This window comes from Streptopelia decaocto (assembly GCF_964273445.1).
Source record: "Streptopelia decaocto genome assembly, chromosome: 7".
Taxonomy (NCBI): Eukaryota; Metazoa; Chordata; class Aves; order Columbiformes; family Columbidae; genus Streptopelia; species Streptopelia decaocto.
This window is the reverse complement of record NC_138661.1, coordinates 36,500,111-36,626,733: the sequence shown is the minus strand read 5'-3', so window position 1 is coordinate 36,626,733 and position 126,623 is coordinate 36,500,111. Positions and strand designations below refer to the sequence as shown.

At 45.8% G+C, this 126,623-nt stretch overlaps 1 protein-coding gene across 3 annotated transcripts; it reads left to right on the top strand.

The window, feature by feature from the left end:
* Window positions 1-31,361: 31,361 nt before the first annotated feature.
* ACTN1 (actinin alpha 1) lies at window positions 31,362-126,152 on the top strand. 3 transcript variants are annotated; one of them, XM_082059310.1, is made up of 22 exons: window positions 31,363-31,631; window positions 73,806-73,920; window positions 79,172-79,291; window positions 91,486-91,572; window positions 92,114-92,201; window positions 93,126-93,204; window positions 99,249-99,330; window positions 100,959-101,044; window positions 107,749-107,841; window positions 108,969-109,199; window positions 109,727-109,874; window positions 110,476-110,626; window positions 113,008-113,116; window positions 113,592-113,732; window positions 115,586-115,768; window positions 116,499-116,633; window positions 117,488-117,667; window positions 118,584-118,730; window positions 120,571-120,651; window positions 121,198-121,263; window positions 122,760-122,918; window positions 125,263-126,152. In XM_082059310.1, exons 1-22 carry the CDS (start codon window positions 31,530-31,532, stop codon window positions 125,419-125,421), a joined length of 2,742 nt encoding a protein of 913 aa, XP_081915436.1. In that variant the 5' UTR covers window positions 31,363-31,529; the 3' UTR covers window positions 125,422-126,152. The 3 variants fall into 3 exon arrangements, with proteins under 3 accessions (XP_081915435.1, XP_081915436.1, XP_081915434.1); XM_082059309.1 differs by lacking the exon at window positions 120,571-120,651 and having other exon boundaries at window positions 31,362-31,631; XM_082059308.1 differs by lacking the exon at window positions 121,198-121,263 and having other exon boundaries at window positions 31,367-31,631.
* The last annotated feature ends 471 nt before the right edge of the window (window positions 126,153-126,623 follow it).

Sequence of the window (126,623 nt, the reverse complement as noted above, 5' to 3'; positions counted from 1 at the left end):
CTTCAGGGAAAGCCTGATCCATGTTTTCAAAGAGCTTTGGCTTTAGCGCAGAATTTAATGTTAAATACTCATGAGATACATTTTTGAACTTTTAAAAATGTGGATGTATGGCAGAAGGAGAAACAGCATGATCTTCAGAACTGAATTCTGTCAGGGAAGGGCAAAGGAGTTGAAATGTATTTAAAACAAGCAAACAGAACAACATCCACACCCTAAATACCAATGAGGTTCTGAATAAAAGTCCATCACCTGCTTCTACAGCTGCCTTCTGCAAGCCCAAGCAGCATGTTAACAGAAGTGACTTCTCACGCCTGGGCCTGGGCAACTGGAGGTCACCGAGCAGCCCCAGCCATGCGTCACTGCACACCGCGGAGGTGCCACAGGGCCTGGGACCCTGCAGGGGTCACTGCTGCGGGCTGCGGCCGGCACAGGGTGAGACAAGTGGTTAGTAGCAGCAAGGTTGTCCCTGATTTTTGATCAGCCAATTCTGTCTCTTTTGTTGTACAGCTGCCTGGTTTAGCATCAGAGCACTGGGGACTTGCTGAAGAAAGATCCCTGGAGGAAAGCACTTCATTTCTTCAGTCGATGTTTGCCTTTGGAGACTGGAAGGAAGTTTTGGGTCTTCATTTCAGGGTGATCTTTATGCAGCCTGTTAAAATGATTAAAGAAAACTAATGCATTCTTGGAGGGGGAACAGAGAACTCCAAGGAAAGAGTCTCTACTAACTCACTCTTCCCTTCCTGAGGTTTCTACATCTCCTCAAGGAGCCCCGTACCTTGTTATTCCCTCTGGGATCTGGACACACTTGCTGCGTTTGGTGCCCAGAAAGTAAAAATGAAACTGCCTCAAATTCAGGCTGTCACCATGCTCTTTGCTTCAGTGACATTTCCAGTATATTACGGCTGATCTGGCACTTCTGACTTGGATTATATTTTCAAATACATTTTTCTCCAAAGCACAAGGAAACTCTGCTTCCCACCTATGTGAGCTTTGGAGGGAAAGAAAAGAAAGATGATCTGGGCTTTAACAGGCTTAGAAAGTAAGTACGTGCTTGGAGCTGTTTGTAAGCACTCTCTAAACACTCTGTATTCCCCAGGTTTGCCTTCCCCACACGCTGGCTGGGCCATGCAATGCACTTACCTGCCCACAGCGGCAGCAGCAGCCGTCCTGTGTGTCTCTGTAACACGAGAGCTGGGAATTGATTCACTATGTCCTATGGGGCAGATCTCTAGTCTTTCCATTAAGAAGCTTTTTTTAGCTCATACATGTTTCTGATGATGTGGAAGACTTATTTTTAAGCTGGGAAAGTCTGTAGCAATGTTTTGAATTCCTAAATGGCTGACCGTCTAGAATAATCTGTCTGAGCGGCAGTGGGAGCAATTTGAAGCCTTAGATGGAGATTTTTATCTACTTCCACATACTTTTAAAGTCAAAACGTTTGCAGTTTGTCACCCAACACGAGGGCTCTTCACCTTTCATCTCCTGTGTATTTGGCCAGGGAGGGCGTATTTTCTCATTCCTTCCACTAATGATATAGATGTAAACGATACAGATCTTCTGTGGCCCAGCTTCCCAGCAGTTAAAGAACATGTTGGAACAGTAGATCGCCTTGCTAGAGATACACAAATTGCAGCAGACAGCAGGAGTAATGGCTCGTTAATCACTTCGCTATGCTCTTAAGTTGAAAATCTGCACAAACATTGGAAGATTTCAGTCTGAGTGACACATCTTGAGGTCTCCTGCTGCTGGACCTAAAATACCTTTGATGTTTCTATAATTTTATCCTGTAGTTTCCAAAGTCAGTGTTTGTTTCCAGCCCAAGGGCAAATCTACTTTAGCCTTACTCTTGCCAGATTAAAATTATTACGGAACTTAAAGAGAGTGTATTGCTGAGCTGATTACATTTGTGAAGTTTAAACAAATTAAATCCTCAGGTGATCTTACTATACAACAGTTGTGCTGCCTAAAAGAAAGGATTTCATCTGTGGACAGCTGGAAATAAAAAATGGTTTCATGAGCAGCTGAGATCTGTTAGCATGGAACTGCTGCAGAAGGGAATCATCTTCTCTGGGGTGGGGGCTCACTGCCCTGCACTCTTGGGCTTCCCCTGGGAACTGATTCACCTTCCAAAGCTGGTGGAAAACTGAGAGGTTTCCCCTGGGTTAGCGTGTTTGTGCACTCCCAAGGAACTAGACGATCTCCAGACGGCCCTTCCAACCCAAACCTTTCTGTGAAAACCCCAGGAGGAGCAGCAGGAGCATTTGGTGGGAGCCAGGCTGGAAGGGGGGTGCTCTGCCTCCCACCATCAGTGGGAAGTGTTGCCCTGTTGAGGGGTGATTTACTGGGGAAGGAGGGGAAGATAGTCACTAGGACTCCATTCCCCTCCCTCACCAATACCACTCGAAATGACGCTCTTGCTTTTCGTTTCAGGATGCGAAATCCCCACTTCACTGCTGCCAGTGGCAGGATATAACGTAGCTGTGGCTCCTTTCCCTCCAGCCCTGACTTGAAACAGTTGTAGGACGTTTTCCTCGAAAGTCCAAAAGCCACACCAGGAGAGTTGGTTGGTGGTGGTTTGCAAATGAGCTTAGGTTCAGGGACAGCAAATGCAGTAATAAAGTACGTGTTTATAATTGGCGAACAGTGAGAAGGGGAAGTTCACTGCAGTAAATATGAATTAGAAATGAGGAAATGTGGCCAAGTTATGAGAGAAACAAAGGTCCTAAGGAAAAAAAAATTAATAAAGGGCCAAAAGGAGTGTTCCATTAAATCCAGATCAGAAGGAACCTGTTGTTTGCCCAGGATTAGCTGAAAGTGCAGTTTGTTTGCAGTAATGCAGGGTGGGCAGCAGTGCCAGGGGGTGGGCAGCATCCCTGGGTGAGATGCCCCCCGCCGCAGGAACACCGGTGAGCAGCAGGTAGTTTGCAATCAGGATTTTTCAACTAAGCCCACAGAGATGTCTCTGCAGTGCTAATGTAGTAGGGGTTTTGTTAATAAAGCTTGGAGTTCAGGGGATATCTAGGGGACTGGGAAGCAGCCATGGAAGCAGGATGACCTCATTCCAGTCCTGTGGGCTTGCTTTCAGCGCTGTCGGAATGATGGGAGGTTTGATATGGGACAAGAGCTAAAAAAGAAGCAAGAAAATATCATTGTGGCTAATTAATAGTGTAAACTGATAGAAAATGGCATAGAAAATGGCCTGTGTTGAGCTAAGTGTGTTCTATGAGACTTCAAGTTCAGTTGATAAATATAGAAGTTGCCATAACGCTTGAGCCTCCGGAGGGGTGTTTTTAGTGCTGAAACATCCAGGCATTATCTACTAAAGCGGAACAACATACATTCAGTGTGTTCAGTGTTGGCTTAGAAGTAGGTTTCCAACATTAACCCCAAGCATGGAATCACTAGAGACACTTTTAGTTGACAGCAGGGCCTGAAATAGCTTCTGATATCTTTATTTCTGATATCTTTATTACTGATACCTTTATTAATATCTTCATTAATAATTTAGCAACACATACAAGCATAACTATGTACTTTGCAGCCTGTATTGCCACAGACAAGGTACACAGTGAAAAGGATGGGGCTCTTCAGCCAGTCATGCCCAGCAGCCCACCCTGGATCAGGCTCTATTGCCTGGAGCACCCCAGACCATCTGGGTACTCATGGGTCCATATGAGAACTGAGCAAAACACTTGGGTATTTCTACATACCACTTAGACACAGATGCTTAATGACCCAAGAGCATCACCTGAGAAAATGGCACTGGGGCGGTGAACCAGTGCTGAAGACCCAGAGGTGCCATCAGAAGCCAGGCTCAGCCTTGCAAAGGTTTGGTCTTGCTAGTTCTGACCCTCAGATGATGGCCACCACCACACGTAGATCCCATTATATCTCACAAGGCTGCCCAGGTGGGGCCCTCGCCCTCCCAGCCAGGCCAGGTTTCAGGTCACTGCCGGGGTGTGGGGCTGGATGCTGAGAGCAGGGTGGAGGGACTGACAACGCGTGAGGCTCTGCACCAGGAGTTGTTGTGTCCTTGCTGACCCCCAGGACAGTGCCTAGCGTGAGGGACTTGAGCACAGCACAAGCCCTCAGCCCTCCTCAGGGAAAGAAAAAGTGAAAAAAAAGTTCTACCTATTCAAGTGACTCAATTAGTTTTCATTTGCCTGCATATGTTTGTATTTTATGAAGATATATAGCTATACATTTACGCACACACGCGGTTTAAACTTGCTTGCTCTGGCAGTATTGGTGAAACCCCGAAGCTGCTGCCTGTTTGAGCAATGAGAGCAGAGCTGTCCTCACACGCTAAAGCGAAGCATATGGAAAAGCTTTACTACTGCGCTTGCAAGCTGTCTCACAGGGTGCAGGAGCCCTGATCCTTTACATCCTGGACCTAATAAAAGGATCCTATATTTGGAAGGCTTGGCCTGTCAAAGATTAAATAGCTGGTTTGTACAATGCAGTGGTGACTCTCAAGGCAGCACAAATGGGAGCAGCCTCCCGGTAGGTTGGGCAGGACCAGTGAAGCGAAAATAGGGCTGATGCAGGCAAAAGAAAGCATCTTTGATGTTGAAGAACCTCAGTGTTGCTTGTTAATCATGGACCAGATAAGTGCTCATTTAGGCCAAACCTGGGCCTATTTCTCGACAAAAGAATGGCTGTTAGACAAAAGATAAATCACGAGGCTTTTTCTCTTTGCGCTCAACGTGCCACTTGTGCTGGCTTCTTAGCAGGCGTCTGCAAGAGGAAATGTGCGAGTCCTGAGACGGCCCCAGCTGCTGGGAGCTGGATATGGGAACACCACGCCTCACTTCACGCCACCTTCTGACTTTGCGGGAACAAATGCACCTGCCCCACTGTGCAGACAGCCCACAGGGGTCTCCTCCCCTTAGCAAAGTGGTGTGGGGCTGGGGACGAGCTGGTGTGGGAAGTGGGAGACATAAAATACGGATCTCAAGTCACGACTGGAATAAGCATGGGAAGGGGAAAGGCAGACCTTGGGGACTTGGGTGTGGGAAGGACAGAGCCAGAAAAGCAGGACTTTTTATGACTTGGGGGCACAAAACAAGCAACTTGATGTTACCTTTTCCTAACATTTTTTGGGATAATCAGATAAAACCAGACTCTGAGCAGTTTCAGCGATTTGTATGTCTAATTGGCATGCTGTTGATCACCTTGTCTGCTGTGGCACAAGTCAAACCTGGGGGTTTCTCACAAAAGGAAGAGTTTCCTTGCAGCGTTGTGGCTGGGTGCCTGTGTGATGCTGACTCTTCTGTGGCTGTACCACAGAGGCGTTAGCAGTACACACATTCATCCCTGTAAATCTTGTATTAAACAGCCCAATTTCCTGCTGGAAGTTAATGGTGCAACACATAACACTCTGCAGAGGTGAGCCTGCACCTGCCTGAGGTGCTGGTGAGTCAAGCAGAGAGAGTGACTCGTGAAAAAGCATTTCACATGTCATTTCAAGTAAAAAGGCTGCATGCATCCAGCAGAAGCCACGTTAAACCCACATGAGCCATTCCTAAGGCACTGCAGCTGGCTGGTCCCGTTGGATGCTTCCCAGGTGAATAAGAAAGCCGTGTTTGCCTTGCATTACAAAGACAACAGCCCCTCTCAGCCCATTTCCTTAATAAGGAAGGTTATGCCTCTTCTCTTTTGCAGTTTTTCCCCGCTGTTCCCCCACCCCTTGTGCTGCTCAGCCCGTGCTCTGCAGAGCGGGCAGCTGGAGCCAGCTGTGCTGGCAGCACCCTGCTAGAGGGCAACGAGAGTTTCACCAGTGCTAAACGATGACCAGACGAGGAGATGGGAAACAGAGGGGTAATATTGCAAATTGGATCTTATCATCAAATCCTGTCTCTGGGGGCCCCCTTGGAGCCCTGTACTGAGACCATGCCGTTCCTTGTTAGTCCAATCTTTAATTGTCGTTTTCAAACCTGTCAACTCAGCTCTTTGGAGAATAACCCGTGGAGGCATCCAGTTCTATATGGTGACAGGCTGAGGAAGGATGGGATATATAGATATCTTAACTGCAGAAGCTGTTCTGTGTTACACTTGCACAGTAGTATTCAAGCTCTTTGAGATATAGTAACCTAATTCACTGAACAGTCCTTTGTTATTTGTTCATCTGTGAAAAGTGAGGATTTTTCTCCAAAAACTTGGATTGCGTTTAAGGTGATACTTCACTACCTTCAGCAAATCGAACTGATTTAAGTTCCCTTCTCATGAAAAGTATGATGGGGGAGCTGATTTAATCAGTCAGAGAATCCTTCATTGCATAAACAGAGGAAGAGGCTGAATTAGCATTAGTGAGAGATCTATGAATGTTCCCAGAGAAATTTTATTACTTTAAACTCAAAGAGCTGACTCTGGGGCCCAGCTTTCTCTCCTTAGCTCTGTAACATTTCCCAGTGGAGCACTCAGTGATGAATAATATCTATCTCAGTTGTTCTTTGTTTCTTAACTAAATCTAATTATTTTTTTTCCATGCAGGAAATGGAATAAAATTATAGGTATCACTCATCATCCTTTTATAACTCATGTAATGTTAACAAGACAATGTCCTGCTGGTGAAGAAAGCAGTGTGCTTAGCCCTGGGTAGTTGGTAGATGAAGAGAGAAGTATCTGATTAAATTACTCAGCTTCCCAAAGAAATAATTTTGAGATGATGATGATAATTACTTGCTCCTTGCCTTGTTCTGTCCAGGTTGTTGCTAGCTGTGGAAAATCACAGTGGTGGAGGGGCGATGCTGGATGGAGGGATGTGGCTGGTGCTGAGCACGAGGATCCCCCGAGGCAATGGGCTGGGGTAACTAGTCAAAGTAAATACTTGGTAATCTCATACATATCTTGGATTCTTCTGTAGGGCTCGAAGCATGTCACCACATACATCTTGAATTATATATGACTAGCTGATTGGACATAGCATGTCTGTATAACCACAGTGTTATCCATCTGCCTGAGAGCTGTCGGCTCCACCAGATGGAAAACGTCTGGTCGCGCACAGCCCATCTGTGGCCTGTGTCTTCCTCCTGTGTCAGAGATCCCCATTGCTGCTAAATGGGGTTGGTCTCTGTCCCAGCAGAGAGCTGGCCCTGCTGTAGAAGGAAAAGCTCAGGCATGAGCAGCCCATGGGGGAGAAAGGGCTCCCCTCCCTCCTGCCCTGGCCAGCCTCGCCTGGTGTTTAGGAAGACACTGGCCCTGGGGGCAGGCGACACCCCCAGAGCAGCAGGGACCTGTGGCAGGGCAGCTCTTGCACCACTGAGGTCACAGGTAGCTGGGGAGGATGGCTCCTGGCTGCCACACTGTAGGGATCTGGCTGGGGCCTGCAGAGAGGTGGCTGCTTGTGCTTTTAAGCAGCTCCAGAATTAAAGGGTGGGAGGATGCAGACCAGCAGCGTGGCAGATCGGTGGCAGGAGGAGTGGAGCCAGCATGCGCCACACCAGCCCCCGCACGATGCCGGGTGAGCAGTGATGGTCCTTTCCTTCCCTTGGCAGTCTGGCAGCAGCAGCTCTTGTTCCCTGACCATTATGTCAGCGTTTGGGCAGGGGCTGACCCGTGTGCGGGCAGCCCCTCTCACCCCGGGCACTGTGCAGCCCGCACCCCCCAGCGCCCACCACAGCCAGCCGAGGGGTGGGGGGCTCTGCGCTCAGGCTGGAGCACACAGACCCTCTTGGGAGATAAAACCTTGCTGGCCAACGGTTGAGCCTGGGGACGTTAAAACAGGGTTTGTGGTGAAGCAGGCAGGGGTGGTCCTTGTCTTGTGGAGGTGGACCCTGGGCACAGAACATGGGCATGGTTCAAGCCCCTCTCTCACCCATCTGAAGTGGATGCAGTCAAGAACAAAGATCCAAAACCCAGCAAACAGAGATCTCATCTACCTTCATTCCTTGTGAAAAGCTGCTAGCAGGTCCATATTTCATTCCTGGAGATGTTTAAAATACACGTAGATGAGGTTCTTAGGGACATGTTTTAGTGACAGTGTTAGGTTAATGGTTGGACTTGGTAACCTTGAGGGTCTCTTCCAACCAAAATGGTTCTATGATTCTGTGATTCTATAAAGTGTATGTGCAGGACTAGGGCTGCCCAACCTACCTGCAGGGCCAGGGCCCTCTGCTGTGCAGACCAACCGCAGCTCCCCACAGGGTCAGGCAGGGCACGCTGCCAGCAGATGGGCTCAGCACCCCCTTCCCGAGCAGGGGGCTCTTATTTTGTAGTCTCCAGGCCTGGGGAACTGACCTAGTCTGACCTCAACTCTCTGTTTATTTCAAGTTTTACAGCTTCAGAAGGATTCCCATCTGATGATCTAGACTTACTTACACCCCACTGCTGTGTAGTAAAATTCCATCAGGGCAAAGCAATATTTCAAACAGGGACCAAACCTGCTGTCTGAGTTCAGAAGCTCTTCACCATTGTGGGAGCAGGTCTCTCAAAACCTCTCTCAAATATTTGTCTTTGGCATCTTGTCCAGAAAGTTACATGATCTGGATGTTTTTGGACTGGAGAAGTGTGAAGGCCCCTGCCTGTTTCCCTAGCCCTCTTCTCCACATCAGGCTAAACACACTAACCATGTCCCTGATAGCTCTGGAAAGGCTGGATGATGGTGATGATGGCAAAGCATCAAAGCTTTGTGAGTGAGGACATGCGGGGAAACCAGTTAAAGGTAGCTCTGCAGATCTGCTAAGAAAAGGGAGGGAAAGGGGCCCTGGAGCTTTCCAGAGCCAGCTCCTATGGCTGTTCCCATCTCTGACTGGTTATGCAGGTACTTCGGTGTCTCACCTCAGCCTCTGCTGGACAAATGTCTACAGCGCTGGGTTAAGAAGGACCTTGCCTTCAATACAGGAGGGAACAATGAAAAGTCTGGGGTTGGTAACCTTGGGAAGAAGACTGAACACAACATAGGTCATGGTAGATTGAGCTTCACTGTTATGAGATGCAGGAAACTTCACAAAAGGTCAGGACTGACTTAAGTTACGTGACAGTCTCATGTCTGCCTGACCACGCGGTTCTCCTCTTCCCTCTGAACCGCCTTGCTGGGGCTGCTGCCAGGTGAGGTAGTCCTCAGGCTTCGGTCAGCATGGCAATTCCCTTGTCCCTTCTGCTACTTGTTTCCCACAACCCTCCTATCTCCCCAGCTTTCAGACTTACCAAAGTCTGAAGCTCTTACCAAAGAGGATGGACTGGAGAGGCTGCCAAGGCAGGACACCAGTTCCCCAGCTGCTGGTCCTCCCCCACCTCTGCCATCACGGCTCCTCGGTGAGCTGATGTGAATTAAGCCTGAACTGGGGAGGTTTCCTAGATACAGGGAAAATGTTTTCTTCACAACTAGCTCTGACATCTCTTGTCAGCAGCAATTTCAAGTTCACCAGATAACAACAACAACAACCCCCCCCTCCGCCTGAACTGCAGCCCTGTTTCCCGTGGTCTGACGCAGGGGGGAGTCCCTGGGGATGGATCTGTGGCTGGGGGGCAGTGTGTGCTGCAGTGGGGTGGGTTTATGGGTGCTGCTCTCACAGCCTCCCTGCAGGAGAGCAGGCGGCCATGTCCCTGTGCGGTGCCTGTGCCCCAGCCCTGGGCGAGCTGCCAGCTGGTTCCTCAGTCTCCCTATGTGGAAACGGAGCAAGGAAACCACCAAGGCTTTCTGCAACCTGCGCCTGAAAGCACCTTCCCTATCTGACGTTGCCTCCGAATAGGATTTGGCTGGTCGGTACTGGCTAGTGTGCACAGAGTGAGAGCATTTTAAAATGGGTGTTGAAAACTCTTTTGTGGAGAGTTTCCAGCCTGCTTATTGCTCCAGGTGGGAGAAGCCTGGAAGAAAGCCACATGCATGCAACAGTCTAGACATGTTTGATTTCTTTTTGGAATTAAAGAACAGAAGTCCCATAATACCCCTTTTTTTTTTTTTTTCCAGCATTCATACAAGTAGCCAATATAAACAATTCTCTCACTGCCCTGAAATTTGGAGTTGCTCACAGGATGAAGCAGTGACCTACTGAACCTCTGGGAAGAGTAATATTAGCCTCCGTCTGGTCTGCTGCCTTCTTGGCTTGGGTCTGGTGACTGCAGCCCAGCTGCCCCCAGGACCGGTGTCTCCAGGGTGCTGGTGGAGCTGTTGCTCCCAGGAAAGGAGGGGAGACTCATTATGAAATCACTGAAGTCGAGGACCCCCTTTGCATGTAGGCACCTAACACACCGGCTGCCCCTCAGCTGCAGCAGATTCCCCAGTTCCGCTTCAGTCCACCTGGAGGCCTTATGTACTGAGGACCAGTCCTGGGGTCTGCAGCTGGCATTGGCTCCCATGAAAATGTTGACCACAGAGGACATTTTTCCATCACACCCAAGAGCTCAGGGTGGATTTCAAAGTGCCTATGGGCACATATTCGTGACAGCAAGCCCCGAGGCTGAGTCGCAGGCAGATGACTGCTGCTTCACAAGAGATCGCTTCCGATGTCGCCAGCACCCTCGCTGCAGACTGGCTTTCATGCAGGAGTGATGGAGTTTCTTGTCACAAAATGAAATATTGAGATAAACGTCAAGGAGTGCATAAGTGCATAAGTAATGCACTTGCTCTAAGGTGAGGATGGGGGCTAATGGTTTCTCTCGCGATGGTGGTGCTGTTCCTTCAGCCTTCCCTAAGTCTTCTTGCCACCATATTGTTGCTGCTATCACTTCTCCAGCTTGTTTTATGCACTTGGATGTTTTTTCTGGGTTTTCTATGCTTTCAACTTTGGTTCTGCCTGCACACTTGATCATGGTTAGAATTGCATTGAAGAAGCACCCAAAAAAGAACAACACAGAGCAGCTGCCCATAATTCCTGCTTGGCTTCAAGTGCAGTAGAGGAGATGAGAGCTGCTCAGGTTGGACTGCCATCATAGAAATGGCCCAGAAAAGGACAAAATTGTGTTGAGTGAAATGATCTACTTAGGAGTCAGCCTCTCCGACAAAGCAGGGAGGAAGGCTCAGTGCTGATAGGTTTGCGACGGCTGGATAAGCCTGCCTATGCAAGTAGGAGACTTATTTTTCATGAGTAATTGCAACAGCCAAGAATGGGGTGTCCATATCTTCCCTATAGCAGTAGGATGAGTGTGGGGGATGTGAAGTACTCCTGAATGGGGTGAAGGGATTGTTGCCTTTCAGCTAAGTTCTTGTCCTTGCCTCTTAGGACTTCAAGATAAAGAACAGGCCTTCAGATATAATCAGGACTTCGAGAAGAAGCCAGGCTGATAACATGTTTCAAGGCTTTCAAGCCCTCTGGATTGATTTTTGTCTAATCCTTCTGTAGTCAATTTTACTTCCCAAAACCCTTTGCGGGCTCTGTTGCAGGCTCTGTTCTCCCTCACGTCCCACCTCAGGCAGAGATGGTGCTGGTGTGTAACCTTGTAGAGGTGCTGCCTCCCACCGCAAACAGCAGGGTGGATTGACTCCCTCATGTTCCATGGACTCAGGAAGGTGACTTGAGGTCCTCTGGCCCAAAGGTGCAACCACAAAATGAGCAGTTACTGCTATTATCATGGCTGAAAATTCCTTGGTATCTCTCACTGAACTTTCATTTCCTGTCTTGCTCTGGCAAAGCTCCCTGTTTCCATGGAAATGCTTTATTTCTTTAAATAGTTCCCATTCAAGAACAATACCATGGGTCCTTCTCTGTTGTTGATTTAATTAAAAATAACCTACTTGTCTCCTGGTGTTGGTCTTGGCTGAAGCTGTTGGACACTAGTCTCCAGCATCTCCAGTCCTCCCTTGCTCCCACCCAGAGGTGACCTTCCTGCTCCTTGCAGCTCAGTGTAACCCCTGAGCTCTGTCCTTGTCCCTTCCTGACCTGCCCTACTGAGAAATCTCACACAGGTGTGTCTGGAAGGACACAAAGAGGAGGAGGAAAAAGAGGGACCGGCTGAGCTCTCACAGGATCACACTGTGTAACCTGATGTCCATCCAGCCAGTGGAAGAGGAGCCTGATGCCCTCCAGGGCTCAGCCCTGGAGCTCTCCTTGCCATGAGCAGGGACGCTTGTGAGAAATAGAAAGCCTCATGAGAACAGCATGGCCCGTGATGAAATGGTCTATAGCGCATCACTCATTGTTGCAGCCCGGATGTGCAAATTAGCTGCCAAAAGGGAGACTTTCCCATCCTTCCCAGTCTTTAGTTTCCAGAACAGATATTTTTTGTATGAGTGGAGCAAGGACTTCTAACCTGAAAACTGGAAACTAAGCAAATATGAAATAAATTAAAAGGCTGCACAGCTGAACTGTGTGTTCAGTTTAAAGTGTCCATTTTATGGCATAAAAGTCTGAACAGGCAGCTTGGTCTCCAGACAACAGGAACTATTCGGTGTTTCTTGGGACACTTACTTCTTGCTTTGCATAAAGAGGGAGACAGAGCATCTGGTTTATCTTCTTCATTTTAAATGCCAATGTTTATTTTATTAATACATTTACATTCCAATTTTCCTCATACGTAGTAAAAAAAGGAACGCTTTGGGGTTCTTCTAGATCAAAGCACATCAGCTTGGTTGTTTTTCAGGCAGTAATAGCAGCAAACACACACTCAGAGCCTGGAGTTCAACCATCAGTTGGAGGGCAGACTTTGGGGAAAGCGAATTCCCATCTATGAAACTAATTTCTGATTCCCTGCAGAAATGTTCTTACTTGCTGCATCAACTGCAGCCAGAGCTGGCATAGGCTAGGAGAGGAACAAAACTCTGTCAGTAAAAAAATAAAAGTATACAATATAGCCTCCCAAATGATTTTTGCTCGTGCACAAAAACCAGCATCCCAGGAATGCCAGGGGCTGGCTAATCTAGAAAAGCAGGTACCCGGTGCATTTCCCTCTGCAATACTCAGGCTGGGAAATCTTTTAAGCAGTTGCAGCACCTTTTGCATGAGCAGTGAAAGTCATCCTTATAAGGTGGGAAAGCTCCATATCCTGCTGTCAGAAGACTGGAATGCGAGCACGGCAAGGATGGCTTCGTGTGAGCCCCTTATCTGAGAGACTGGTGATAAAATTGAAGACGTTCACATGACATGAGAAGAATTTCTCTGTTATCTAAAGGAAGCCAGAGATGTGCAAGTCAGAGGTACAACACGCAGGATGAGTTATGAGGAGGAAATGATGTAAAGAGGCCAGACAGTTTGGAAACCTGCCTGCTTGCTTGAGTGTGTCCTATTTTGTGCTTTGGAGGATTGTATTGACATCAATACTACATCTATTTTAGAAACACTTGACTGGAATCTTGAATCTGCTGACTGTAGGGCAAAGTGACAAAAACCAAAGTCTTCAGGGACCCTTGAAGTGTGCCAGCCCTATTTTTGACCTCTCTTTGAGACTGAATTGAGAGAAAGTGAAGGAAGATTTTGACATAAGCCTTCCAATCTATCAGTTACTTGTCACTTCCCTCAGGCAATTTTTCCTGGAAGTAGCAGCCTCTATGCCTCTTAAAATACAGTGGGAAAGACACTGCAATATCAAAATGCCTCATTTGCCTCTTACTAGACACCCACAAACTTTGCCCGGAAGAGATTTTTTGATCATTTAAACATTTGTTTTAAGATGGCTTGTTTCCTTCACAAACAAAGAAGAAAAGGCTACTTCTTGATATCAAACATAGGCACATCAAGTGTTAAATTCCAGCCATTTCCTCCATACCTTTTTCAAAGCCTGGCTAGAAACATCTTGCACAGTTGCAAGAAGCCTGTGTGGTCCTCAGCTTCTCTCAACACGTCACTTTAGACACTGTCTCTCCGTGTGCTCCCTGCTTGATCTTCCCCTCACACCACTCTTTCTGCTTATCTCCTGGGTCCCCCCTCCCATGGTGTGGGACAGGGGGCATTGGGCAGCCCCACCTGCCACCAGCCCCTTTCCCTGCCTGATCTGCCATCAGTCACACACCGGCGGGAGATGATGCTCACTTTTTGGGTGTTCAGGGGAGAGACTCAGATCTTTCTTATGACACTGAGGGCAAAAAACTTCCTTTCAAAGAGAGCAGATGTTTTTCACATAGTCATAAGTTTCCATGGAGGAGGCAGGACTTGACTCCTAAAACCAGACAAGACCCAAACACCGCTAAGTTTCCCATTAGGAGCACATGACCTGATGGCTCTGGTACATTCTTCCTCCTTCTCTTTCTCTGGTTCTTTACAGCCTCTCCTTCTCCACGTTTCCTCTTGCCTGTTCTCGGTGCTTGGCCAAAATGCTGCTTACCCTACCCAGAACTGTACGATGGAAAGCCAGACATCACATCTTCCCTCACCCGGTCCATGGACTCCAGCAAATGCAGTTACAAGACACAGGACTTCTGTTGAAACCAGAGGGCTGTGAGGGAAGGAGCATAAGCTCACCTGGCCTCCGGGCAGCTCAAACCCAGCACACTCTGGCTGGGAGATCTCCAAGGCAACACCCACATGCCACAAGAAGAGGTCACCAGTACTATTTCAGTTGTGGTGCTTTGAGGCTGTGCTATGGCAGATACTGTCTTTCAGACATGTTTTTTTATCAAAAGACCTTGTCCTTCTCAGAGCATGTTTTTTAAAGAATAGCCTTGGATTATTTTTATCATAGACAATGTGGCCACTAGAAGTAGCATAATTGGGCTCAGCCTGACTTGCTTTTTACCAGAACAATGGCCATTGTTCTTGTGAAGCTGAGGACAGTTTGGGCTCTTAGCAATTGCCATTTTTATGTAAACCAGAGGGAAAAAAAAACAGAGCCTGGCTCTTTAGCTGGGCAGAGCTGCAATGCTTTCCGAATTGCTAGTGTGACTAAAATGTGGTAAAAACATAATCCAGTCTCTCAAACCAAAAGATAGGATGAGTAAGAAAGTGTTAGCAGAATCATGCTCTTTTGGACTAATCTGAACAAAACTGGCCCTGCTCTGATCCAGCAGTTAGACCAGATGTCCTATGGATGTCCTTTCCAATCTGAATTATCTGATGGTACTCCAGAATGACAGAGTCCTACTGAAAAAATTGCCCTGAACTTTCACAGACATTAAACCAAATTGAGATTCAATCTCCTCATGCCTTTTTACATTATAAGCCCAGGACTGCATGCGGTTTTCTGGTTTTGTTTTTAAGCAAAGCATGTGGAAGCACCCCGGGCCTCCCCTGGTGCAGAGCTGCCCACCAGCCAGCCCTCCAGCCCCGCAGCTCAGCCAGTTCCTCCCGCCCGGCCGGTGGCCCAGGCATGTGCCTGTCCTCCCTGAGGGCAACACCCTGCAGTGGCAGCTCTTTCCAAGCCTCCCCCTTGGAGCTGGAAGGAGTGAGAGACATGTCTGTAGCCAGAGATTAAAATGAAAGACCTGAATTTTTCTCAGCAGGACCAAGTGTAGAGTGAGTGCTGCCTCTGCTCTTCCAGGGGAGGTGGTGGAAGACACCTTCCTTCTTCAGGGCATCCATCCCAGGCTTATCTGAAAATAGAGATCTACACTGAGATCCAGCTGGTCTGAATGTTACCTTGTGCTTAGTAAAAGGGTTGGTGCAAATGTGAGAGCGTGCCACCACATGCAGTGTGGGGCTGTACTCAGGGGATGCAACAGTCCATGCTTTAATTCATCCACATCAACAGTGGCCATGGTGGGCTGGGGGTCTCTGGGCTGATTGTGTGGGCAGAGACCAGAGGAAACAGATCTGGTGTCAGGAAGGAGAAGTTTGTTGCAAGGAGGCTGGTACTTCTACTGAACGAGGCTGGAGAACAGTGGCAGGAATTTTTCAGCTGTTCGCACCCATCTCTAGTTTCTCCCACCAACGCTCTGGCAGAGCTGAAGTCTATTATGTTTAAGTAACTCTTGGATCTGGTTTCTTCTCTCAGGGTGTTCTAGATGTATGCAGTACGCTGTGGCTATGCTCCCAGAAACCTGTTGGATGAGCTGAATTTTGTAAATATAAATGCTAAGTCATAGATAAATGAAAAAAGCAGATAAGCAGGTACAAGAGAAAATGCTGCTGTAGATCCAAGGTGCGCCTCTTCTGTAGCTTTATTTGGGAATTGGGAAGACTCCAGCACTCAGTCCTGTTCAGGGTAATGGTGGTTTTGCTATTGGGCATACACAATTTGGACTGGGCCCAGACCCTCTTTCTCCCTCTCTCTTTTTTTAAATTGTTCTTTCCATAATTACCACTATTGTTGTGTGTAGGGTTTGTTTTTTGTTTGTTTTTTTTTTTTTTATTCCCTTGTGAAAGCTTTCATTACTTGAGTGCAAAAGCGATGATGCAGATGGGAGTCACTCCCAGAGAGCGCCCAAGGGCTGGGGTGCAACTGAGCTGAGATGGGTCTTGCTGCAAAATAAGAAGGGTCAGTGGACTAGTTCCAGGCCAGCTGGCATCAGCAAAGATGTTGTGCCACCGCTGCACCGCAAAAAAAGGGCAAGCACCATCAGCCTTGATCATGCCCCAGCAGAACCTGCATAGTTGGGCTGGAACTCGCCTCTCCTCTGTGGTGGCCATGCAGAAGGGGTTGGGCTTTCTCTCCCTGGAGCTATTTGAAAGTCTGGGCAAACAAGGAAACTGGCCCTGGAGAGGAAACTCAGCAATTGCATGGTGCTGACAAATGTCCAGAGACAACAAACCTTGATAGCATGGAATAAACGGGGAGCCTTGTGCCTTCCGCTTTGTTTTTCACTCGTGGGGATTTCAGGTGTCAGGCACAAGAAGACCAGACGTCTGCAGACAATTTACATTTTATTTTTAGGTAAAGCAATGTAACTTGTGGCTAGTTTGCTGGTTTAAGAAAACAGGATCAGAGAGGAGTGAGATTTTTTATGTGTTTCAGGGAGACCCACATAGCCTGTTCCAGCAGCTCTACAGCCCCAGCCTAAGCCCCTGGCTGGAAGGGGTGTGCATGTAGATGCCACTATGCAGGGAGCTGCACTCAGCCCTACTATTAGCAGATGCTATTTGAGCATGTTATAAAGTGATATTCCAATAACCTTTAACTCATATATTGTCTCCTTTCACTCAAGTCAAGCAATGGTGCTAAACTGAACTCAGCACAAGGGAGACCTGGGTACCTTTCAAAATCCAAAATGGAGCTTTTCTTGAGTCAAATGATAGAGAAGTATTTACTTTTATTTTCTACCATGTCAGTTGTGTACTTCTTGCATGGCCTGTCATTCGAAGAATGGCGATTTAGGAATCCAGAGAGAGGGAGGAGGATGTTTGGTTACTTTTTTGCCTTAGCAGAAAATCATCCTTGAATAAAGAGCCTGGAAACATGATTAATCCCAAAACTGAATGTTTTAGAAATTATGAGTATGTGGAACGAAGTCTATGCACGGACCTACAATGGAAATTGTTTCACAATTTTGTCTCCAAAAATCCCCAGGCACCCCAGTGAGGTGCTGTCAGGTCAGAACTTAACCAGAACTTCCAATCAAAAACCCTTCATCAACCAAGTTCGTATGTGTGAGGAGCTAGGGCTGAATTTGGCACTGCCTTGGCAGCAGTTTGCAAATGGGTAATTTGCATGTAAGTTCCCTTAGGTTCATAGTCAAATATTCACACTTTTTAGTTTTCAATTTCCATTATTCTTCAGGTACTTGAGGTACTTTAGGTGCACTTAGGTACACTGGATCTGAAAGAAAGAAAGAGGGATTAAAATATGCTTCATCGGCTGTAGGTGGAGGTCTGTCAGTGCAGAACTAGAATTGTTTCTCTGAGACTGTATTTCTGGCTCTGGACCTGAGATGGCCATGAGCATTAGGAAACACAGAACTGTGCCTATTAGTAGTTGTAATGATTTGCAGTAGAAAATAATATATTTCACAAACAAATATTGTCAATTCATTTTACAGAAGTGGCAGCCCTCTTAATTTTTTCACATTTTCCCCTTCAGAAACTACTTACCGTTCAAAAAGGAATGAACTGCCTTTATAAACAGACAGGCAGACAATGCCAAAAGGGTTTTTCTTTTATGTGGGTGTTGCTATAGAGAAAGACATTATAATCTAGGGCTACAGCCCGTGGGATATCTAGAGAACCATGTAAGTTCAGCTGTGATAGCAGACAACCTGGAACAGGGCCTCGTAAGAAATAATCAGGATATTTCACAAAATCTCAGTATCTTGGCATTTCCATTCCTCTCTGCCAGACTGCAGCTCTGTGAACAGCGTGTCCCAGAGACCTCGGGTGTCAGGGGAGTATTCAGAAGAACAGGATAGTGCCACAGACCCACCTCAGCCCCACAGCTGCTGAGTCTTACAATAAGACCAGGTCACTTTATTTTTCTTCCCAGGATTCTATTTTCATTACTACTTTCCAAAATCCTGGCTGATGCAGTACCTGAAAGGTGTTCTTTTTAGTTCACCCTTATGAGGAAGGGTAGAGAGTGCCTGTGGCTCTTTACCACAACAGTACAAGGAACCTTTACAAGGCTTGTGCTTCATTAGCTCAGCTTGTCCAGCCGTAACACTTCAGGTACAACATATATAACCTACGCAATGATTACTACGAGAGAAAAATCCTTGATGCCTTTTTCTGCCCTGAGGTCTGTGCACTGCCATCAAACAGAGGAGACCTTCTGCTGGCCACATCTATAACTCTGTTTCTAAATACCTGCAAGCTCCATTATCACAGGAATTACTGCAGTAAAAATATCCTATGAGATTAGGTCATTTAAAAAAAAAATAAAAATGATAGTGATGAGTGATTACGAGAAAGAGGCCAGCACACTGACCTTGTGGCTCATTCTCATCTTCCCTTCTGGGATGCAGATGTCCTCACTTCTTGTCCAACAACTTTGAGGCAGTGTTGCCTGGTTGGGGTCATCTTCTTAGAGCTGTGGGTTAAAAGCAAGACATACTAGGGTGCATATTACCAAAATGCTAAGATGGAGGAGGAGACCAAGGTAACAAGCATCTTTTCTAGAGAACTGACCTCAACTGACTGGAAAAATGCTGTGGTCAGGCATCAGGATACACAACAGCCACAGGGCCACCATGGGACTGAGGGAAAACAAGGCTTTTTGCTCTGCCTCTCTGTCTCTGTAAGGTTCCTTCATCTGGGAGATATGACTCCTGTGAGGTAGCACATTGCTGTTTGGGGATGGGGAGATGACACTTGGGATATTCTTTGGAGAGCCTGGGCTTCATACCTATAGCCTTTCCCAGACACTTTTTGTAGAGATGGATTCCAATTCATCCCTGCAAATGGAAGAAAAGCAGATGTTTGCTATCCAGTGTGTTTTGGGCTAAGGCTTGTGTAGGACGGATGAGACGAGGCTGGCGATTCAGTGATAAAGGAGCTGTGTTAGGCATGCACCAAGGCTGCAACAACCTCTTCCCAAGTCTCTCCCTTGCCCTGGCTGAGGGGAGAGTTGGTTCCACTGGGTCAGCCCCAAGGCCAGAACCCTTCTGCCTGTGATGGGCCTCTCACCTCACCCCCAAAGCTGCCAAGCTCTCCTACAGCACTGCTCTCACTGAATACATGGGGTCAGAGGCCTGCTGCCCTGGGCCTTCAGCACACAGGTGATACAAACCCAAGGTTTGTTCTGTTGTTCTGCCTAAAACAGTTCTTCAGTTCTTCTGCCTAAACACCTGCATTTCACATCTCTAGTAGCATGAATGGCTATGAGTTTGCTGGTGACCATGTCAGAGTTGTTCTCCTTTTTGAATGCCCAAGTACTCTGTGCTTTCCAGAGCACGTAGCCTCCACACGCTGCCTCCCAGGAAGCGCGTTCCTTCCCAGGAAGTGCAACTGCTGAAACCCCATCCACTTCTGCCCTGTGAAGACGATGGGGTAGAGATGTTCATATTTTTGGCCAGGAATAGTGATGGTGAGTTTGCTGTTGGCCATAACACAAAAGAAAACGGCATCTTCCTTTATATTGACAAGTGGCTCTCTTTTTTCAGCAGTGCAAGACCCAGGGGAGCTGGAAGGGCAGCTTTAGCTTTCCCAAGAGGAAAGCACCACTACTCGCTGCCTCTATGCCAGAGGGCAATAAAAGTAGTGCAACTCTACACAGACAGTTACTTAAACAGCACAGATGTGTGGAGCAGCCAGCCCACACCCAACCTCCCCACTCAATATTTCTTCTTCTTGCCTCCGGCTTAAGTCTGGCTCTGCTGTTCTCAGCTTCGGTCCTAAGAGCCTCCCGCTCCGGCGGGGGAGAGAGCCCGGCAGCGGCCGCGGTGGAGGTGGGTTCTGCGGGAAGGAGTCGGGGAGGGAGAGGGGGTTTGGGGGCGAGAGGAGCCGCCGCTGGGAGCCAGCGCCGAGCGGGCGGTGCAGCCCCGGGCCCCCGCAAGGCCCCCGCATGGCCCCCGCATGGCCCCCGCATGGCCCCCGCAAGGCCCCCGCAAGGCCCCCGCATGGCCCCCGCTGCCGCTCGGCCGCCGCCGCGCTGCGTCCGGGGCCGGAAGGTTTCCGCCTGTCCTTCCCCGCCGCCGCGCTGCGGGGGGAGCCGCCCGGCCCGGGAGCCAGCCCTACCCTAGATGGCTGCGAAAACCGGCCGGCTCCCGGCCAGCGCCCGGGGGACAGGCACAGCCCGGCGGGGGAAGCCCGGGGCGGGGGACAGTGCGACCCACCAGCATGAAGCGGAGCGCTCGGCTCTTGTCCCCACCCCAGGGCCCAGCCGCCGCTGGAGCCAGGGAGAGAGGGAACAGGTAATGGCGAGCACAGCCCACAAGAGCTGCAGTGTTCTGGCTTGTGTGGATCACTTGTCCCAGGGGACCTGGCTTGTGTGGATCACTTGTCCCAGGGGACCTGGCCAGGTCACTGACTGCACTGGGCTGGACAGCAGTTGCAACAAATCCCTATTTGAATCTTCAAATGATGTAATGTAAAAGTTTACGGTTTTATTCCCAGGCACCTCTTATGGAAATACATCTGTCTGTCCCGTGACAGGAGGAATGCTGTAGGGAAGACATCTGCTGGATGCCTGCCATGCCAAAAAGAAGCAAAAGCAGCATTTTCAAGATTTCTTGCTGGTCTTCTAAAGCTCAGGAGATGAACATGTAACCACAGGGGTTAATTGGTTGGTCCAACGAAAGACATGAGAGAATGATGTCTTGACAGGTGGACTTCAGGTCTGCTCTACTACTTCATAATTATTTATTATTCCTTAGCCCTTTCATCTCCCTCTTCCCTACTGAGGAAATAGCTGAGGCTTTCTCAGGGGAAACAAACAAACACACCAAACAGAATATGTAAATGGTGAGCAGGATGCCCTGGGGGGAGTTCTTGGGGAAGGAGGAGGACATGGCCAGGAGACAAACTCTCTCTAGACAGTCAAGATGACTTCTGAGCCCTGGCTCTGGTATGCCTACACTCAGCAGCCCAGCCTGAAGGTGGCAGAGGCCAGGCTTCCCCAAGAGCATCCTTCCCTCAGTCTGAAAGTGCCACTGCCAGTGTTTCTCATATCCCTCTTTACTTGCTGTGTTTTATGGCAAGCTTGGAGGAAGGCGTGAGCAGGTAGCCATTGCTCAGAAAAAACAACAGAGACAAAGCCCAGCACTAGCACTGCTGTTTTGGAGCCTCCTCTTGCCAGCAAAACCACAGGTGTATGTTATGTGAGAAGACGGCAGGGAGGGGGAAAACCTACTAGAGAAGAGATTAAAGGAAGCTGGGGAGAGCAGCTTATCTAGTTTGCTTGCTGAGTGACTACCCTTGTTGTGTGCTGTTAGTGCTGCTCACCAGCACCTCCTCGCTTTTGTGTCTTCTCCAAGCTCCATTTTGCAGCCCTGGATGTATTGCTTCACAAGCATCACCTTTCTGACAGGGGAGCTTCTGCAAATATAAGGTTTACTGCTGTTCCCCAAATAAGAAGCTTTCTGATGTAGGAGGCAACTTGCAGAGTTTGATTTGAGGTAGCTGTGCACAGTTGCTCCCACTGTACAGAGAAGAAACAACACGGGAAATGAGCCAGTTAGTAGAAAAGTGTAATGAACACAAAATGATTTTCTGTGCAAAAGCATGCAGAACCCATAGCTGCTGCAGCAGTATTTGCTCATGGAATATGAAAGCTTAACCTGCTTTGGGGAGGCAGGCAGGCTGCCAACCACTCAGGTGCTCCCTGCACCAGCCAGAGAAGTGAAATGATGAGCTTCTACAAGCAAAGCCCTTTGTTGTCCCTCCTTGTGCAATGGACAACTTCAGGCTCCAGCAAGCGTACTTTGGGAAGGCAAGTTACTGGAGTGGTGGCTTTAGGCTCAGTGTATGTGTCCTGCTCCACTTCTGAGACAAGTCTGAATCTGGGTCCCAGCCTCACTAACTCAATATCGTGTTCCCCGCTCACTGTCAGGCTACTATGTGCCAAGAAAAAGCTGGCATGCCTGGAAAGCTGGTGGTGTGTTTTCCATCTGTGTCCATTATTTTTCTAAGAGGGGTGACCTCTTCCTCCGCACTGTGCTATGCTAATCTCTGCTACCTCTGCTGCTAGTGAAGGTGGGTGGCTTGGCATGGTACAGAAAGCACCAAAAAACCCAGAGCTCAGCTATTTTGATATCCCAGGACAGCCTTTGGAGAATTGGGTGATATTACAGGAGCCTTGATTAGCATCCTGAAGACTGTGGCTAACAGGTAAGAATTAACCCACACCCATCAACCACCTCCTCCAATTTTAAGAGCACTCATATCCTGTTGCATTGATGATGAGGGTCTGCCTCACTTCAGTCATACGGATCTTCCTTTTCTCAGCCTTTTATGAATTATCTGTTGTCGTGGCTTCATACCCAAGCACTGATTGTGAGTGTAGCTTGCAGTCTGGTGTCTGTGACCTGTCTTGCTGCTGAAATGCACAATTAATGCTAAAAGCAAGAGGAGATGGAGAGGCCATGAGAGATACATGTGAAAGTCAAAACTAGGAATAAAACAGCTCCTCTCAGCATCTGGAGCAGCGATTGGTAAATTTTGCTGGAGGCTGTAACACAAAAGAGAACTGCCACTTCCTTTATGAGAGAGCTGTAAGTGAACTTAAAGAAGTTTTCTTCCATGTAAGTGTACATAAATGTATGGCTGTATTTTTTCCCACAGCTCCTTTTACCTTAGTCACATCTCTCAGCTGAGTCAAGTTCCTGCTGCAGTTCTGCTGCAATGTGCTTTACACATGGGCATCTGATGGGACAGTCTACGTCAGCTTCCATATGTCCGATTTTACATCTTACATTTTCCCTGCAGCTGGAAATACTTTTCTTCCATTATTAGTCTCTTTACAACCATGTGGCATTGTTTCACGGTACTGTCTTGTCCTCTGAAGTTCTGTTGCAGGGCTATGAAACAGCGCTGGAGGGGATTCCAAAAGATGACACACAGTTCATCCTCCAGACCCATGGTGGGATCAGTTGTCCTTGAAGGTCAGTGATTCTTATAGCTGTCCTACCTGTTCTTCAAAGCCTCCAGCAGTGGAAATTCAGCAGCTACTTTTGGCCTACACAAGCGCTTTGCTATCCTGACCATTCACAGATTCTCCAGCAGCTTTAGTAAACGGTTTACTGTCTTCCGCTTTGCAGTAAACTTTTACATATTTGAGGTCTGCTTACTTCAGTTTTTTCTTCCCTAGACTAAACAAGCCTGCTTCTTTCAGTCTCCCCTCAAAGGTCAGGTTTTCTAGACCTCTGAGCCTTCTTGTTACTTCTCCTTTGGATTCTCTCCAACTGATGTGTATCTTTCTTAAAAACTGGCACCCAGAGCCAGACAGAGCACTCCATCATGCTGAGGGGAACAGAAGGTTTTGTTCTCGTGTCCTAGAAATGACACTGCTGTGTATGTGCTTTTCTGGCCATCGATTTCCTGGGGAAGGCCTGAGAGAGCTGCAGCTCTGGTGTTGCGTTTGCCTGCGTAGCCCACATACCTTGCCATGCTGCTGGAACTGCGCAGCGTTCCCTGGCCGCTCACAGTACAGCTTACTCCAGATCTGTTGGTGTCTGTTCTTCTGTGTTTGCTATGCACATATAACTAACATAGCCTCAAAAGCAATGCAATGCAAAGTTACGCCGTCTCACACCATGAACTCTTCCACCCAGAATCAAAGACTGCAGTAGCTGTCTGGTCTGCTTGTATCAGATTTTGTGTTGTATCAGATTTTTACCATCCATCACCCTCCGCCGTTCCCCCTGTGGTATCATGCCAGGTCTGCATCATGCAGGGAGCAAAAATTGTGAGCAAATGAACTTCATGCATGATCAGGCCTCACACCAGCTCCGTGCAGCTGCTGCAGAAACAGCCTGTCAGGGATGGAGAGACCGCGTGACCAGAGCGCTGAGCTCCCTGGTAATCCGTTTCCGAGGCATTATCCATGACTTGCCCAGTGTACGCTGGAGCAGACCCATGACTGCTTCACATACCCTGTAGATCCCACCCGAGGGATTCTTCTTCTTGTGCAAAGCTGCACTGTGGATGGATGGATGGATGGATGGATGGATGGATGGATGGACGGATGGACGGACGGATGGATGGATGGATGGATGGATGGATGGAGCTTGGGGTCTCCAGCCAGCTACAGACCACTGAGACAGCGTGCGAAAGCTCGAGCAAACACCCACAAAGTGCTTTGCTCTACACATACCTGAACGTAGTGGTGGTTTTGGTCAGGCACGGATTGCTGATGCATTATTGTAAGGACTATAACCTACTGATAGCTAGCTGTAACTGTGACAGACCCAGCGTGTCCCAGAGCAGGGATAGATGGCACAGCAACAACTACGGCTGCTCTGGTCAGTGTCAGAGTCACACTGGAAGGAAGCTGGTGCAGTGTGCTGCTGCTGAAGTATGATGAGCAGCCCTCCTCAGAAGAAACTAGTTTGTTGGCTCAGTCTTGGGAAAGTCATTCCAAGCCATGGGCAGAAAGGAGTTCTGCTTGGAAACAGCCTGAGGATACCCACTGTGCAAGTGATACTTGGAGATGGGAGAGGGCTATTTTTCCCAAACTTTGTGTTAGAAAATCACAGACCTGCAATTATGGAGAACATCAAAGTGAAGGAAGGGGTTTTTAAGAAAAGTTTTTAAGCTGGGGCTAAATAATGATAGGCCTGAGAGTTCAGTGACTCTCTCATAAGAAAAGATTTTCTGTGAGGGCAAGGGTGGAGCTGGAAAGAGATTAATCCTGTGCTTGCCTTCCCACTACCATCTTGCTGCTGTTCACTTTCTGGAAAGACTTCACAATACTTGCCTCCAAAGCCTGTCACACTTGCTCCAAGGCCAGTTTTGGTGCCTGGGAAGCAAGAGAAGCAACAAATTCTGCCTCGTGCATCTGCAAGCTACAGGCACATCATCTGGCTAGCTCTGCTCAGCCAGATTGAGAACAAGAGACTCAAATTTGAGTCTCCCCCTTGGCGGCACAAGGAACACGCCAGCCTGGATTTAGTCCACAGTCTCCAGAAGTAAAAGCAGGTTCTCCTGCTTTCTTGCTACCTTAGCCGTGTGGAAGGATGGGATCTGCCTTTCAGAGCTCTGCTCATGGAGGTGGGTACCTTCAGCTGCCTCCACCAGAAGCGACTGTGCTGGATCAAGCCTTTGGTACACAGATGTCAGGGTACCAGTTGTCAGGGATTTGTGTGCTTATTGTCTCCAATTTGAAGCGTGCTCTCTTCTACGCTTTAATCCATTCCCTGTCTCTTGTAGGAACATGAAAAATACTGCTGTCTTTAGCATGTCTGGTCCCTGAGCCTCTTTATTGTTTGGGCCAGACAGAGGTACTGTGCCAGGGCTGTGAAATGCGATGTCCTTTAAAGACTGACACCGAAAACCAAAAAGGCTGAGCAAACAAGCCCACAAAACCCTGCCCCTCAGTACAGGGCAACCAGCAGGTAAAATATGAAAACAAGAAGCCCTAACCATGAGTGACTGAAGGGCTCTGTGCTCATACCATAGACTGAGGATGCTAATCCCAATGAAGTGGCCAGTCCGCTGTACAGGGTGTTCCATGAGCATCTAATGTGACTGTGTAGGTCAGGTGTCATCAGATGATCTTACCCTCTGTGTCCCTCTGCAGAATGAGTTCAGCAGCTGCCTGAGCTGAGCCTGCCTCACCCGTGCGTGCTGCTCCTGTGCACTGCCCAGCAGCAAACACCTTCCTCTTCAGGGAAGAAGGAAGGAAGCAAAGGGACGTATATGGGCAATGTTGGTCAAGTACTCAATTTGCCTTGCAGGATGAAAGTAGATACAGTGGGTACATGATAACAGGGATATGGGACTGGATGTGTAATTCTTGGTCCTATTTGTTGTTCAAGTGACACTGTGAAAGCACAGGGAGAAATCTAGGGTATATTCTGGTAGGGAAGTAAAATCACTGTTTTTACAGGAAGAAAAAGAAATAATAATTTTCTCAAAATAGCACACGTCAAACAATATTAGCAAGTGCTTACTGTGTGAAGACAGCTCTGTAAGTCACTTTGGCCTTAAAACTTGTCCTCTGAACAAGCACAGCTGACCCTTTGTCAGCATAAGGAGAAGACAACACATTCTTGAGGTACTTGTGAAGTCCTAGAATTCACATTAGTTCCAGGGTGCCAGGCTGGGGAGAGAATTTTGGAAGTTCAGGTAAATGAGAAGGGGAGTAAAGGGAAAGAGGACTTAAGATGGTGAGGTGGGGTAAAAGAGAAACACAATTCAAGTGAAAAGGCCTTCAAGGAGATAGAAGATATTTTCTACTTGGAGGCTTTATTCAGGCCCTTTTTTCCCTCTCCTTCAAACATAGCATCCCTGCCTTGGTTGTTCTTTTTTTCACCTCACTTCCAGCCTGAATGACCATGGCACTTATTCTATGGAACTTTGTAAAAGCACAGGTTTTAACTAGTCTCTGGGCACAAGACACCCCCCTCCTTAGTCTCCCATGAAACACAGTGTATCCCACTGAACTCCACCAAATTAATGTCTGCATTTCAGAGGTGCTGAGTTTTTACTGGTAATGTGTCCTGGACTGGGGAAGTGGAAATTATGAAAAAAGAGTTTAACTTGTTGAATTCTTTACCATAAAAGCCCAACATGCAGTTCAAATGTAAGTGCTAAATCCCAGAGCTACAAAGTTTTTGTGTATCTGTAGAATATAAGCACTGAAACTTGGCTGTGAGACTTCCCAAAACAAAAGTCAAGGGCCACTTCAACACAGCCCTGTTTAGCGCTGTACAGTGACCGAGCTTACCTGCTGGGCCTCATTACAGAAGCTTGTGGATGTTCTTGGCAAGAAAACAGATATCTCCCCAGGGAAGCTCGTGACCTGTAGCTAATATGCTAAGCACAAAGAGCAGCAAGCAGTAACCAGAAATACTCCAATGCCCTTGGGCTCCTTTCTCTTTTTATCTTTTGCAGGCTGAAGAAGTGAGACGTAGATCCAACCATTCCCACAGCGGCTCTGCCCGCTACCCTAAAAAACCCACTTTCCCTTCATTGCATAGGAAAGATCTTGGAGATCCACTTGGTCCGGTGAGGTTTGAATAGTGCCCAAGGAAATCAGCAGCAATCTCGTACAGGGGAGAAGAGAACGCTGGAAGGCTAAATAAGGAAAACCAGAGTACTGCTGTGGTTACAGGCATCTCTCATCAGCAGCACGGGCTTCTGTAGCTCCTGTTGCTGCTGTGCTTCCCTCTCCCGTTGCAAGCTCATCTCTTCCCCTTCGTGATGCTGGTACAATTCTTTGCAAGGTCGGGGTCAAGTGGATCCGGGAACTATCCCAAGTTTAGAAACAATCTTTTTTTTTTCCCCCTTGCTATTGCCCGTAAGTTCACAAAACTCTGGCCAAGAACACTGTCTTGCTTTTGTTAAGGAGTCCATGAAAAGCTAAGAACTGGTGTGGAGTGAAAAATTAAGGTATTTCCCAGAAATACAGGCAAGAATTTTGAGAAGTGAGGATCACGAAGCTAGAAATTCAAAAGGGAGGAACAATTAGCAGAGAGGCTCTAATACACTAGAAACCTCACAGTTGATTTTATTGCAATTTACTGCACTGATAATGTATATTAAATCATCTAATCCACCCTCCGCACCATGCATAGATATCCCTGAAGAGATAGATAAATGAAAGAGATTGCTGATATTGGCAGTTAATAACATTTTCTATGTATAGTACCACAAACCTCTGTAAGTGGGATCACTGGGTGTATTTTACACAGCTAAAAATAACATTATGATTATGGGGATAGCTGCTTTGTAGCTAAACTCCAGGGAATCACAGAATGTCAGGGATTGGAAGGGACCTCAAAAGATCATCTAGTCCAATCCCTCCACTGGAGCAGGAACACCTAGATGAGGTTACACAGGAAGGTGTCCAGGTGGGTTTTGAATGTCTGCAGAGAAGGAGACTCCACAACCCCCCTGGGCAGCCTGTTCCAGTGCTCTGTCACCCTCACTGAGAAGAAGTTTCTTCTCATATTTAAGTGGAACCTCTTGTGTTCCAGTTTGTACCCATTGCCCCTTGTCCAGTCATTGTTGTCACTGAGAAGAGCCTGGCTCCATCCTCGTGACACTCACCCTTTACATATTTGTAAACATCAATGAGGTCACCCCTCCGTCTCCTCCAAGCTAAAGAAACCCAGCTCCCTCAGCCTTTCCTCGTAAGGGAGATGCTCCACTCCCTTCATCATCTTCATGGCTCTGCACTGGACTCTCTCCAGCAGTTCCCTGTCCTTCTGGAACTGAGGGGTCCAGAACTGGACACAATATTCCAGGTGTGGTCTTACCAGGGCAGAGTAGAGGGGGAGGAGAACCTCTCTCGACCTACTAACCACCCGCCTTCTAACACACCCCAGGATGCCATTGGCCTTCCTGGCCACAAGGGCACAATGCTGGCTTCTGGTCATCCTGCTGTCCACCAGGACCCCCAGGTCCCTTTCCCCTACACTGCTCTCCAACAGGTCATTCCCCAACTTATACTGGAACCTGGGGTTGTTCCTGCCCAGATGCAATACTCTACACTTGCTCTTGTTATATTTCATCAAATTTTTCCCTGCCCAACTCTCCAGCCTGTCCAGGTCTCGCTGGATGGCAGCACAGCCTTCTGGCGTGTCAGCCACTTCTCCCAGCTTGGTGTCATCAGCAAACTTGCTGACAGGGCACTCTATTCCCTCATCCAATTAGTTGATTAATATATTGAATAGTACTGGTCCCAGTACTGACCCTTGAGAGACTCCACTAGATATAGGCTTCCAACTAGACTTTGCCCCATTGACCACAATGGAAATGGGAACCAAAGAGACAGCATCCAGAAGATTCAGCCTCACAGAAAACCGTGGGCATGTTTTAGGGCTTGGATCTCCACGGTGTTGAGCATCTCCTGAAAAATGCTGAAAATCCTCACTCACTGAATGGCAGCTGAGAGCTCTCACCACATTTGGGAACGTGTGAAAGGTAGATTTCAGTAATGGGCTGTTAAACTAACAGGCTGAATAGGACCTCCTGCCTTGAAATAGAAAGCTTAGGACCTCGCACAAGGAATGTCCTTGCTTCCCTCCTCCCTATGTTTACTCAGGTCTTCCCAGTTCCCACATTATTCCAGATTCTCCAAGTTCGAAGTGTCCTGATAAATAAGAAAAACTAGAAGGTATGAAAACCTTCAGGCATGTTGTCTCTAAACTATAGTGTGATCAGGCTGTTGGTTCGTAATTTCTGTTGCTGGGTGTTCATCAAATTGTTATAAGAAATAAAAATTGGCTTTTTTCTTCAAATGCTAATAATTTACATATTTCCCCAATGTAAATTACTCCACTCTGCTTCTCAAAAACCCAAACATCATTGTCTGTACCTCTCTGCAGTGCCAAACAGTCAAGCTTCTTTCACAGCCATTGCCATGTCTCCAGAGTGATAACACTATTTTGCATTCCCCAACACTTTTCATCATGAAGCGCATCCAGGAGGTTTTCCGAAGTGCCTGGTAGACCTAGATTCCTCAGATCTGGGTTCCCTGAGCCAGGATTCTCCGAGTGGCCCCATTTCCCAAATGTTCTTGAAAGGGAAACCTCTTGCATTGCTTTTGAAGGTCAGGGATATAACTGCTCCTACATATTTAAAGAATCTTTTTACCCTGAGCAACTCATGGCAGTATAAATACCACAGTCTCTGAACAGTGTAGAGTGGCTTTGATCATTATATTTGTGTTTACGATGTCTGAAAGCGTACACAAGGAGCACCACATGACACATGAAGACAGAATACCATACAGAACATGTCAGTTATCTTCTGTGCTGTCATTTATGTCAAGAAGTTAAAGAATAATCACCTGTGCTGTCATTTATGTAAAGAAGTTAAAGAATAATCACCTCCAGTGTTTGCAAGAAGCGGAAAACAAATTCCTCTCTTTTGGAAGAGAAGCTCACTAGTGTAATTGGAGGTTAAATCCTGCACAGTGTTGACCATTTCTGCTCACTTCATCCTGGTGCTTCACCGTATCACTCCTGTCCATTCTCTGGATCCCCTTCCTTCACATTCATGGACCACAAAGCCCGTTTTCCCTGAATCTGAATGAACTGGGACACAGGTTTGCTCTGCCCTGTATGGTATCGTGGAGCGGCATTTCTTTGGGCTCTCTCTCACCTTTGTGGGAGATACCATCCTGCTTCTCAGTGAGACTAATAACACTATTGCCATTTTTTCCCCCCTCTGCTGGTTTAACTGTCAGAAACTCAGGTCAAACATTTGCGTACCATTGCACTCCTTAGTGGTTTGTGTTTCTCTCCTGGGAAGCTGCTAGATGAACCAAATGCACTCTAACGTAGCGTTTTCTTGCTAAACAGGACATTCGTGGGCCGCAAGCAGCAGGTGTGTCAGGAGAGCTGGCGCAGCAGGGTGCGGGGGTCACGCTGGGTGGCTGTGGCACCGCACGACTGCAGCTGTTGACCGCGGGTGTGAAGCCCTGGCCGCCAGCGCTGGCAATCCTGACCGTGACCAACGCTCACCAGTCAGCAGCAAGACAAAACTGCTATTTTTTGGCACCCTAGGTGCGTGCACACCTGTGCGAACCCACGGGGAAGGCATATCTGGAGGGGGGTGGTGGCAGGACAGCAGAGCTGTGGCCGAGCACCCTCACTGCGGGGCCGGGAGGACGAGCCACCAGCCGTGTCACACGGAAACCCCGTCCTGAGACAAACCGCTGCCCTGACCCGCACCGCTCAGCCCGCGAGGGCGGATCTGTGAGGGGCCCGCTCCCGGTACACTCCGTCCTACCGCCAAGCCGCTGAGAGGAAAATGAGCTGAAGGCGGCAGTGAGCTTCCCCGGCCCGGCCCGGCTCGCCCGCCCTCAGACGCCGCCGCGGGAGAGGTGCCGGGCGGTGCTGGGGGGCCGGGGGCGGGGCTAATCGGCTGCATGCCACCTATCGCGGCGGCCAGGTACCGTGACGGACGCGCAGAGGGTGCAATGAGCGAGACGCTGTCCCTGGGAGCTGCAAGCTCGGCCGCGAGTCCCGGCCAATGAGAGTCGCGGGAGCGGGCCCCGGGCGGGGGTGGGACGGTGAGTCCCGCCCCCGCGGTGCTGAGCGCGGCCGGGGCGGAGACGTTGCAGCGGGCGGAGACGTTGGAGCGGGCGCCGCCGCCTGCTCGGGCTGAGCGGCCGCGGGGCCGGGGACAGCGGGCAGCCCTCCGGGACGGACGGGACAGGGTCGGGCACAGGCTACCGCAGCAGCTATGGATCACTACGACCAGCAGACCAATGACTACATGCAGCCGGAGGAGGACTGGGACCGGGACCTGCTCCTCGACCCGGCCTGGGAGAAGCAGCAGAGGAAGGTGAGCGCACCCCCTTGCTCTCCCCTCGCACACACACGCACGACGGGGCCGCCGAGGCTCGGCCCCGCCGCCCTCATCGTCCGCAGCGGGGCCGGTGCGCGCCTGGCTGGCGCGGCGTGGCGAGGCGAGGCGAACCGGCGGGGGCCGCGGGGGCGGGTGGAGCGCGCAGGTGATGGCGGGGCGGGGAGCGAGGTGCCGCGGCGGGTCCCCCCGCAGCAACAGATGTCCCCCCAGTCACCGGCACTCGGGCCGCAGGTGCGCCCGGGCGGAGCGGGGAGCCCGGGGGGCTGTGGCGGGCCCCCCCGCAGCCCCCGCCGGCCGCCCCGCTGCCCGCGCCCCGGACCCGCCGGCCCGGCGGCGGGACGGTAACTGGCTTCTCGTTTGAATGGTGTGGTTTAGGGCAGGGCTTGCGCGGAGCTCATGTCCAAAAATGGTAACATTCAGCCTTTTTTTTTAAACCGAAAGGGTGGCGGTGGGGAGGGGAGCTCAGGAGGAGCTCCAGCCTCGCCGCTCTTCACTTATATATTTATTTTTTTTTCCTCCTCCTTTAAACTAAAAGCGTCCTGTATTAGATCACTCTGGAATCTTAATCCCCGAAACATTTCCGTTTTAGTCACTTCATCGGGCAACAATAAAGCAGAATTTGAACCACCCCTCATGCTAACATGGCAGGGGCACCTCGGCGTGCAGCAGGCTCCCGCCGCTTTTCCCAGCCGGTTGCTTGTGTTCTCTGGGCTCGCGTTTTGGATCGTGCCTTGTTCTGCCTGAGCTGAGAGCAGGCAGGAGAATCCACAAACCTTCCGTGCTAGAGGGGTGGATATTGCTGCTTTATGCATAGATGATACATTAATATACATAAAGTAGCCCGAGGTGCGGGGCTTCCTGTAGGGAGCTGGAAGCAACTGGGAAGGAGGGCACACCAGTGAGAAGACTCTTCCTCTTTAGCCCCTTGGCTTTCAGATGACGGGTTTTCAGGTTCTGTCTGAGATGGTGCCAATGAGAAGTCTTTCCCCTGGAGTCTGATGAGTTAATTGAAGGTGATAGCTATAGAGCTGCTGTCAGTAATTCCCTCAGTTTCTTTGCTTGAAGGGACTTGGCTGGTGAGAGTAGACAGCATGGGAATTAAAGCACACAAACATTTAATGGAGAAAGAGTTGATGGCATGTGAACTTACTTTTTCAACAAAGGAGAAAGAGTGGAATGTAATCTTGGTTTGGGGTGTGAGTGCTGGATGGCTTATCTGAAGACCAGGCTTTACTCCTTTTGAGGAGAGAAGATTCTTCCTTTTTTGAAAAGGTATGCCTGGCTGTGATCAGTATCTCCAGTCGTACTCCAATATCTGGCTAATACATCTAGAAACAGTCAGTGGGGCCCAGAGTGAGATGGGCAGTATTGCTCACAGGCTATGGGGGGAAGTGATTGTCATACTGTGGGGTTTTTTTGCCTTTCGTGGTGTGGAGTGAGGGGAAATATTGTATATGTAGTGGGACACTGACTTGGTTGTCAGAAGCAGAAGTTGAACCTTTGGCTTAAAAAGAAGTCCCAAAACCCAAGCTGTGGTATTGTGCCCTAAAGACCATGCTTTTTTAATATTACCTTCTTCCAAGGAGATTTTAAGTCCTCTTGGTCCTAATCACAAGAGGGGGACAGAGAGCTACTCTGTTAACTTGGGTTACTTGTGCAGAGGAGGGGAGAAGCGAACAGGGAGTTTTAAGGAATTAACGCATCTGCTTCAAAATAATCTAAGCCAATTTCTTTTGATGGTCAACTGCTACCAGTTGAATTTGATGTGCTGGGTTTCACTCTCCAGCTTGCTGAATGGGAGGGCATTCTCTGGTGTCCTTCTCTGGTGGTGGAGTCACTTTTTCGTCTACCTGCCAATGCACAGCATGTCTAAAGTGGTGGCATGGCCAGTAACCCAGGGTGCAAATGCCTGTGTGAGAAATGGCCATGTCTTGCTGGCTGTTTCCAACCCAGCCCCTCATGTCCTGGCTCAGCAAGGCCCTGTGGGCTGGGGATAGCTGTGTCACAGTGCTGTCCTGTGTGGCATTGCACAGCTGGGACAAATTGAGGCTTGAGAAGCAAACAGTCTAGAGATGTTGCTCACAGATGAATTGAATCCAGCTCCCCGTCTCCCAGCTGCATGGGCTCGGCAGAGCTCATGGCAGGCCTCAGAAGTGGGAAGATCTGATTTTTAGTAACGACCTCAACAGGTGAGCTGTAAGGAGAACAAGTTTGCTGAGTTTTCGGGAGCTGGTTTGCAGGTTTTCTACCTACACTGAGAGACAGATACAGCAGCTGTTACTGTCTGGTTTGGTGCTTGAGTACGATCTCGTGAGCTGCTTTGAGATGGGTAAAGAGATGAGCTGCAGGGTGAATTTCATATTTAGAGGGTGAAGTTTGGCCTCTTGAACATGATACAGAGAAAGGACACTGGTCTCACACCTCTTCCCACCTGTCCCTGCCTAGGAAGTTACTGTTTTACAGTGTAGGGATAAAGTAGCAGCTTTCCACGCAAAGCCTGTTTTTCATGTCTATCAGAACAGATTCTAAAAGGTTTTAAAGAGCTCGTCACAGCATTGCTATTTGTAAGTGACAACAAATACAATGTGCAGAACAAATTCAGTTGCTTCTCACTTGGTATAAGCCTCTGCTCAGCCTTTTCTGCAAGAGCAGGGGGTCTCTTCTGGGGATTAAAATACTTTCCCTTTTGCACCGTTGAACTCCTCTCAGTAGTTTCTTCTAATAGCCTTTTCTTTCTTCTCTCTTCTTTCCTGTCTGGAGTCAGGCCTCAAGGCATAGCATATGCCTTAGCCAAGGCATAACAAGGTTGATCCTGCTGTTTCCCAGTGTTCCAAAGCAAAACTTGCTGGAAGATGTTGCAATGGTCGCACCTAACTGTGGAGATGCCATGTAAAAAGTACGTATTTGGGTGTTTACTGGCCAAGAGATTGTCACTTGTGCCCACAAGGACATTTCTCCCTCTTGATGGGGAATGGCTAGCTGTAGTGTTCAAACTTTTCCTGAGTTGCCTGGGGGCTTTTGGCGAAGGCACTGGATTTGGCCTTGAGGGACTGGGTGAGATACATGGTGCTCAGCATGCCTGGCTCGTGGTCAAAGGTGAGGCAAAGGGTAGTGGTGAGAAGGACAACCTCCTGCAATTGCCATGCAGGCAATTGTCCCAGTGGGGTCAGGAATGATATTGAGGTGAAGCTGGCACTGCTTTGGGTTGCTGGTAGGGGCCAGCCCACAGGCCCTGCTGTTGGCCACTCTCATTTCATGCTCAAGGTGCATCTCATCCAGGGTTTATTTTAAAATCTGTCCTGAAGCAACTTGTCCAAACTGTAGAGCTGGGAAAGTAAACTTTAAATGCCAAGTTGCTTTCTGACCTAACAGCTGCCACCTTGACAATTTGAGTAGGGAGCAGTGTTCAGTTGCAGCATATAGAAGACAGCCATATATAACTTAAATGCTGTAAGGAACAATAATAATGCTTTATTTTAAAAAAATCAATTAAATAAATGCGCCTTGTCTTTATCTAGCGCTGCTTTGCTTCACCAGGTTAGTATTTCTGTGGCAATGTGGCAGTAAGTGATACCTCTGGCTGAGAGAACTGCACTGTTCATATTTATGGTGCTGCTTAAGCAATGATAGCACAGGTTTCAGGAGCACCTTTTCTGCCCTAAAGAAGTACTTACTAAGTACGGTTATTGATGAAGTTAGAAATTCCCAGTTAGAAATTACAGTCTCCCAGAACACCTCTTTCTACCCTGTGCTATGCACTGCATGTAAAGATACACATAAATACAGGGGTGATCCCATAACCTAAAAATCTGTGGGTCTCGTGGCCCTACCTGTGTTTGCATCCAAAAGGTCTTACTGCTTTTGTTACGATATGAAATTTGCTGTGCTAACCACCTCTCTGTTTGAGGTGGGGTTGTTAATGATAGAAAGTATTCATTAAACGGAGCCTAGGTCCCTCTTGCAAACACCCCACCTCCAAGCCTGCTGGAAGCACGCTCAGATGAGGTGGTCTGAGTGTGACTAAAAGTCACAATCACAGCTTCACTTTCCCTTGGATTGAGTGTCCTCTCATCCAGACAGGGTCTGTTTTGAGAAGGTTATCTAGATTTCCAGAAAGCTACAGTTGTGGTAGCTGCTGTGAACCTGCACAGAGGTGACACTATATGCAATCTGTAGTTTGTTGAAGTTTCTTTCTGTGCCATCATCAATTCAGCAGTGGGGTAAATAAATGTGTGCTGGTAGTCAGTGTATAGCACTGAGTCCCTTTGTTCCCACTGTGAATGATGCTGCATGGTACTTGATAGGCCATAGCAAGGGATGGTCCTTGTGTGGTCTTCACAGTGTGGGTGTGCTGTACCAAAGGTGGCCCTGATGCACCTGAGGATCCTCTATGCCTTATTTTGTACCGATCAGTATCAGTATAGAAGCAGAATGGTGAAATTTGCAAGGCTGCTTGCTCAGCTGCTCTTTTACAATTAGGCAGGCAATATAGGTCATCAGTCACCTCTTTCAGATCGAGCTTTTGTTGTTTAACATAGGTAGCTTATTGCCAGATACTTGCTCTTCAAAACATTAAACTCAGAAGTTGCTGCAGGGGGCTCTGGAAGTATCTGGCTTTGTAGATCAGTTATTTGTCCTTGAGTGTGGGAGCTGCCTCATACTTTCTGTGATCAGGTTTCGTTAGGATGTGCACTTGTGGGTTTTTTAACAAGAACATTATTATTCATTGTAACCTCTTGGTGCATGATGAATGAGGCATGTGCGCTTTGCAGTGACTTACCCACCTATTCAGTATCCTATTTAAGGGGGAAAACTAAGGAGAAAGCAGGCATGGGTTAAAAAGGAGACTGCATGTTCTTTGGGGGGGACTCTGTAACAGATCCCAGGGATCAACTCATGAGAACGTGACACTTGCCAAACTGGATTGAACTGTTTCTTCTCCTTATCCTCTAGGGAAGGGTGAAACACCTCAAAGGCATCCAGCTACTAGCCCAGTGATGTGTAAAGTGTGTCTGTCTGGGGAATTTCTTGCTGACTACTTCAGGCAACCAGTTTAAATTCTTGTGTGTGTGATTTGGTAATGATTTTTTTGCCACACATAAGTGCAAAAGCTGGAGCGGGTAACGCTGTTTTCCTCCCTGATTTCTTTCAGTGTTCAGTGGCATAGCTTGGGGCGACTGGTGTGCCATGTAGGGCATCTTTAAGCAGAAGCTGTTTGGAAACTTCAGTTTTCTTGGCTGTCTGGTGAGAACTTGTCCCCTTAGAAGGAATCGGGTGCTTTTGTATGAGGTGGTGTTGTCTGGCTATGAAATTAAAGTGTAACTGGATTGTAGCTGTGTGAATATGGGCTGGTAGACCTGTTTAGTAAAAGTGTTCATGAACACAACATGAGTGTTACAGTGGAGACCCACTGAATGGTACCTGCTCTTCGCAGCACTGAGGTGACCACTATGAATGGCAGTAATACATTCCCAGTTGCTCCTGCTGTAGGCACCTTGCTCTTCTCATGTGTGCTGTGTGAGAGGTGCAGTTCTGCCACCTGATGTGTCTCATGCACTTTTAACTGGAGGAGTAGCAGGGTTCAGCTGGCCTACCTGGCCAGGTAATGAGCCTGTGTGCTTTTCTGTGCTGCCTCACTGGGTTCTACTTAATACTTTGGCCTGGAGTTGTTAAGGTTGGCACAAGCAGCAGTGACAGAGATGGTAAAAACATGCACGGCTTTGCTGGGGAACGACTGAGAGCATTTTCCAGCTGCCTGTGGATTATCACTGTTGTGCCTGACACTTAGGCTGTTCTCCGGGGTGCGCTTATACTAGCAGAGGTTGGCTGTGCTCTTTCTGACAATGAGGTGCAGAAAGCAGTCACTGTGGAAAAGAGACCAGAGACCTGTTTGGGGAAATGTTTGGAATCTACTAAAATACAACACCTAAAGTGGACTGGTCTCACTTCCATGTGTTGTGTCTGCCCCAGGGGCTTGCTGGATGTATTGCTGTGATTTTTAAAGGTATTTTATACATGCTAAGCAATGGTGGTTGAGGAGGATGGGTGATAGAGTACAACATAGTTTACCCTTCTTTTATATAAGAACATGAAACTGATTTCTTGCTGCGTGTGGCTATTAGAAAGATGATGTTTACCATGAAGAACATGCTTAGTATGACTTCTACAAATCTTGTATAGCAATATAAAACCGTCTCATTCCCTCAAAGCCATAGGTGAACTGTTCATGTTGAGGGGGAGATTTGGCAACTGCTAGGTGGGAAAAACAGTATCTTAGCACGAAAGGCAGAGTCTTAGTAGAGGCATGATTTGCTCTTAACTCTGGGATTTTGAGGCTGTTACACAGAGCTTGGATCAGTTGGGGTGAGTTGGTGTAGAGTGGTGAGATAGGCTTGTCAGTAGCAGGACTTTCTGTTTGGTGCTAGTCATGCCAGAAAAGCGTTTTATTGATGTCTGTGGAGCCACCCGCTGCTTTATTTTGACCCCAATGCATGAGACTGACATACAGATTCTCGGCAGAGTCACCCAGATCCCTGAGACAGAACTGGGGACTTCTTGGACCGAAAGACGCTGAAGTGAGCAAAACCCCTAGCATTAATATGATTAGCAAAAAAAAAGCTTGCTTCCTGTTCCCCTCCTGCCTTTGCCTTCCATGCTCTCATTCCCCCACTGCATGAGAGCAGAACTTGGTCATAGGATGTTTGTGGTGTGGCCTGGTGCCAGTTTAACCTCTTGACTCCCTATTAGGCAGTAAAGCAGAACCGTTTTTTCCCCATTTTGGTTTCCTGTCGTTGTGCCTTTCCTGCCCAGCTGGCAATGTGTGTATCCCATTGGCAGGGGCTGGGCCAGACCTTTGTGAGCAAACCCTTGTACCAGTACTGCATCTGGCTGACCTCAGGCTTTTACCTGCAGTTGTCCCATCTTCTCCTTCTTCCAAATCTGTTGCTGCTTTGAAGCACTACAACATGAACAAGCCTCTGCAGAGACCTTCTTCACCCTCTGTGCACTGAAACAGCTCCTACTGACAGGGCTGAAGTATGCAAGAATAAACAGGGAATTTTGATCTCTCGTCCAGATGAATCTTTGATTTGTCATTCTATATAGGCTGAAAGCCTCCTGGAAATGTGTTCATCCCCATGGTGTGGGAAATGACAGCAAAAATGCCCTTTCCATTCTATTAGAATCAGGGTGGTAAGTGCTGGCAGGTGAAAAGGCCATGTCTTTCCTATTAACACTCACTACAGTGGACACCACTGATGTCAGTCTCCATATATCACCTGTCTGTTGGTCAGGCTGGAGTGGTTTCAAGTAGGTCCCTGAATGCCAGGAATCCAGGGCTTCTGGGCAGTCTTACAGAAACGCTCCTGTGTAGATAGTTGATAGGCAGATGAGGCTGCAGGGTAGACTTCTTAAGCAGCAACTTGTTCCACATTCACTTAGATGGCTTATGTGGTCAATGGGAAGGCAGGGATGACTTGATCTATCAGCTGGTTGCTTCTTTGCCAGTCTGCTTGTCTTTCCAGTGACTGCGCATTACTGTGGCATAGGGCCTGCTCTTCTGGATAGCACAGGTAGGCTATGCTCATGCATCTTACGTGTAGCTCTCATTTTCAGAAGGACCCTTGTGAAATCTTTTATATCTCTGTCACACAGCACAGTGTGGATGGGCAGCTGTTTGCTCTGCACCTTCCATAACCAGAGTGCTGTATGGTTGCAGAAGTTTTGTGCAGAATACTCATGCTGCTTTTTACAACACTGAGGACAACTCTCCCATCTTATGGAGGTGCTGAACCAAGGCCAGTTGGCAACAGAAGGGCTCTAGCTTTCCATGGCTTTTGAATCAGGCAGCCAGGGCACTTGCTACTATTCACTGCAGCATATGATGCTAAGCACTTGAACTTTGCCGCTGCTGTAAATGGAAGTTGTGATGTTACGTCTTTGCTCCAGGATCTAGCCCGTAAAGGCCTCTGTGAGATGAGGGAGAGCAAGAGAACCATGTATGGTCTCTGCATCCCAGCTGAGTGCTCTTTTCTTCATCATGGAAAGTAACGTGTACATCCCAGAGCCCTGTTTTCCTGGCCGGATTCCTTGGCTTTATAGCAGCTGAGTTTCTCTTGTTATCCAGCGTACTTACCTGTTGATGCCCCTCACTTTGTTTAGATTAGGTAGTTCTGCTACTTAAATGTATTATTCCCAAGAAAACTTTAAAGTTTGGTTCCCCATGTGGGGGAAAAAAAGGCAAGTTAATTTGGCACTGCTTTGTTTAAAGCTCTTTAGACCATGTCTATGCCAGGTTTATCATAATGGAAAATAATTTCCTAAGGATAACTTTAGATTGCAGTCAAAAGCAGTATTAGCTTTTTAAGCGTAGTTTTGCTTCCAGGTGAGTTTCTTACGTGTCTTACCTGGTTTGGGAGATGTGGAGATCTCCCAGTGATGAGCGAGGGGAGAGCAGTAGTTCAGCTTCAAGGGTGTGATGGGAAGGGGAGCATGGGGCTACATTTGTTCAAGCCTCTGCCTTCCCTCTAGCTCTCCTCATGGTGTTGCTGTGCAGGACTGTCTCCAGAGGAAGTGTTGGTCTTGGCCACACCTGTCTCCACGCAGAAAGCAAGACCTTACACTCTCTCAGTGCTCATCAAGCAACTTTTGGCAGCAGCTCTTGCAGATGGCTGTGCTGCCCAGAGAAGGCTTGGTGGGGGCAGCGGGGGGCGGGGGAGTATGTTCAGGAACATGAACCAGTCTGTTTCAAAATGGCTAACGTGTGGAAACTTGCTGTTTCCTGAGGGTTTTGTTGGGCTGTTGGGGAGCTCTGGCCAGGGATGAGACTATTTCCAGCTGTGGTGAGCCAAGTGTGAACTCACTCTGGGCAAGATGCCCAGCTCCACTGGTTTTCTTCTGCCAGAAATCCTCACCCTCCAGCCAACGATACCAAACTCAGTTTCTGCCGGTCCTCAGCTGAAGGCCTCTGAAGTGCGAGGAGAACAAGGAGACCAAGCAGAGCAAGATACTGCTGAGGAGAGGGTGAGGGGAGGCACTGAAGAGCTTGCACAGGCAGCATGATGGTGGGGTGTCACCACTGAGGGGTGGCTGTTGTGTGTCAGGGCTGGCAAGGGGTGCAGGGACCTGCTTTTCCTAGGGTGAGTGGAGAGGAAGAAACGGGTGGCAGGGGTGCAAGTGGTTGGCTTTCCTGGGTTAGGCAGAGCTGCCCAACCTGCAGGGACATATTGCCAACAGTACCATCAGGGTTGTCATCTGGGAATGAGTATTGTTCCCTTCATTGTGGTTTCAACACCCTAGGGACTTCTGTAAAATAGGATATTTCTTTTGTGGAAGGTGCTGCAGGGCAGAAGGTGCCCTTTAAGGGGGAAGCTGTGCATCTGGGACCCATTGCCCTCCTCAGAAAAGGCATGGTCACACAAAACTTCATCTTCCAGAGCTGACAGTCTTCCTTGTTGCTGCCTCTGTACCTTAGGATAGAACTTGTTGCAGGGATCCATTGGTCCAACTGCTTTTCTGCAAAAATTGCTGTGTGGTCAGATGCTGTGGAAGGAGACGTGTGAGAGGTGTGCAGGGAGCCTCCGTGCATGTTCCTTGTATGGATTTTTAGCTACTAGAGGGACTAAGGGACTAATGCCTGATGCTGTGGTCCTTCTGGTGCTGGCAACAATCGCTAGTGAAAGGAAATTTATAGCTGTTCTTTCTGGTGAGTGCCTTTGGCTCGTGATACTGTGGATGTTTGTATTCAGTTGATTGGTTGGAGCTAGCAGGTCTCTGCTAAAGAGTTTCTATAGTGCCTGCAGTCACAACTCCTTGCGTGCTGAAGCAAAGCCATCACAAGCACGATACTGTGTCAGTAACTTAGCATGTGCATGCCTGTCTGCAGCTTGTCTTCTGGGTCCAGTCATGCAGAGGTGTTGGAGCTGATGAGGCCAGCATATGAACAGAAGACCCTCTGTTCCTGCAAGCGCACCTCCTCCAACACCGTTAATTTTCATGTGCCAGTGTATCGTTTAGTGACATGTCACTCTGATCCTTGCTGTTGCAGCCTGTTGCAAATGGTGTGTGACCTAGCCAGCTACTGACAGCCTTCCACAGGGTGGATGGCTGAAAGTTGTTTCCATCCTAGACCTGAAGAAGTGTTAACCTCCCCATCCTATAATGGCTTGTTTCTTTAAAGCTGTTAACTGGCAATAATCCAATCATTACTACTGTAATTAGTGAACTGCTTACAGTAACTAAAACACTTGAAGTGTAATATCCTCTATGTTTGCAAAGCTTGAACAACTTTTGCCTGCAGTCCTGTGAGAGTCAATTACTGCTGGTGGTCCAGAGGTGAGTGCAGGGGACACAGGGCAAACCTGGCGCAGGCCACAGGTCATGCTGCCTCTCATGCCAAGCCCTGGATGGTAGGGAGAAGGGATGGTAGGTAGCCCACAACAGGGAGAAGCTCAGGAGTCCCATGGAGATGAGCTGGTGTGCCCAGTTCATGGTGATCTCCTGTTGCCCTTTTGTCAGAAAGGAGCTTTCTCTTTGCTAGCTGTGTCAGAAGATGCTGGTGTTGGGTGGAACTTGCAGGGCAGCTGGTGACATTGAAGATGTGATATAGTAGTACTTAATATTTGGTTTATTACATGGTAGAAAATGCCTGTGTTGCAGCAGGCTCAAAGTCTCCTCTTGCTGTCAGAATACCCTATTGTCCCTCTGCACAGTGTCTGTGCTCTACTCCACTCCCTAAATAATGAACTATGTAAGCAAGGCCAAGAGACCTCAGCTCCTGCCCCTGCAGATTCATTCTGTAGAACTTGGGGTTTCCAAGCAGACACATCCTTCTGCAGTGTTCTTCAGCCGCTTCTCCTTTTGAGAGCAATGAACTGGCTTTCCTGAAGGCTTCTCCTGCCCTCCCCTTCATACCCTGACAGGAGGGCAGTAGCAGCACACTTATTGCCAGCCTTCCTCTGTTTTACCTTTAGAGATGAAGCTTCTTGTAACTTAGCTTCTCCCTTCTGAGGCGGAGGAGGACTGTGGTGAGGAATGAGTGTGGACAGCTTTTAGAGTGGAGAGCTGGATGAGAAGGGGCAAGGGTGAGTGAGTACATGCAACTGCCACAAGCAAAGACCCCTGTAGAGGTAAAATACTTGGCTGCCAGCCGTTAGTTGACAGACATGCTGTACTCAGCAGCTGAGTAGGGTATTTGCAGTATTCAGCCTCTGATGGGGTCAGAAAAATGAAGTATTTTTGGCCGAACAATGTGGTTTTAAAGCAAGCGAAACAGTAGAACAAACAAACACCACTATCACCACCACTCTCCCCCAAAACCAAAATGAAACAAAACCACCCAAAACACACTCCCACCTCAAACCCCACTCCAATCAAAGGGTTTTCATTTTGCTCTTGAGCAATCATCATGCTGCTTTTCCAGGCTTAATTCCTGTGCAATGCTGGCCAACAGAGACACCATAAGATGTGCAGTCTGCATCGTGGCCCCTGGCAGGTGAAATGAATAGAGAAAGAAACTGATGAGAATGAGTTTATGTGTGCTGGATTTAGCTTAGTTTAGGAGAGATGTTCTTCCCTCTCTGGATCTGGTGCATGCTGTCAGCATCTGCTACTACTGTCTATATACTTTATTGCCCCAGAAATCTGCTGTTGTCACTTAGTTACATGAAAGATTGAAAATGTACTTGTTGCCATGTAGGTCAGAGTGGTCAGTCAGTAAGGTGAGGAGCAAGTCCTTAAGTGCCAGTGGCTGGAGATCTATTAAAATGTGATGGGCCCCATGATGTGCCAAGACCTCTTCTTGTTGGCCTGAGCAGTGTCTACCTGTTGCCTTGCACATTGCCTTTGCATCTGTCTTCATCTTCCTGCAGTCTGTTGCCACGCTCAAAGCCTGCAGGGTACTTGGGGAAAGGAGCAATGTTTCTGCCCTGTGTTTGTACAGCACCCCACACAGCAGAGCTCTGATCTGTGAGCGTGGTTCCCAGATGCTGCAAGGACACGAGCACTAAAGACATGGTAACTAATTTTAAATAGACTATTTTTTTCCACTTTCAAGTGTTATCTTAAGACCACTTGTGCTGCGTATAGAAGTTGCTTCTCTGTTTGCGGTACTGGCTTACAATCCACTTGGCTCAAAAAATTATTTTCAGTTCTGTGCTATTCTGCACTAGAGCCATGTGTTTGACTTGCTGTTGGTTTTAGGTGCTGGTGCAGCCACTCAGCACACCCTGCTTGAGTGCTTTTCCAGTCTCTCTGCAGGATGAACTCTAGTAATAGACCACTTCAGAATGGTGCTTGTGTATTTCTGTTATCTTTAGCTTCAGAAGTCTGCTTTCAGCATACTGCTAGAAAATTGCAAGTGCAGAGATCCCTTTCTCCACACCCTTCCAACTCTGCTGGTGTAGTACAGCAGTTTTTTGTTGCAAGTTTCTGCTGTTGGCATAGCCAAAGAGAATAAAATGACCAGCATACCTTTTTTAGTTAGATTTTTTTTCTTTGAGTTTAAAGCCTGTGGTGGTATTCCTTGATGTCTCTTTTTCCACCTATATTTCCCTATCCCAAGTTCTCCCTCTTCTTCTCCCTTGCCCCACCTTCATTAACAGGGTCTGGGAAGGGAAGTCTGTGTTACCATCTTACTCTGCCATTGTGTTCAGTGATGCTTTGGATTGAAGATTGCTGTTCTGCCTTGGTGGGTTGCTGGCTTTCATGCTCTGATACATTAACGAAATGATGTGATGCTAGAAAGAGCTTTTGAAACTTTGTTAATAAGTTTTTAATAATTATGTTCATCTCTTTCATGTGGAGACTATTTTGGTGGTGTCACTTTCCTTCAGAGCTGATTTGGAAGTCCCTGCTAGTGGTGGACTCTCACAGTCCCTAACTGAGTAAGCCTGGCTCAGCTGAGCTGGGGAGCAGCAGGCAGGCCTGAGGCAGGGGAGTGCTTGCACTGGGTACACTCAGGCTGCAGGAATCAAGGGTGTGGATTTGGTCTACATGGCCCATCCAAAGGAAGAGCTCTTGAGCCAAAGTGCAAAGACTTTTGTGAGTGAAAGGGGTGCAATAAGCATTGAGAGGTGTCCCTTGGATAAGCATGCCTCTGGGTCCGAGTGCTGTCCTGATGCTGTAACAGTGTGGCACTGGCAAAACTTGCTTGTGTTTCTGTTCCCCTCTGACCTTCTTGATGTGGTGGATTGGCAAGTCACATTCTCCTATGACGACTTCTCATGTGAACCCTTAACAAGGCTTTGTAAGGGTGCTTATTTGTCATGAAGTTGCAGTGCACCAGAACGGCAACAACACTTCCAATCTTAGTAGGAGAGAATAGAAATATTATCTAGACATGCCTGTTTCTATCAAACTGACTGGGGCTTAATTTACCCCCTATTTGCTACTTTTTTGTCTTCCCAAGAAGATATGAGTGGGCAAAATATTTTATTTATGTATATTGGGGATAACATACTCCAGAGGTCTTAATGTATTTTATGTAGTGCTCATCTGCTTTTTGGCTGGTGAACTTCTGCAGCCTTACAAAAGGGGTGAATAAAGGCATTGTAACTGCAGTCTGTAAAGTGTATTCTAGGTAGTTTGCCAGGGGGTGACATAAGGTATATTCAAATTGTCAGTTCTTGGTTATTCCAAAGACCTGCCAAAATCTTACCATTTGCACCTAATTTATTTAACTTTTGTATATGCAAGTGCTAAGTGTTCTCTCTTCATGCATTTACTTTGGGCAAGACTCCCTCCAGATGTAGTTTCACAATCTTGGGACCAGTCTGACTGTGCTTACCAGTCAGTTGTTCTCAGTTGGATACACTCGTGATCAGTACTTGCACATGTTGTGGAAAGGTGAGTTTTCAGCCAAATGACAGAGTTGATCCTGTTGAGCCTAAGGGTAAGAGAAGGAGGAGATGAGCGGGGGAGGGAAGTGAAGGGTGAGTGCAGAGTGCGGCTGCCCACTTTAATGACAGCTTCTCAATAAAGTGGTCAATGCCAGCCATTAAATCAGTCCCTAAGCAACATGGTATTTGGAGCTGCCGCAAATGCAGAGGGGACCTGGCTCCAGCAGCTGAAGGGGCTTGAGGTTTGTGCTCTGTTCCTGGCTTCTGAATACCTTTTGCTAGGTTGGAAACAGAAGCAATGCTTTCTCACTTTCTTTAAGCCCTGCCCAAATTCCTTGAATTTTTGCAGCTCAGACCAGGTGATAGTTCTAGTCTGCATGTGAAAAGAGTAAACTGTCTGCCAGTTCTCCATAGGTAGGAATGCAGCTTCAAATGACCTCTAGCCATGCAAGATATCTGGGATTATGAGGGAAGGGTTTTGGAGTGGGGGAATGGAAGTCTGCCTGACACAAGCAAGTAATGTTGGAAGCAGTGAGACTATGCTTATAGCTTGATAGAGTAAGGGGAGTACATGAGCAATAGCTGCCTGGGAAATATGTGTACCCAGCTGTTCCTGCCCTCCATTGAAGGCACAGCCTCCACGTTGCGCCAACATAACTGCTTGTGGACATGAACTGTGAGCCAGATGAAAGAACTTAATTGGTGTTTAAAAAACCAAAACAATAAGAGGGAGAAGAGTTAAACCTAGAAGCTCCGTACAGTAAGGAAGCAGCAAAAGAATGGGAAAGAGCTGGAAAGAGTCTAAGAAAAAAGCTCTCTTAACTGTTTTTGCTGTGGAAATAAATGTCACTGGATCTGTGTTTTGAACATCACATTGCCTGGTTCATCAAGTACTGGTCCTGAACTGGGATTTGGCCTCTGTCTCATTTTCAAGTCCAATGCAGTCTCCCGCCTCCTGGAAGTGAGTGCTTAATAGCTGGTCAAAGAACTGCTGCAGAGCAGCTGTGGAGCTGGGAAAGAAGCTGCTTCTGTTGCCTATGCAGGAACATTGGCTGCCTCCTCTTAGGCCCTGCAGAGATTGCCAGAGCTCAGAGCAGTTCACACAAACACAGTTGCTGAGGCTTTCAGGCAACAAAGCTGCTCAGCAAGTGCAGTCTTTAGCCCTCCAAGTCTGAAAGCTCAAAATCTGAAGACTTTGCCATGCTGCTTTGCAGAATACCAGACTTCTTCCATGAACAGGTACCAGTAGTCTGATCCCCATCTTTAAAGAGTGGCAAGGTTGCTGTAGGAAGTTTGGGGAGCAAAGAGCTGTGCGGTGGGTTGGCTCCTCATGCCTGGGAGCTGATGAACCCCCGTTGGGATAATGCAACAGGGCTGGCTGCTGCTACAGTGAGCTGAGTGGGAATCCTCTGTCAGTGAGGAAGTGCTCTGCTGCAGCCACCCCACTGATGGGTGCCTAGTACTTTACTCCCTAGCAAATGCACAGTGCTTGGATCTGATCTGCTTTTGCTGCCTGATCACTGTTCATATGAACCTGTATTGCTCTGCCAACTGTTACTTGAAGCATAGTTCAAAGTCTGCAGCAAGAGCATGTCAGGGCTCTGTGCTGAGTCTTTCTGGGTAGCGATCAGCCTATAGCAGTCCTAAATACGGAGAAACCACATGGAGAGCTGGAGACACACTCTAAATTATCAGGGTTGGGTTCTTAAGCATCAGGAAGTCAGGAAAAAAAAAAAGTGCTAGAGAGTAGCCTGCTAGGCAGTGCAAGAGGCTTAGCTGTTTTGGCAGCTGAGAAGGGAAGAAATAAATTCTAATTCACTTAACAATACCTTACCTGCGTGTAGAAATGAGCTGGCTGGCTCATGGCATGGGAGACAGCCTGATGTGGAAATGACTAACTTCCTCTGGATGTAGGAGGTAGGATGGGGAGGGGGTCCTGGGCCACTAGTAGGTGTAGCTTAGGCTTGTGATGTACCAAGTCAGACTTAATGCTGCGAAAATTCCACTTTTTGAGTTGGATTGCCTGATTCGTGCAGGAAGAAAATGTTTCACTTACAAACACAATGCTCTGTGGCTATCTGGCTGCATGAGAGGAAGGAAGAATCCTGCAAAGGTTAGATCATTTGTGCCTTGATTATAGGATATGTGATCCCAGGGGAGGAAGGAGGATCCCATGGGAGAGAGGGGTTGAAATTCACTACTTACCTGTCTTCCAGCCTGCTGGTGCAGGTCACACTTTCTTTCTAAGCTGTACTGGGTGCTGGTGTAGGGTTGTGTGGTCAGAACTGCCCAACATGCACGGCAGCAACTGGAGAGGGAGCAATGGGAGTGCGGCGTGCGATGTGCTCCTCCGGATGCTTGTGCAGCAGCTGTAGTGCCCCTGGGCAATGGCCAGTACCTACTGCGGTGTGTAACAATTGCGTGATTGCTTGCTGAGGAAAGGGTTGGGACAACTGTGCCCTTGCTCTTCAAGCCCACCCGCTGGTTATTTAGCATGTTGGGAGTGGGATTATTTCTTCCTGGCCCACAGACAAGATCAACTTGAGGTTCCCACTGCAGGATCTTAATTACCCATACCATTTTCCCTGTGAAGCTGCACGTAGACCGGCTTTGTTGTTGGACAGGGCTGTGGCTGGTGCCCAACTATATGCTTGGGTCAGAGCAGGGTAGATGACCGAATAAAGCAGACTTCCAGCGGACTGGTTATGATGGAAATCACGTTCATCCTTCTGCAACCTTCCTACTGTGTGGATGTGGTTTTCCAAGGGGGACAGCAGCAAGGACCAAACTGAAGACAGAAGGCCAGTCAGTCTGTGGAGACACAGTTTTGCTGTTCCCACTGCCACTTTGTGCTGACATACAGTTGCCAGCAGGAAGAGGGTTAAGCCCACATATCACATGCAGGGTACTGTTTACAGTATACTTCTCGTAATGGGGGCTGACATCCAAATCCGGAAGAAGATTAGCACTTAACCAGAGGCCCTGAAACAATGTTCCATGTTGGTATTCCTGTGAAGCTATGCAGTCTGCCATCAGCTCTCTTGCAGAGACCTGCTTGTCTCTGCAGCCCTCAGAGGGAACTGTGAGGGGAGCAGAAAATGGACAATTTTAGGAACAAAGACTGAATTGGACTGAATTTATCATTAGTTTAAGCCTGAAGCCAGGGGAGTTTTGCCAGGAATTAACTTATTCCATAATAACTTGATCCCTATCAAAGGAGGTTCTGGCTGGACCCTGGTCTGTGGTCAGTGCATGAAGCCATCCAGGCTTGACAGTGATCAGTCTGGGAAATGGGACTGTGCCCCTTGGCGTAAAGATTTGGTTGGGTGTCACTGAGTAATTTGGCCAGTACCAACTACAAGCAGTAGTGGTGGTGAAAGAAGCAAGTATAAAATTCAAATTAGTTTCTGAGGTGTGGTTTTGGACAAGAGGGAAGGTGTAATTTTGCAGTACAGTCTATAGCTTACTCTTGCTATCAGCATTGGGCATAACTGTAGGAAACTTCCATGGGGCCCAAGGCAGGGTTGTAATTTACCTTCTTACTACTCCCCCTGCACAAGGCAGATAGATCCTTCTGTTTCTTACTCTCTCTTAACAAACTCCTCTTTGCACATACACATCCACAGCATGGGGATTTTCCATTTTTCAGTCTAGTACCAGTTCACTTGTGAAGACCTGCCTTGCCTTCCTTAGACTTTCAACATGTGGCAGCATTGCTGCTGATTTCCAAAGCCATTTCTGAAGGCTCCTGTCATCTCTTAGGAATTGCAGAAGTCTGTTTTCCCCCTCACGTTTCCAAAGGTCTTTTTCCATCACCCTCTTTCTATCTTATCTGAAAAGTCTGATCATCATCTATGGATGAAGTTTATATAACTCGATGAAGAGGTGTACATTTCCCTCCACTCCCTGTGATGAAGCCAAAGCTAATGGAAGAACAACTTATCTTGACCATCCTGCTCGTTATTGGGGTTTACATGCTTAGGAAGCTCTTGAAAGGGAATAGGAGAGGTTTCCTCGTTTAAGTGCAAGCTTGAAATAAACCTGTCTGTGTGTCTGCTAGTAATGTCACAAGGACTCTCCTTTTTTTCCTCAACGAAGTTCACTTTTGTTTACTCTTTTGTACTTCAGCAGGAGAGGAGTTCCTGCTTCCTATTCTGCTGAGTGCTAGCTGTGACTGCTAAACCTATGGTACAGTTTCTTAGCCACAAGTATTAAAAATGTAGCAGTTTGAATCTGTCTTGAATTAGTTTTTCTTTATCGGTCTGACACTGACCTGGATTATAGTAGGAGAACCAGGAAGCTACTTGAACTTCCAGAAATAATCCCAAATTCCTCTAATTAGAAGGCTCATGGTGGATGTCTTAGGGTACTAGCAAGATATTGTTTTGTTTTCAGTAGGTGTTTGACAGACTTTGTGTGGATATTGCTGGAATGAGGTTTTTATGTCTTCTTAAACAAGTGGCAATAAATGCTCCTTGGCTGTTTGTACCAGGGTTAATTTGACTTCCATGTCGTAACTAACACTACTGTCTGTCATCTGCGTGCACCTTGCCTCACTCAGAATATTCCTTAGTTGAGAAAACAGATGACTTCTGCCATGGCAGTGAGGATTTGTTGATTGCACGCAAATTGCATGTCCTGCTGTTTGGGTTATCAATTTCTCGTCAGTGTTTTTCTTCTTTTCCCTAATGTAATATGATGCAGGATCCAGGATCTACTAGTTTTATTACTCCTGCTGTACCAGGCATGCATATATTGCAGTAGCTATTCCCTAGGTAAAGAATAACATATCCTGAGTGTCATAGATCTGAAAAAAAAAAACAGGGTGGGTCAAAAAATGAGCAAGACTCAACAGTCATGCCTTTTACTGTGTAACCATTCGGAACAATCACCATGTATCCGTTGTGATAGTAAGCTGAATTGCGAATGTTTTGCTTAGCAACTGTTGCAAAGGAAAATTGTCAGGCAACAGCAAAATTAGGAATGGGGAGTACAGAAGGCACGCTTAAGAGATGAGCTGTACTCTGACATATTATCTGTGACTAAATGATTTGGCATTTTCTTGCACAAACATGTTAGAATAAAAGCATTTATGAATATGCATCAAAGCAAGTTTGATATAATCCCCTAGCATCATAAAAGCTCTTGCTGTTTTTCTGTGTGTAGTAGATATTTCTAGGCAGCTTCCCAACAGAAGGCAGCAAGGTCAAAGAGCTTGATGTGGTAGTAACTCTTACAGCCAATCCTTGGGCAACAGTGATGAATTTGCCATTCAACCATGGTGACTGAAGAATGATGGTTAGCTTAGTCATTCTTCATCATGAAACCGTTCCCTTTCCCCTAAAATAAATTATGTGCTTGACAGGTCTGTGACTGGCCCAGTGTTTGAGATTTCCCTCTTGTGGAACTGCAGCAATGTTGGTGGTGGTGTAAGCCCAAGTATGAATGAGGTACTGGTGCGTCTGCTCTTATGTATGTAGTAGGACAGGGCTAAATAACCCGTATGCTGCCTGCAGAACTGCTTGCTCAAGCGGTATTGTCTGTGGACCCACCTGAATGGAAGATACAGTGAAGAAGGCTTTAATTTTGTCATGTGTAGCTATGCCCATGTTCTAGAGAACACTGTGTTTAAAAAACTCAATGAAGGGGGTGAATCTAGTGGTCTTTAGGCCTAAAGTCTGAAATAAGAAATCAGTACTAAGCTAAACAACTATTGAACACTTAGGTTAGGCAATGCCTACTTCCACATGTCTCCTGCCCTTGCTACTGTAATCTTAACAAGGGGCTGTCATAGGAGAGGCAAATGAGGAGCAGTTGGATGTCACAATACAAATACTGTAAGGGTAAGAGCACTTTTATTAGGCGTTACTTATTCATTGGAGAAATGTGTAAAGGCAAAAGAAGCCTACCTTGAGCTGGCACACGTGATGTACCTCAGCATGTGCGGGAACATTTCTACTGGGTTATCTGTGAGATGGTTCTTGACACATCTTACAGGCTCCTTTTTAGTTGGTTATTAAATTCTAAGCAAAATTTGGATTAAAAAGTTATGTAAGGAAGACTCAGGGTACAGCTTAGTAGTGGTCTGCCCAGTTTACTTGCCCAGTCTTGGTGTGAATGGTTTGTTTTTCCCAGTATCCCAGCATTGCAGTGAAGTTTTTGTTGCCCTTCCAGGCCAGGGCTCAACTGGAACCAGAGCACTGTCTCCTAAGTGCCCTTTCTTCCTTGCCTGTCCCAAACATATAGGATGTGTCAGGGGGAACCAGTATTTTTCTAGGGTGACTATGTAGCTCAGATGGAAGTTCTCCAAGATGAGACCTTCCACGTTTGAACCAGAAGGGTCTGTCAGGAAAAACACTTTCAGCAAGGTGTTATCTTTTCCTGAAATTTTCTTCCCAAGTCCTGTCCAGAGAGGGCATCCCTCACTGTGATGGGTTGCAGCAGCTCTGGTATGAGTGTTGGTGTCACTTGCTGTGCTTTGGACTTGCAGTTCTGTCATTCCAGCTGCCTTGTATGGGTTTTGTGTCATTCTTTAGCAGGAATCCTCTTTGTTGCAAACTATGGTAGCTCCCAAGTAAAGCTAGAGTCCCTGCTGCCCCAACCTACCCTCAGGTGAAATGTCTTGTGTAAATAATTTGCCGTTCCCTGGGCAGAGACCTCATTTTATCCTTCACATCAGGAGGGGGAGTTGCTCCAACCTCATTGCCCTACTGAACCCCTGGGCTTTCAGACCTGGTAGCAGTGGATGCATGTTGCTCTGTTACAGATGTAGTGCTGTAGCTGTTGTACTGGTTCCTTCCTGTGTCTCCTTCATTGCCATGTTGGCAAGCACAGTGTGAAACAGGCCTTGGGGATCCTCCATGGCTGCAAGAGGATGCAGGTGCTGTTGACAGATATGGGGAAGCCTGTTGTACTGTGCTGTTGTTACTGACCTTCTTGTCTTTGCAATTAAGTAAAAAACAAAAAACAAACAAACAAAAACAAACAAACAAAACTGTTTTTAAAAAGTGCTTCTTGGATGCACCTGCTTTTCCAAAGGCTGCACAATTCATGGCAAACAAGTGATGTCTTACAAGATGGGAGGATGTACTCAGGCTGCTGCCAGGCCTGTCCCCAGTGCTGCGTGTCTGCCAGGGCCTTTGTGCTGTGTGTGACATCCAGGCTGTATCCATCCCCTGGAGACCAGCAGTGTTGTGTTGGCTTCTGCCTCTGAGTTGTCCCTCTTCCACAGCTGCCTCCTCTCTTTCTTCCAGCTCTGGCCTGTGTGCTTGGCAGAGCAGCCCATCAGCCCAGCACAGGGTGCCCCTCTCCCCGTGTATGGCTTGGTACCCCATCCCTAAATAAAGGTGCACCCCTGTGCTGGTGGCTCTGCTGCCTCCTGCATCTGTCGGCAGTTGTGACTGGGTTGAATAAATCCCATGCCACTTACAAAGAAATGAAGATTATCTTTTTCAGCAGTTATATGGGATTGGAGGTTTCTCCTGTCCACAAACAAAACCAAACCAAACATTCTGCTGTGACAGGGCCCCAGGGTGACAGACTTCTGTGGTAGCTTGGGACCACTGCTGTAGAGCACCTCTGCATTTTATTTTTTTTTAGTGCCCCCCATTTTGAAAACTATTAAGTGCCCGGTTTTACTGGCCATTAATTTGTGCAGCAGAGTGTTTCATGCATTACAGAAAATGAGATGAGCCCATGTCCTAGAGCAGGGGTGTCAAACTCATTTTAACTGGGGGACACGTCAGCCTCGCGGTTGCCTTCAAAGGGCCAAATGTCATTTTAGGACTGTACAAATGTACAAATGACATTCGGCCCTTTGAAGGCAACTGTGAGGCTGACATGTCCCCCGGTTAAAATGAGTTTGACAGCCTTGCCTTAGAAAGTTTCTAGGTAGAATTAGTGGTTCTATCTACCCATGTGCAAGTATAAATCAGTGGTCCTTCTACTTTGTTCTGCCTGACACACTAGACCACAGATCATTTCCTGTGATCAGGACCCATATTTGAGAGTTCTGAGAACAACGTATGCAAGTTGGGCACCTTGTAACTAAAATAACATACGTTTCAGATGAGATCAGAGTTTACTAGAAAGAAAAAAAAAAACTAAGGAAGGATATTGGTTAGAGATATGATTGCATACATACTCAGTTTAGGCAAATAATGTGATGGTTCACTGTTTTTGATGCCCTATTTTATAGGGAGTGCTGAAGTACTGCTCTTTGAAGCAACCCACTTCTGTATCCACCCAAAATTACTATTTTTGTAAGGCTATTTAAAAACTTGCAGTACACAAGGTAAAAAGCACCTCATCCTTCAAATGATTTCACTTCTGCGTATGAGAGAAGGGCACCTCCCCATGCCACCCTCAGAGCTCCTATTGTCGGTGGCATTTCTCACAGGTAGTTAATATGTAACCACAATGTCCACAAAAAGTCTAGATTTCAACAATTATTTCTGTACCTTGACAATGTCTTTTTCAAGAGTGGCAAGGGAGGGGCAGGAAAGGGGAGATTTACTTTGTATTGCCTTAAAAAAGATAAACAATCCAACTGTAAGCCACCTAATATTGATCTGACCTTCATGTAAGTCAAACTCTACATAAAATCTGCTGTACGTGTATGGAACAATTGCTGCGTAATTATATTCTTCTCTTTCCTACTGAAGTGTAAAGCAGAGTAAATTGAACATCTCAGATGATTTAAGGAGTTTGCTTACAAAAATATTTTGTTCCTGCTCTCTCATTGTGCAGATTCAGGACCCCACTGTGCTCTGCCTGCAGGCACAGCATGGAGCTGTAATGTCCATAACTATTGTTGATCCCATTCCTTCCTCACCTGTACTTGTGGTCTCACTTCTTGGGTATTGCTGTGCATTAAGTCTATGAATTGGTGAGTTGCTCAGGGCTCTTCCCTGTTTTGTCCAGGTTTGTTTTGAGTTACTTTAGGACCCAGAAAGATGTTTGAGTAATTCCAATACAAGTGAATCCTTGGGCATTTATCACTGGTGACTTTTATTTGTCATTGTGTTACTTACCTGCCTCTGATTAAATCTATTTCTTCACAGATAGGCTTTATAAACCAAAATATATTTTTACCTTACTAATATTTGTTTTTGTCACTAATAATTACTTCAGGTCATATTTGTGCTTGTATGACATGCTGTGTAAACCCTCTGTCCCCTTAGTTCTCTCCATGATGGAGACTGCCCACTTCATGCTTCTACTTTCTATCTTCTAGCTAGTTTATATTCCAGGAGAGGACATCCCTCTTGCCCTATGACTGTTTTCCTACAAAGGGTCAATGATGTTGTGACAACAACAAAGTTAGGAAAATAAGACAGAAGTTGGGCAATGAAGAAGAAAGGTGCACGCTGCATGCTTTTTTTCCTGGAGGTGTGGCAGGATGGGACAAGGCAGAGGTTTCTTCCTTATTAGGCACCAGCAAACGAGCACCAGAGCAGCATAGGAAGCCAGACTTTGTTAGTTCCGCTGCTTGCAGAATAGCTTGTTATCAAAGAATAAATAGGTTAGTATTTGACTTTGGGAGTAAGGCATTAATTTTCAAGAAGAGCCAAAACCAAATAGCAATTTAATACAACAGTATGTAGGAAATGGTGCACTAGCATTATTTTGCATCTTTCAAGAATGGCATGTTGCCTGTTGCTTTACTAGTGATTTGTTTGAGTTGCCAAGGACAGCTGATGCTTAGTGGTGCTAGGCAGCTAATGCACCTTCATGGAAAAAAAGCCCTAATGATAACCAACGCAGCTGTGGGCTTTGGTAGCCCAACAAAGGGGAGGGTGAGTGGGGGCACAGCCTCAATGATTAAATTTGATGCCATTTTAATGGTTAGCTAGGATCAGTTAAAGCCTCCACTCGGAAGATGGTGTTGAGTTAACCTGTGGCAGGTGCAGTCAGTTCAGCTGTACCTTGGTAACCAACCCATATGAGCGTGGTGGTGGTGGTAATGCAGGGGAGCCCGTTGTCTGGAGGGACAGTAATTCTTGGATGTTGTCCTCTGCTGCCCTTTGTGATAAGACCTGTATGTCCTTAAGTAATGGATTTCCATTACCCTGCCAGGGAGGTGAGGCCTGTGATGGGATACTCATTTTAGTCACCAGGCATAGAAGGCTAGTGGATTGCTCTTGGCACCACAATTAAGCTAGGTTCTTGGTTGGACTTTCTTTGTGTTGATCAGGTCTGGTAGAATTTTTGAAAGCTAAGTGCAATTCTTTGTTATATATGAAGTGCAAATTCTGCTCCTGTGTGACTCTACCACATCTCTCTTCAGAAGATAAAGACCTGGAGTAGGATAACACTTCAAAGATGTGGGGAAACTTTTCTAAGGCTCACACCTGGTTTGAAAGAAGGCTGTGGGCTTAGTGGTAGAGCAGCTGCAGTTCAGGCACACACTCGTCCTTGCTGCACCTCTTACTGGAGTAGCAAGGTTCAGCACAGGGGTTGAGTAGAGGGTTTGTTTTGAGCTTACCCTATCCTTAGAGCTGGAAAAACAGCTTTTGGGCAACATTGTTACACAGCGTGCAATTACATTGCTGCTTGTGTGCTTCTGCTGTACTGGATGATGTGCAATTAGCCCCTTGCATGTCCAACTGCCTTTAACTCTTTTACGGCTTTGCAAGTCTTGAGCCCAGGAATCCTTGCCTAAGTTTAGATGTAGCCACGGCACAATGCTGAAATGTGACAGCCTGTCCTGGTGATTAAGTAGGCAGTGTGTGCTACAATGTGACACCCAGCTTTCAAAGTGTATCTTGCACGGAGCCTCACCTTTCCTTCCTCCATCACCTTGGAAGACCTCCAGTGGATGGATGGCACTACATTAATCCATTAGTATTTATGTGGCCAGAGCAATGGGGGATGCTTTCATGTAATGATTTCCCTTGCAGGATTTTCTTCTTGCCCAGGTGAATGAGCAGAGGAGCAGTTAAGGGCTCCTGGCACAGTAGTCAAAAAGCCAATTCTCAGCCTTCAAGAAGAACACATGCTTCCCAAGGTGGTCATAGCACGTGGAAGGCTGCTGAGGTCTCAGTTTTGTTCAGGCAAGGGGGATAGAGATGAAGAGCGGCACACAGGCCCTTTAAGAACAAATTGGCAAAAGAAGAACTCAGTATTTAAATTTAGTGCAGACGAAGAGGGAAAAAATTCCCTGCAGCATCTGGTTTATATTACGGCTTTCTGCTTCAGTAGAGGGTGTGTTTACAGTGAAGCTCCCTGGTGCATAGCAAGGGGGGTGCTCAAGCTGTTAGTTTCTGGGGGACTCTGAGCTCAGGGTATGCCTTGCAGCTGCCCCCATGTCCTCTCTTTGGCCTCCTTAACTGATCCCATCCAGGGTGTTGAGCAGAGGGGTGTCCTGGTGGGTCCAAGGTGTTTGAGCACAGAACTGTCTTCCAGGGCTCTCCAACAATGCTCACTGTCCTGGCTGCTTCCCATTTTGCTCATCCTAGAAACAGAGGCAAATAGTCCCCTGACTGAGTTTATGCGGACATATGACCAGTGGCTACCTACAAGGATTATAAAACTGCTGATGTGTCTGTGTCCTGGCTGCTTTAATGCTTTAAATAGAGCAGGTCACTTCTGACTTGTTCTAATGCAAGGCTGAAGCTCAGCGTGGGAGGTAGAAAGAGCAGAAGGATAGCTGGGTTTCAGTTGTGGTGAAATTTCTCTTCTATGTGTGTGTGTGTTTTCTTTATTAAAGCGCGGTTTGTGGTCTCTGAGCAGTTTCAGCAGAGCTGAGCGCCAAAAGGAAACCTGAACATAGTAGCATTAGTGGAGCGATCTACTCGTCAGGAAGCAGTAGACTTTTGTGCAAGATGTGCTTTGCCCAGGTCTCTGATATCCCCTGCAAGTTCTCCCTTCCACCTGTAGCTTGTGTATCCTGTAGTTTATCTCCTTGAGGACTGACTGCACCTCTGGACACGTCTGCTGTAAAAGTGTAGTTGTCATACTCGGCAGTGAGCTCCTTTGCTCTGTTTGGTGCGCAGGGAGGTTAAAAATTTTCCTGAGTTCAGTAATAATATAACTGAATTGCAAGACCTCATCATATTCAAGGATATTTTTTTTTTTTTTTTGACCTAGAGCTGTGCAAAAAGAATTCCTAGCCCCACAGGGCTAGTGAGCATTTCAGTGTCTGCTATTTGAAGCTTTTGGGAATAGATGCCATATGCTTCCAGGCAGAAGGAAGAGGAATGGAAAATTCTGGATTTATGTTCGTTTATAATACAGATTTTTCATATGGTCATTTTCTCCAGCTGCTGCTGGACCAGAGCCTGTTGCCGCTACCACCAGACCAAGATTAAAGCTCATAACACAAATAAACTCTTCCCCCAGCTATTTTTGCAATTTCCCTCATCCAAGAAAATACAGAACTAGTCTCCACCTCCCTTTTTTTCCCTCCGTCTGTCCCAGAACGAGTCAGGAGCAGTTCTTGTATTGCAATTTTCATCATCCCTTCTTGTAAAACAGCAGCAGAGGCAAACAATAATTAATCTTTGCCTGACCTCATTCAAATCAGTTCCCCTCAACTACCAGTCATCCTTTATAACTGAATGCGTCTCCCTACAGATGAATCAAAAGTTAAATACTACCCTTGCTGCTCTGCCATCCTCTTCCAACCAACCACTGTCATTTGAACTGCGGGGTTCATTTCCTAGTGACTGTCTTCCTAGGGGCAGCCTGCTAGCAGGGGGCAGAAAATACCTTTTCTGCACTTCAGAACTGCATGGTTGATGGCAAAACTGGCAGCAATGTGCACGTGCTCTGTTCTTTTGATAATGCTGTGGGAAACACTGGTACCTAGGGGGTGTTCAGCAATTACTGCAAAGGACCAGTCCTTCTTGAACTGTTAGAAATGTTCTTTGACCAAAGATGCATACACTCTTAACTTTAGTTTTACGACACTTTTTTTTTTTTTTTTTTTTTTTTTAGTGAAAAGTGTGTGTTTTCTGCGGAGGAAAAGTGATTTTTGGGGTGATTTAGGTTTGTTTGGTTTTTGTTCAACAAAAAAAGCCAGATACTGGAAATCCTCAAATCCCAATATTTTGGGCAGTTTCCTTTCCCTTCTGCAAAATTTGGGTATGCAGCTAATAGCTCAATTGTATCTGTGAGGTGATTTTCAAAGGGAATTGCATCTTCCATGATTTGAACCTGTCAGACTCCTGTAAAGTACCGTTTTCCTTGGTAGCTTATTGTGGAAGATGCCTTTAGATGGGTTCCTGCACAGTAGAAGAAAATATGAGCATGAGACATCTGAAGTGCAGCTCCTGAAAGACATCAGCACTCCACTGCTGAAGCAAAATTCTGCAACTTGTGACAAAGTATTTCTCTTATATGTGCCCTTGCCGAAAACAGGCCTTGCTCTGTCGAGCAGGGAGAAGATGTCTCTGATTCACTCTAGCCAATATCTCAAATTGTCAGAGCTATGCTGAAACTCACTTTTCTAAAAGGGATGAAATTGCATTTACTGATTGGGAACACTCACTATTTAGTAAGAATATAGCTGGGAGTAGGATTAAGGAAGGTACAGAAAGGAAGGTAAAATTCTAACAAATTGTCAAGTAATGCAGAAGTGTCTAAAAATAATTTAATTTTAACTTTGGTAGATTTTTACTCTTCTCTAATCCTCTCTTTCCCAAGATATTTGCATTACTGCACAGCATCTTGGGACATTTGGAATGGCAAATAAGAATTGTCCCAATCGTTTCTTCCTGCCTGAAGCTGGTAAAAAAAAAAAAAAAAAAAAAAAAAAAGATATCTAGGTCTTTTTATTTGAAATAGCTAAGACACCATTAACTCTGAGGCTTATTAGTTTTCCTTGATGAAAAGACCTGATTCTTCTCCTCAAATATATATATATTTTTTAATTCTTCCCCCCCAGTTCTCTGCCTACCTGAAAACTCGTCCTTTAGAGAGGGAAAACTTTGTTGGTTTTGAGTTATTTTTTTTTCTCTCATCCCTCAACTGGGAGTGCTAAGCTTTGGAAACAGTACTAACATTTTTATACCCAGTATGATGCTTCCTCCTCTGGCCCACTAAAGAATGTACCTTTTATACCAATGGCCTTTCCTATAAATGGAAAGGCTCTGGGTATACACAGAGCACAGTGAAAAAAAAGTTAGTGCTGGCACTCGGCATCCAGTTGACATCATCTGTCCGCTCTTGTGGTGAGCTCTTTGACCTCATCTCCTAGAAATGAACAAACGCAAGAATGTGAATATGTCTGTGGCTAGGATTTAAATCACGCTCTGTCCTCAGCCATTAGAGTTGCTCCAGCTTAAGCTCCTGCCTTTGGATTATTCATACGCTTTCCTGACTACCCCATGTGCCAAGGTAGCTTCCCCAGCCAGATACAGTAATGTGGTGTTACTAATCTAGGTTACATTTGGGCTTGTTGCATCTTTCCAGAGTGTGACTGAGGAGCAGACCCTGGCTTTTACAGAAGGTGGTCTTGGGCTGGTTCTAAAGATCTCACCAGTCAATGGAGATGTCAGTTTTCTCAGGATATAGGTTCTAGGACTTGCCTCCCTGCTCTTCCCTCATGCTCTGTTTCTCAGAGAACATTGTTTGAAGCCTGCAGCTCTTGGAGGTGGATAAGTAGAAACAGCAAACGTTTCCTGATGGTCTGAACTGGCCGGTAGCAGTATTTTCCACACGGTTCTTTCTGCAGTGTGTTTCTCCCTATGTTCCCATAGGTTTTCCTGTCATCAGGATGGTGGAAGTCTTGCTCTTAGGTTTAAAAAGATATTAAGTTTTTCCCCTTAGTATCTGGCAAAGTGTTCTGCGTGTCTGCTTTTAAATAACACAGCAGCTCCTTATGGCTCCTTTGGACTTGTTTGGAATCACCAGACTTTTTCTGTCGTTCTGCCACTGTCCTCCACAGCACAGGGCCTGATTCCAACCCCCTGCAGTCAGTGGGAACATTCTTCTTGGTAGCCTCTGGGTCAAGTCCAGTAAGTCTACTGACTGCATTTCCCAGGCTTTACCTAGAGCAGCTATTCGTACAGGCTCAACACTCTCAGAAAGTATTGCAGATCCCTGGTGCATGTGTCTTTAAGCCTTGCTTCCTTTCTTCCTTTTCATAAAAGTTTGGAAAATTAGACCATAGCACAAGATTTTTAAAGAATAACCAGTATCAGTAAATACTAGCTCAGAGTTAGTGTGCTACCTAGAACTGAAACTGCCTTTGCTAATTGTTCAGGTTGAATAAAAGATCAAAGAGGAGGAAAAACCTCTAATGTTTCTCTTTTAATCCTTGATATCAGTCCCACATCTGACTACTTTGAGTGACTTTCTTGCTTTGATAAACTGCATAAACAGTTTCAAGACAAACAAAATAAGTAAGATCCAAATAAATAAAAATATGAGGTTTAGGTTTTGAGATTAATGAAGTCTTTAAAGAGTATATCCCCCTTAAAGTTAGGTCATGTTCTGCTGAGATTCCCAGTCTGGAGTCCTAGTGGCCATGGGCAGGGCAAGGGAACGTGAAGTTGGAGCAAAGACAGCAAGCTGGGGGAAGCAGAGGAGCCAGCATCTTCATGTCTTTTAATGCAATTGCTGTTCTCTTGAGGTGTCTGAAACATTGAACCACACCAGTCTGGGACAAAGCTCCTGCTTTAATTATCCCCTATCATAATTTTCAGTCATCCACTTTAAGATCTTCATCCTGCTCTGAACACATAGTCTGGGAAGACCTGGCCTAACCTCCCCTGCTTCTTTGCTCCACTGCAGTACTGAGCCTTAGTTCTTGTGCTTGCTTTGTGCAATCTCTGCAGGGTGCCTGTGCCCTAGACCATCGGTGTGGCTCCTACATCAGAGAGCCCCTTGCCAAGCTGTGTTTTCCTACTACCGCTGTTTCTAGTGTCTTGGCTCAGATATTCAGGCACCCAAACACCTCTACACTGGTTTTCACTGTGCTGCCCAGGTGTACCCACAGACTTGGCATGGATCCCTCAAAGCACACCTCAGAATCAGTCAGGACTATGTATGCTGGGTGAAGATAGGAGATCCTATCACTTGCAGTGCATGTGGTGGTCAGGTGGTGTTAGAACCTTGCAGTGGCATGTGGCTGCCTCGGGACCCATGAGGATGCTCACTAGTTACACCACGCTCTGGGCTATGATGCACACTGAGAAATAGCTTGCTACTCAGTGCTAGTGTAGACAGTTTAAATCGTGTTTTAACCTAGTTCTTAGAGGACACATTCATGTCTCAGCAAGGAATATGTCTTAAGATCGCAGAACATAACATCTTCATAATCTTACCACCCACAGTAGCTTTAGCCTCCATATCCAATTAAAAACAAGTTAGAATGCAATTCTATTTTAAATACGACTGTTAACTTAATAAATACCTTTCCCCACAAGCACAGGACACACAGACATTGATATATATGAATTTGTGTTGTTCTTACCTGTTTCATGTGCTCGGTATTTAAACTATGAGTGAAAACATGATTGTATCTACAGCTGTGCAAATGTGTGTGCCCACCTGAGAGTTACAGGCTGGGAGGAGAGATGCTTGTGGTCAATTCCCAGTGATTCACTGAGGATCTGATCATCTGGACACTGCTTGTATGCACTGTTGGAAGCCAGCAGATTCTGTGAGACATGTAGTGGATGTACTGGCAAGCTTGTGCCACAGTAAGGGCCTACTTCTCTTCATGCATGAGAAGCTGCAGATCTCTGCACCATCCTGATTATCTGTGCTGGCTTCACAGTGGTAACAGCAGTAACAGGTGACAACTCCTGCTCCTCTGTGTCTGTGAATAAAAGGAACACAACTGCTCGGGGTATGTGGAGGAGCAGCTCCACATTTTCAGTCTGTCTCTGCCACAGAGGTAGAGGTGGGAGGGAGAAGGGATGCCAGTATGGTCCCTCTTAGAGTACTTGAGGCTCAGTTCTGTATTTTGCCCTTTAGAAGACATTTACTAGTCATGTGGGTTAGTGGTGGGACTCTTTTTGCAGTGTCTTTATGTAAACATTGACTATCTTGCCAACACCCAGATGAGTTAAATCCTTTTATCCAACAATAGATATGACATTTCCTAACTCTGACATTTCATTTCACTCCAGAATGGCTGATGGATCTCCCATACAGCTCCCACATTGCCTCTCAATTACCTTGTCTGAGTAATAGCAACATCCTTTTTTTTCTGACCAACATGAAGCAATCCAATTACACTCACCCAAACACCTGCAGCGATAATTTTTGTCACCTATCACTTATAAACATGCCCTTATGTTCTTGTCTCACTGGTAGCACTCCTTTCTTCACCTTGTTAAATATGAGGTACCTGTCTTTGTTTTCAAGGCCCCATGTCGCCTCTCCCATTCTTCTTGTCTTTCTGCCATGAGATGGCAGCTCTCACCTCTGTCAGCCCCTGATGCCAAATATCTGCTTATTACATTTTCAAACGTGTTTTCTTGCTCTTATTTGTGCTGTCTCTCTTACTTAGGAGTAATCTAGAGACAACCACAGTTTTGTTGTTTCCCCTCTAATTAGGTCGCCAGCACCAAGTGTATGGATCAAGCTAGAGCAAATTGCGCTGTGGCAGTGGGATGTAGCTTTTTAAGAACAAGGTGATTGCACCAAACATTAGAGAGCGTGAGGAGATGAGTCCTGTGGTATTGCAAAGGAGGCTACTGTTCAGATGTGGTTATGTAGCTTGTAGGAACTGTGAACTGTTTGTAGCTTTTTTCCAAATAAGGTCAATCTCTTTTTTGGATTAAATCTCTTTAGTTTACTATGATCTTGGTAAAGAATGTGACAAGGTAGGTTGTAGGTGTGTTGAGACCACTGCCAAGCACCCTGACTAATGTTGCCTCGTTGATCTGAAATGTGCTGTCTCCACCATCATCTCTGAGTCTCCCATTGAAGGTGCTTTGGAGCACAGAGCAGCTTTTCACCCTGTGTCTGTGTAGTTTCTAGCACAGTAAGGTCCCTTCCACTCTTCATGGCCCTTACTTCTGTGGTAGTATGGATACATCACAGTCATCTTGTCCCAGGAGCTATTTTCTTTATTTTGGAAAATCCCACATCAAGTGAATGGTCTTAACAATTTAAGACCTTGTTCAAAAGGAGAATCATCTTGAGCTGACGGTGATGCATTTCACAGCTAAAAATGAGCATGAGAACTGAGCGTTGACAGCACATTAAGTCAGGGACAGTGATAATGACTGAGGGGACATCATAAAAGTCTTATTTTCTTCCTGTACATTTTAGCTAAGAGTTTGTGTCACCAGTGATGGGAGCGAAGCCCCAGTACATCCATGCCATGTAGCCCTCAGCTCTGTTGGGTACAGGTGTCCTTCCTAATTATGTGCTCTTAGGGAGCTCTCAGGTTCATGCCAAATACTGCCAAACACTGCTTTGGAGTCTCTTTCTCGCTAGAAATGCAGCTATAGGTTGTTTTAGCTGGGACAATTGCCATCATCCCTTAGAACACCAGATTATTTCAATTTTTTTTCTGCCTTCCAGAGCTCCAGAGTCACTGAAGTTCTGCAGCCTGAAAAGCCCAGAGCAATGCTTTGTCCTAATTTTGCAGCATCCATACAGAACAGTGGGCAAATACATTAAGTTGTTTCAATTATTCAACCTGTATTTAGAAAGCCTGGATAAATGAAGCTGTAATTTCCTCTTCCTCCTTTCCCCTTCATCAGCAAAGTAAACAGCTGAGGAGTAGCCACAGGAAAAAGCAGCACCTGTGGATCCTCCCAGGAAGCCAGAAGCAGCAGCCCCTCCGGGCAGCAGCATGCAAGGTTGACACAAAGGCTCTGGGTAGTCCCAAATGTCTCTGAACCTCCACTGCAGAAAGGCCTTCAGCCAGATCAGCTCCTGCACTGCCAGCTTTGTGGACTTAGTATGACCTGGTAGCCCCATGAGAGCAGAAGCACAAGATAAATCTTTAGCACAGCAGTTATGTTTACATTTGTCTGTTGAGCAATGTGAGTCTGCTGGAGTGAGGGCACTTCCCTGGCCTGTTTCCAGTTGAAAGAAGTTCCAGACAAACCATGGATCTGCATGTCATGGTTCATGTTATGGTGCCAGGTGTGCACTGCCTTTCCCCTCCAGCCTTTTCCTGAGGCTGAGTGGTCGCATCTCACCTTGACCTCAGTACTGGGTCTGCATAAACCCTCTGGGAGAGTTTGACTGGGCGGTGGGATGTGAGGTGCAGGGCTGCCATCAGAGACATGAAGGTTTTCGTCCTGGTGTCCTGGCCCAGTCCTGAGTTGGAGTTCAGCCTCCACGAATCATAGAGTCCTGCTTTCAGTGGTTTGTTGCCACTTGTCAGTCCATAAATAGTGGCGCCCTCATGCTCAGTAAAATGATTTCTTCCAGCATATCTTCAAATGCTATGCAGCATTTAGGAAGCTCAGCATATAAAGTACAGAGAGAAGTCCTGTTTAGTTTTTGTTATGGGAGCGCTTGAAGCAAGCTGACATTTATGAGCTGATTTCGTAAGAAAGAGAAAAGCATAATGAAGAGTCTTGCTAGTCTGAGCTTCACAGTAAACTCTGAAAGAGCACACTTCTAGCCAGTTGATCTCCTTGTACAGTCTTTTTTGCACGTCTGAAGACCTCTTGTAAGTTCCTAGCCATTAGTGCTCCCTGGTAACTGGGATAAGGAGAGCTTGTACTTTACTGATCGGAAATGCCAGTTGACTGACGGATTTAGTGGTCACTAGCTTTCAAATGCCAGGAGCAGATTCTTCCTAAAATGGTGCAGCTCAGTAGCAGAAATGGAGATAAAGGCTCCAGAGGTACAAATGTAGAGAAAAACAAATATTTACCCTGTGTTGGACGGGAAGAGATTTCTGCCCTTGCCACTTTAGCTTGTTGTTAGCTAATAAAAGAGATTGTTCTGACTCCAAAGCAGTTAATACCATGCCAGTGGAAAAACAGTTTGGAAGGGACTCTGGCTCTTTCTTTTTTTGTCCTGTCTTCCAGGAGAGCAGAATTAAACATTTTACAAGACACAGAGAACTGTATTCCACTGAGCAAAAATAAAAACTCCTACACTGAATTTACTTGCACTACTTGCAAGTGATATGCTGATTCATTGCCATCGTCCAAAAGGATTAACTGGTCGTTAGGAGGGTTTATTTTCCCTGTGCAATGGTCCCTAGCTCCACTGGACAAGGAGAGGCTTTGGTGGTGAACTTCACATTCACAGTGAGGTCCAGCCTGGCTTATGCAGTTACGGTCAGGGCTGGGGCTATTTCTGCTGCAATGTTGTTCTCATCCTGAGCTGCAGGGACAGGTTTCGGGAAGCGGCTAAGCAGCCATGACTGAGCTCTGTGTTTCCAAGTTACAGGGGCTGTGCCCTGGAGTTGTGAAATGTGAGTAAACTTGTGATTCTCCTTTTCACCCTCAGTAATTCCTTACATCGCCACCAAATGGTGCTTTGGGTGGATGCTCGTAACACACAGTTCAGTGTAATGATACCTCCCGTTGTCAGGACATAGTACCTCAGAAATAGCGTGGGCTGTATTTTTTTTTTCTTTCAGCCATGCTTGGAACTCAGTGGCTGCAATTAAACCAGAACAGGGCATTACCACTGATGCCAGTGAAACTAAACTCCTTTTGTGGAGGTGGTGAAACAGTGCTGCTGGCGTCTGCAATGATCCTTCTGAATATCCATTTAATTCCTTCAGCCTTTCTAAGATAATTGGCCAACTCCATTGGAAAGCAAAGCTCTTCATTGTGCAGTGTTGGTCTCTTTGACCATCATACCTTAATTCTTCAGAGATCAGCTGCTGATAATGTAATTCTTCAACACAAACCAAGGTCTTTGAACCACCCCCGTGTCCTGAAGAATGGACTTGGAGAGTAAATGCTGTAAAGGTTTATCAAATGCCTTTCTTCTTTTGAAAATTGTTAGGTGGCTTCAAATGCGAAGTGACATGCAGTGGAGGTATTTCAGGTTAGAAAATGAAATTGGAGGGTGTGGCAAATGGTGGCTGATCTCTTAATCCAAGTGCAAGCCAAAGGCACTTTGAGTGACTCCCTGGACTTGCAATGAGCTTTGTTTAGAGAATCTCCAAGCTCTAGAGCTCCTCTACGGGGAGAGGGCAGCCATTTGTGAGTATTTTGGGGCACCCAGGTACACCAAGGAGTAAACCAAGAGGGGTAGTATGCAGAGGTGAGGTCTGTGGGGCTGCACTTCCTCCATTGCACAAATACATATGTGTAAAAAAGGTTCTGTCTCTTGCAGCCTGTGGCCACAGAAACTATTCAGTGGGCCAGGAGACTGTGTTTTGGCTTATTTGATCACAGCTGTAGTTCATGAAGGACCCTTTCAACACCTAGCTTTCTTCACTAGGTTTGTTGGTGTGATCTGTCGCATACTGCCATGGCCTTTCTTGTGCCATGGTGTTGACAGGATCCAGGATTACTTTGTAATTACTCCCTACTTAACTGAGCACCTTCTTGTCAGCTTATACCACAGCATTGGGCAGGCAAAAATATTGCAACCAAGCATCTTTTGAGTCTGTGAGTGCGAGGAAGGTGACAAGCGGCCACCCACGAGACCCCAGCAATTCTTCCAAGTGCTTTAAGTGTGAAAGGAGGATTCAGAGATCAGGGTGCCACAGAAACTGTCAGAGAATACTACCACTAGTTAGGAGAAAATTGCATGAGAATCTGAGGGTTAATGCTGGTAATGAATTAGTGCTGAGTGCAGGGAAACTTGGACTGGGTTGTTGAGATTTGTTTCATGGCCTGCTCAGCCTTTCAGTCCAAAAACTTTTGATTAATAAGCTAATGATGGCCTAGTCTGTTAAAAGAGCAAGTGAGAGAGACTTGTAGTGACTGTGGGCTGGCATCCTCATTACTAGATACAGTATATTCAGCTCCCAGACTACCAAGGTAGAAAGGATCTCATTTAGGGGCAGTTGTAACTGCTTTATTAGTAATTCTGTTGCTTTAAAAAGCCATATGTGCAGCAGTTTTCTGTCTACTCTTAGTAAGCTATTAGTTGTTGTTAGCTGAGTGCCCTAGTTGTTGTTCCAGATAATTTGATTTAAATAAAATCCCTTGCAGCATGGAATCTGCTGTAGAATTTGTTGCAAGAATTAGCAGATCTGTCTCAGCAGTCTGCAATGTATTGTGGTGTAGGAAGCAAGCGCCACAGAGAGTTTTCTCTCCGGCCAGGCAGGGAATGCAGCCTGGCTGTGCAGTCAGCAGCCCAGGTGCACTCCTGAACACACAACTAGCAGAAGAGCAGGACTTGCAGCTGGGTAAATTGATTCTGTTTTCCAGCTGTGCATGATGTATTATTTGAATATCCTGCTTGCTTTTCTGGTGAATGGAAAGGCGACTCCTCCTGTCCTTTCCCCTACAACACTAGAAGAAAGCCTGGACTAGCACCCGAAGCTTTTGGCCTGTGCAAGACCTCACTTGGCAGAGCACATGTGCAGACAGCATAAAACTGTGCTGCTAGCCTGAGACTGGTGTGCTTAGCAGCTCCATCCCCTTCTTAACAGGAGCCAGACCTTTGTGGACACATCTGAACAGCAAAGCTGTGTTGAGATACTTTATTAAAATTCATCCCCCAGCATAAATGCAAGGAAGGAGGATGCCTTGGTGGCCATGAACACACTGCTTCTCTTTCGGTGCAGCGATGGTGTTCTGGCAAGGCAGTGCTCCAGTGAATTCTTTTTAAGGTTGCTTAAGCCAGACCTTTCTCCTGTCAGAAAGAAGGCAAACAGCACTGCTCTGGCTCAGTGACAGCCTTGCCAGGGCTGTTACACAAATATGGCAGTCTCTTGGCTGTGTCGGAAAGTTTACACTCGCCCTTGGAAAGCAGGGCTGCACGGAAGAGTGATTTAGCCAGGAGAGAAGAGCATCTGGAAAGGTCAGATAAAGCTGGAATGTCACTGTCGCAACCACAAAGAGATAAAATTGCCCATTTATTTTATTTAATATCTGTCATTTATGTGGTTGTGGCAACATTGACATTTACATTGCTAAAATTGCTCAGCGACTGAAGTGCCTTATGACTGTTTTCTTGCAGCGAAGAGCTCTCTAGATCTGCTCTCAGAAGTGTCATGGCACTGCTGCTTTCCAAGCAGAAACATTCTTTAAACTTAGAAATGTTGACTTACTGTCTTCCTTGCATTCCAGTAATGTTGCCTGAGCCACTTTGGTACCAGAAAGGTACTGAATTAGGAAAGGACAGCTTGAAGAAATTAATGGCTTTCAGGAACAAAAGCAAAAGTTTGGGAAGTGCAAAGAGTACCAGAGAGTGTGTGTGTGTGGATGCATGTGTGATACAGGGAAAACCAAAGGTGGGTTTTTGCAGTTGGCAGGACTGGGAGGTACCTGGAAGGAGCCAGCTGACCATGGTATCTAATTAGAGCTTTGGCTGCAGGACCTCCAGCAATCACCTGGCTGTTGTTTCTAGTTAACTCCATGCCTGGACAAGGGTTAATACGGTGAACTCTGAAGAAGCAGAGACTTTTCATGTTGTGTCAGAAAAAGGGTGTGTGTGGCTGTTAAAACAGGTACGCAGGTAGGCTTGTAGACGTTACCCAGCAGTAAACCTGCCTTGTATGTTGAAGCAGGGGAGCAGTTAGTAATATTTGCTTGCTTTCAGTAACATTCGTTATTCTCTTTATTATCTGACAGGTTATATTGTGGTAGAATATGAAGGTCTTATTGTTCATACAGCATCCAGCACACAAATAGCAAGAGTTGATCTCAGTGTCAGGGATCTTGTGGCTGAAGTGTTAAAAAAACAAAACAAAACAAAAAACTGCAAATCATAGCTAAATGGGAGCAGGGGGCTAGAGAGCAATGATGAGAAATGCATGCATGTACACGCAAATGCTCACATGCCCCTTGATCAGGCATCCTCCATTGTGAACACTGAGCAAGAGGCAGACCTGCAGGGGTGTCCTGGCGATCTGTTGTGTCCAAAAATGGAATTAAAAGTACAATATATGGAAGGATCCAAGGGCCAAGAAACACAGCTTCATTTGCACCTCTTGTGCAGTTACTGTAGAAAATTTATGAAGTGAGATTTGTATGAAGAAAATGCAGTTGATGGTGTGTCTTTGTGCTATTATTTAACAGTAAGTGGTTTTCCAGCTTTGTAAAATTTCCGTAAGCCTAAAGATTAACAGAGTATTTGTTTCCTCATCTTTGGGACAGGGAGGTGGAGGTAAGCAGGAGAATACTCTCCAGGCTTCTGCATCTGCAGGCAGCAAGGAGGCACATCTGCTGCCTCAGAGCAGTGGTTTGAGCTCATGGCTGAGGAGATGGTGCTTCCCACCTGGCAGTGCATTTCTGCCCTCTGAAATGGGGTGTGCTTCGCATCACTCCAGCAAACACAGATGGTTTTTGTGTTTTGTTCCTTTTTTTGGGTGGTTGTTATTGTTGTGTGCTTTGTTGTTTTTTTGTTTTGGTTTGTTTTGGTTTTTTGTGTTTTTTTTTTTTTTTTTTTTGGTCTGGCAGCTCCCAGGCCCAGATCTGTGCCAGAAAGATGGCTGGCTGCTCTCAGCAGCCCCTTCCACTTTCAGAAGCTTGTTTGCTGTGACAGGCAGCACAGCAGGGCTCAGCGGCCGCCCTGACGTGATTGTCACCGCTACCGGTGACTCAGGGCGTGGGGAGGAGCGGCTGCGTCGCCCGGAAGGTGGATGGGGCGTGTGGGTGGTTTCAGTAGGTTTCCTAGAATAACAAAAAAGATCCTGTACAGATGCATGAAGCCAAGTCAGTAAAAATGGCTCCAAATAAGACTGCCAGGATTGTAAGAGCCAGCAGACAGCAAAAGTTTCAGCTCTCCCTTGTTCTCTTAGTCTTCCCCTCTTTTCTACCACATTTCTCCAGCCTTCTCATATCTATCAAATCTCCTTCCAATTTACTACTTTTAAGTAAGAAGATATTTTATTCCTGTGCAGTATATACAGCAGATGCAACACAAAGCTGTTTCCTGATTATTCTGCTGTGATGGATGTTGCTCTGGGTTGGTCTGTGGAGAATATAGTTTATGAATCTCACCACAATTATTAAAAGCATTCATAATCCTGCTCTCTTGTAAAATGGCCTGATGCATCCACACTGGGCTGCTGGCTGTTGCTGTTCCCATGCACTGTTGTGCTGCATATGACATTGTGTTTACTGGAGTTCGTGTGAGACCCGAAGGGTGCCTTGACAAAATGTCTGCACATCTGGGAGTTGTCTCATGGGAACTGCATGTGCTCTGTCTGTCAACCCTTCATGGTATATGTCCTTGGGCAGCTGGGGTGTCAGCTCTGCCACTGATGACTAGTGGCAGCATTTTGCAGAATTGTCTCACTTCAGTGTGTCTGGGGCCATGATGTGGTGGAGATTGCTCCAGCAGAGAAGTTCAGTTGCTGGCTCTAGGACTTACTTTTCCACCAAGCCCTAGGTGACTCTTGCAGTAATAAAAATACTCTCACTGATCTGGTTATCCTGCCAGACTTTATAATAATGCAGAGTTTAGAAGATTTATGGTTTGCTTTTAATTTAGTCTGTGTTTCTTAGAAATGTAGACCCAGTAACCTTCTTCTGTCTTCAAAATGTGCGAAGAGATGCCCAGTGAAGCTGTACCAGGATTATTTGTGATTTAAAGCACAACTTTCTGCTCTGCTTCGGGCTGATGGGAAAAAAACTGAAATGGCTTTAGAGAAGTCATACAAGAAATAAAAGTGTGGCCTGTGAGTTAGATCTCAAGCTTCCTACTCAGTTCAACATGGGTTTTGTAACATGACCCAGGGCCAGTCACTTGCTCTAGGTATCTTTCTGCTTTCCAAATACAAGGAGATTTATGGGCATCCACAACCTTCCTGACATAACTTGCTCTCATACTTAGATATGTGGTGATGATGATGTAGCTTTTGAAAGCATCTTGGCTCTCATTTGCCCCTCTGAAGGAGTGAAGGAGCCTGGCTGCAAAAGGGAGCCAAATAAATGAACCTCTTCTCACATAATACAGTGCAAGCAGTGGAATGAAGTAGTGCAAAAGGATGTACTTCAGGATACGAGGCCCATTTTCTAATAAAACCCCTCTAATTTGAAAAAAATCTCACTTATATTCCTCAGGGGAATAACAATAAAAAGCAATAAAAGGTGCTTAATGACTTACTCTTTTTTTTAAAGCTTCCAAATCTGGAAGGAAACCAGGCCATCTTGAAAAGAAGAGATCCCAGACTTTCACAATACATGCATCCGTCCAGGGGCTATTGCCATGAAAGTATTTGCAGCTGCACTGTTATCCTGCTCCATCCCACAGCCCTGGCAGAGCGCAAGGCCAGAGTGCAGCAGTGGGAAGCTCAGCAGCTGTTGAGCAATGCTTTCTCCAAGGAAAGGTTCTGCTGTGCTATTTGCAGTCATTTAAGCACAAATGCGAGCAGGTTAGTAGAGGAAGAAAGCCCAGCTTCCAGATAAAAAAAACAAGCCCTGATGCTCTTTGTCGTTTGAAGTAATTTTTCTTTTGAAGTCTTGCACATGGTGTAAGCAGTGGTGGAGCATTTCTAAATTTTTGGCATGCTGTGCTTCAATATCAGCTTAGTCCTCTCTGCTATGGTTCCCCAACAGCCTCTGGTGGCATGATTGCTGTGGTCCACTCCACCCTTCTGCTTGGCCCTCATATGCCAAATTTTCTCTTGCAGAGGCCTGTTAAGACTCTGCTGAACTGCCTCCAAGCACTAGCTGAGCAGAAGACCAGCCTTACCAAAGAAAGTAAACAGTGCTTTGCTGGGTCAGTGAGTTGAATTGGCTCTGGGAGGACACCTGGGAGAGGGAGGGAAGAAAGTCCTCCTTCCTTTGTGGAAGTGCTGAGCTTTTAGAGCTGCTCATTTTCTGAGTTACCTCACCCTTTTATTTAAGGAGTGATTGAGGGGTTATCAGTTTCTACAAAGGAAAGAGTTTACTTGGTGTCCTATTCAAACACTTTGAAATGCATTCATTAGCACTTGGACGAACTTGTACACCTTCAAAGAACTAGTTGCTACCGTTTACTCTTCAAACAATATTTTTGTGTCAAACAGCTTCTGCACCTCCAGGTTGGGCTCTCTGATTCACCTATTTAATACCATGCCACACCGAGGTGTTCTATGTTTCCTTCTTGTATTTTCACTATTTAATGGTAGCACTCTTTCAGATCCATTTACATGGTGCTCTTTTGAGATAATCCCTAGTAGCACATCTGTTGGATGACATGGTCTCTTCCCTGTCAGTGCCCCACAGGCCCATTGTTCAGAACATGGTCTGACAGATTGCAACCACAGAAAATGTGTCTTGTCATCAGTTGTGGTGAAATTCATTTCTCTCATATAAGAGATCCTCCTATCCTCACCACTTGAGGTCAGAAGGCGTTTCCAAAAAGAGTTTTGTTTAGCCTGAATGCCACTGGCTATGTTGTATTTTGGACCTCGATCCTTCCTGCACTTCAAACTCACATTATCACTCTAGTGGTGATGTATAATATCGCTAGTTACGGAGTGGCTGTGATGTCTACCATTGAGGTGGCTGCAATGATCCTTCTGCCCGAGGCTCTCAAATATTGGGAATTTGTGACTGTGCTGGACAGTAGTATTGCTAAGTAATGCTTAACTTTTATCCTTTCTAGGACCTGCACTTCTCCTGAGACAGGTGATAGCATCATTATTCAGAAAGTGTTTACTCCTCCACATTAGGGGATAGGAAAGGTGGGACAGTCACTGAGGGGAGGGAGCTCTGCAGGACAGACACTACTGGGCTGTGGTTTGTGTGGCTGAGAAGCTCAGCATGCTATCTCTCTGTGTCTAAGGGCTGCAGTGTTTGCTGAGGATGGAGTAGCCAAGAGGCAGTTGGCTGTAAAAAAAAAAAAAAAAAAAAAGTTTGTCTTTTGTTTTTTTTCCCTCAAGCACCTGCATGGAAATTTGGAATGCTGTTTTCTGTTCTCCTTCATACTATGTTAAGATGTATTGTCTAATACTGGAGTCCCTAGCAATCTGAGCACTTAGCATGCCTTAAAATCAGTTTCGGGGTATTCTAAACCAAACACAAATTGTAGCGGCCTCTCCAGAAAATCAGACATGCTGGAACCATGAAGTGACTTTCTTTCTCAGACTCCTTCTGTCATGGGAACACCCTGCAACTTCTTTGGATATTTAGGTACATATTTAGATACTAATACTTGTACTCTACAAGGACAGCGGGTGGAAAGATGATAACCTAACCAGGACTGGAATCTCTGTCATGGTACCCTGCAGCACTGCTTTGGTTCTGAACTGATGTTTGGCTTCTGGGAAGATTACTGACTTTTTTTTTTTTTTTTTTTTTTCTTCCTTTCTGTGTTTTAGACATTTACAGCATGGTGTAATTCTCACCTCCGCAAGGCTGGGACACAGATTGAGAACATAGAGGAAGATTTCAGGGATGGTCTTAAACTCATGTTACTTCTGGAAGTCATTTCAGGTGAGAGAGGTTCTGTGTGGTGCTCTCAAGTGTCCTGAGCATCTCTGTTCTGAAATCTGTCCTCCTCCTTTCCCACAGAATAGAGACAGCAAGGGCTGTAATGCTGCCGTTTTTTCTGGAATATAAGAACAGCTGCTTTCTGATTCAGAACCAATTTCTCCCTAACGAATATCTTGTCTCCAGCAGTGACCATTAATTTGCTTTTGGAATGTACTCTGAGCCTCATGGCCTGTGCAGGCTGCCCATTGCATTCCTGCTCCTGCCTCTCTGCTTTCCTCTGCCCGTCAGGAACGCGCAGCCTCCTGTGAAGGCTCAGGCAACAGCTCTTACTGCTTGGCGGGGCTGACGAAGCGGCTCGGGGAAAGAGTGTGGGAATGCTGCACTGGCAAATCATACCAAAGCCACATGACAGTGGGATTAGGATAAAAGTTATTGGAAGACAGAAGTCAAACCAGTAAATCTTTTGTGTCGTTCAGTTTCAGCTGTGGCTGAAGTTTTTCCATTCTAGTTTCAATCCAAGTTCAGCACTCAAGCCTTCAGTGAAAAAAAAAATTCCAAGGATAAGCAAAATCCCAGAAAACACAGTCTGAAATAAAAACAGTGACAGGAACAAGTTAGGTCAGATTTGTTTTCACTCCCATCACAGATGTCCCACTACTTGACAGATATTTCCCAGGGATTATTTTGTATAAGCAGTAATCTCTGTTGGTGTGCAGATGAAATAAATACCTTAGTGTAAAGTATGGTGTGAGGCATCAAGGGGGGATAAGGCTGTCTGTATGAAATGGGTTGAATGCTCACAGGCTTTGTTTTTGTGACTTTTGAGCTAGTAATAGTAGCTCAGTGACTTCCACTCCTGACCTTCTTGGTACATTTTCCAATACAATTGCCATGATAGAAGCACTCAGACTGCCTTTCCTCTGCCCCTTCCTTCCTTTCTTTCCCTTTGCCAGCTCCTGCAAAGATGCTATCAGTGTACGTGCTTTTTAGAATTTATGAATATAGGATAAAACCTCAGGGCTTTTGCCCCTGCTGGTGGTTTGGAGGAATCAGAGTTCAAAATATTATCAGAGCTTTGCAGCACACACATTGCTTCTGCAGTGCCTGTAAGAAACAAGGTAGCAGAGTCCTATTAGTTTATTTTCTGTATTTATGTTCCCTTGCAGAGGAAGGACTGCAGCAGGGAAGCTCAGGCAGTTGCGCTTAGATGGCTTGATTTCTAATCACTGAATGGGAGACAGGGGAGAGAAGCATGAACAGGGGAGGGTAGATGAGGCTTGGAGCTAAAGCAGGGGGTCTTCTATCTGCTTAATTTCCTTGCCTCAACTCCCATTCTTCCTTTCCTGTTGTCCCTTTGGGAGCCTACCAGCAGGGCCTGTCAGACCCACCTGTTTGGGAAGGAGCTAATGGCTTCCAAGTGCACTCACTGGTGGTGTGGGCACAGCATTTCCCCACGTGCTGCAGAGCAGCTCTGTGCCTGCAGCCTGCTGAGAGGTGACCAGCGGGCAAAGGCATGGGGAGCAGCTGTGGGCTGCATCCCACCGGAGGCCATGGTCCTTCACACACAAAGGACTGAACACCCATTCCTTAGAGCCAGCAGAAGCTTGAAGTGCAGTTCTCCTAGGTACAGCAGAAAAAGAGGAGAAATTAAGCACAGTTGGTTTTTTAACCGTTTTACTTCCATCATTGGTGGCTTCATTTCCAGTTGTGAATCGTGCTGCTCTCATAGAGCCTCCTTCCAGCTGCTGGCCCCCTAGTAGTCCCTTTGGCCCATAGCTGGGGAAGCAGCAACCCAGCCTGAGAGCAGCATGGGGGTAAAGGAGTCTCCTGCTGGTTGGAAAGGGCTCGCCTGTGTGTTCCTGCCATGGTTCCCACTGATCACATGCCAAAAGGGTGAGTCTCTGGATGGCTCTTAGCCCTCCAGTTCCAGTATCTGGCCTTTTCTTTCAGCTCTTGGTTCACTCCATACCTTCCTATATTTTGGGGGACTGCGGAGCTGCTGATGGGAATTTGGCGTGGGCAGGATTGCTCTGTGGCAGGCTGATCTTTTCATCTAGCCCAGAGAGTGATGGCCATAAGACTTCGGCTGTTAGAGCACTGGGCTGGCCTGGCCAAGAGCCATATGGAGCCAAGCACCTCCTTTGCCTGCCCCTCTGGCCAGGGTGTGTGGGAATGAGGGTGTGCTCAGCAGAGGGAATGAGGTCTCCCTCTGCTGCAGCACTGTGCTGCTGTGGGAGGAAGGATGAGCCTCCATCAGGGGAGCTGCTGGAGATCCTAGGATGGGAGAGGGACTGTGCTGCTGTGTCTGTGGGAGACCAGTTTCAGGGCAGACCCTCCCATGTGTCCTAGGGACACACCGCTGTCAGGCAGCTAGGGCAGTTAGGAAGCAGTTTTCCCATCTGATGCCACTTCCCAAAGTATGGGAAGCAGTGATGTTCTGCTAGCGGAGAGCATCTCAGTTTTACGCAGCCTGGTACCTTTTGGTGGAAAGCTCTGCTGCTGACAGGTCCCCTCCCAGCTCAGCCAGAGCCACCCCGGTCCTGCAGCCCCTGTGCAGCTGGGAAACTCTAGAGACAGTCCTGGGACTTCCTCGTTGCGAGTCCTCTCCCGTTGGCCTTTGTGGTGGGAAGTAACAGTTGAGGGCCCTCCCTAGATATTGCCCCAGAAGATACACTTTCCTTCTTCACCAGGTGCATTTCCTTCCCTGCCACAGCCATTTCAGAAATAATGCTACAAGACTGAAAAAGACTAAGCTCATGTTTAGTACTTTTAAAATAAAGTTATAAGGCACTCCCCCCCCAAACAGAAGGAATGACTAATTGAACTTTTTCCTAAACAAATTTGCTGTAAACAACTTCTGTGCCAAGACTTCCTTGCATTGTTTGGCTTTTAAAGTACAGCCCTGGGCTAGTACATGAGAACCAGAGAATGGAAGTGAGTAGACCATTTTCATTGTCTCATCTGGGAGCAGAACTGAAAAATAAAGCAATGATGCAAATAGCTGAAAGTAGAACATATTTCTAGCATGCTTCCCATTTAACAATCCACATCATTAATAATGTATGGCATGGAACCAGATGAAGCTTTTCTCTGGAAATTTGAATTTGTAATAAAGTCTGAGTCTGGAGGAAATAGCCATTGGGTTTGGGGACTTTTGAAGTAAAAAAACCCCAACCAAACAAAAAAATACACTAAAGCAAAAATCCTATGGTGGTATTTGAGAGAGGGAAACAGCAGTTTTGCAATCACCATCAACTGCTCCAGTATTGCGTTGCTGTCAGAGGGAACACTCCTGCTCTCCCCAGCCCCAGGGGAGGGCAACTCTCCCTTGAGTTGGTAATGCACATAATGTGGCCACAAGGTGAATTGGATCAGTTTGCTGTTCTAGGTGAAACCTAACCTCTTGTCCTTATTTTTCCTCTTGTAAGGCTAGCTTACAGTCACATAAGCTGAAGAAAATGGTTATTTTTTAGCTGGCTCAACCCATTTGTTGACATTTAGCAGCATAAGTCTGCTTAAGTCTTTTGTGGAACTATAAGCAAAGAATGTCATTGTGAAACTGTCACCAAAAATGCTTCCACTTTTATTTAGAATGACTAGCATTATCCAAATGGAAAAAGAAAGCAACGTACCATGACGTGTACTTGAGGCTTTATTACAGCAAAAGATTTTTTTTAATCCTAGGATGGAGGTAGTACCATAAATACAGCCTTTTACTTAAATTGTCAGACATCAGTGTTTCGTTTTGAAAGTGAATCTGTTTTTATCCTTAAGCTTGAGAGCTAATGACACCAGCCTACAGTAATCACTGAAACACTTTTAGAGGATTTTTCATTTCTAGACTTCTTTTCTTTATAAGCCATGTCTATGGTGATAATCTGTCTTTCTCCCTTTTAGCTTTTCCTCACACCTTTGTTGGGAAACAAGCTATCCAGTTTTAGTATGAAAGAGTTATTTTTAAAAGTACTTCTCTTTCTCAGCCTTAAGCCTCAAATAAAAGTTTTGAGTCAGCTCTCATTTAATTAAATATTCAGGTTCAAGATATAACCAGGGACTTTTGGAACTGAATAGGTCAGGTAAGTAATTACTTGCATAGACTTGCCCATTTGATCTCTTTTTAATTATTCCATTACTTTTTTTTCTTTCAAAGTGCAAAACTTGCTTGTATTTTCTTTGTTTATTTTTTGTATTCTGGAGCTTGTGGTCTGAAAGCAGCTGTTCTGCTCATTTTTTGGTGGTGTGTGTCAAAGGTAGTTCCTGATGTCCTGTCTAATTATATTTCTATCAGGTGTTCCTTTGAAAAGCCTACTTGTCTGTCCACGCTTTAATTTGCTTACTCTGTGTGTCAGGTTAGTGTTAGTAAATGTAGACTGTGAGTGTATTTACAGGCAGCCTATCAAGAAGGGCGTGACTGCACTTAATTCAACTCTTTCAAATAAATAAAGTCAAGAAAGTGCTTTTACAAATCTTCCAGCTTTGTTCCAGTCAGGACTCATTTCTATCAGAGATTTACCTGGTCTTACCTGGGAGCTGGGCTGCTTCCCTCTGTCCCCCTCATTATAAACATTTAAAATGCATACTACCATGTAAGAGATCATGGTATAGAGTTAGAAGTACATCAGACATAATGGAAAGGAGTTGAGATGGCAGTCCTTACAGTTATAAAGCCACTTGCCAAAGCAGCAGTTTAATTTCCTGATACAGGGACTTGTGTCCATTCAGTGCAGAGACTTAGAGAGGCAGGAGGTCTGTATCCTGGCTGTGGAAAAGGCAAGATACAAGATACCCTCGTGTTATTTGACTACAGGGGATTCCAAGAAGGAGAGATTTGTTTTGTAAATTGGATGTTGTAAATGCTGGAAAGGACCTCCTCACCTGTCTTCGTGGGGTTGGGAAGTTTGTGCTACTTCCAGGCCTTGTTGTCTGTGGTTAACAGTACTGCCTCAGTCAGTGTGGTTTTGAAGGACTTTTTCATCTCTGATATAAACCTCTTGTGGAAAGGACTCTGTGCCAACAGTTCCCCTGTTATTAAATTATCTGGGGTGCAGCAAAAATATGCTTCTCTGTCTGATTCTTTCTGGGGGTACTTAAGAGTGAGTGTGGCTGTCCTGCCTTTGTTGAGGAAGGAGGCAGGAAGATCTATCTTCCGTCTGGCTGAGCAGCAGGACCTACCAGCATGGGGAAACATCCACCAGGGAAGAAAGAATTCAAAACTGTTTTATAATACTTTTGTTTTCTCTTTTCTTCTTAGGTGAACGTTTGGCTAAGCCTGAAAGGGGCAAAATGCGAGTGCACAAAATATCTAACGTGAACAAGGCCTTGGATTTCATTGCTAGCAAAGGAGTCAAACTAGTATCTATTGGAGCAGAAGGTAAAGAAACCAGCTGACTTGTCTGGGCCCAGCCTGTGCTTTGCCATTGCCTTTCTCTCAAGGCTAGATGTCGTTTCCCTTTGCGCCTCCCTAGCCCTACCATGTCCTTGTAGAATAAGCTGTGGAGGAAAAGGGGGGAGGTATTAGGCCTTTACTCTGGATTTAAATCCCACCTTCACACCAAGATGCCAAATCTGATTCCCACTTGGGCTTATTGGTCAGATCCTCCTGCTTTTCTCCTGGTTCTCGTGAGTTAAGAAAAACATTGAGCAGTGGCAGGAACAGATTAATTGGGATGTTTCTTTCTCAAATGAAGAAAAATCTAAATTGAAGCACAGCAGCTGCTTGTATTTAGCTTGCTGCAGAGCTCTGGGAAAGATCCTCTGTTGCTGTAGGGCATCTCGTGGGTCAAAGCCAAGTGTAGTCCTGAGCACAGGTCAGAGACCCCAGAGCCTTCAATTTTCAGAGCTTCTAGGCTCCTTGTTGTGCACCCCAGAAAGCTGGGTGCTCTGCCTGGAAGCTGTGTGTTATCGTGTAGAGACCATTGTGGGCAGCACCAGGGGTGCCCTCAAGACAGACTTGCGGATCATGCAGACAGCAGGGGTTTGTGTAGCATTTTTGTCTTTTTAGCAAAAATGGGGGGTGTTTTACAGATATGTCACCCAAAACCCAGGAGGACTTGCAGGTTAGTAGGGTAGTTTGCTATTTTATAAACCATAACAACTTGTCATCTGGATTGTGTTTGTATGACACTTGTTTTCCTCTGCTCTGGACCTGTGTGTAAGTCCTGCCTATGGACTCATGTTGTCAGTGTTGCTGTGGCGACACTCTGCTTCTGTGGTATTTCTATATTTGTCTTTACAGTGACCACAGAAAATGAGGGAGGTTTGTTATCTCCATCTTACAGATGGAAATACATGGTTTCTCCAAGGAAACTCATGACAGAGCCAGGAAATGAGCACATGATACTGTCCTGGATGAGCATTCCTCCTCCAGGAGAGTTGTCGGGCTGCAGAGCCGAGCCCTGCCTGTTCTTAGCCCAGGAGGTCAGAGCACATTGGCATGGCATGTCATCCCCAGTTTTGGCATTTTAGGTGTGCTTTTAGGGACGTCTCTGGTCCGCTTGTTCTGTGTCAGATCAGGCAGAAGACCTCAGCTGCTGTGGGTGCTTATGTTTGCGTTGCTGAGACCTTTACCTCAACGTACTGCTTTAACTTTTTGAAGACCTTGAAACAATTCAAACTAGTGTCCAGGCACGTTGCAGACACTCCTTTGATTTGTTTGGTATTTAAGAGCAAAATACAAGAGGTGGATGGCTCAATTATGCTGATACTTTGCGTGCAAAACTTTTCTTCAGTTTTCTCAGCTTTTTCCACAGGAGCAACCTGAGTGTGTTGTTGGCCCTGAGTACAGTTTATGTACTACAAATGCATATCTAAGGTCATTTTGTGCCCTTACAAAAAAGACCGATGCATCCAGTGTCTGATGCAGTGGTCCATGTCTGTATGGGACCCTTTTCAAACTGGAAGCTGGACCTGGAGCCAGAGGTCTTCTGCCTTAAGACAGCTCCTGCTGTCATCTGGATCTTGGACAGACTTTTGGATCTTTCTGGGAGTCTAGAGCATGCTTAAAAACTATTTTCCCTACTATGTTCCTTTTTTTTTTTTTTTTCCTGGTTCTGATCTCCTTGGCACTAGTTTGCCTTTTCCTCTCCTTCCACTGGATTTTTCTTTTTTGATCTCTGTTCCTGAATCAGTGGTGACTGTACCCTCATAGCAATTAGAAATCATTTACAAGTAAAATGGTCTGTGACCAAAGATCTCCAGGGCCCAGTTATTCAGTATGGATTCATGACAGTTACCCTGTTCAGAAGTATGCTGTAAGTCGCCATTTTGTGACAGAAGCCATGGTCTGTGTTAGTGTAAACAGTGCTCCTGACCTCCCCTGCCCATGCAGCTGCATGGTGAACCCATATAGGTTTCTTTTTACTGCCAAAGGGTAGCACTGCATTAAAGTTTAGACCAAGGTTAGATGTGATTTTTATACAGAGTGCTTGGGCCTGTGCTGCGATGCCAGTTCAGGCCATGTAAGTGATCACACAGTGTGGGCTCCCCCACCCCAGCGCCTGCCCTGCACACAGACCCAGCCCAGGCCACTCTGGTTGTCACCAGGAAACATAACCTGCTGCAGGGGCTGCTGCCTATTCCATCCAGGTCCTTGGTGTAAAGTGAATTACGTATCAGCTATAAAAACTGACTTTTCCTTTGAACAGCACAACAGCAACTCAGTCCATGGAAGGGATTATAAGCCTTCCTGGAGCATGAATTTTAAGGGCTTTCAGACTTTAAGACGACATCATGCAGCAGCGAAGTGGAAGATAAAAGCCGGTGAGGTAGTCATAACACTGCACCAAGAAAATGAGGTGTACATGCCTCAGTCAGATTGGACTGATCTAGGAAGTTTTCCAGGTGTTTTTTCCCCCAGAAGAGAAAAACATGATCCCACACCAGCATGGTAGTACTGGCTGGAGTGTAGTGCACTCGTCACCTCGAGGTGGCTCGTCCCATCTGTGGGTGTCTGCTGAGCAGAAGGGTCCTGTGTGAAGGATCTGCAATGTAGCTGCAGTTCTCTGTATACATCAGACAAATTGCATTGGCCGTGTCCTTTCTTTTTTTTTTTTTGCTGGTTAAAAATAAGCTGCAGAAATAATCCCATGGGGTCTTTCAGGTTGGCTTTAAGCCTTGTTGAAAATTCATGCTTAATCAGTGTTAAAGCCAGCATCATCAAATAAAGATCCCTCTCTGCTGTTTACAAGCCAGACTCTGCAGCCGTGTCCCAGTGAACGAGAACCAGAGTTGAAGAGTATTTCCTACACTTGCATAAGTACAGGATGTATTCCACATCCACATTAAAAGGAGGATGTACTGAGCAAACAGAATAAGAAGTGAGGGTTAAGAGCTGCTTTTTACAGCTATATTTGCCTGTTAACAATTCAAGATGATTCTAAACGTCTTTGTTAGCCAGAGTCCATAGGATCAAAGCAGTTGTGCCATACAGCAGACCTGTGTAAATCTGGATCAAGGAAGTCTCGAGCCTGGTGCAGCTTCCAAATGGTTTTTCATCTGCTTTTAAACCTCACTGTCATTTGACACCTCAGGAGCCTTCTTTTGCTGTAATAGATTCCATACTGGTGTCAAATGCTCCTGGGATTTAACAGACTGAATAGGTCAGGTATGCGACCCAAAGAGTGTTTTATTTGCACCTCTAATCTGCCTAGAAATTTGCTGCTTTCTTAGACAGATGTGGTTCAGTTCAGCATAAGGATAACTTTGGATGAACTGATCCCTGGTGTCACTTGTGCAAGTGAAAGGAGAAATAAAGCTTAAAGATTTCAACAATTGCAGAAGTCCCATCTGAGCAAAACACCTAGTGAAGCACCAGGCAGAGCAAGCATACATTTTTCAGTGGAAAGAGGAAGGCCAGCAACTCCATGTTAGTGGGTGAAACATAGCATTATACTTATCCCTGTCTCCTGCCTGCTCACAGGGAGATGAGGTCTACACCCCCATCAACAGTGCCAGCCAACTGCCCTAAATCTGGCTGGACCATCATTAGTAACATGCTTCCTGAAGACAGGGGTGTGGATGCTCATCCTGCTTTATTTGGCTTTTGTTAGGATAAACAAAATGCAGAGCAGCCTTTATTTTATGTCACAATTGTTGCTCTGTCTCCAGTTCCCAGATGATAATGCTATCCTGCCGGTTGTTCATCCCCTGCAACTCCTTGTCTCCATGGAGTAAGCAGCAGCTGTATTCTCATGGGCAATTCAGAAGTAGCCAGAGGGAATCACAGTTTCTATAGCACTGATTTCTGCCCTAGCTTGGGTAGTTAGAAGCAGAAAGTACGCTTAACTGTTTTTGTGGTTTTTCGAAATGACTTCATGCATTTTAAAAACCACATTGATCTATCCAGCCAGTCTTGCACCTAAAGATTGAATATTTGTCAGGCCCTTAATTGACTGTCAAATAAATGGATGAGAGTACTGTGGATTTTGCATATTTTTTTCCTGGTATTTTGTACAATAATGGGAGCTCAGTGGAAGCATATTCACTGGTGCAAAAAATTTCCTTCCAGTGGATACAGATGCCTCATCAGCTTTAGCTAGCAACTCATCCACCCCCAAGTTGAATGTAAATCACAATAATAACATGTTCTTGCTGCCGCTGTTCAGACAACAGCTGCTGGTGTGGAGGACACACAGACAACACTCGCAGAGGTCCTGCCTAGGAAGAGCACTTGAAAAGCATAGTCAGGCAGTCTGATTATTAGCCTTTTAATATCTGAACTGCTCTCATATTACTGAGGCTTGCATATATCAGCAGGGAACAAACACAACGGCTTTATTAAGTGTTAGGTTCACAGTATCACAGTATCACAGTATGTTTGGGATTGGAAGGGACCTCAAAAGATCATCTAGTCCAATCCCCCTGCTGGAGCAGGAACACCTAGGTGAGGTCGCACAGGAACATGTCCAGGCGGGTTTTGAATCACAGAATCACAGAATCGACTGGGTTGGAAAAGACCTCAGAGATCATCGAGTCCAACCCTTGGTCCAACTCTAGTCCGTTTATTAGATCATGGCACTAAGTGCCATGTCCAATCTCAGTTTAAAAACCTCCAGGGACGGCGAGTCCACCACCTCCCTGGGCAGGCCATTCCAATGCCTGACCACTCTCTCTGTAAAGAATTTCTTTCTAATATCCAGCCTAAATTTCCCCTGGCAGAGTTTAAGCCCATGTCCCCTTGTCCTATTGCTAACTGCCTGGGAGAAGAGACCAATCCCCACCTGGCTATAACTTCCCTTCAGGTAGTTATAGAGAGTGATGAGGTCACCTCTAAGCCTCCTCTTCTCTAGACTAAACAACCCCAGCTCCCTCAGCCTCTCCCCATAGGTCTTATGCTCAAGTCCCTTCACCAGTCTTGTTGCTCTTCTCTGGACTCGTTCCAGCACTTCAATGTCTTTCCTGAACTGAGGGGCCCAGAACTGAACACAATACTCCAGGTGTGGCCTCACCAATGCAGAGTACAGGGGAAGGATCACTTCCCTTGTCCTGCTGACCACGCTATTTTTGATACAGGATGTCTCCAGAGAAGGAGACTCCACCACTTCCCTGGGCAGCCTGTTCCAGTGCTCTGTCACCCTTACTGAGAAGAAGTTTCTTCTCAAATTTAAGTGGAACCTCTTGTGTTCCAGCTTGATCCCATTACCCCTTGTCCTATCATTGTTTGCCACCGAGAAGAGCCTGGCTCCATCCCCATGGCACTCACCCTTTATATATTTATAAACATTAATAAGGTCCCCCCTTAGTCTCCTCTTCTCCAAACTAAAGAGACCCAGCTCTCTCAGCCTTTCTTCATAAGGGAGGTGCTCCACTCCCTTAATCATCTTCGTTGCCCTACGCTGGACCCTCTCCAGCAGTTCCCTGTCCTTCTTGAACTGAGGGGCCCAGAACTGGACACAATATTCCAGATGTGGTCTCACCAGGGTGAAGTAGAGGGGAAGGAGGACCTCTCTCGATCTACTAACCACCCCCCTTGTAATACACCCCAGGATGCCATTGGCCTTCCTGGCCACAAGGGCACAGTGCTGGCTCATGGTCATCCTGTTGTCCACCAGGACCCCCAGGTCCCTTTCCCCTACACTGCTCTCTAATATGTAATCTCCCAACCTATACTGGAACCTGGGGTTGTTCCTGCCCAGGTGCAGGACTCTACACTTGCCCTTGTTAAATTTCATTAGGTTATTCCCCGCCCAACTCTCCAGCCTGTCCAGGTCCCGCTGGATGGCAGCACAGCCCTCCGGCGTGTCAGCCACTCCTCCCAGCTTGGTGTCATCAGCAAACTTGCTGATAGTACACTCAATTCCCTCGTCCAAATCGTTAATGAATATATTGAATAATATTGGCCCCAGCACTGACCCCTGAGGCACTCCACTAGATACTGGCCTCCAACTAGACTCCGCACCATTGACTACCACTCTCTGGCTTCTCTCCCTAAGCCAGTTTGCAACCCACCTCACTACTCTATTGTCTAGACTACACCTCCTCAACTTAGCTGTGAGGATGCTGTGGGAGACTGTGTCAAAGGCTTTACTGAAGTCAAGGTAGACCACATCCACTGCTCTGCCATCATCCATCCACCTTGTTACATTCTCATAAAAGGCTATGAGGTTGGTCAAGCATGACCTACCCTGGTAAAGCCATGCTGACTGCCCCTAATAACCCTCTTATCCTTGATATGCCTTGAGATGGCACCAAGGATAAGCTGTTCCATTACTTTCCCAGGGACAGAGGTGAGGCTGACCGGTCTATAATTACCTGGGTCCTCCTTCTTGCCCTTTTTGAAGACTGGAGTGACATTTGCTTTCCTCCAATCCTCGGGCACCTCTCCCGTTTCCCAAGACTTAGCAAAGATGATGGAGAGCGGTCCAGCAATGACTTCAACCAGCTCCCTCAGCACCCGCGGATGCATCCCATCTGGACCTATGGATTTATGAATGTCCAGACTATTTAATTGCTCCCTAACCCAGTCCTCATCAACTAAAGCAAACTCCTCCATTGACCTGGCTTCATCCGGGGTCTCAGGGGTATGGGGCTCCCCAGGACAGCCTCCGGCAGAGTAGACAGAGACAAAGAAGGCATTCAGTAATTCTGCCTTCTCTGTATCTTCTGCCACCAGGGCACCCACCCCATTCATCAGTGGGCCTACATTGCCTCTGGTATTAGTTTTATCTGCTATGTATTTGAAAAAGTTCTTTTTGCTGTCCTTGACCCCTCTCGCCAGCTGTAATTCTAAGAAGGCCTTGGCTATCCTAGCTGCCTTCCTACATCCTCTAACAGCAGCCTTATATTCCTCCCAAGTGGCCAGCCCCTGCTTCCATGACCTGTAAACTCTCCTCTTCTGCTTAAGCATACCCAACAGATCCCTATTCAACCACGCAGGCCTCCTGGCTCCCTTCCTTGACTTCCTACGTGTGGGGATGCTCTGATCCTGAGCATGGAAGAAGCAATCTCTGAATGCCACCCAGCTATCTTGGGCCCCTTTTCCTTCAAGCAGTCTTGCCCATGGGATTTCCCCCAGCAATTGCTTGAAAAGGCCAAAGTTAGCCCTGCTGAAGTCCAGGGTTGCAATTCTACTTGCTATTCTGTTCCTGCCACACGAGATGCTGAACTCCACCATCTCGTGGTCACTGCAACCCAGGCAGCCCTCAACCTTTACTGCTTCGACCAGACCCTCCTTGTTAGTGAGGATGAGATCCAGCAGTGCACCTCTCCTAGTCGGCTCCTCCACCATCTGCATGAGGAAGTTATCATCAATGCACTGGAGGAGCCTCCTGGACTGTGGCTGGCTGGCTGAATGGTCCTTCCAGCAAACATCAGGGAAGTTAAAATCACCCACAACAACCAGGGCCTGTGACTGTGAGGCCACTCTCAGCTGCCCATAGAAGGCCTCATCAACTTCCTCAGCCTGATCTGGTGGCCTGTAACAGACACCCACAACAGTGTCAGCCCTGCCAGCCTGCCCCTTGATCCTGACCCATACACTCTCAACTCGCTCGTCATCCGCTCCTGGGCAGAATTTAGTACATTGTAGTTGCTCTCTCACATAGAGAGCAACTACACCACCACGCCTGGCTGGCCTGTCTTTCCTGAAAGGGGCATAGCCATCCATGACCACATTCCAGTCATGTGAACTGTCCCACCATGTTTCTGTAATTGCCACCAGATCATAATCTCCCGACCGAACATAGGATTCTAGCTCCTCCTGCTTATTCCCCATGCTGCGCGCATTGGTATACAGGCATTTCAGGGAGCGAGCAGAGCACACCAGTTTCTCCCTAGGGGCATAGGAGGCTACCCGGTCCTCATCAGTTTTAGAATGCAGCCCCACTGGGACAAGCCCAGCCACAACCCCATCCCCCTTCGAGCCTAGTTTAAAGCTCTCCAAATGAGCCCAGCTAATTCCTGCCCCAGCATCCTTTTGCCCCTGCGAGATAAACCTTTCCCACGTGACAGTGTCCGGACTGGTGTCTTATAAAACCAACCATTATCAAAAAATCCAAAGCCCTGCCTGTAGCACCAGTCTTGGAGCCAACCATTTAGAGACTGAATTTTCCTATTCCATCCCACATCATCACTTGAAGATGGAAGGAGTGAAGAGAGGATCACTTGAGCCCCTGAGTCTTTCACCATCCTTCCCAAGACCTTGAAATCATTCTTCATCCCCCTCAGACTACGGGAAGCAGCTTCCTCCCCATCTGTCTGGAAGACCAGCAGCGGGTAGTAGTCCGTCGGGTGCACCAGTTTGGGGAGCTCTCTAGCGATATCCTTGATCCGGGCTCCAGGTAGACTACAAACTTCTCTGTGATGAGGGTCAACTCTGCATATTGGGCCCTCTGTTCCTTTCAGAAGGGAATTTCCTATTACAATCACCCTTCTTTCTTTCTTATCAGAGGCAGTCTTAAGTTGTGAAGTCGACTGCCTCTTCCTACGTGATCTTGTGGGCAGGCTTGGCATCACCTCCTCACCTACCTCTTCTTCAAGATCCAGGGCCTCAAACCTATTACGGAGGGGCACCTGGGGAGACAAAGCAGGCAGGGAGGGGGGCTGCCCGCGACGCCGAACCGGAATACGCTTCCAACCCTCGTCGTCTTTTCGGTCCCCTACCTCTGCCTGAGAGCAACAAGGGTGGGGCCGTCTCAGGACTTCTGCCTCTGTCCGAGAGGGCAGGAGGTCCATCTCCTTTTGGGGGGTACCTCCCTGGGACCTTTCCAACTGGCACGTCAGGGTGTTACTCCACCAGTCGATCTCCCTTTCGCACTCCCTGATGGTCCTCAGTGTCTCAACCTCCTCCTTAAGTTTGACGACCATGTCGAGCAGATCTTGCACCTGCTCACACCTCACACAGGTGGAGTGCTGGCCTCCCTGCCCCGGCAGCAGCAGGCTCTGGCACTCCCTGCAGCCGGAGACCTGAACAGCCACCTTTCGGGACAGAACCTCAGTCTGTGTAGCTACAGTCTGTTTGAGGCAAGCTCTCCTTCTCGTGGCGACCATGGTCGTCAGCAGTCCGGGACGCTGGCAATAAGCTAGAGGGGCTGACAAGTAACAAGTGCTCTCTGCACCCTGCTGCACAAGCTACCACGCCCGCTGCTGCAGCACCGTGTGGGTGGGACTCACCCGCTACACAAGCTGGTTGCGCCTCCCTACACCAGGTGGGCAGCTTTGTAGCGTTACCTTCAACTTTTTAACAATTCCTGGGGAGTTTCTTTCTCTTCATCACCAGGAAGCAGAAGGCTTCATGCAAACCTGGTTTGCAACCACGTTTTTCACTTTTATTTCTTGGCTGTATTCCACTATATTAGAAAGAGACTGGCAGCAGCTGAAAGGCACTGAAGGGGTTCTAGAGGAAAAGGAGGCTCGCACTGGGAGATGAAGGGGTGGAAAACGAAGTGAGCGAGGGCCAAAGAGGATATGGCGTTTCTGATTAGGCTGGCTGACTTTGTAACCAGGTTGCCATGAGACTTTTATCTCTAGAAGTGAGAAATGCTTACCTGCTTCAAACTAAACAACCCAACACCACACACACAAAAAAAAGACTGGGGATGGTGTGTTTGGTTAAATCTGCCTTGGAGCAGGGAACACACACATCGCTTTTTAAATCAGTAATGCAATGAAGAGGGCTGGGGGAGAAGAGGTGCTTTCCACCTTAGCTCCATCAGCTAACTTTATAACTGGAATTTGAGAATGTGACCAGAGCGTAGGGCTGAGTTCTAATGCCATATTAGCAACTTAACGCCATCTGGTTTTATGTGAGTATCTTGACCTTTATTTTCAATTTAAACCAATGGAACAGTAATATTAATTGCCTGTTTCAGCTCACTGATTGATTTATTAGTGTCCATAAAGCATTTTCAACATTGAAGTATTGCCATCAGATTTTAATCTAGTCCATTAAAATAAAGAGTTTTAGATCTTAAATCTACACTAGGGTCCTCCTGCCAACTGCTGTGGTTTTACAAGCATTGGGCTTTTTTTGTTTTTTGAAAATCCTCACAAAGATCTATCACATGAACAAAACAAACAAGGTGAAAACATGGATGCTTTCTTTTATATTTTAGCGGTAGTATGTCAGGTATTTGTAACAACAATAAAGATTTTCCTTTCAGCTGATTGTGTTGCTTTATTGGAGGGGTAGAGAATGCAAAAAGTACAGAACTGAGTATACCTGTCATCACATGACATTTTCTTACATCAGCCTAGTGGACATGAATTTTAAGGGCTTTCAGACTTTAAGACGACATCACCTGTAAAAAATTAATTTGTGAGAAAACTGTCAACAGGCAAACATAGTTTTTCCATGCCAGCAACAATAACTGTAGTCTTTTTATACTGGAGTGACAAGTTGTTTGCTGTTTAATTCTGGGCAAACTGATGCCCCACCAAGATAATCTGTGTGTACTTTCAAGTGCAGAAAGGAGCAGACATGGGTTTACTGCAGTAGAACAAGGTGGCATGTGTTGTTGTCTGTCTTCTAAATTGGTAAATCCATGATGCAGATGTATGTCAAAACACAGCTGGATATCATCCATCTGATTTACACTGGAAGTTGCACTGCATGTATTGTGAAGTCACAAGCTTTCGGGAATTTGGACCAGATGGACACATTTTCTGAAACAAAATGTTTATGGTGTGTGCTAATTGTCTCTTGGTTTTGAATACACTGAGGTTCACATTTTGAAAGTTTTCATATGATGAAAAGCATTTTTAACAGCTTAAAAGGAAAATTTTGAACATTGTTACTTTTGTGACGGGATCCAGACAGGTGGCAGTTGCCTATACTGCAAATTTCTACTTGCCCCAGAGCACAATGTGTTCCTGCCAGGCAGCTTTATGGAAGTAGTGGCACAGAGGTGTCTACAGTAATACGAAAATGGTTTCTGGCAGCCTTGTTAGGACTTGAATTATTCTCCCTCCAAACAGTAGGTTAATTCTAACCCTTTTCTTACTGAAAATACTCTTGTAACTTATCAGTTGTTTGTGAAAGATCCTTCTGCTGTGCAGGATCCTGCCAGAGAATGAGTAGGAGAAGGCAGCTCAGCTAGTTCCACTATCCAAAAAGTGAAGGCTGTAAATTTTGTAATGTCTATATATAGTCCGTGTGGAACTTTTGTAGATGCTAAGGATCAGCACTCGAGGCCCAGCTGCTCACTGTTTGGGCTGTTTGGTGCTAATCTATACATCGTGGAAAGCCCATTTCTGGGCCAGCATTCCCCCAGCACCTCCCCCCAGTACCTTGATTCCCCATCCTAAATAGATGATATCTCACACATGTAAGTAATTGCTTTCTGAAATCTACAAATTGTTGACCCTTGCTGGTTTATATTGCAGAGTCCACAGCCTGCTTAGAATCTTAGTTTATATTGTGGTCTGCTCAGGCTGGTCAGCATGAGCCCTTACTTCATCTTCAGGGAGGATGTGTGTACTTTGAGGAATGCTCTGTTGTGTCTTTTGGAAATTATATGACCAAAAGAAGTCCTATTCTGGCAGTCTGTTGTATTTAGGCTTGTTTGAAATTAAAACGTTGATATATATATAATTTTTTGTTTTGGTTTGTTTTTTTTGTTTGTTTTTTTGTGGTGTCTTCTTCAGATGACAAAATGAGCTGCCAGAGCTCATCTGCACTGGGAAGTCTCACTGGTTCTTTTGGTATAATTACACTAGGGCAGTTATACAGGTGACTTGTAGTAGGCATATCAGAGTAAGAGAGAAAGGCTTTTGGTTTTTTCCCACTTTGGCTTATATGACTTCTAAGTGATCGGACTTAAACCTGAACAAGGTGTTTCTAGGCCCCTGTGGGGAATTACACTGATCTAAATTGGTCTTTATTTCTGGTGTTCTAGATCATCAGTTTTTGTTTTACACTTAGTATTATACAGTAAGAGAACTAGTCTGATTACTGGGTATTACCAGGCAAGACTGTGCTGTACCAGCAGAGCATGTGGGGAGGCGGGGATGTACAGTTTTCAGCTGGAATTCTAGTTCTCTCATCTGCAAAAGGAGATGCTCCTCAATGTTCCTGTTTTACTAGGATTTGCACTTGCAACTTATTCTCTTTCTGCCTTTTTTTTGCCATAGAAATCGTGGATGGCAATGTTAAAATGACTCTTGGAATGATCTGGACCATTATCCTTCGTTTTGCCATTCAGGATATCTCAGTTGAAGGTAAATCTCAGTTCTTTTCAGCCACTGTTCAACAATGAACAACTGGGTAACTAAATAGCACTGCCTCTTAAAAGGCACAGATTGTGCTCTTGAGTCACTGGCAGATGCAAGGGAGCTTCCCAATCTGCCCTGTCATCTCACTGACATTTCTGTACAGGTGCAAGAGTGCTGAGAAGAGTTTTTCACATCCTCTTCTCGTAGCGGATTTTAAGAGCATTTCAAAAGGATGTTGGAATCTATTGCATTTCTTGCAGGCTGATTCAGGGACTAGCGCTGAAAATGGATTTATCTCTTACAAGTCCTACAAAACTCTCTAATCCTGAAAAGCTATCTTATTACTGAACCTCATTAAAAAATAATAGTAGCAAAACTATCCCAGTAGACTCTTCAAGACAAGGAATTTTCTGACAAGTGAAATTAAATAAAGCACAGTTCAGTGCAGTCTCTACCAAAGAGAAACTGATCATGTTTTTCTAGCATTTGCCCCAGAGACTCCTGCTTTCTAAGAAAATAAGTTGATTGGTGTGCTTTCTTTCTCTAGAGACATCTGCTAAAGAAGGACTTTTGTTATGGTGTCAGAGGAAGACAGCCCCCTACAAAAATGTAAACATCCAGAACTTCCATATCAGGTGAGTTACAAGTGAGCACTTAGCCTTACAATCTGTGTTATTTTCATATGTCTCTTGGTATATTCAACAATGCTCATGACAGACCTACCAAGACAACGCAGATGCATGTTGCACAGTAACAGCATAGTCCAGACAGGCACCTAGAGGCAGAGGTTATTAGAGGATCCAAGTACCTATATCCCAATTCCTTATTCTGGTTACAACTGCTGCTTTCATGAAGTTCTTCAGAACGTTAAGTTATATGTACCATGGGCTAAGCAAGACAGCTTTTCCTCTGTGAAAACTCAGAACACTTTAGAGGCCATGAAATAAGGGCTGCACCAGAAACTTTGTAGTATGGCAGAGCTGGAAAGGAATGAGAGGTTTTGTTGCTTTGCTCTTAACATTTCCAGATTGGCAGATGTTACAGTGAAGATTCTGCACGATAGTGCTTTTTCCAGCACATCTTGGAGAGAGCTGTATGAACCACATGAATCTAAAGCACTTCTTTAGAGCTTAAGTGCCATCCACGCTAGCCGGTACTGTAGTGGAGCTAGCTATGAACATCGGCCTTTTCCCTAAGGAATACACTTGTTCCTCCTTTAGGGCTTTTATCTACACCTTTTTCAAGCCTGAGCTCTATACCTGTCCTTGCAGGACATGCACAGAGTTCAGCACAAAGAACTGGCAAAAAGGAGGTGGCAATGCAAAGGACAAGTCCTAATCACAATGAATTTTTGTAGGATTTGAAAGGCATCTTTATTGCAGTCTCATGCAGGTACAAGATATGCCTCCTTCCCAGCACTTAGAGAAGTACTGTTAGCTAGAAACTGAACCAGAATTAGTCATCCTGCTGTCTTGGTGCCTTCCCTTGTGCTCATGCTGTCACAGTATCTCTCTCTGGCTGAGCATTGTTCATTGTGCTCTCTTCTGTCTCTCTTGTAGTTGGAAGGATGGCCTTGGTTTCTGCGCTTTAATTCATAGACACCGTCCAGAGCTCATCGACTACGGGAAACTACGAAAGGTACAACTCAACTTCTTTGTCAGACCAGATGCTTGGCTCCTTGGAAGTAAAGAGGGAGAATAATTAGCTTGATAAACATAATTGAAGAACTTCAGCACAAGCTGGTAGTTGCAGGATTAGGGGGAAGGAAGGAGGGATGAATCAGTACATTCAGACTTCTTAGTGAAGCATGAACTTAATGAGTTCCTGCTTTCAGACTGCTTTATATGAGACCCACGTGTCCCAATCCCAGCTGATGAGCAAAAGCTGGCAAATTCACTAACACCAAATGTGAGACTAGTTCTGTGCTAATGTCACAGTCTAGTGAGTCAAATCAGACTTAATATTTCTGTGGAGAGCTGGATGGAAACCAGTTACCTGGTGTTCAAATGAAAAGCTCATTGTGGGGGTGTATGTGCCCTCATTGGGCACTTGACACATGCTTCCAGTTTAGCACTGAGCTATCTGCAGTACTGGGCTTCTCCAAGTGTATAGGTGTCAGGTGCCAGAAAAGCATTTGACATAGCGCTCAATTTTACTTTAAAAATTGCCACTGGTAGCATGACATCTAGCTGCTCCAAAGTTTGTGTGTCTTGGAGACAGGACTGATGATGAGAATAAGTATTCAGTCGTTTGTGCTGCCAGCAGCATCTTGACGTAACAGGGCGATGGAAGACCAAACTGGGTTCTCATCCTACTGGCGTTCCTGCATTCTGCTGAGATCCGGTCTCACTGTGTCTGGGCACATGTGGAGTGAAATGTCACCAAGAGCATAATTCATGTGTCATTACTGGGGCTAATACACAAAACATTTGCCCATCTGATCTCATGGGCTGGGTGTTATGAAGTGCATACGTGCTTGATGTTAGCTAGGGAAATAAACACAGGAGCCTGTCACTAATAGACCTGGGCTCTTGGATCACTGTGCAAACAGATGATATGTAAACGAGTTAATCATGTTAGCTGCATCCTCGAGGCAATGAATTGTACAATGCCTGATCTGCTTTAAGTAACCTTTTAGATCTTTACTGTCTTGCAGAGCAGTGAGTTATATTATCTGATCAGTCTTCATGTCTGGAGTCAGCACATGATGAATAAACAGTGAGGAGAGACTGTACCTGTTTACATAAACAGCAGCAATAAAAAAGGAGTTATTAGAGCTACATTTTCAGAGCCTGATCTTGAGAAAATAAAAGCAGCTAAGCAATGAGAGTCTGACAAACCCAGCTGGGTAAATGCTACAGCGGTCTCTGTTATCAATAAAGCCCTAAGCCAAACCCGAGTGAAACAAGAGTGAGGAAAATAAAGTTATTTGGTCATATTGCCTGCAGGCTTTTTAAGGTGAAAGAGAGAGTGATTGTAGTAGCCAAAATCAATGTAGATGGGAAGGGATTTGTCCTCCGTAGAGTAAGGTTAAAAGGAACCAGCATCTTTTGTTCTCCACTTGTCTTTGATCCCATCCTTCATCAAGTTCCCTCTGCCCTCCTGCAGTCTTCTGACTCTTTCAGTATAATTTTTATTGTTGCTCTGCCTCAGTTACTCTAAAGGTATGAGATAAAATGCATGTTTGAGAACTCTACCACAGCTGAAATCTTGAGCAAATAGCTGGAAGAACTTAGCTCAGAACCTAGCCTTTAGCTCCGGCGGTTGATGTGTGCTGTGGGAAGTTGCCTTTTGCCTAGATCTTTGACTTTCCTAAACACAGTGTTTGCCTGGAGTGTCTCTGTCACTCGTTTATTCCTTTATTTCTTCTTTCCTCCTCCCTTTGGCTCAATTCAACAAATTCTTGCCCTTCTCCTCGAAGCCTACTTCCCCTCTCCCCCTTCCCTCAAAACCAAGCCAACAAGCGAACAAAACAACCTCAACATTTTGAATCATCCCTGGCCCTGCAGAGGACTTATCTTGCAGAGAAAGACATGAGAAAGGCTGCTGAGAAGCAGTGGATAGTAGATTAGAGGTCCACCTGCAGGTCTCTTCCAACTCTAGGGAGTGATTAACGGCGTCTCAGTTGCACCTTTGATGTTGTGTGTGTTTCTGTGTACACACACAAATGTGTAAGATAAAGTCCAAGCTGCCAAGAAGTCTGCATCATACCTCCCATTTGGGCAATGTTATTGTGCAATTTAAGTGTTTTCTGCTCCTTTGCAGGGGCTGTGTCTATGCTACAGAGGCTGTATTGGCACCGTTTGCTAGCATAGGGTAGCCAATGTAGCTGCATGTCTTCCCAAAACTTTGCAACTTCTTTTGTCAGCACAGTCTAGCTATTTTAGTGGAGCAAGCACAATTCTTTTCTGCCTACATGCACTGCTTAGCTGAGGTTGCTTGCATAGTCCAGCCCCCGAAATAAAAGGTGCAAGTCCACCCAGGTTAAGCTATTGTTCAGCTTACTGTAGATAAGATCTTGAGATTCAGCTCCTGGTCTGCATCTGAAGCATGTGCAGAAGATGGGATTTCCTTTCCTCCTTTTACCCCTGACGGTAGCTCAACTGTGAGCCGCATCTGTTTTATCAAGCACAATGGTTGACTGATGGCTCAGACACTCCCTCATATACCGCAGTCCGTATAGAAATGTAGTCTGTGTACTGCTGTGTTAGATGCATTTATTACAGATGTTCCTGAAACTGTGAGTTGTACCAATTGAATTTCTTTCCTAGTTTCTTCAGCTCTGGCAGATATAGTAAGTGCTTGCTCTCTCTTGATTTTCCTCCTCCTCCATCTTCTTTCCTGATTGCTAGTTAATATAAGTTTTTTATGTCATGCTGCAATAATTGCCATGGCAACCTTGTGTGCTGCAAGGACTTGGAAATAGCTGGAGAAGCAGAGAAAACTCCCCATGTGAGATAGGGTTGTGGTGAAAGAGGAGGAGCCATGGTAGTCTTTAGTCAGCAAAAGCAGAAGATGTGCCAGGTGGGCATCTGTTTAGGGCAGGTTTGCTATCTGCCACTGTTAAAACAACGTAGTTCCTCCATGGTAGAGGTATAGCTTACCTTGTGCTTGGCCCAGCTAGAGCCTCGGAAGTTGCGGCTCCTGTTCATGTATATGCTGTTCTATTATGTGTTCACATAAGCAGAGTGGGAACTGAGGCACCTTTGCAGAACCTCATCTGGGTCAGTGCTCCTCTGGGGTGTGTGTGTCAGCTGTGGAACAAATCAGGGGACAGGTGAATTGGCTTTTGTTTGCTGCCTTTGGGTCTCTAAAGTGTGCCTGTAGCTGTGGTGCTGCACTGTGAGGCTTGGGGCTGCCAGGTCAGTCTTCATTATTTTATCCCTTTTAATGGGAGTCAGCTGAAACGAGATTTGAAATAATAATTAGCTTGCGTATGATGGGATAGAACTGAAAGTGGTAGAGTTTGGAGGAGTTTCACAGGGCTCGAGACCCTGTTGTAGTCTTGGACAAGCCCCCAGGGAAACCCTATCTCTTGCACAAAGAAGCAACACCTTTGCGATGAGCAGCTCCACTATCCATGAGGGGTGAAGCTTTTCCCACAGGGAACAGGGTCTTGCTCAGGTTTAGCTACCTGCTTATCTCAGACCTCTAGTCTTGGATTTAGGTACCTTGCTTTCAGTAGCACTGTCTTTAGCTTCATTCCCCAAGAGGTCATGTGATCACACATCTTTCTTACATGTGAAGTCTGATAGCTTCATCTAGATGAGTTTCCAGTTTCTCACATGTTAAGACTTCCAGCCCTTCCTTTGGGAGTGCCCAAGCCCAGTAAGTTTTCCCATCAGGAAACCTCTCCCAACTTCCAGCTTAAAATTTCTTTTTAACCTTTGGCAACATTGCTGCTGGTGTTGTTAATTGCAAACTGATAGGAAAGCTATCTGCAGTGATTTTTGCCTCCTCCCTTTCCTCCAGGAGAGGCTGACAGATCTTCAGGCAGTTCATTCAGATGGCTCTGTGCTGAGGAAGGGTCTGTGTTCACACACTAAACACTCTGTCAGGGCATTAGCAATGCCAAGGTGGTCATGGTCAGCATAGGCTAAAAAAATGGTGGTGACATTTCTACAGAAGTAGAATATGGCTTATGGACAAAGGGAAAACTGGCAGGAGAGCTGCCACTTGGCACTTCTGGATGCTCCTGCGCTTGCGTGAAAGAAAGACTGTTACTCTTCCTTCCTAAATGGAGCTAAGGCTCTGTCTACACATAGTGAACAAGGTATGTAATATACTAGCTAGTCTCACCTCAAATAAGGCTTTTGGTCACACTTTGGGATTATAGAGATTTCTCCACAGCAGGAACAGGAGACAAGTAGGCTGAGATTGAAATGGTACCAGCGTCTAATCCCATGGCACAGGGTGGTTCCTTGTGGCTGCAGGATAATAAAAATCCCCTGCCTGCACCACCGCTAAACTCTGAAGAGGTGGATATAATATATCTGATGTAGTCACCAATAAAAGTGTATTATATAAGGATAAAGTTCTATTTGGTACCGAGATGGTGACCTGTTACTACGTGTGACAGCCGCTGGTTTTATTGCAGCATGCCTGTGCAACATTTCCTCACTTAATATTGACTTGTCACAGTGGACTAAATATGCATCAGTGGTCGTGTCTGTTTTGGTGGCCTCTGTGTGATTTACTTTGGTAGGTGAAACGTTTCTGTCTACTGGAGACATTCACCCAAAGGAATATGATGCTGATATACTGCAGGAAACTGTTTTTCAGAATAGCTCACTTTCCTGGTTTCATGAAGGCTGTAGTCTGAGGGCTACATAATGATCAGTGCCATAAAGGAACTTTTCTGCATTCCCATACCTTGCCTGCCCAGCCTGCCTAGCTTCATCTTCCATGCTGGGTGGGTTTGAAGGAAATTGCCTGTTGATTAGAGTTCAGGCACAGATTAATCTTCCAAGTTGATGTAATAAGCAAAGGCACATGATCTCAAACAGAAGAGAACCAGAGACGTGGATGCCACTCTGCAAAGAAGATGAAATAATTATATGCTTTATTTCCTAATTTTTAAGGTGCGTCTCAAGTGTGAGTGGCACAAATGACAATATGGAGAGTACCACCCCATCCTTCCTCTTTCCTGAAAGACGCTTAGCAAACATGGTGACTAAACACTAACAGTTTATGCACAACCTTTCCTCCCGCAGAAGCCACCTGTCTCGATATTAGAAACCGATAGTCCAAAGTCATTTGTCATCCATGAAGTGATTGATCCTTCAGAATAACAAAGTATCATAGGTATACAGGAATATATAAAGCAGGCTTATATGAGGATCTCATACATGTTGATAGATGTCCTGTTGCCGATCATTACGTTTGAATGCTGGAAACAGTTTGCAGAGGTCTTTCATTTCCAGTGACATCTGTGTTTCATATTCTCTTGTGTGGCTCTTTAAAATCTAGTTACCTTTATGATATGACTCATGATGTGATAAGTCACATTTAACTTTGTTTAGGATTTGATTACTGTGTATTGATGTCTGTATCTGAAGTGCATCCTGCCACAGCAGAAGGTTTATATACTATATAGATGAATAGAAATGACAAGTCCTGTGCAGCGCATAGAAGGAAAAGCTATACTCAGACAAAATGGGTACTTTTATATGTATTTATTTTGTAGAGATTTCTTAAAACATTTCTCTTCCTCCCACTCAACTGGTGTTCAACAAACTGTACGCTAGTTGAGGACAGCAGCCATTGCAGATGTTGTTACTATTTTAGTATTGCTCAGATGTTCTAACAGATACACTGTTCTGCAGTTCTTTCAAAGGGAAGTTGCAAACTTAATATAAGCATGAGATATAAATGTGAAATATGGCCCTTTACTATCAGTATGATGTGAAGCTAATTTTACTTTAAGCTAGGTTCAAGACAAAATATATTATTCTTTTTTGTTGCAAGTGCATAGATTATGTGTTAATTATCATGAGTCTCCAGGCTCCGTTTTCAAAAGGAAGCTAATTATTTCATCTTGCTACATGAGGATTCACACATAAATTTTGTTTGGACAGCACAGTTACCTGAAGGAAACCAAGCACAATAGCTCTGTTTTGAGAGAAATGCTGTGGACCTTGTTACAAGTTGATGCTGATACTCTGACTCTGTTTCATTCCCAGGATGATCCTCTCACAAATCTAAACACAGCTTTTGATGTGGCTGAGAAATATCTGGATATTCCCAAGATGCTGGATGCAGAAGGTAAAGTAGAACCCAGTGGCTTTTAACTTGCTTTTTCTCAAGACATTTCCTACTTCTAGGTGGACTGGTATTTTACAAGAATTCAGCAACCTCTGAATGCTCCCTCCTTCACTGTGTTTTAAATGTATAGGGGAAAAGTTAAATTGGAATCATGAATCGTATGTTCTGCTTCCCTCTGCTTCCTGTGCCCCCTCAGTCTTCCAAGTCTGGTGTGGAGATCTTAACCTGGGGTTGACACACCAGGCAGAGATGAGTAGTGCCTGGCCATGTCCACTCCTGACTGAAGCGTTCCCTTTCAAGAACCAGGCTTAATACTGAGTTAACATATGGTGTAGGACTGTGTTCCTTTTGCTCCAGAATTTTTCTTTTCTGGGCTCTTTCTGACATTGTGATCTTCCTTTTGGGGGCATGATATTGTTGTTAGAAACTGATGCTTCTCAGCTACTCAAAAGTGTTGGGCATGGAGATCTCTCACTGACTGAGTCTGGAGACCAAGGCAGAGATCCATGTTGTTCAGAGGTGCTTTTGCTACTGACTGTGACTGCTTCCCTGAGGCCACTGGGCCAGCAAGGATTACTTTTCAGAGCCTTGTCAGGACCAGCTTGGCAGTAGACTTTGAAAACTGTAACCCTGGAGTATGAACGACAACCTGAAATTGTTCACTGATTGTTGGCTGTTCACCTGAAGACAGCTCGTTTCGGTGGTAAAAGCTTCATTTCAGGCTTGGTTTGAACAAGAGAAGCAGCTAAAGGCTTTTGTTAAATAAGGGAGTGTGAGGAACGAAGGGCAAAGGTGGAGACAGGACAGCTGAACCCAGAGAACCTGTATTTGGGTAATGAGGATGCTCATATTCTTAGGTAGTATTTCCCATGCCCAGGGATGAGTTTTGCTTTCCCTGCATTCATCATGCTGAGGTCACAAAAAATCATGAGGTTTCTGGAGCAGATTCAAGTGCTTTCTGCCGTTCTGCAGGAAATAAAGCCTCCTCTGGAGTAACTGGATCTAGCGTCAGATCTCAGCAAAGCTAGCAGTGATGAAGAGGGGCCTTTGAAGGAGCTTCCATTGCTCTTCCCTGATCATTCTCCTCCCTCATGGAGTGAAGCTAATGTGCATTCCTCCACACCATTAATTGTGATCTCTGGAGGTGTTGAGTTTACTCTGAAACTAGTGAAAGGGACTTTAATTCAAGCTATCATTGTGTTGAAATGGAGGACAGGGGCATGGAAAGGAAGGGAGAAAGCATATTTCCTGAAGAACTGCATGGAGGAATTGCAGTATAATACGTCTATAGAAGCCATGTCAACCTGCTGCCAGTTTGGATTGATTCAGCCCACCATTCACAGTAGCGTTCTCAGGACAGGGAAATGCTGTGACACACGACATGTTGATATATGACTGCATTAGCCTGACCAGACCCTGGAAGCAATTTTATCATGAGGGAGGGGAACCAGTAGGGAGACCCTGGCCTCTAAGAGAGACACATCATCTGGGGAATGCTGGGAAGCCCTGTGGAGTTACTGTGACAAGCATATACCCCAGCAGGCGTCCTGGACAGTTGTGGTTCTCCCTCTCCTTTGCTTTCCTCCCGTCAGTTGATTATGCTCTTAACGTGAGGTTTTTTTTGACAGACATTGTTGGAACTGCCCGTCCTGACGAGAAAGCCATCATGACCTATGTTTCTAGCTTCTACCACGCCTTCTCAGGAGCCCAGAAGGTATCACAGGATCCCAAGTTCCCTCCACAGAGCACACCTGGTGCCGTTGCTAATGTCCAAACATTTTTTTTCTTTCTCTCTCTCCTCTCTAGCTACGGGCATCTTTATTATTATGTTCTTGGTAGAGTTGGCTGTTGGTTCAAAGTGGTGCCCCAGACTTAATACGTGTGGCAAGGGAGCCAGGAGTCCCATTTACCTATAGTCAGTTGTACTTCCAGTGGCACTTGGCATATGCCAGCACCTTGGCATACACATAAATCCAAGGGAGTGAGGAGCTCTGCCTTCTCCATTTGTCTTCCAAACTGCTGCCCTGACAGCTGAGGGCCTGCACCCCCTGTTCCTGGGAAGGCTGAACTATGATGCTTGGTCTCAGAGCCGGCGAGACCGCCACATAGATGCTCTGCTCGGCAAGACACTGCAGCCTGCCCACACTCAAAACGATGCTGACACTTTTTTATTTTTCAGAGGTGGAGGAACAGAGCTAACTTAGTGGTTTTATGAAGGGTTCAATGAATAAATACCCAAAGCTTTATTTTTACCTTACAAATGCTGCAGGTTCCTACACCCTTGCTTCAAGATCCGAGCCTGCTGCTTTCTCAAGTTGTGCCACAAATTCAGTCCCAGTTCACCTGGGGATTACAAAACATGTCTAATGAACACATCCATGGTGATTTTTCAAACAGGGCATTGCTTATCATGACTGAGGTGCCTGTTTTTGTTCATTTGCTTCTTTTTTTTTTTTTTTTTTCCCCTCTTTTCTCACCCACCATGCTGGAAATTGGGCAGTTGAGTCCTTGCTGTGTCTGGCTTAGCCATTTTCCTGTTGGTAATGGAGTAACTTAAGGAAAATATTTTGTGGGTGAAACCTTGTAAATATGTCTCACCAAAACCAAGCAGCCGCAGGAACAGGCAGTGCGTGTTGCAGCAGAGCAGATACTGTGTAGGAAGTGCACTGCATAGGAAGGCTCTGATCTCTAGCTCGTCGATATATAGAAGAGCCTTGAGCACAGGCATTCAGACCTCCAAACAGACTATTAGCATTCTTGGGCCAGGCCCCTGGACTGCAGCTGTGAAGATGCAGAGCCCAGATCCTCAGCTCGAGATCCCCCTGGGTTGAGGGGGTGGGAGGGAGGGGTGCTTCTTTGAGCCACAAGCCAACACTGCTAGCTACCTTCTGATCTGAATTCCCAGCTCTCCGCATGGAAATCTGTTTGGCCTGTCCTGCAATGCATGATGGGAAGTTTCTCCCCTCTCTCACGCCACCCATGACTGTTTTGTTTTATTCTATGTGCTGCTTCTTACTTTATCCTTTCAACCTCTTTTCCTTCTCTGCACAGATATTTTAGGCACGCTAAGGCCGGATGCGAAGGCCATAATGACCTATGTCTCATGTTACTACCACGCCTTCTCAGGGGCGCAGAAGGTGAGACTTTACCACTAACAACCCACTCCCTGCTCCCTGCCCTGCCCACCGCTCCTCTCCACTGAGGAACGTGCCAGACCCCCATCCACGCCAGGCCGTTTGCAGGGAAGCCCAATGCATCCAGCAATGTGCTTGGATGTGCCATCTGTAGTCTTGCTGGAGAAGTGATGTCCATGTCCTTTCAGACAGACTTGACCTGCTCCTTCCCTTCAGTTTCACACCTCGGTGGTGGAGAAAGCATTTGGTAAAGCTGGCATCTAAAGATGAATGAATAGATGCTCTGACAGAGTCAGTGTCCTTTCAGTGACTAGTGGGCGTCATCCTGGCCAGGCAATGCGCCTCCAGAAGTACCACAATCAAATCAGCCTCCTCCAGGAAATCACAGCCTGTCCCTCTTGACCTGCCATCCTGCCTTCCACACTCAGCCCCAGCTAGGTCAGTGATCTTTTTCTAGGCTGAATCATCTGTGAGCTAGTTATGTAGCCCTTTTGTGCTCCAGCCACAAAGTCCATTCCTACCAGGCCTTGAGATTTCCCAAACTCACACACTTCTTCATTCCTTGCTTCTCTCTGGTCATTCTCTGTTTCCCAAACCACCTCTGTGTTTTATTTATCTTTCTTCTGCTTTGCCCATTTCCATAACTTCAGTCCTTCTTCCTCTGCTTCTTCTTAACTCCAAAGTCTCTTTGCCTGGCATCTGGGCGTTTGTCCTCAGAGGAACTAGAGAGTCACGGTTTGCCTTCGGGCAAACTTCTTCCAAAACGGCAATTTCCCTGCAAGCCTGTGAACAGAAGGAAAAGGTCCATCCTTTCCTCCCATGCTATAGCCTGACTGGTCTGCAGGTTCACTGCTAATTTCAGATTGTAGGCTTTGGGACAATAAAATCTGAAGTTCAAGACTGTATTCTTCATGTTACAAAGAGATGTAAAATCTCTCCATTTCCCCTAGCCACAACTGCTTCCTCTCAGTAGGCCTTTTCTATTTGAGGTGCAGTCCATGCGTTGCCCAGCTTGAGGGCTAACTTGACTCCAGAAGAGTCCATCTCTTTTGTGCAAAGCAGTGCTGGTGGTTGCAGTGTTGAGGCAGCTACCATGCTGATGCTGGCTTTCAGAGGGCAAACACAGGCAGTAGGTTCCAGGGAGCAGCTCTTTAGTTCAAACTTTTTGTTCTCTGCCTTGTTTCATATAAATTACATGATACTTGTGTTGTTTCCAAGGAAATGGGAATACGTCCTACAGCAGTGTGGTAGACTTGCCCCTTTGGCATAATTTGTGTAGTCATTACTTTTTCACTAGCATCCTGCTTTGTGACTAGTTCAAAACCCTTAAAACTAGACTGGAAGCTCTGGCCAGCTGATACTTGCCCAGGAAGACGGTAGTCTCAGAACTTGTGCCAGCCTGGTGATAAGGCCTGCTGTTTGCCAGGTGCTCCAAGCGACTGCACCATGCTGTCTGCTTAACCCAAAGAACTTCAGATTGAGAAAACAACAAACCACAATATGAAGAGGGTTGTGGCCTGCTGCAGGAGCAGCCGTGCCCCTCGCCAATCCCTTCCTCTTTCCTCTGCACCCATTCCACAATTTGGAAACCTTCTCAGCAGTTTGCTCTCATCAGCAATTCAGGTGGCTGCTAGGTCTCCATGGATAACTGAGAAAAACCTTTTCCTGCCTCAGGACCTGAACCATATAGCTAGGGCAAGAACTAGAGATGGAGCTTCTTAGTTATTAGAGCTTCAATCCCATGTAGTCCAACTGGCTTACAGGGAAGATTAAAGAGATAATAATTTATTTTTCAGCCGTCCTGATGGCCCAGCAACTCAACTGTGCTCTGGCAGGAGGGGCACAGCTCCTTTTTGGAGCTGCTCTAGCTGCATGTTAGCCAGCTGCTGAGTGACAGATTTAAATCCCCAGGCAAATGCAAAGTGAATACTGAGTGCAAGCCCCAGACCAGATTGTAATGTGTTGCCACCTCGTGCACGGTTAGGTGACTTACTGTGATATCACTCCATTTTTCATTCAGATTTTTCATTACTGCCACCAGTCCTGAAGGGGAAGTCCCATGAGCCGCTTTCTGCTTCTTTCACTCTCTTATACTGAGCCTTTGAAGGTACAGGGTCCCCTGCCTGACGTGTGTGTAGATGGCTGCTTTTTCTTTATGCCGTTTTTTATATATATATATTTGTAGGTTTACTTGCTTTGGTTGGTTTGCTTGTTTTCTAACCGCTTCTGACTTTCACACTAAATGCATGCAGCTACTGGTTGGCTTAATATTTTGTAAACTTGATTTCTGGGGTGAAAATTTCTAACTCATGTTTTACCGTTTTATTAAGAGATTGTGTTTGGCATACAGTATTGTGGAGTGGTCCTCTGAGGCCAGAGGAGAGCAACAGGCATTTTCCCTACATAGCATACTGTGACAATACCTTCCTTTGTTATTGTCCTTGGCAATGAGACCTGGATCTATGAGCTAGAGAGACAGCTAACTCCATATCCATCCTAAGCAGCCCAAGTCAGGGTTAAGAAGTGCAGAAAAGACAAAAAGCAGAGAAATTACTGCTACCTTGGCTATTCAGATTTCCATTTTGAGTCCATCCAACAGCACATGCATACCACACAGCAGTGTGGCATTGAGCAGTATGCCCTGAGCTTGCCCTTGCCACGGTCTCTGAGTACAAGCAGTGTGAAGTGTCAGCATGATGCTGCCCTGAAGCTGGTCAGCTCACACAGGCTCTCTGAGAATAGAGGTACACAGCTTCCAGACCCCAGGGTGGTACATCTTCTAGGTGCTGCTCCATGCCTTGTGGGCATCCTGGCTTGCCTGGAGCCAGCCTGAGCACCCTAATTGCATCATTGCCTTTAGCAGTGTGGGGAAACTGAAATGGTGTTTTCCACTTCAGTCCACTAATGAAAGTGTTGGGGGACCTGCCTTGGTTTCATGTAAACATCTTAGCATGCCACTCTTCTTTTACCTGAAGGTGTTTCACTGAGGTCGCCATCACCACAGATCAGCTCATTAGCAGCAGTGTGGGAAGTATTTGTGGAGGTTACCTGAAAGCACTGGGATCCTTTATTCCTACCTTGCCCAGAGCAAGTCAGTGTAATGCGTTGCTCATGGCATCAGGGGTGACAGTGGCCACAGAGCCGTTCCTGCAGCAGCAGCGGCAGCTCACTGTTGCATAGAGCAGTCTGGAGCAGGGAAGAACCATTGGGAAGCAAGTACTGGTAGGGAAGAGGAAGCCTCTACACTTCAGCTGTTAGAATAATACAAATAATGTCGTAATTGCTGACATTCAGAGGGCCTTTGTGTTTGGACAGATGCTCAACACGTATATACACACATATTTAAAAACTTGGGCAGCTGGAGGAAATCTATCATCAGATACATGTAAATATGCCTCTGCGAAATAGGGTCCCTCCTGCACAGCTGGTTGCTGATGCAGTGAGCTCCTGGGGTGTAAAAAGAAGAAAGAGTGTGCAGGGAGCTCCTCCTGGGGTCATCGAGATAAACATTTGGCACCACCAGTTCCTTGCAGTCATTACGCACATCATGTAGGGCTTTGGCAATGTCTTTTTGACATACTGTTTGGTCCCATGTATATAATGTTTTCTCTGGATATCAAAAAGCACTCCATGAAAGTACAAACTCCAATTAAAAACAGATCAAAGTACAAGCTTTCTTAAATGTAACCATCGTTTGCACTTTTTACAGATTTTTTTTTAAGGGAAATTGCTCTCCTGTACGAGTCCCTCTGATGTATTTTAAATTAGTTAATATCTGTGTATCTGCAAGCTGTCCCAATTTAATGAAGGGACAGATGACTGAATATATGTTACAGCTTCTTACAAATTAATAATATTGCCAGATCCTCTGGGACTTTAGCAATCCATACATCACTGGATAGCCTATGACTTTACTGCTATTCTTGCTGCCCAGCATCAGCTGCAGATATTAGGCGATTTTTCTCAAATGGCCTTGGAGATTGAATAAACAGATAATAAAAGGCCTTTTAAAAATAGAGGTTGAAACTTTCCAGCTATAAGCTCAGCAAAACTTCTTTTGGCGTCAGTCCCACTCATAGTTTTAAGGCAGGACACAGCATTTTCAATTGGTAGTCCTGGCATGTACTCTCTCCTCTCCATCTGCACTTGCCTCTGTGAGGAGGAAGACTGATCCACAGGGGTCTGTGGGCAGCTCCAGCACCTTCCTCAGGCACCAGGGCAATAGCTGCACTGGGGTGAGGGGGTGTGGAGCAATCCCTTAACACCCAGCACAGGGACACATCTTCCAAGGCTTCATGGCAAGACACCTACCACAATGATGTCAAAGGGAGCTGATAGCCACAGATACCTGTTGTGCAAGGATCAGCCTACTGTGCGTTCCCTGTGCCAAACACATGCGTGGCACTTCAGGGCAGACTGACTGCTCCTGAGTTCATAGCTGGGATTTTTCTGATCCTTGTTTTATTCCTGATTCATGTTTTAGCATGTTAAGCTCCCTGCAGAGAACAAGGTTTTGGTCCCACAATGGAAAAACAAGCAAACTAAATAGTAACAACAGGCTCTCTTTTTTTTTTGTGAGATTTGTTTTGGGAGGGTAAGCATAAAGATTATCCAGAAAGGGAAAAAAAAAATCCTCAGCTGCATCATGAGACCCTGAATACATGGTAGGTGTCATGCAGCAAAGTGCTGGAGGAGGTGGCCCTGTAATGAGTGCCAGAAATATAGGGAAGGCTGGAAGACAGCTCTGCAGGGCAGAATTTAAGGTTAAGAGGAGTATCTACCACTTTATCTTCCAAACAAAATTAGGAATTTTCCAAAGTCCGGTCTATGGATTAACTCTGTGTAGATAGTTCTTTCCTGGGGTGAAAGCCAGCAGAGAATTTCATCAGCTTGACACCACTCAGTTACTGGTGTTGCAGCTCTGAATGCTGGTAAGCAGAGTGGAGGTGGTGGCAGTACCCCATCTTTCTAAGGAGACAGCCAGGCTCCCTCTGGAAGGAAGGAAACAACTGGGCTCTCTTGTAGGAGCAGCTTCAGAAAGGGCACTGAAATGTGTTTGTCTCACAACACATACAGTGAGAAAAATAAATTATTATAGAAGGTCAGGTAGAAAGCAAAAAGGTCAGGGCAGACATTTCAAAGTGCAGACAGGTTGCTAGAGCCAAGGGTAGGAGACTTTACCCACAGGTACATAGCAGGAAGATAAGCTGCAAGCTTTGGTTTTTGTTTTTTGGGGTTTTTTTTTCACACTTTTCCCTTCTTCTGTTTTTCTTCTCTTCACCAGGCGGAGACAGCAGCGAATCGTATCTGCAAGGTGCTGGCAGTCAACCAAGAAAACGAACAGCTCATGGAAGACTATGAAAAACTGGCCAGTGATGTAGGTGTCTGTGGTGCTGTTGGTTTCTGTGTGGTGAATGTGGAAAGGAATTGCATTTAATACTGATAACTAATCTTGGGGAATGCTATTGGCCCATGTCGCCTTGGAAAATTCTGTTTTTTCATCTTCTATCTTGAGAAAAATTAAAGATCAAACTTACCTTAAAGCCAAAAGCAATCTACTTTAAAACAGAAACCTTCTATAGCGCAGCTTTGAGTTTCTCAGTTTATTAAGAGCAGTGACAGAAATGCTAAAATTAAAGGAAAAATCAACCTGGTTTAACTTTCCTTCGTCAGAACTGTACAACTTCATGACAACTTTCATACAAATTGTATGCCGCTATACTGCAGAAATCAGGAATTGGATCAGAAAGAATGGAAATTAGAGATGATTGAGGAAAGAAATATATATTTGCTGATAACTGGAAAGAATCCGTGTAAGATACAAGCTGGAGGCTGCTTTGGTTAACTGAGAAGGCTGACAGACTGATAGCTGTGAGACTACAGAAGTGACCAAATGTGGACTGGAGTGTGTTTATGGATGACAAATAAGGAGGGCAAGATGAAAAACAGAAGGGCAAATGTAGCCCTTGAGCCTGGTTTCAGCCTGGTCTGAAGAGCAGACGACACTACTCCACTTACACTCTAGACTGCCCATTGCATTAACGTTTTGCCAGATCCCCAGATAGGTTTGCTGAAGAGGGATATTCAAAGATCAACACTGACTTCAAGGAAGCTAGAGTCGGAGAAGCATAGCTGGAGGCCAGAAGTTAATTTCTCCTGTTAGACCCTTCTGGACATAATATGATTTACAGCATCCTTTGTTTATACAACAGTCCAGCAAAACTCTAAGGCTTTAGTGTAATCTGAGGACATAGTTTGGTCCTTAAGCATGTTGGATTGGCAGTGCTGCAACAGGCAGCTCTACTTAGTGTGGCAGGGACTAGGCTGGTCAGTAAAAAAAAGTACTTCCATAAAAATTAGCGAACTTGCATTTACAAGCCCTGCTGGTGGCAGAATCTTTCTGACAACAAACATAAAAGTAAATCTTCTCTAATGAGATCAGAGCAACACTAGTAGTTTTAACATGTTTTTCAGTTCAAGCCTTCTTGTCGTTGCTCTTTCCAGTTGCTGGAGTGGATCCGTCGCACCATCCCCTGGCTGGAGAACCGGGCCCCAGAGAACACCATGCAAGCCATGCAGCAGAAACTGGAGGACTTCCGGGACTACCGCCGCCTGCACAAGCCCCCCAAGGTCCAAGAGAAGTGCCAACTCGAGATCAATTTCAACACCTTGCAGACCAAGCTGCGGCTCAGCAACAGGCCGGCCTTCATGCCTTCAGAAGGGAAAATGGTCTCGGTGAGTGGGGGTAACTGCTCATATATACTCCAACCATGCCTAAAAAAATGGGACTCCTTTTCTTCCCATGGGCTACAGAGCATGCCCCACATTCAGGGTGAGCTACTCTGTAGTGGAAACCCTACAGAATATAGTTCAGTGAGGCCATAATGAGAGGGTCAAATGATCATTGCTTCCTTTTATCTGAACCAGACTGAGGCTATCCTGAAGTTGCATGCCTTTATGAGGAAATGTCTGGGCGCCTCTCATTTTTTCTAATTGAAAGATGGTTGGGTTTTGTTGAAGTTTAATGTAGGGAAATGTTTCAAGGGAAAATGTCATGTGGACAGGTATATCCTGACACTGGTAGTCCTGCTTAAGTCTGGCACCTCATCTTCCTAATCTGTCTGCCCAACCCTGTGAGACTGAAAGCCTGCATGCACTCCCTCCAACCCATTGGAGCCATGTAACTCATGGAGACTGATGCTGTCGTACATCTTCTCACCCATCTTCTAACCTGCCTTTTCTTCTCATGCTTCTGTCTCTAGGATATAAACAATGCCTGGGGTGGCCTAGAGCAGGCTGAGAAGGGCTATGAGGAGTGGTTGTTGAATGAGATCCGGAGGCTAGAGAGGCTGGATCACCTGGCAGAGAAGTTCCGGCAGAAGGCATCCATTCATGAGTCCTGGACAGATGGTAATGCAAACCTACATGCTTCCTATTGCCTGAAATAGTGCTGTCCTTTATGTAGGGAGGATGAGATGGATCATCCATAGGTCCTTCCATAAGAATGTCCTCTCAAGAATGCTAGGTTCATTTCTTATTTTATTAGAAAATAACACATGAAAATCAGCTTGATCTCTGTTCTGCTACATCACATGGCCACATTGGCATTCATTCCCTAATTGTTACGTAGTGAGAACTTTGGACAGAAAAGAGTTACAGAGCAGAGGAAAAGTTATTGTACAGTAAATGAATGCTTCATCTGGCATTTACAGGACCAGCGTAGCCCAGTTTGCACATACTGAGACGGGTCCAGTATAAACTGTGACAGCACTGGCTTGAGCTGCACTATGTGCCTTTCTCTGTTGTTAATAGCAAACTCGTATTCTGTCGTTTGGAAGTGAGGATTGTGCATCTCTAGGCCAGCACGTATGAGGGCAGGCTTTGGGGAGGGTGTCTGGACCGGGGCAGATGCCCTTTTGAGAGCCTCTGGGGCTGCCTCGGTGTTGGGGAGCTGGCTTTGGGGGCATTGCATCCTGCCTTTCATTCTCCTGTCCTTTGGCTCCCTCCCCAGGTAAGGAAGCAATGCTGCAGCAGAAGGATTACGAAACTGCCACCCTCTCGGAGATAAAGGCCCTGCTGAAGAAACACGAGGCCTTTGAGAGCGACCTGGCTGCACACCAGGACCGTGTGGAACAGATTGCTGCTATTGCACAAGAGCTGAAGTATGGCATTCCAGCATAAGTCCCATCCTTGGGGCTAGAGTCATAATCAGCTTTGCCCTCTGCTCTCTGGACAGCCATAAATCAATCCCCACACAAAAATGTTGGGAAGTCCCAGTGTTTCCAAACAGTATCTAGGATACTACTCTGCAGTATCCGGATGCAGCAGAGGAGTAGGCCAGAAAGCTGATGAGTCGTGGGTTCTGATGAGGGGGCGGCAGAATTATATTCCCAAGCCAAGTTTCCATCCTCTTCCAGCTCGTTATGCTGCTGTGAACCCCTTCCTACAGAGTCTGACCTGCCGCTGGTGCCTGCTAGGTTTCAGAGTTGTCATACTGTCATACTTTTCCAGGAACAGAAGGAAACAGCATAAGATAGCAGGCTCTCAGTTTGCTTTCTTTTGTCAAAAAAGTCCTCCTTATTCTGGCAAGAAAAAAATCTGCTGGTTCTTGCGCCCATCGTGGCCTCTGCTGCCACCCTGGGCACTTTGCCCCAGGAGTACTGTGCCTTGAGCACTCTGGTCTGCACTTGCTCCAGGCCGTCCTCACAGTAGCTCTGCTCCCTCCCTGCTTTCCCCTTGGGAACCTTCACATCCACTCCTTTTGCTGGAGAGACAAGTGACACAGGTTACCAGGGGTCTCCTCAGAGTGTGAGGTTGATTGCTAGGGCTAGCAGGCAGGTAAAGAGCTGGCCTCTGCAGCACAGGGAGAGAGATTTTGAAACCCTGTACGTTTCTTGGCAAAACCAGTCTGAACAACTTGTCTTTGACATTGGCCTATCTCAAGTTAGTGTCTGGTCTAAGATCACGACCTTTGGGCAGAAGGACTGTTTTTCTCTAAAAAATCAGGATTACCAGATCAAGATCATGCTTTCCTTTAACGACACATTTACAGAATTGTTCCCTTGTCCATCGGAAGATTGACCCTGGAACAGGAGGAGGGTTCAAGGCAATCCTCCATGTCAGTAAGATTAAAACCAAGGCTGGCTAGTCGGCAAGCATTAGCTGACCTGCCACTTCCAAAGCACATTCTACATGCCCACCAAAACAGCTGCAGCTCTAAGAGCAACAGGGAAGGCTGAGCCCTAAGCTGGGGGACAGGTGATTTCTTCCAAAGTGTGAGAATAGCAGGCTCTGCCATCCTTCTAAAAGCCATTGTCCATCTCAGCAAAGAGGCCATGCCCTGAAAAAACATGGCTGAGCTATTTTCTCCCCCAGAGATATGCTGCCAGGGAGCTAGAGAGGGTCTGGAGGAAGCCACTGCCAGGCATATTTGGGGACATGGCACGTTCCACTCCTCCACCATAGTTACAAGCCAGGCTTTCAGAAGCAGTTCTTTCATCTGCAGCGCTGGCTCTGCAGTAAAGCAGATCAAGGAGCTGATCTGGATTAAAATCCCAGCAAAGAAAAAGTTATTTTTAGCCCAAATCAGTTTCTTGACTAGTTTACCACAAGATTCCACCAACAGTTGTGCCCACATACCTCAGAGGGGCAATAAAATGGTGGGAAGAAACAAAGGCTAGAAGTCAAAAGAAAACAGTTGAAACCTGCATTACTCCTTAAATAAATGCTCATCAGATGGCCCAAGGTCACTCAGTAGATCAGTGAGTAATTCTGCTTTCTGTTTTGAGGCTGACACTTCCCAGCTTGTCTGGTCTCCCTCTGCCTGCAGGTTCCTCTCTCTTTGACCATGTGCAGAACCAAGACCACAAGCTTCAGCTTAGCCCTGTGGTCTCCTTTCCCCAGCCATATTCTTACTAGCCCATCTTCCAGGACTGCTAGCTTATAGACATCTCAGCAGAGCGCTCCTTGTCAGGCATATAGAAGAGAAACCTACACTGTGATTCTGGGATTGTCCTAAATAAATAACAGATGGTGTTATTTAGCTATTGCTTGCTGCCTGTACTGTGCAACTCTTAGAACGATCTTAAGCAGTTTATTTGTGTTCATATTAAAATCTTTGCTGCTCATTCTGATGTACAAGATGCAGGTAGCTAACCTCCATTATGTTCTTAAGCAGAATACAGGGGCATTTTGCTCTGCTCACAATCTGCTTATTCCCAGTTTGAGCAAAAGTCTGTACTCCCTTCCCCCAGTGCCAAGCCATTCTCATCAAGCTGCCAGCACCAGTGTTTGTTGAGGCCTGGGGTGGTGGTTATTATTCTTCCTGTTCTGTGCTGTTTGATGTACCATAACATGCGTGTCTCCAAAGCTAGATAATGCTGCCTTCCTGGCTCGCTTTACTTGCAGAGACCATGAGCTCTTTGTCTGAATCTGTCCTCAAGGCTGATAAAGGTTTTGAATGGATTTCTCTTTCTTCTCCAAAAGCTCTTTATTTGACTTCTTCGTCTCTTTTTTTTCTTTTTTTTTTCCCCACCCCTTATAGTGAGCTGGACTATTACGACTCTCCCAGTGTCAATGCCAGGTGCCAGAAGATCTGTGATCAGTGGGATAATCTGGGTGCCCTAACCCAGAAACGTAGAGAAGCCTTGGAGGTGAGACATTACAAATTGGACATTTGGGATTACATGGGCAGGTCATTTGTGGGAAGCAAGCTGCAGTGGGCACGAGCAAACAATTGCAGCTCTTTTGTGTGCTCCTTGAATGTCCTGGACTGTAAATGAGGGTTGTGTTTCAGTGTATTTAGCCTGCTTTTCTTTCCCCTTCCAGCCTAATTATGGTGCCATTCGTTTGCTTGGGCTATTGATTTATTTCTACTTTTCTTCGTTTTGTAATCTCATTCTGCTTGAAAAAACTGTCCTCCTTGTATTTCAAAGGACCTCACATTTTTCTCTCAGAGGAAAAAAATCCATCCTGTGTGCAATCTCTTAACAGCAGAGAGACTTTTACTGTAGTGCCATCCTGGGAACACCAAGGAGGTGTGAAAGGAGGGAGTAGCCCACATACCTATGTGATTATTCTTCTCTAACCATCTTTCCTGATTTTCTTTATTTTTTGGTGCATGTCCAGAGGACAGAGAAGCTACTGGAAACAATTGACCAGCTGTACCTGGAATATGCCAAACGAGCTGCCCCTTTCAATAACTGGATGGAAGGGGCCATGGAGGACCTGCAGGACACGTTCATTGTTCACACCATTGAGGAGATCCAGGTACAGAACAGTCATTTGCACCAGTCAGGCTGGGACAGAAAGAAGTCAAGGGGTCTCCTGGATTTTTAGTGGTGCTGAATTTGTAGGACATGTTTTGGAGCTTCTGCTCTAGTGAGTGAGCCTCAGCAAGAAAAACAAAAAGGAGTATGTTTTTCATTGATTTCAGGGTCTTGTGTTTTGGTTGTGGTTTTTTTTTAATCCATATGAGCAAAGCTTAGTGCTGCTCACAGGGTGTACAGGTCAGTTGTCCCATGTAGTGTCGTGTCCAGGTCATTTGGTCCTATGTGACAGGATGTGCCATGATGGCAGTTGGTGGGCTGCCAGATGGCTTTCGGTGCTGAGCACAATAAAAATGAGAACTCTCCACTTTGGTGGTGGATTACCATTTGAAGTTAAAGTCTTCTTGCCTCCTGCAAGACAACAGAGACAGTTTCTCAGTTTGCCCCCTTTTGAAAGGGTGTTATGAAAGCAACTTGAGGTATCTACAAGGAATTTTCAGATATTTGAGAGCAGGAATTACTCTTCCCTGGATTGCAGTGGGGACTTCTATTCCTCCTGCTTGATGGTCATAGTGAAAGAATCCAAATCAGCTCTTTTCAGGAATGTCTGACAGCAGCATGGCCTTCAGTGAGGCAGGGAATGGGAGACCAACAGGGGACACTATGCAGGCAGGGGGGCAGAAAGCGGAGGGCGAAATAGCCCTAGCCTGGTATCAGCTCTGTCACTGAGCCGCTACTTGTTTTTTCCACCCTTCCCTCCTGAACAAAGGGGTTCATTAAGTCTTTATAATGCAGAACAAATCTGAACAGCATTTAAACACTTCCATCATCTCTTTGTGACTGTTTGCAGTATTTTTCCCAGCCCCTCAGACTTGCATTACATCTCTATGGCCACTGCAGCAGCTGCAAAGTAATGAGTCACCACGTAAGGAAGCAATTTTACAAAAAGTAGTTACAGTGTGTGTGTTGTAAGAGTGGTCAGTCATGTGGTTTACTTTCATTCCCTCTTCTGCCCACATTGTTCCCTCGATTGTCCCTACACATACCACTCTGTCCCCCATTCATTTTGCTGCATCTTTCCCTGCATTTGCTTCCCTAGTCTTGATCTTCCAGGCTTCTGGGATGGAGTACCTTAAAGGCCTGTAGAAGCAGTGAGAGATGAGCCAGGACCAATTGGCTTGTCAGCTGTCCACAAACTACCAGTGAGCATGCCCCACCGTCGGTCCTTGGAGCACAGTCTGGGCACTGCAGCAAGACGTGGAACAGAAAGGACCTGTTGTGTTCAGGGAGAAGGAGCTGTATTTGAGCAGCAGGAGCCTATGTTGCCTGTGCCAGTTTGTTGTTGGCTGGAAGACCTTTGCCTGCTTCTCACTGACTCTGATCAGACTGAATCTGACTCTTAATATTCATCTGGAGTTATCTTGGGTGTCAAACTAGTATATACCTAGTTAGAGAAGAAAAACATAGTGCATTTATACTAGTAAGTCATGACTGCTTTAAGGTAATGCTAGTAGTCAGATCTTCTTTGCAAAGGGGCCGGCAGGCAGTCACTGAGCAGTGTTGGAGAAGTAGTTCCCCCTCAATTATGAGCCAGAATTATTCCACCATTTTTTGGGATGTTATCTCTGTCACTGGTCAGCATGGGACAAAAACAGGGAAAACAAGACTTCACATCATCCAACTACTTAAAACAGCCTGTTTAGTGATGCTCAGAGAACCTGTATTAGAGTAGCCTGCTTTGTATCCTGGGAATATGTAAGCTTTTACAGTCACTTCTGCAGGGATACGTTTGCTGAAGAGGCTGTTCAGTGACTAATGCTCTTACCCTCTCTTTGCTGCTCCTTCCTTCTGCAGGGATTGACCACAGCCCACGAACAGTTCAAAGCCACTTTGCCAGATGCCGACAAGGAGCGACAGGCTATTTTGGGAATCCACAATGAAGTCTCAAAGATTGTCCAGACATACCATGTCAACATGGCAGGAACAAATCCTTACACTACAATCACCCCACATGAGATCAATGGCAAATGGGAACATGTGAGTTCTTTACAACCTTGACAGTTAGTGCAGGAGGATGCTGCTGCTCAATCACTGGGGCCCCAGGAAGTGGATTATTTACTTTTCAGTTACTGTGTCATGCTTACTGCTGAGATTTTTTTTTTTTTTGGTCATTTGTTTCCGACTCAATTGCCATGTGCTTGGAAAGTGAAGAGATCATTCACATAAATGCCTAAGGGGTTTCAGATCCCTTTTACTTGCTATTTTAATAATGCAAGATGCTGAATTAAAAGCTTTGAGGTTTTCAGTCGCCAGCTGATCCGTCAAGCAAGTAAGTACGGCAGTATCCTTTTTCACTGATCAACCCTTCGGATGTTTTATCTCCGCAGCCAAGTAGCCTTCCCTTGCTGTAATCCTAAAAGAGCAGCTACTCTTCATACCAGCTGTGCTGATGATTCTTACTACCAAATGAGATCACCAAAGTGAGATCTGAACAGGGTCCTGCAATTCAGTTAACAGGAGCCACCAAAAACCCACGTAGTAAATGGAAGCTGCTTCTGGTGTTCCATGGCCTGAGATGAGTTTGCAGCTTGCATCCTATAGCAGATAGGATTCACATTCCATGAGCCTTCCCACTGTGTCCTAAACCATATGACTGCTTGTTTTCAGTACAAACACCCGCTCCTCCCTTCTTTGCGGCAATTTCTACATTCACTCTACATGTGTGTTTCTACATATAAACTGTGCGCTTTGTCACTCTTTGCTGCAGGTGCGGCAACTGGTTCCTAGAAGGGATCAAGCCCTGATGGAAGAACATGCTCGCCAGCAGCAAAATGAACGGCTTCGTAAACAGTTTGGTGCACAGGCCAATGTCATTGGACCCTGGATCCAGACCAAGATGGAGGTAGGGCTTTGCACAGTTTGAAACAGTCTGTTTTCCTCTGTGATCTTCACTGATCTTCTTATCCTTGGTCTTTCTTGACCACTGGTAATGGTCATTCTTCCTTCAGCAAGAAAAACTTTCATAGAAAATATGGCGAATATTGGAGAATCCCAAGACTGATATTGGTTACCGAAGTGCTTGTACATTTCTTCCCTAATGCTTTAGTACAGAGATAAAAAACATGACTTAAAATGGGGAATACTGGTATTTTCATAGAGTTGTGTTTATATGCAGCAAGCTAAAGACCCTACATCAGAAACATTTTACGTAATTGCTTTCACAGCAATGGTCTTGATACGCATGACAAAATAAATACAATTAGCATACCAAACATCAGTAGAGGAGACATATTTTTACGGAAAATCTTCTCTCTTTAGGTAAGATTTGAGTTAAAGTAATTGGAGTTGGTGAAATAGAAAACTGTGAAGCTATTGCTGATGGCAGGAGCTGTAAAGAAGCGAGCAATTACAGAAATATGTCTGTATGAAGGGACTAAGACACTGGTAGACAGTACATCAGAAAAAGATCCAGCTTGGTACATTACTAGCTTATGGTCTATAGTTTCCTTTTTTTTTTTTTTTCTTTTGTATCCTTGTATTAGACACATCTCCTGATTCACCTCACATGGAAAATGTTCAGGGCTCTGCTAAAATTTTTGCTAACACTGTCTCAGCTCATTTAAAGTAACTGCTCCGTGAGATTTTTTTTTTTAAAGTCATCATCCTGCATGAGCATGAAATAGCTGCAATAAATGTCAAGCATGTTGGGACTTGTCCTTCCAATGAGGTCTAACTCCTTTGGTTTTGCTAATGCAGGAGATTGGCCGCATTTCAATAGAGATGCATGGGACCCTGGAGGACCAGCTCAACCACTTGCGGCAGTATGAGAAGAGCATTGTGAATTACAAACCAAAGATTGACCAGTTGGAAGGAGACCACCAACAGATCCAGGAAGCACTTATCTTTGACAACAAGCACACCAACTATACCATGGAGGTAACAGTTTTGGCAGCAGATCAGATAGCCTCATCTGCTGTGGCTGGTTAACGTCAGCCACATCTAACTCTGGCAACATGTTGTGGTTCTCAGGAAAATGCAGAGCTTGACAATGTGGCCAAGCGTGCAACAACATGTCACTGAAATTCTTTTTTGCCTTGCTGTACTTCATGCCAACTCATTCCAATGTACTTCCAAATATAGACAGTAGAAATAACCTGAATGAGATCAACAGTATTGCTTGAAAAATCAGCTGGTTTCATTTCTCCTGCCATCAGATTGTGGCAGCCTGTTAGGTGGGATTAGAAAGACCAGAGGAGTGCTGGTGATTTTGAACTGCCAAAGCCTGGTAGAAAAAAAGAGTCCAACAAAAGCTTTTTAAAATCAGAGTCTGGCTTTCTTTTGACATGAGGTTTCTTGGAAGCAATCTGAGTTCGACATGGGTCCAGCAGAACACAGACAGGCTTTGAAACTTGTCTTTTGGTTTCTGGCCAGCGCTCCATTAAGCAACAGCAGAGTCTGTGGAGCACCAGTGTCTTCCAAGGACTGTGGTTTGTTTATTTTCTTGGTAAGGGCAGTTTTCTGCCCAACTAAGTCCTAGAAACACTGGGTTTGATTATCATTTGTGTTAAAGGCCCCTAATATTTTGCCCTGACAAGACAAAGGAACTTTGCAACAGGATCAAGATTTTCTTAAGATCAGGAATTGGCCTCCAATATTTTTTTCAGTCAAAATTCAGATTTTAAACACCTGATTTGCCTATACTGCAGATGAGAAGGAAGTTTTTCTGAACAAATGGACTTCTAGTGACTTGGCCACCAGGATCATTTAATTTGTAGCAAGTAGCTCATTCAACCCACTGGCTTCAGAGGCAGAAGAGCTACTTTTCAATTTAAAAATTGTCCTCTTTTTTCAGCATATCCGAGTTGGGTGGGAGCAGTTACTAACAACAATTGCTAGAACCATCAATGAAGTGGAAAATCAGATTCTGACCCGTGATGCCAAAGGAATCAGCCAGGAACAGATGAATGAGTTCCGAGCTTCTTTCAACCATTTTGACAGGGTAAGTCAGTGCTGGCTGCAGCAAAAACAAGCAGTCACTACGATAAAACTAGATCAATAGAAGACATTTCATTCTTAAAGCTACCACTCCTGTGGAGCAGTCATTCCTGTGAAGACTGCTAAGTGATCATTAGGCTGGGAGGAGAAATACACCTTCACAGGAAACTGCTAAGTTTCTTGATAAAGCTAAAGTATGGAAAAATTTGAAGGCTTGTTTAGGAAATCAGACTTTTGCCCCATCTTCTCCAGAGAGCAAACTATCTTGATTTATAAAATTCTTTGGAGCAGCTGTCCTCTACTCTGATATACCCTCACATAAACCTGAATTGAAGAAACCAGTATTGCTCTTATATGGAGCGAACAGAATGATCTATACACACCACAGCATTGCACTAAACTCTGACATAAAGCCTGCTTTGCCTTACTGTGGGAATACATGCCAAGGCACTAATAAGTGCAATAAGAAAGGAATTTCTTAAAGGAAATTCTCCTCCCCTCAATTTGCCAGCCTGTCTGCAGCTCTTCTTTCTACAACCTGAATCACAAAGGTGTCATACAGGGAAGCAGAGACAGCAGCCCAAGCCTGAAAGGAGCTCTATTATCAACACCTTCAATGTCATCTGGAAACCCATGAGCAGCCTGCAGAGACACTTAAGTCGGTGATGCAAGTGCTGGTGGCTCTCCACCACTTGCTGCAGCAGACACACTGTTTGAAAGGTCTGCAGAGAAAAGGGCTGCAAGCCTGCCCTCAGAGATCAGCAACACTTTGAGGCTATTTCAGCCCTTCTCTATCTGCCTGAGAGAAACAAAACCCATTACTTTTCTTAGCACTCTGAATGATAATGCAGAGAGAATGTGAGTTTCCCATCTTCAACTGTGTATTTGATTTATGAAGGCTTAATGCTGACTTTAAAAGCTGTTTTTTTGAGAAAAGTCACTTGGAGTTGGCCCCACCATCCTGTCTGTAGCTTCCTTGATCTGGCCAGAGATGGTGGCAGCAGGCAGGGGCTCTTCAGTGCTTGGGGGTTGTCTTGAGGTAAAGTTCTGCAGGGTGGATGGGATTCTCAGTTCCTGTGGTAGCTCGTGTGCAGTTTGATGGGTACATCCAAACACCGGGGAAGCGAGCAAAGGGAAGAGCAGCTGCCAAGCCGTGTTGAGCTGCGCTTTACAGCAATGCTGTTTGCAGAGCTGAGCACTTGAAATAGGCTTAGCAGTCAAAGCTCCACCTCATGCGCAGGTCTTAAATACAGCCATAACACTGCTCCCCTGAGCTTCAGCTGGTTTTCCTAGTCTGTTCCTGGGATGCCCTGACAGCTAAGCTTCCTTGGGTGTGTTGCCAAACATATGTGCCCTCACCTACTCCTTTAGTGAGATGTTTGACTAGAAGATTAAGGCAATGCTTCCCACTGCCTCTGCCTGCTTACCTGCACTCCAGGTTACTAGTAAAGCACAGGGCTTCTGGCACCATGGATAACAAGCAGTGATGCAAGTAATTCACTTGGGAGATGGAAATCTTGAGGCTTCTGAGCATTGACTGTTTTTGTCATTCAAATGCTCTCAAGATGTGATGAGCGCTCTGAGAAGGAACTGTTCCAAGAGCATTTTTAGCACATCCTGAAATGTCATTGTGATATCTAATGTTGTGCACTTTTTATTTTTCTTCCCTGTCTTTCTATCTGCATGTCATTCTTCCTCTCCCTCTCTCCTCACCCACTGCATGGTGCACCTGTTTGTTGTCCTTCCACCTCCCTTTGATCTCCTCTGTGTCTCCCTTCCTTCTGCCCCACACCATCACCCCACTGGCACTGCATGTCCTGCTGCCTCGCACACCGCATAACCAGGACCACTCCGGCACACTTGGCCCTGAGGAATTCAAAGCCTGTCTCATCAGCTTGGGTTACGATATTGGAAACGATGCACAGGTACTGAATGCTAATGGTGAACACAGACAGATGTTAAACTGTGAAAAAATAACAGTTTTTTCCTTTCTTTTCTTGTTTGTCTTAATCCATCTGTCATTGCTGTTCTTGTGTTTGACTATATATACGTCACTTTCCTATACTACTTCCTCTCTAAATGTGCTTTGGTATCCTTTCTTAATTCCCTAATTGTTTGTCTTGGGAGAATTTCTTTTATGTCTTCAAACTATTCTATTTACTTCTGTGTCACTTAATGCTCCTTTTCTTGTTCATTCCTCAATCTGTCTCACTTGATATCTTCATTCATTTCTTTTCATCATCAATATGTTCTGTGTGTGTAAACTGTTCCATGTCCAAAACCACCTTTGCTTCTTCATGATTTCATAAATTACCTTTCCTCTATTGTTCTTCATTGTCCTTTATATCCTTCCATCCATCTCTTCCCTGCTGAAAATCATTCTTTGTAATGTCTCCTGTGGGTTCATTTCTCCCTGGATTGGTCTCCCTTTTTTTTCTTGGCTTTTTCCATCTTTGCGTCAATCCCTGTAGAAGAAGACTGGTATGATGGATTGTGAAGATTTCCGAGCCTGCCTTATCTCCATGGGTTACACTATGGTAATGTAGAACCCTCTGTCACTCCTGTTCAAAGTGATTCTTGTAGGCACCTTCAAAAATAAAGAGAGAATGTGTCATGAATCAAGGTAAATACAGCCATATTTTCCAGAATTTATCATCAATGGATGTTAAATCTAGTATTAGTTGTACATGTAAAATTCTTGTCTCACAGCGGTAGCTGAAGGTAAAAAAATGGAAATAGTTGTCTAATTCCTATTTATTTCAAATAAGAATTACATTTATCAAACTATGTAGCTACGAGTGGAAGAAACAATAAACTTGCTTGTGTTGGTACCTGCACTCTGCACAGCACACAACCTCCCAGCCCTATCAGTGGAGCTCATCTGGAAGTAGACACAACCTGATTTCTGAATACACTCCAACACTGTTCCTCTCATTCCTACCATTTGTTTAACATCTCTCTTCTTGTACATGTAAGTTCAAGTTCCAGTCATACTCCCTGTAGCTTTTCTCATACCAGAGTTACCTACACATTCAAAAGAGGAACATGTGGCACCTTGAGAGGCACAATAACTAACAGGAAGAACTTCACCAAAGCCTGATGGTCATCAAAGGGCAGAAGAGCATAGTGCAAAAACATTCAGCTATGCTCTCAGTACCTCTGCTCCTGATGTCAGGCAAAGCAGTGTTCATTCATCTTATCAGCCCAGCATAAATACAGACTCTTCAGTGTAGCATGCCAAGCCACAGTAACATTTGATTAGATACCTTAATTACTCTTGAAGGTAGACTGTTCTAGATGTGTTAGAAGAGCCTGTTCCCAGGAGAAGACTCAGGTCTGCTCTCGTCCTTACCTGAAGAAGAAGGAGTCCCAGAGAGGAGAACAGATGATCTTCTGTTTATATGAAAAAAAAAAAAAAAACAAGGGGGGCCAGAAAACTAGACTACAGGGTTTTGGCTTCTGTAGCAAACTTCTCTGGAGGATCTTCCCTGTAAATGCTTCTTCCCTAGCCCACTCCAGATATGTAAGTCCTCCTTTCTAAAGCCTGTCTTGTTAAGATGAACCAGATACTATTTAAGACCCCAGAGACATTTCTTCTGGTGGTTTCTGTTCTGGCAGCTGAAGAGAACTGTAAAAGTTCTCTTTTAGTAAATGAAAGTAAAAGTATCTGAGGAATGCAGATCTTCAAATATTGATACAGACATCTAGCACAACATGTATTAAAGAGAAATTTGTGTCTTCCCTTGAAGTCTGTGTGATATTGTTCCCTGATGGGAGCATTGTCCTAGAGCTAGATGGAGCTGGATGTTGACCTGGGGCACAGCTGAGAATATTTTATTCCAAAGGACAAATGAGTGGGAAGTGTTTGTACATAGCAGCAAGCTAAAAAAGAATATCCTGATAAAAACAACAGAAGCGGTTTCTATTTGGCTTTGTTTTTCTAGCTGCAAGATATGCTGCTGAACAGTTTCTCCCCGCTTTCATACCACTGCTGCCCAAATGTCCAGGCTTATGTGATGCTCTTGTCCTCCAGGGAGAGGCCGAGTTTGCCCGCATCATGAGCATCGTTGACCCTAACCGCTTGGGTGTAGTGACATTCCAGGCCTTCATCGACTTCATGTCCCGGGAAACAGCAGATACAGATACTGCTGACCAGGTTATGGCTTCCTTCAAGATCCTGGCTGGAGATAAGGTGAGGCTCCACACCTTCCTTTCCTGCATCTGCATTGCTTCTGCTTTCCTTTTGCTCTCTTGTGGCCAGGAGAAAGTGTTCAGGGAAGCACTCTCTAGTGGGGAGGGGATTTTGACAGGAACACTGTGCAGTGCAGGGGAGTGCAAGGCTAAAATGTGGGTTAATGAGCAGCCTGCCAAGGCACTTGAAAGTCCTTTTCAGCTGTCAGTCAGAACTGTGCTGCCCACTCATGCTTTAAATATTTAATTAAGAGCTTCGTTGCAATTTGTTATTTTAAAATGTACTAACAAATTCAACAGATGGTTCTTGATTAGTCTTGACAAACTATTAATTGCTGACAGCTGTAAACTTGAGATGATCTTTGTCAGATATACATGTGTCACTATCAGTTGTTATACAATCAATAGTAGATTTTCACTGAGGATATGCTGTATATCCAAGAAGAGCATATTTTAATCATAGAAATTGGTTGAAAGTAGGAAAACTCATAGGTTGATAGTAAAAGTATTCATTTTCTAAATTTGCTGCATCAGTGGAACCAGCTGATAAAAAAATTATGTAATCTTATTTTTCTTATATAACTTGAAATGTGGGATACCATTACTCAGATAGTAATGAGTTACCCTTAAAATTCAGTACTGATTTCCATGTTTCACTAATAAACTTTTCTGTGATATAGAAACACATGATATCCATCCTTTAGGCATCTGCCAGACTGAAACCAGTCCTATTGTCTTTCAAGGCCTGAAAATTCCAGATTATTCAGATAAGCTAATGGCTGTATGAATAGGTACTTTTGGATACAGTATTACTTATTAACTTGTTTACTCTGTACAGTACATTAAATATACTTGTCAGTGTTTAATGCACTCTAGTGACTATCACATGAATCAGACAGTATTTCATTATGAAGAAAAATGCCTCTTACTCACTCCAGTCATTAAACTGAAAGGCGGGGAGTGGGGAAAGAATAAAAAGTCACAGGAAAGAGAGAGAGAGATGGTGTGAAACCTGAACCATTATTCAGGCAACTGCAAATGCCCATGAGTCAGTCAGCTAAAGACAACATGCTGGTTAGCAAACAGGCAGTTACTGTTACCTACTTCATGGAATGAAGCCAAGCTACCCTACCTCAGCTCAGTGAGCCTTCAGAAGCCAAATTTACACAAGTTTTGTTTGCTTATTAAAAATGTCTGTGTGAAAGGCAAGGATTGTTGGGGGAACTGTGGAAGCAATACAAAGTGTTTGTTTATCTGCTGCCTGCATTGGTGCCACCATCCAGAGCTAGTGGGGATGGCTCCCATCCTTGCTCTGAATAGAGGGAACGCAAGGCCAACTGTACCATGGGCTACATCAAAAGGAGCGTGGCCAGCAAGTCAAGGAAGGTAATTCTGCCCCTCTGCTCTGGTGAGACCCCACCTGGAGTCCTGTGTCCAGCCCGGGAGCCCTCAGCACAGGAAACACGTGGACCTGTTGGAGAGGGGCCAGAGGAGGCCACAAAGATGATCAGAGGGCTGGAACAGCTCTGCTGTGAGGACAGACTGAGAGAGTTGGGGTTGTTCAGCCTGGAGAAGACTCCAGGGAGACCGTATTGCAACCTTTCAGTACTTTAAAGGGCCCTATGGGAAAGATGTGGACAGATGTTTTATCAGGGCCTGTAGCGACAGGACAAGGGCTAATGGTTTAAAACTGAAAGAGGGGAGATTCAGGCTAAATGTGAGGAAGCAATTTTTTACAGAGAGGTTGGTGAAACACTGGCACAGGTTGCCCAGAGAGGTGGTAGATGCCCCATCCCTGGAGACATTCAAGGCCAGGCTGGACAGGGCTCTGAGCAACCTGATCTAGTTGAAGATGTCCCTGCTCATTGCAGGGAGTTGAACTAGATGACTTTTGAGGGTCCCTTCCAACCCAAACCATTCTATGATTCTAACTCCCAAGCAGCATAAGCAGCTGTTACCTCTTGCCAGTAAGGGACAGCACTGAAATGACATTTCTGCTTCCTCCCATTTGCTTTCAGCAGGAACTCCACAGTCTTACACCAACACCTTATTTACCTCCAGGTCTTTTCTTTAGGCATGCCAGCATATCTCTCCTGTGAAAACCATCTTTCTCTCTCTGTTGTAAAAACTGTTTTCTTGGACAAATGGTGGGGAGAGTGACTGCATTTCCTCCCGGGGTGTGTGTGCAAAAACCTCCACACGTGGGTGTGCAGTGCTAGTCTAGTTGTTGGGGTCCTGTCCCTGACGGTTGTCTGCAGCACTGGAGGGGCAGGGGGTTGTTGTTGCCCTACGGAAGGTCAGTTTTCTGAAAGTAACAATCACCTTATCGTTTGTCCTCATTGCAGAACTACATCACTGTGGATGAATTACGACGGGAACTGCCTCCTGACCAAGCTGAATATTGCATTGCTAGAATGGCACCCTACAATGGCCGTGACGCTGTACCCGGTGCCCTGGACTACATGTCCTTCTCCACGGCACTCTATGGCGAAAGTGACCTTTAACTTTTTTCTGTCCCACCACACGCTCCCTCCCCTCTCCCCCGTCCAACACACCCTTCTTTCTCTTTGCAAAGCAGCCTCTGCTCCGCTCTTTTTTGTGTTTCCCTGTTTTGCTTCAGATAACAGATCACATTTTTTAAGTGGGGAGGAGGACATTGACATGGCACCACCTACCTTGCCCTTGAAGTGACAGTTTACAAAATTATTTTGTGCAAAATAGCTACGTTTTAAAAAGAACAGACATATTTTATTATAGAAAAAGGTATTTTTCTCCACCAGATTGAAACTTAAAAGGAAAATATTAAAATATTGCACCAAATATTTTTTGTTGTGACATAGAAAGTCAAGCACAATGTTACATTCCATCCTTTCCAAAAGAACCAAACAACAACAAGATGCCACTTGTTCTGTTAACTTTTACATTTGTGTATGTCTCTTACCACATTTATCTTGGGAGGGGGGAAGGCACACAAGTGCATGTGTTTGCTGGTTCACTCATTTCATGAAAATATTTTATGATAAACTTTTGAAATTGCTGTGTTTTCTAGGGAAAAAATAATGTACACAGCTCATGTTTTCATATTTAATTAAAAATACAATATGCCTCCTATGTTTATCAGTGCACAACTTTTTTTGTTGCTGAGAGTTGTCTGGTTTCAGAACATGAAGCTTCAGAGCTGATAACTTTGATATTGCTTGTCACAAACCATATTAAAAATTTCTTGTGATAACAACTCTAGACTTTATTCATTTGTATAGTAAAAATGTTTAAACCTATTTAGTTAAAACAACAAACATGATGAAGAGAATCCAAAATTAATGGGTTTTTAATTGAAATTACAATACTTTCAAGGTAAACTTCCCCCCTTAACCTTGTAATTATTTTCAAATGATGTTGAAATTTTCACAGCTTTATATGACCACTTTAAATTAATGACTTATGTAATTATTAACCATCTCTGATACACCCACATCTCTATAAACAATATTCTTGTTATTCCTTAAAAAACAGCTGTTACGGTTTAAGGCAAGGCGGCAATGAACCGTGGCAGACGCTCTCTGTTATCCCCTTTACCTCCCACCACCCCTTCCTTTAGATCGGAAAGATGGTAAGAAAGATAAGGGGAAAGGAAGAGAGAGACTTAGACTTCAAGTTGGAGAGTTTTAAGGGGTTTTACTAATGCTACTAATAAATAGAGAATATA

Excerpts from the sequence above, each read along its gene's own strand:
- ACTN1 (XM_082059310.1), top strand. The coding sequence starts at position 31,530 with ATGGATCACTACGACCAGCAGACCAATGACTACATGCAGCCGGAGGAG. Across the intron at positions 73,921-79,171 it reads ACTTCTGGAAGTCATTTCAG|GTGAACGTTTGGCTAAGCCT; the intron begins GTGAGAGAGGTT and ends TTTTCTTCTTAG. Across the intron at positions 109,875-110,475 it reads TCATGAGTCCTGGACAGATG|GTAAGGAAGCAATGCTGCAG; the intron begins GTAATGCAAACC and ends CTCCCTCCCCAG.